Source organism: Lissotriton helveticus, chromosome 9 (assembly GCF_964261635.1).
Source record: "Lissotriton helveticus chromosome 9, aLisHel1.1, whole genome shotgun sequence".
NCBI lineage: Eukaryota > Metazoa > Chordata > Amphibia > Caudata > Salamandridae > Lissotriton > Lissotriton helveticus.
In genome coordinates this window covers 487,011,698-487,155,876 of record NC_136070.1, presented here as the reverse complement: position 1 = coordinate 487,155,876, position 144,179 = coordinate 487,011,698, and the positions used below count along the sequence as shown (strand labels likewise).

Genomic DNA, 144,179 nt, shown 5'->3' with positions numbered 1-144,179 from the left:
TAACTGAAGCAAATGATAATATACATGAAACATTGTACCTCATTATGCACCTCAGGCATTATAAATCTGAATAAAAGCGTGAATATACGTACAGACTTAAATACATAGAACAACCTTTAAATGAATTAAAAGAATACCTTATTGAAAAAGACGCCGCAGAACAGCTTGCCCCACTGCTGTGTCCTCCTTCCACGCAGTTTCTAGACAGTAGTGTCTAGTAAATGAGTGTATGCTCTTCCAAGTTGCTGCTCTGCAGATGTTTGGCAACGACACTCCTGCAAACAGGGCCATAGATATCGCCATCTTTCTCGTGGAATGTGCTTGCACCTTACAGCGCAACGGTTTTCCTGCTTTTTCGTGGCATTTGACAATAGCTAAGCAATCCATCTCGAAATGCTTGACCTTGACAAAGGCAGACCTTTTCTTTGACCTTCAAAAGCGATAAACAGTTGCTTTGACTTTCTGAAGCTTTTTGTCCTGTCAATATAGAATTTCAGACATCTTTTGATGTCAAGAGAGTGCAGGGCCCTCTATGCTTCTGTTGAGGGATTGCCGAAGAAAGTAGGCAGGATAACTGGCTCATTGAGATGAAACATTGAAGGGACTTTAGGGATGAATTTAGGATTCGTCCTCAATATTACCCTGTCCTGCCGAAATCGAAGAAAAGGTTCTTCTGTTGAGAAGGCCTGTAACTCGCTAACTCTCCTCGCTGATGTGAGAGCCAAAAGAAGTGCCGTCTTCCAGGAGATGAATTGCAGGTCAACCTTATGTATTGGTTCGAATGGATGCTTCATAAGCTGAGCCAATACTGTATTGAGATGCCAAGTTATTGGTGGCCGTTGAATTGGGGGAAAAGCTCTAAAAAGCCCTTTGACAAATTCTTTGATTACTCTGAGACCAGAGTGACGGCTGATTTGGAACTCTCCTATACCTTGAGATTGCAGCCAAGTGCACTTTCAATGAGGCGTGTGAAAGACCAGCTTTCGACAATGAGAGGAGATGAGGTAAGATGTGTTCCGGAGAAACTGTAAAAGGATGCAGCGCATTAGGAGCACACCATTGACAGAATCTTGCCCATTTTGCCACGTATGTTTTGTTTGTGGGTACTGCTCTAGATTGAGATAAAATGTCTTTGCAATTTTGAGGTATATTCAGGGCCTGGAACTTGTGCTCATGAGGTTCCATGCTGATAATTTTAGCGATGTCAAACTTGGGTGGAGAATTATCCCGCTGCTCATGGATATCAGGTTCTGGAAAATAGGAAACTGTATCCTGCTGCACACTGAAAGTTGGAGAAGCTCCGAAAACCAAGCCTGTCTCGGCCAAGCTGGTGCTATCAGAATTACATGACATGACTCTGCCCTCATTTTGCGAAGTACCTTTGGTATCAATGAAAACGCATAAGCAAACATTCCCGTCCAATTCAGATGCAATGCGTTTCCCAGCGATCCCTGTTGTGTGTACCTGCTTGCGAACTGTTTGCACTTTACATTGTCCCGGGTTGCGAACAAATCGAATGTTGGTGTGCCCCACAGTTGAAACACTCTGTACAGCTGATCCTGATCTATTTCCCACTCGTGAGACACACTGGCTGTTCGGCTTAGGACATCTGCCCTTGTGTTCTGAATCCCCTGGATGTGTTGTACTTGGATTGAGATGTTGTGACGGATTAGCCATCTCCAAATTTTTTGAGCCTGCAAGGAGAGCAGTTTCGATCTTGTTCCTCCTTGCTTCAACAGGTAGAACATTGTCGTTGTACTGTCTGTCTTTATCAGTACTGAGGATCCCTCTATTCTGGGTAAAAAGACCTGCAGACCCAAGAAGACCGCTTATAGCTCCAGCATATTGATGTGTAATTGTGTTTCCCGGTTTGACCAGCGACCCTGGATTTCCAGCTCCTGCAGATGCGCCCCCCAACCTTGTAGCGAAGCGTCTGATGTCATCACATAGCTGTGACTTGTACCAAGTTCTCTCGAACCTTCAGCCATGACATAGCCTTTTTCATTTGAGGAGATATGGCGATCCGATCGTCGAATGTTCCTTTTGATTGAACCCACTGCTCGTCGAGGAGCTCGTGCAAAGGTCTCATCTGAAGACGGCAGTTTGGAACCAGTGGGATACATGAGGACATCATTCCCAACAAGGATTTGTATATCCTTATGAAGTGTACTTTTTTGACTGGAGGGAGGAGGCCAGGCCTGCTATCCTTCGAATCCACTCCTCCGATGGGTATGCTTTCGCTTCCTTTGTGCAAAGCAATGCCCCTAGGAATTGAATCGTTTGAGAAGGCACCAATGAAGACTTTTCTATGTTGAGTCGTAGACACAGACGTTGAAACAGATTCATGCAGCGTTTTAGAGATATCTTGGCCTTTCCGTAAGATGGACCGGTTATAAGCCAGTTGTCCAGATGCAACCTTAAATGAGCCGCAACTGGGGCCATGCATTTCGTAAATACTCTTGGGGCCGATTTGAGGCCGAAAGGCAGTACTTTGAACTGGAAGTGGCGACTCTCCAGTACAAAACATAGATATTTCCTGTGTTTCTGATGAATCGGTATATGGAAATATGCATCCATAAGGTCCAGTGAAGCCATGTAGTCCTTTCTCCGCAGGAGCAGAAGAATCTCCTGCAAGGAAAGCATACGGGAGGGAATTTTCTTGATGTATTGATTTAGATACCTTAAGTCCAATACCGGTCTCCATTTCGTAGTTTGCTTTTTCTTCATCAGGAAGAAATGCGAATAAAATCCTTTTCCTCTCTGCTGGAAAGGCACTTCCTCTATAGCCCCCTTCTGCAAAAGTGAAAGAACTTCCGCTTTATTGCAGTTGATGTTGCTGTATCTTGATATGTGGTTTGGTGGTATTTGAACAAACTCTAGGGTATGGCCCCTGCTTATTACATCCAGTACCCATTTGCCTGATGTTATAGACATCCAATGCTGCAAGAATAGAGACAGATAGTGGTCGTTGTCGGGAATGCACCAGGTGGAGAGCGCCATTTGTAAATCACTGCCTCCTATTAGATTGTTGGTTCTTTCCTCTGGCCGCGGACCTGCCTCTGGACTGCTGGTGAAAAGAGGCGTTAGAAGATCTATACTTTTGGTTTGAATTGTAAGGGAAACATCCATCAACACGCAACTTTTACGACGCACTACCATTACAACGCAGGATTTCCAACGCAAGTCATTACAACGACTTGCGCTGGAGGGCGCTGGAGGATAGGGAATAGTTTAATTTACTATCCAAAACCTTCCCTACTATCCATGGGGACTGGAGTTGGAATAGTAAATTAAACTATTCCACTATCCAGCACCCCCCAACGCAAGTCGTTGTAACGACTTGCGTTGTAAAGGCATGCGTAGTAAAAGCATGCGTTGTGATGACATACATCCAATTGTACTGCCGGTAACCCTGTTGGTTATAGGGCTGGTAACTATTAGATTGGTACGATGATCGCTGACCAAATTGTCCTCCTGCACCTCTCCTCCGAAAGGACTGACATCTTCCTTGCTGAAGGGACCCCAGCGCCCGCGCTGTGTCCGTGTCTGCCTTAATACTCTATAAAGCGTCATCTATATGTTTCCCAAATAGATTCTCGCCATCGAAAGACAAGTCAATTATTTTGGCCTGTACTTCTGGTCTAAATGAAGTAGCTTTCAGCCAGCCTTGCCTTCTAAGGGGCACTGCTCCTGCCATCTGACGAAAAGCCATCGAAGAGATGTCCATAGCGATATCCATCGACTTCGAGGCCGCTTTCGCTCCCTCCTGAAGAATAGTTGCTGCCTCTCCTTTCCGATCCTCTGGCAGAAGAGCTAGTAGGGTGCTATATCCAACCACATCTGCCTGTTATAACGGCTTAGGAGGGCCAAAGCATTGGCTGCCTTGATGGTAGAAGCTGCCATTATTGCAAATCTTTTCCCAACTCCGTCCATCCTTCTTCCTTCCTTCCTTATCCGGCGAGACCATAGATGTGGAAACAGGGTTTTTAGAATTTCTCTGCGCCGCCTGCATCACCACCGATTCTGGACGTGGGTGCCCTATCAAACATGCAGGGGAGGACTCCGGCGCACGGTACTTCTTTTCAATTCTAGGAACTGAAACAGAAACTGAAGCTGGATTCTTCAGAATTTTAAGTCCCTCATCCCAAATGTGCTGAATGATTGGGATCGATATTGTTGACTTTCTGGAGTCATCTTTAAAATCCTATAAGAAACATTCCGTTTCTTGAACCTGCATTTCTATGTGAAATCTTTTTGCTGCCTTTTCCATGATATCATGGAACCCTCCAATGTCCTGAGGAGGCGAAGTCGCTGGAGAAGGCGAAGGAGAAGGAGTTGTTGGTAAAATATATTCATCCCATTCCGGACCTCCTGTGGTATCCTGCAGAAGCTCACCTTCTTCAGGTTGTTCATCCCCGTCGCTGTCAGTCAGATCATCTCTGATTGTAACTATAGCCGGAGAACAAAGCTTTTGAGTTTGAGGTGTAGTCTGTGCCACAGGAACTTGCATCTGAGGCACTGATGGCGTTGAAGCAGTGGCATTAGCCTCAGGAAAACGATGGTAATAATAGTTAATCATTAGACGCAAATCCGTTACAAGCGATGTTGGTATTGAAACGGATTCCTCTCTAGCCTCACCCTGTTGATCCTCCTCCTCTTCGTAGTCGCAAGGCTCTTGAAAAGATTCGTAACTCGAAGATCTGGCCTGAGCAGCATCTTTAAAGGAGAAAACTTCCTCCTCGTCCGTGTCCTGGCTCTTGATCTGAAGCTGGGAAGGACTATATGCTACCCCTGAAGATTCTTCATCCTCCGATTCCTGTTCCAGTAAGGTGAATGGAGGCAGAGGAGATATCTTTGTCCATGCCGTAAATTCTGAAGATTTTCTTATCGTCGACGAGTGAAAAGATCCAATAGAAATCAATGTCTTCGACTGCGGAGATTTAAAAGCCTTCGTCGACGAAGCAGTCGTCGACGAGGTTCCCATCGCCGAAATGATGTTAGTCGTCGACGGTGTTGCCGTCAACGGCACTGTCGACGAGGTCGTCGTCGATGATTGCCTCGTCGATGGAGCTCTCGTCGACAGAGTTGTCGTCGTCGACGATATAGTCTTGGTTCCTGTCATCAACGCTGCTGTCGTCGTCGAAATGGTCTTCGTCGACACTGTAGTCGGCGACGGTTTCACCACAGGCTTTGCTGGAGACACCACAGAACTGGTCGACGGAGCCGAGGATGCCCCCTTATGACCTGAAGACTTTTTCAGAGGAGTAGGAGGAAGAGATGACGTCTCCTTTCCCTTGGATTTGATCTTTTTAGAATCCACAGGTTCCTCAGAATTGGAAGCTTTCCTCTTCTTGGAAGACTGGCTTGTGGATTCCTCCCCCGAATCAGAGTCTGAGGTGGCCTTCTTTTGAAGCCACGACAGAAGACGTGCCTCTCTATCCCTCAGAGTCTTAGCAGAAAAAGTTCTGCAATGCTTACAATCCTTAGCTATATGCTTGGGATGAAGGCAATATAAGCAGTCCTTGTGTGGATCTTCAGAGAACAGCCTAATTTTCCCACAGGATCTGCAAGGCCTGAAAAGCCTCTTCTTGGAGCTCTCAGCCATTATAAGGTAAAAGATGAATAACAATACCTTAATCCAGAAAAGAGTTCAGTTAGAAAGGTCAAAAGTTCACACTGGAACAAAAAAACTGAGCAGAGCTCAGGGAGACTCCTTTCTCACATGAAGGCGGTTGGAAATCTGAGGCAGGAGGGTTCTGCTGGGGAGTGTGATAGTCAGGGCATTAGTGCTGATTGGCTGAGCTTTGGACCAAACAATGAGGAGGTCTGGTTACCAAACAAGTCCGGCTCTATGGGCTTTTCTATGCAGTTCTTTCCTCTCTATGGTACTGCTTTAGTCATTCTGTTACCGTGAGACTCCCACCATGACGACGGGGAAGATAAAAGCATATGAATCTATGAAAGATTCAATACTGGAGAACTCTGGGTACACTGGCATTAATATAGGTATAGGAGGAGTCAGCGCCAGTAAAGCCTGAGGAGATGCTACAAAATTAAACCCCAGAGAGGAGGGTGCCAGGGAGAAGTTCTCAGGGCAAAAAGGAGTGCTACTTTTTATGGCATCTCCTCTTTTCTCTTGAAAACTTAGAGGGGAAAAATGAGAATGTGACATGGATCTCTTTCTGGCTGCTGACCGTAACCATATATGACCTCTGTGGTGATCCTTGGCGTAGACCATGAAAAACCTAGCCTCATACTCTTGGATGTACTTGGGATTCATGTGGAAATAAAGGTCGTGATGATGAGCTGTGTCTCGAGCAAAGGCACTACAAACAGTCTTGTGTATATGTGATGGATATTTGCCCATCACACCTGTGGGAGGGGCTAAACCCTTACTTCAAGGTGGTGAAATGTTCCTAGCACTGCAAAACAAAGAAAGCAAAATTTCTCCTCAACCCTGGGGTAAAGAGAAGATTGGAGCCAAATCAAAAGGCATAGAAGAAACAGAACTTGTGTCAAGGCGCAACAAGACTCGAGTGTTGTCACCACAACTTGGTTCCGGATGTCAAGTCGGAGCCTGCACCCTCTACCCGCACAGGAGAGCTAGGTCTGAAGATTCCAGATTCAGACTGGTGCCTGGGATAAAGTGAGGAATCTGTAGGTAGAAGTATTCTTCAGAAGTCAAGGTGTCTACAGACCATAAAATATTAGCAGACCATCGGATAGGATCTCAGGCATGCAAATATTTGCTCTGGTAGCCATTCCCTTCAAACTTCACGGAGTCCCGGGGCTCAACACAGTATGGAAATTGCTCTGGTAAAGAGAAGCTGCAATTTTAGATCGCACGTACAGACCGCCTAAGCTGCCTGTTGTCGAAGACCTATGGTCTGCAGTACATTAAAATATACACATAGTAATTTTTCCCTCAGCCTCTTGCTCCTGATTAGATGGCTTCGTGTTCATCTCATTCCCATATTTTTTTTGTCCCATTTCTTAGTTCAATTGCTGGATCGTTTATTTTCTTTATTGTGTTTGCGTTGGATGACTTGAAACCTCAGCTTGCAGAATGGCAACGGCTTGGTACTGGACCACTTCTTTTCCTTTTAATGCGATTTAGCTCGTACTTTTTAGTAGACTAATTCAAGTTTAGTTTCTGCCATCTTGGAAAAGTATATTGTGGAAAGGAAATGGTCACCACTCCACTTAATGCATAAAGCACATGGTGGCGCATGTGCATGTTTACATCACGCAGCAGCTTCCTTATCATGATGGACATGTGCATGAGTAACGCATGCATGTGTATAAATCATCACAGCTTTTTTTTTTTTGTAATAATTTGTTTCTCTTTTTGCCAAAGCCATCCAGCAAATAAAGGAGACATTACAAGCAAGAATAATAATGGCATTCAGTCCAAGTGCCACCTAGAAGTTCTTCTGACCACAGTGTGTCCAACACCTGTATCAGATCATTTGACAACCAAACTGTAAAATTTCCCCATTGAATCAAGGGATATGCAAAATAAAGAATTCCATGATGCCAGCGGGAATCCGCATATTTATACAGTTCTGTTGGAGAAAGGGCATATAGCGTAGCTTAATGAATCAAAACAGAGGCAACTAGAATGGCTTCCAGGTGTAGATTTCCAGATGCCTTTCCTAGGCTTTAAAGGTTTGTTAAACTATTCAACATATTTCGCCAGATACAGGGCGAGATGGCGTTTCCTCACAGAGAAAACGTTATCTAGCAGTCAAAATGGCTTCGGTCCTCATTGGTGGACAAAAAAAAATAAACATCATCTGGTGTTTGTTGACGAAGATGGCAGAAAAACTAAATAAAACATGCACACTCATCAGCCTGAATCTAGAAAGCAAACACCTAATTAATAGAGTTTCATTAACGGACCAGGAAAACACAATCTATCTTCACCAAAACCAAACCGTGAAGTCTATTTTGCTAAAAAATGTTTATTTCCTGGAATTCCATAATAACTTCAAGTAGCCTGAAACAGTATTCCACAATAACAAGCTACTTATCGTTTGGAACATTTTTATGGCTGTTTCATCTTTTCACATAGTACTCATTTCACCAAAGGTCAGGCTGGTTTTGAAACCTTTTCAGCAGCTCTCTAAATTAGCACCAAATGGCTCCCATGTGGCTCCAGCCATAGAGTCTCCGGCATCACTAGAAGTGACTCAGCACAGGATTTAGACACCACTTCTTTATGTGGCATCCCCTTTTGCACAAATGTCATCACTCCATTGAAGCCAGGACAGAGTGAAACCAAGAATTTGCATAGAAAAACCAATATGATGCAGTACAGTTTCTTCAGGAGAGGGGACGAAAAAGGTGGCGCAGAATCTGTAGGAAGATCATGTATCCAATAGAAGAAATGCTACCCTAAGTAACAGTAACTTCAGATGTGATAGAGGTCAGGTTATTAGCAAATATTTGTATCATACTAGTGCGAAAAGATTCGACTTGTGGATGGTTTGAAGCGGATGCAGGAAAGCTTACCTGTCTGTCAGACTTAAGCACATGAGTGTCTATGTTTCCAAAGCTTTTGATGGTTGCATTGATGATAGAACCACTCAACAGATTGGAGAACGGTTCTGCAACAGGGTTGGATTGTCCCTAGGAGGAGGAGGTGTTACATGAGCTTCCTAGAAGTGCAAAGACAAAAGAAACTGTTAAGCCTTTCCATCCTTAATGGCTGCATTCATGATTGTATATCGGAATCCTCTGTTGCGGTCCAGACACAGAGCTTGTATGCATGAAATACTGAGCCGTTCTATCATCTTTCAGACTCCGGAATCTGAATGAACAGGGTTTCGAAGGCAAGACCTTGTTGTACTTAGAACACAGCTTACACTCCGCTTAAACTGTTACACTCGAGTGTAAAAGACAAAAAATTTCAATAGAAATAAAGTCAGTGAGCTCGTCAACCCTAGTGCAAGCCCCACCGACGAGTTGTTTTTGAGTCACTTCATCCAATGACATCAACAACTGCTCAGTTGCCTGGGCACCACATTTTGCCTCTGCACTTGTTCTCGGATCTAGGGTGATGACTGGATGAAACGTCTAAGTAGCGGAATCTGGAGGTCGACTTTTCCATTTTCTTTTTGCACATCCTCAGATCGTCATTCAGGACCAAAGGCACGAATTTGTATGGATAGTGTAAGGATCTCATCATATTGGTGGGGTGAAAGTCATCAGACTACAGGTCTAGGGGTTTTCGTAAGAGGGTTACATCGCCTATAGCAAGGGCTCATCACACGCCATTCACTAGAATGAATCAATTCTTTCTCACAAACATAAGGTATGGGCTATCAAAGGCACAAAATGTTTTGATAATAGCCACAAACTCCTGTTAGTAATCGTCTGTTAGGGCTTTAGTTGGTGGTACTAGGACCCCAACAGTACTAAATATACATATATATATATATGTATATATATATACTTGAAGATGAAGGATCACAAGAAAACTTTGCTGTGATATGTCTATGTAGATTTGTCAGTTATTGTGAATATGTACTACATAGTGTCACTCCACATCATTGTAACTTCACGTTATTTTAGTTTTTTTGTCCTGTGAATTAACTGTTACAGCCATATATATATCATGATGCATTTAAATGATATATAAGTAAGATATTTATTGAGTATGACCTGTGTTCGGTGTGTTTTGACTTATCCCTTTACTTTCATTTTTGTTTAAATCTTTTTATTGTCATTTACCATTTTTAACAATGCAGTACGATAAAAGATCTACGACACCATATACTGGGGGACAACACAATAGTAAATCAAGTGTTGAAGGATATAACAGTGATAGCATGCGAGTAATGTCTCCAGTATGAGGAAATGAGGGTATCGGTTACACCAGGCCCTCTGGGAGGGAAGGCTAGTGTAAGTTCTGCCGTCATGCTGTGTACCACAGCGCCGGTCTATGTGTGGTGTGATCTCTGAACAGTGGCCGGAGGGTTCAACAAAATGAGGACAAAATAATGGAACTGAGGGAAGGGGATAACCGCCTGTGACCCGAGGCCGTAAAGTGTTGTATCATGTGATTAACAGCTTGTAACGCGCAGTTGGGAAGTATGATGCTACAGGTTGAGTGGGGATTGAGAGGGGGCACCCCTCTCAATCCCCACTCAACCTGTAGCATCATACTTGTGGAGCGACGCATAAGCGGTAGTGGCATGTTACGCTGGCGCCAATAAGGCCCCTGTGTCCTCCTGAGTGTCTACTGTGGATGCAGTCATCTTCTGAAATTCCGCAACGAACGCCCCCCAGTCTATAGCTAAGGGAAGCATGCATACCTCCAGAAGGTCCTCCCTCCTTAAAGCTACCCCCTCTGTCCTGGCCCAGTTGAGCAACAAGCGGTGCCAGGCAAATGCATGAGGTGCCGCCGGTGCTTTCCATCTTTTGGTGGTCAGGCGTTTGCCGTGACTAGGCCCAGGTCTAGGAATCGTGAGGTGACCTCTTAAAGAGGTGCAGAACGTACATCTCCCAGTGAAAGGGAATTACGCGTTTAGTGACGGAGGCTAAAGTGGTCGTTATGTCAGTCCAGTACTCTGCTAGGGTCGTGCAAGACCATAGCATGTGTAGCAGATCTGCATCTGTTAGGCGGCACCTGGGGCATTTGGGGTCAGCGCAATGAAAATACTTGTTTATCTGGGAGGGGGAGAGGTATGGAAGATAAAATACAGAATCTGCCGGACGCGTTGATTGCGAAGGACTTGTGTTGGACTTTCCAGGAATGCCACCCATTCCCTCTCCGATAGGGCAGGCCCTGATCCTCCTCCCAGTGTTGTTTCAGGGGGATCAGTGGGATTGCAGTGTGTTGGCGGAGGGACGAGGAAAACCAATGTATCAAGTGTTCCCCTGTGCCCATTATATGCAAGTACTGTAACAGGTGATGTTTGGGGGTTCTGTTGCTAGGTTACCCCATCTGATTGAGAGTGAAGCAATGAGCGCACGGTGTGTTGCCATGGGCTAGGCCATCTTCTGCGATTACGTCTGTATAGGAGATTACAGTGCAGTTTCTAAAAAGGTCCTCTGTGTCGTGAATGCCTGCTGTTTACCAAATGCACACTTCTGTTGTCGTGATGTACGACTCTCCCCTTGGTGACCCCAGTAAAGGATTCGGGGTATGTTACCGGTGGCATGGTGCCATGGGTAAGAATACACAAACTACATAGAAGGGGGTCTAAGGGCTGGTTTACCGACTCATACTAGATACATGCCCCTAACTAACTGATTCTACACAAAGGGATATCTAGGAGTCTAAAAGTGAAATCTAATCACAAACAACTGTTGACGTGACAACTAAGAGAGGTGTGGCAGCTATGTTAATCAATTGCACCACGTGATATAAGGACACCACATTCACGTGAAGCACATACTCAAGGTGAGAATTTTCCCATCAGTTATCTAACTGTACCGCCACATTTACATCATTTGGGTTCTCCTTACCCAGGAGTCAATGCAGTCACAGTCACACAAAACGAAAAAGAGGACTGTGAGAGTGAGAAGACCCACCGTTCTTGTCTGGTGAGCGGAAACAGTGTAATAGGACAACTGAAAAAGCAGTGCAAGTGAGTGTTTCAGTGAGAATATAAAATTAGGTGAGACCGAGTAGAAGGAAGACTTTTAATGTTTTCTCTCAGCTCCCTAAGTCTAAAAAAGTGTGAAAACAGATTTAACAGAATATCTGCTCAGCGAGTGGTCAACATGTTTCTGCATACAGAGTAATGCCCATGCATTCATCAGGACCTAGTTCGTGCTACTGCTGTAAAATTAGTGACAAAAATTAAGAGGAATCATATCACCTGATTGTCAGGTACAGATGCTCCACCACAATCTACAAAATAAAATCACATCAACAGGAGGGGGGGAGTGAAGAGAAACACGTAGTTTTATACACATTAATAAACAATACATTCATAGGTAATGTTATTGAAGCGACTTGTCAAAACATCTTATCATGACATATTCGCACTCACCCAATTAGTGTGGGGATCGCGCCTCACCTCACCTGGCTGCAGCTCAGGTAAATGAGGAGCACCGCTCTGTTTAGAAAAACCACATATACACATATGAATTCACTGGTAATCCCGTAAAGTGCAGAAAATGACAACACTGGCCAGTATTATAAACGCTATGAAAATACAGAGTATCCTCTTATGCCGTATGATAGTATAAACGACTCAGGACACACCATTCACTGACCCTTGTTTCAATTTAAAAATAATATCTGTATTACATGCGCACATAGATGGTAATCAGTAGTTGTGCCGCATGTTTGTATCGGTAGTGACACTATACAAAGTACCCAGCTTCATGTTACACACGATCTTTACATCTAGACCCCACGGCAGAGCCAATGATTTTGCGAAAACCGCATTTGTGGGTCGTTAGATGAATAGTACACGCCCACCAGATTGTCGCCATTATTAAAAATAATATCTGTATTACATGCGCACATAGATGGTAATCAGTAGTTGTGCTGCATGTTTGTATCAGTAGTAACACTATCCAAAGTCCCCAGCTTCATGTTACACACGATCTTTACATCTAGACCCCACGGCGGAGCCAATGATTTTGCGAAAACCGCATTTGTGGGTCATTAGATGAATAGTACACGCCCACCAGATTGTCGCCAGTGCGGGACTCGGTGTACGTAACTCCGCTAAACAAAGTGGCTCAGAGGAAATAACGCTACTGAACTCGGTGATATGCTAGGCGTCACCCACATACGTTCAAAAATGAGGCAATTTGCCTTCATTCCAGTATGAAGAATCTTAGTGTTAAACTTCACACGTGAGTGTGCAAAGCAAGAGACCCTTACCTCTCCGTCGGTGTCTCCAGGCGTTCCTCTGCGCTGGACTTGGGGAGGCACCGAACGGAAGAGGCGGCGGCTATTTGATGACTCATGTTCTCCATGCGCTCACGTGATAGCGCAAGGGATGATGGATGTTGTAGTACATGAAGCGTAGATCTTAACGAAAAGACTCTCTTTTAGACCTAGGCTATGATGGAATATAAGTGTGCATCTAGAGGAGTGTGCCTAAGTTATATAAAACCGTTTTTGCAGTCCTTTAAGCAAAAATGTCGTAATAATATTCAGACAGTGATACTGATCCTCAAAGTTGATCACAAGAGACTGACGTAGTGAATTACTAAGTTTGATCTTAGCCTCCCATAACTCAGATGATAGATACAATGAGAAGTATGGATGCAAGGAGTCCGAGTGTGAACCAGATGTATCACCGCTAAATGTAGAATATGCGGAGGATCACTACCAGTACCGTGTGCAATTCAGAGGCTGACAATTTTATCTGTTTTGCACAGTAACATGATCAGTATATGTGAAGATCACCCCCAGTTTGTTAATCAGATCATAGCGACATCCAGGGAATAGGTTCGTTAAGGCCATCCTTGTCGCTATTGAGTTTATAAACCCATTTCTGTTCTTTTTTTTAACAGAAATTTGCTTACATCAGGACAATGGTCAGGAATGGTTGGCTGTTCAAGTATCGTCCACGTGAAATCATTGGGGCCATGTCCCACTTCAATGAAGTGTGCTGTAAGGCGCATCACTTGTTTGCGGCAACGAACTGTACTTTTGTGTTCACAAATGCGAGTTTGTGTTTTCCTAGTGGTCATGCCCACATATCTCTTTGAGCATGGGCAGGTGATGAGATAGATGGTGTTCTCACTGTTGCAATTTGTGAATTTTATCTGTTGCCACGGCCGGCCTGTGCCTATTTCAACTGTGGTAGATTTAGTTGTCTGAGGGCAGACGGAACAGTTTCCGCAGCGATGATGTCCTTGTACAGGTGGGAGATCCCATAGGGTCCCCACCTGTCGGGTCATCCTGTTATTTGGCCGGGTATGCACCAGCTGATCTTTAATATTTTGCCCTCTCTTGAAAGCAAAAAGTGGTAACGGCAGTGTGTCCCCGCTGGTATTTAGAATTGACCAGTGTTTTGAACCTGATTGGATCTGGTGTGGAAGGTGTTCACGAAAGTCATCCTGTCTGACTTCTCTTTCGGGACCGCTAAATCTAGGAGGGCTTCACGGTTATTATTCGACGCCCTTTTCTTAGATTGTCGTATAATTTTAGATGGATAGTTCTTCTCACGCAGTTGTGTTGACAGTTTGGCCGAATGAGTCTCAAAAGCCTCTTTAGTTGAGCAATTCCTTTTCAGCCTAAGGAACTGTCCAAAGGGCAAGTTGTTTCTCAATGCTCTTGGGTGGCAGCTCTCATAGTTGAGGAGCGCATTCCTGGCCATGGGTTTCCTGTACAGTTCAGAGATAAGGCCAGCTGGAGTGGCCAATATCAAAAGATCTAAAAAAAAGGCAAGTGGGTTCTGCTGAATTCAATTGTGAATTTCAAGTACATGTTGCAGGAATTTAACCAGCGATGAAAATCCATGAGATCTAATTCTGAACCTCTCCAGACTACGAAGATGTCATCTATGTATTGCTTCCAGACTCGCAGCGATACATAGTATGGATTGTCATGATTGAGCACCTTCGTCTGTTCAAATACATTAACATAAAGATTAGCTAAGCTTGGAGCGAAGACACTACCCATGCTCGTGCCAGATATTTGGAGATAGGTAGTGTCTTCGAATTTGAAATAATTCTCTTTCATAGCTAGTTCAGGCAAGTTCATGATGAAAGGGACAGGTGTTCAAGATTGTAGGTCCCTGCCTTGTAGAATGGTATCGATGACCACTAGGGTCTCTGTCTGGGGGATGGAAGTATAGAGCGACTCGACATCAAAAGAGACAAGAAGGTCTCTTGAGATGTCGAAATCATTGTCAGGAAGGAGCCGCAATATATCCTTTGTATCCTTCAAATACGTAGGCATCTCTCTTACTATAGGGTTCAAGAAATGGTCTACAAATGTAGACAGAGGTTCAAGAATAGAACCAACTCCGGAGATTATAGGTCTCCCTGGAGGTGGTCTCTGTAGTTTATGGACCTTAGGGAGACCTCTCAAGAGACCTTCTTGTCTCTTTTGATGTCGAGTCGCTCTATACTTCCATCCCCCAGACAGAGACCCTAGAGGTCATCGATACCATTCTACAAGGGAGGGACCTACAATCTCGCAAACCTGTCCCTTTTATCATGAACTTGGCTGAACTAGCTATGAAAGAGAATTATTTCAAATTCGAAGACACTACCTATCTTCAAATATCTGGCACGAGCATGGGTAGTGTCTTCGCTCCAAGCTTAGCTAATCTTTATGTTCATGTATTTGAACAGACGAAGGTGCTCAATCATGACAATCCATACTATGTATTGCTCCAAGTCTGGAAGCGATACATAGATGACATCTACGTAGTCTGGAGAGGTTCAGAATTAGATCTCATGGATTTTCATCGCTGGTTAAATTCCTGCAACATGTATTTGAAATTCACAATTGAATTCAGCAGAACCCACTTGCCTTTTTCAGATCTTTTGATATTGGCCACTCCAGCTGGCCTTATCTCTGAACTGTACAGGAAACCCATGGCCAGGAATGCGCTCCTCAACTATGAGAGCTGCCACCCAAGAGCATTGAGAAACAACTTGCCCTTTGGACAGTTCCTTAGGCTGAAAAGGAATTGCTCAACTAAAGAGGCTTTTGAGACTCATTCGGCCAAACTGTCAACACAACTGCGTGAGAAGAACTATCCATCTAAAATTATACGACAATCTAAGAAAAGGGCGTCGAATAATAACCGTGAAGCCCTCCTAGATTTAGCGGTCCCGAAAGAGAAGTCAGACAGGATGACTTTCGTGAACACCTTCCACACCAGATCCAATCAGGTTCAAAAGATCATAAAAAACACTGGTCAATTCTAAATACCAGCGGGGACACACTGCCGTTACCACTTTTTGCTTTCAAGAGAGGGCAAAATATTAAAGATCAGCTGGTGCATACCCGGCCAAAAAACAGGATGACCCGACAGGTGGGGACCCTATGGGATCTCCCACCTGTACAAGGACATCATCCCTGCGGAAACTGTTCCGTCTGCCCTCAGACAACTAAATCTACCACAGTTGAAATAGGCACAGGCCGGCCGTGGCATCAGATAAAATTCACAAATTGCAACAGTGAGAACACCATCTATCTCATCACCTGCCCATGCTCAAAGAGATATGTGGGCATGACCACTAGGAAAACACAAACTCGCATTTGTGAACACAAAAGTACAGTTTGTTGCCGCAAACGAGCGACGCGCCTTACAGCACACTTCCTTGAAGTGGGACATGGCCCCAATGATTTCACGTGAACGATACTTGAACAGCCAACCATTCCTGACCATTGTCCTGATATAAGCAAATTTCTGTTAAAAAAAGAACAGAAATGGGTTTATAAACTTAATAGCGACAAGGATGGCCTTAACGAACCTATTCCCTGGATGTCGCTATGATCTGATTAACAAACTGGGGGTGATCTTCACATATACTGATCATGCTACTGTGCAAAACAGATAAAATTGTCAGCCTCTGAATTACATACGGTACTGGTAGTGATCCTCCGCATATTCTACATTTAGCGGTGATACATCTGGTTCACACTCGGACTCCTTGGATCCATACTTCTCATTGTATCTATCATCTGAGTTATGGGAGGCTAAGATCAAACTTGGTAATTCACTACGTCAGTCTCTTGTGATCAACTTTGAGGATCGGTATCACTGTCTGAATATTATTACGACATTTTTGCTTAAAGGACTGCAAAAACGGTTTTATATAACTTAGGCACACTCCTCTAGATGCACACTTATATTCCATCATAGCCTAGGTCTAAAAGAGAGTCTTTTCGTTAAGATCTACGCTTCATGTACTACAATATCCATCATCCCTTGCGCTATCACGTGAGCGCATGGAGAACATGAGTCATCAAATAGCCGCCGCCTCTTCCGTTCGGTGCCTCCCCAAGTCCAGCGCAGAGGAACGCCTGGAGACACCGACGGAGAGGTAAGGGTCTCTTGCTTTGCACACTCACGTGTGAAGTTTAACACTAAGATTTTTCATACTGGAATGAAGGCAGATTGCCTCATTTTTGAACATATGTGGGTGACGCCTAGCATATCACTGAGTGCAGTAGCGTTATTTCCTCTGAGCCACTTTGTTTAGCGGAGTTACGTACACCGAGTCCCGCACTGGCGACAATCTGGTGGGCGTGTACTATTCATCTAACGACCCACAAATGCGGTTTTCGCAAAATCATTGGCTCTGCCGTGGGGTCTAGATGTAAAGATCGTGTGTAACATGAAGCTGGGTACTTTGTATAGTGTCACTACCGATACAAACATGCGGCACAACTACTGATTACCATCTATGTGCGCATGTAATACAGATATTTTTAAATTGAAACAAGGGTCAGTGAATGGTGTGTCCTGAGTCGTTTATACTATCATACGGCATAAGAGGATACTCTGTATTTTCATAGCGTTTATAATACTGGCCAGTGTTGTCATTTTCGGCACTTTACGGGATTACCAGTGAATTCATATGTGTATATGTGTTTTTTCTAAACAGAGCGGTGCTCCTCATTTACCTGAGCTGCAGCCTGGTGAGGTGCGATCCCCACACTAATTGGGTGAGTGCGAATATGTCATGAAAAGATGTTTTGACAAGTCGCTTCAATAACATTACCTATGAATGTATTGTTTATTAATGTGTATAAAACTACGTGTTTCTCTTCACTCCCCCCTCCTGTTGATGTGATTTTATTTTGTAGATTGTGGTGGAGCATCTGTACCTGACAATCAGGTGATATGATTCCTCTTAATTTTTGTCACTAATTTTACAGCAGTAGCACGAACTAGGTCCTGATGAATGCATGGACACTATCCTGTATGCAGAAACATGTTGACCACTCGCTGAGCAGATATTCTGTTAAATCTGTTTTCACACTTTTTTAGACTTAGGGAGCGGAGAGAAAACATTAAAAGTCTTCCTTCTAACTCAGTCTCACCTAATTTTATATTCTCACTGAAACACTCACTTGCACTGCTTTTTCAGTTGTCCTATTACACTGTTTCCGCTCACCAGACAAGAACGGTGGGTCTTCTCACTCTCACAGTCCTCTTTTTCGTTTTGTGGGACTGTGACTGCATTGACTCCTGGGTAAGAACCCAAATGTTGTAAATGTGGCGGTACAGTTAGACAACTGATGGGAAAATTCTCACCTTGAGTATGTGCTTCACGTGAATGTGGTGTCCTTATATCACGTGGTGCAATTGATTAACATAGCTGCCACCACTCTTAGTTGTCACGTCAACAGTTGTTTGTGATTAGATTTCACTTTTAGACTTCTAGATATTCCTTTGTGTAGAATGGTGCCATGGGTAACATACAGGATTCTGCTGTAGCATTTATATATTATGGAGAGCAGCAAGGAGTCTGCTCTTCTGGGCTTAGCCCAAGGGTGAAGGGTTAAACATGCTGAGTGTGGAGTGCCATTGGCAGTTGCAGTGTGGCAGTGTGACAGGGGCTGAAGGCCAGCCATGTAGCTGCCCGTTGCAGCAGCGCTGCTAATTTATAGTGCTCGAAATTGGGCATCACTAGCACACCCTGTCCTGCAGGTAGATATAGCTTCTTAATGGAGACACTGTGTTTGGACGTCCCCCATTGAAAATCTCTGACCTTTGCTTCCATCTTACTGAAGTAGGAGGGGTGGGGAATATAAAGAGACAGGGTCACAAAATAATGAAGAAGTGGGAGGATCACCATTTTCGCAAGGGCTACCCTCCACGAGATGGACAGAGGGAGAGTCCTTCAGAATGCCATCTTTGAGTAAATGGGGGAGGTGGCTCTAGTAATGTTCTCATCATACAGGTCAGCTTTGATACGATACATGTGACACCTAAGTATTAGAATGTGCCGGTACACCATGACACTGGGACCCCTCCCAGTGAGTACCTGGGATCAGGAGTAGACCGCGAGAACGGGAAGAGGGTGGATTTCGCTGCATTGACCTTCAGCCCTGATACTTCGGCAAACTGTGATATGCAGAGTCTAGCGAGTGGGGTATCACGTGGAGGTCTCTTGCATACAATAAGAGGTCATCAGCATATAAGGAGATCGTATGTGTGCTGTCGCCCACGGGAATACCTAGGTCTATCCGGGCACGAATGAACGCCACCAGGGGCTTCACCGTCAGGGAGAAAAGGAGCAGGGAAAGGAGAAAGCCTTACTGGGTCCCGTGACCCACCTGGATAGTGTCAGATATGTAGGGACCAGTTTTCACGTGAATCGTTGGGCGTTTATACAATAGCCGAACCATGCTGAGAAAATAGAGGCCTATGCCGAACCTTGGTAGTACAACAAAGAGGTAGTCCCACTACAGAGTCAAATGCTCTCTCGAGATCGAGCACCAGGCATCCAGAGCGTAGCCAGTACAGGGGGGCATATTCAGCAACCCTGAAGTAGCGATGAAGGTTGAGTGGACTTATCCCTTCACTTTCATAACAAGTGAGTGATTGATGTTGACTTGTTGCAATTGAAACGACGCAATTGATTTATCCGACAGAACACACTGTAGCATTTATCTATTATACCCAGGTTCTGAGGGACACAGAATTGCCCAATTACATTTAATGGACACAAAATACTGGGCCCAGCACCATGGGATGTACATTTAAAGTGTTAATGTTGACAAACCTTCCTCTTCTCTCCCCATTTCGATGAAATTGTAGCTTCCGTTCGGGAAATTGAATTTATCAAAGCGTTTCAGTTTTTATTCAGGAGCCGGGAGGCTGGTGGGGATGCTGCAGGATTGGGGGGCATTAAATTAACTGGCACAAAGCGGTGTGATTTAAAGAGATGTCATTGTCCTTAACCGATGGTTCTCGGATTTTAAACATCTTTAATGTGTGCCGTCTAAAACGTGTGGGATTTGAATAGTGCTGGACTGATCCTGGGATAACTGGACATTTCAGTCTGGGATAAATACGTCAACTCGTGTGGATAGTTAAATTATAGTGAGTTTTCCCAGATAACCAATTAGGCATGGTTTGACCTGTGAGGACAGATGGAAAAGACAGCATCTACCACTTAACTTTACATCAATGATGTTCACAGTTTCTTGTTAAAATAGTGGAAAACAAACTAAGGAGTTTCACTCGACCTATTGTGAAAACAACGAACTCCATATCTGAGTGGTTGTGGCCAAGGAGGCAGGTCCTGTTTTGTTCAAACAGTAAAGAGCACACAAAAGCTTGGGCGTGCAGTCCTTAAAAAGAACATGTTAAAAAATAAACTATTTGCTAAAGTTATACTATTTCCCCTCAACTGAGCATGCGAACAAAATAAGCAGAGGCAATGCCAATAGGTCTTACTTTATAGTGCTAATTCAAGCAAAAAGAGGCATGCACAAATGTGCACTTAAACATACTTGTTCGGATGCAGAAGCACTTTAAACCAGGACCTGTTGGCATTACCAGCGCTAGGTTCTCTCTGGGCCTCGATTAGTGACCAGATGAAAGAGGTACTTCAACCTCTAATTAAATGAGCATTGGCAGTGCCAACAGGTCTGTCTTTGATGTGCAACGGCACTCACAAAAGCATGTAGCTCACTCTCCATTCAAATGGCCACACATCTCACCCTACAATCACATAGGTACACCATTACAAACGGCCTATCCTGCACTCATACACCACTAACCAACCATTCACTCACCACTTACTCTCTAGTCATGCACCACGGCCTGGACTTACACTGTACACACACAACCCCCAGTCACCCACTGCTCACCCTTCAGTGACCCACAGCTCACCTTGTAAACCCCCACACACCACCATTACTCCCACCCCCTCTCTCCTCACACACAGCTTACTCTGCATGCTCACCTCTAAAACTCATGCCGACTGCTCGCCTACACTCATACATTGCTCACCACAAATTCAGACACTACTCGCTTGCCCTTAGACACATGTCATCCTGCACACTGACAATCAAATCTGACAAGGCTCACCTTGCAATCACACACACCACTCAGATTGTATTCACACAACGCTCATCCTACATTCACCATACCGCTCACCCTACACACTTGCACCTCTCACCATGCACACTTACACACTGCTCATCCAGCATATTCACCCTGCTCACCCAGCACTCATACATCACTCACCTCACACACCACTCTCTGCACATAGACATCGCTCACCCTCTTCAATCACATTGTTCATCCTGAACACACAACCTGCTCACCCTGGACCCACACTGCTCAACCTGCACACTCAATCGCCTCTCATCCTGCCTCACATACCACTAACTCACTACTTGCGCTGCCTGCACTCACTTCTCACCATCCACATTCATGAACAGTTAACCCTGTACACAAACAATGCTCTCCCTGCAGCAAGACATGTTTACTCTCTACTCAGTCACCTCTCATACAGTATGCTCAGACTAAACTCCGGAATCATTCACCCAGGCACTCATGCACCACTCACCATGCACAGGATGCTCTCAAACTGCTCACACACCCTACCCTCATTCACCACTCATGCTAACCATACACACCATTGATACAACTCTCACCCAGCACTAACTCACAAATGTAAATATATATTTTTGTAAAATTAGAGTACACTACACTTCAAGATACAGACCACACATGTCACATTTAACAAACAAATACATTAATTCTATTAATAAGAAAGAAAAAATACTATTTGCTCAAAGAGTGTCATGTTAAGATATGCAACAAGCATTTGCAATGCAATAGGTCTCGCGCTTGGGACCTTATAAGGATTTAGTAATGCAGCATATTGTGTGGTCCCACACCTTTCAATGTGCCGAGTCACTGATGAGCAAGATTCTCTCACGCGAAACGCTGCTGTCGCACCATGTTTAAATTGCATTGAAAACCCGGCCTTTTAACCTCCCATAGTTCTCACCTTTTCTCCTCACTGTGAATCTGCATCTTAGCTCCGGGACACCCCAGTTGGAAGTAGCCGTACGCTCTATAAATCTCACTTCTTATTATTTCCAAACCTCACACACCTCTTATACAAATTTTACTACAAGCAACACCATTTTCAATCATGCACTGTTCACAGTGGCTAAGAAAGGTTTGTGACGATGATACGTACATTTATTAAGAGCACTATATGCTTGATCGTCCTTTATTTTCCGACATGAGTGCCTTTGGCTAACATGATCCTCCAAAATACGCCACATAACAATATAAGGGATAGGCCCTAGTATCTAAGATAGGCTTATAGCGAGTAAGGAGATAACTACCCAAACTGTTGTATGTGCTTTTTGGCTAATAATACAGAAGCCCTATATGACACTATCAAATTTGTTTAGATGTGTCACAATAATATAGTAATATGAAGTTTTACATATATGAGTAGTGCCTTTAAATGATAAAATCCATATGTATGGACTGTAATGTTTTCTCTATAAGAATTTTTTTTTATAAAATAATGACGACGTTTCATGTATTAGATATATGTATGAATGGTAATTTATTGATAAAAGTTTGGAGCTTTGAGGATCTATAAAAACTATGTGATGTTTACCTGATATGTGTTTACAATGTGTATTTTATGAGGATGTATCTTATTGGGTGTATTGTTTTTTATTTTCAGATATTTTATAAATGTGGGACTCGTATATTTGATCCTGAAGAAGGTGCTGGCTTCTAAATGATATGCCCACCGAAACGCGTCGATGCACTGTCTGAGTAGTGATACACTAAGTCCGTGAAGCAGCGACTCTAACTAAGATAGTAATACTAGGGATAGAGCGAGACTTCATTGCTTGGATTATTGTATCTTCCTCAGTTATATAGGAACTATATCTTCCTTTCTTTTGTTTCCCACTTGTGTATATTTGCATTTGTATATTAATGTATGATTTTTTAATGCCAATATATTGATTAATATGTTTTTTATGTACATCTGAATAAACTTGCATAATTTTTATATAATCAGGTTTCCTCTTCTGCTCCTGTTTTAATTGAAGAAGTATTTATGACTGTATATGTTTTGTTCTTTTATTCGGTCCAAAGGGGAATTTCTATTTTTGACATTTGTCGTTTGGTACCCTACTCCTTTGGGGTTTTTGGGGTCCCTCTCTTTTACTAGAGACATATGTATTCATGCCATTAGAAGAGACTTTATTCTTCGATGTCTGTACAATCAAGTTTTCAAACTTAGGATCACCGGGGGTGGCCTATGTCGCCCAGGAACAGGTCGACAGACCGAAAGGCATGAGCACGGACCAAGTGGTCATAAGGATATCTCTGTAAGGGCCTCAATCAAAGTTAATAGTGGCTAAGGAGTGTTTGGAATGGATTAAGAGACCTCAGCAGGCTTGGTTTTAATAGCAAGCAACTATAAATCAAGCATCTCTGCTGCTCTTGGCAAAACCACAGCAAAACAGGCAGCTTCTTCCATTGGTGGCAAGGCTAACTCGGTCTCTGTGGATCTATCGATCTTGATGTAAAAAAATAAAATCGATGGATAGCCCATCATTCGTGTAGTGAGGAAAGACACGGTTGCTTGCATCCTAGTCTCACAGAGAACATGCTGCATATCCTGAACTGCATCAGTCTCAGATCCAAATAATGCCTCCAGCTTCTGATCGTACTGGATCGAGGAAAAGTCCGACGATTAGAGTCTGGTGTCAAACTGAGTGTCTGCACATTTGCGACCTCATAGCACAACATACCCCTAGAAGGAGTCCCCATTGGTTCGGGGGTCAGAAAGAGGCATTTTGGATTCCTGTGCCAGCTAAGTCAGCATTGGCATAGATGGGACTGGCAGTATGACTCAGTGTCAGGATGGGTCCAAGGTACAACTCCAACAGGGTCAGATGGAGCTAAGGGATGGCCCAGTGGAAGTCAAATTGGAGCCCCTCCCTGCTCTGTGGGGCCAGAAGGCTTGCCAGAGGGAGCTGGAAGTATCCGAAAGATCTCCAGCATGGCCTCCTTCAAGCCTGCCTTTTGCTTTTGGGTAGATGATGACCACGGGGAACTCACAGAACCCCAAAACAAACTGCTAGACTTGATAGGAGTTGGAAGATGTTTAAGTGGAGAAGGTATGACCTTTTGACCGACATCCTTGATCCTTCTCACTTGATTTCAAGTGACAGGATGGGGTCAAGCTCTGCTTGGCCTTCTTGCACTTATGACTTGTCTTCCTTCAACTTACCAGAAGACATAGAACAAAAAAGGAATTCATGGAGGACTGACTCCAAGAACATGATCGCGAACAGCCCCACAACTTGGAGCAGGATCTATTTTTTCGACCGTGTCCTCTCTTTTCCTGTCCAGAGATGCAGCTTCTTCACTTCCCATTCTTAGATAGTCTTCAAGTGCATTAGGGAGTATTTAATGCATGACTTCGAGCTGTGACCAGAGCCCAAGCATCAAAAGTAACACATGCTGTGGCTCCATGACCGACATCTGCTTACTGCAGTCAAGGCACAGCTTGAATCCTGTCGTTTTGGGGGAGATATGGTCCCTGGCACACTGTGTACATTTTTAAGTTATGTTATGTTATGTTAATAACTTTTATTCAGCGCACAGCTGCCCCAGCCAAGGGGCGTCCTGGCGCCTGATCAAGTACCACAACACAACAGATCGACACTGAAAGGAGAGTGGATCAGTCAACAGAGGTGAACAGATGGGTTTTTATAGCACGTCTGAAGAGGGTCAGGCTGTTAAGGGCACGAATATGGACAGGAAGGGAGTTCCATAAACCAGCCGCCAAAACTCGGAACGAACGACCTCCTATCCTACTCAGTCTGAACCTAGACGTAATCGCCAGGTGAAGAGATTCCGACCTGAGTGACCGCGTGGGGACATAGGGGGAAACAAGACCCACGAGGGCAGGAGGAGAGGATAATTTCAGAATCTTAAATGTCAGACAGAGAGCCTTGAATTTGATTCTCTGCCTGACCAACAGCCAATGGAGGGAGATCAAAACTGCAGAGACAGAACAGCGCCTCGGGAGGCCAACAATGGCCCGTGCAGCGGCATTTTGCACCCTCTGAAGCCTGGTGGCCTCAGCCTGATTAACACCGAGCAGGAGGGCACTCCCATAGTCCAGCCGAGAAAGAATGGAGGCTTGGAAAAACAAGAGAGTAAGGAACAGAACTCCAGCTGCAGATCTAAATGTGTGGAAAGAAAGGATCTGATGTCAGCGCGGAGGGGTGGCACTTATACGTGCCTCTGTTGGACCCTTCCAGTACGATGTGGAGTCACCATGGAGCCCAATAACACATAGGAGCATTGCTGAGAAAATTCTCTGGATCAGTCTGGCATCTTGGGATATTATTCAGGTAAGGAATCTACGGTTTTAAGAATCCCTAAGAACTTGGGAGTCATTTTGGTGCAAATCAACTAGGTTCTTTGGTTGGGAAGTACAGTATGTCTGGATGCAGCTCTCTGCATCTTGACTAAATGAACAGAGGGAGGTTAGTGGCAACATAATCCCAATAGCAAGGTGCACGATTAAATTGTGTTTCTCAGAGTTAGTCTGTTATCGCTGGGATTGGAAAATAAAAAAATCAAGACAACTCAAGCAGTAATGAACACTGCACACCTTCATTTTTTTACTGCAACAAGTTGATGTTGTTTTAAAAATAACTGGCAATGGAGGGGTTTTAAAGAATGGTGTATTTAAAAGTAGCTTGCTTGACCTCTCATAAACCAGTTACATTTTAATTAACAGGCATTATATGGCAAGTTACACAACACTTTGTTTAAAACAAAAGAAATGGATATCAAGACCCAACTTAAGGAGCAATAAACACTGCACACTTTCTTTTTTTTACTTTAACACATTGATGAAGTTCAAAAAATAAAGGGACTTTTTTATTTTTTTAAGAATGGTGTATTTAAAAATAGCTGGATGATCTCTCATAAACCAGCTCAAACTCAAATTAACAGTCATTAGATGGCAATTTACACAAAACTTGGTTTGAACAAAACAAATAAAACAGTAAAATGTTAACATGTGAAAAACAAGGACCATACAACAATGACAACGTTACAGCTGCCAAACCGTTTATGGCAAAATCTTCACTATTGTAATCGTATTGTATTCTGTGAAATCATTCTTAACAATCCACAATTTTCATTTTGTAAAAAGATTTTTCTTTTACACATTTTTACTTTTTGTATTGTAGTACTGCATGTCCGTTTTAATGAGTTTTACAAAATTCAGAAAGGTCTCAAAATAGAGGCGATTTTGACATTTACAATCTTATAATTAAATAAAAATAGCTTTTTAAGGGCTGGGTTACACACAGATCCTTTAAATTCAAAGTTAATTGACAAAACAAAAATATAGCATGAACATTTGAAAATGTAGAAACAAAAAAGACAGACAATAACAGTAGTACCATTGATAGTGCATTCGCTCACCAATATATTGTAAACCTCCACAACAAATGCATGTGAAACACGACAAACTTGTGATAATGCACAGAAAATGCTTTTATTAAAAAAAAAAAATATATATATATATATATATATATATATATATATATATATATATATATATAGAATGCTTCCTGCAATGCAGCCGCCATCTTACCACAATGAAGGTAAAACATTGTCTCGTAAATGCACCTTAAATCTTTTATTTCGTAAACGAATGACATGGCTTGCATAATGTGGTTTAGACTATATTGTGTTATTGAATACGAACACCAGCCCATTGCCTATCATAACATTTACAATTCAGTCTCCATATGCCATTTCATACGATGCTGAAAAAGCATAAATCAAGCTTGCTCCAGAACCCCTCAAGAGTGCTATCTCCAGTAGAATACCCAAAAGTTCCCAAGCTAACACCCACGGCTGGCCATCATGCCAAGGATGGATGGAGTAAGTGACTTTGTTGCTGCTTCTGGTTTAGCAGGAATATAACAAAAATATGTATTTAACCTATGCATGTATTTTAAACGTCTGTACTGTCATTTCTTTCTAAATAAACATATACAAAAAAGATGATATTTGGGATCCTTCTTACGAGGCTGTATAAATAGTACAGCTATCTCAGCAGCAAGTCTACAGAGGAGGATGACCAACTCTTTCGACTGATACAAAACACTGGGTAGTCTCGATTTCTGTCAAACTCTTAAAACCAGGTGCTGCTACACTGGACTAAGACGAGACAGGATCGTATTAGACTTTATATCTGTACACATCATTAACACACCATTTACAAAGTTGTATAAACTTTACTTCCATTCGAACACACAGTGCAGCAAAAAATGATAAACTTTGCATCCATGTCCTTGAAGTGCATTCTACCTAAAATGTTTTTTGGGCATTGTATTGTCCAAAATACAAAATCATAGAACCATCTGGCAAACTGAGTATTTGCAACTTAATTCCCGTCATTTGCTTACCCAACTTTAAAAGCGAAAAGGTTCTCACTTGGCAAAGACCGCCCTCATTTTCTGAGAACTTTAAGGTGGGATCGATGTATGTAAAGCTGGGTTACTTTATCTGAATGCATTAGCACATATGCAAACACAATTTACCAAATAATCAAAAACAATTTATATTTAACTTCCTCTGGACAACCATCACGTTCAAGGAAAACACGTCGGCTCATGTTTAAAAATAAACAAAATTCAAACGCTTCAAAAAAGAAATATGTTTACAACAAAGCTTCCTAGATCAACTTGCGCAAATTGAGTGCTTATTTTTAGTATTTATATTCACTCACTCTAGCCAAAAGCAAATCTTCTTTAACCATTTTCCCAAACAGCTAGCTAGTTGCAGTGCTCGTTTTCTGTTTTTTTCTTTTCAATCCAGAATTGTACATTATTACACTATATAGACAAATTCATTTTATAGCCTGTAGTGGACCTGAATCCACCATACAAATTGTGTAGTTTGTATAACGATGGATTGATTTAGTGAAAAAATACAATTATCTATTTGTGCATTTTATAGTCCTTTGGAGGACATAGCAATTAGTCCAATTACACATTTATTGTACCGAATCTTGTGTTTCACCTAAATATTCTTCTGTTACATTTACAGCATATCCTCTATCAGGTGTAGCCATGTATTCTATCACTATTCCCCTTTCTATACTTCGGATGCTACCAAACATGTGGGATGATTTCACGGTTTTCTGAAGTTCCTTTGGGTGACTGAACTGATTGCTTTTGTCTTTAGTCATTATCTGCAAATTATCAAGAATATCTTTTTTGAAAGCATGTTGTACTATGTCTCCGTTGACACCGACATTACAAAATGTAAATTACAAATAAATTATTGTTTGATAGTTTTCAGTTTAGTTTACCCAAACATATGTCCTATAAGTATGTTACATTGCTAATATTTCCCACATATTCGTCTTTGGGTTGTAACTTCCATTTTAAATGTACTGGTGATTATCAATTGACTGGCTTTTCACCACTTAAGTCTTTTAATGATTTAGACCACTTGTATGTTGGACATGAACCTAATATCAAGCCAACGTCTGGAATATTGATAATTATATCACAGTGTCTTTGACAAATAATTTTACTCAGACCCAGTCAGATGCCCCAGGTAAGCCAACTTTTTCAACATTGCTAACAATTAATATGGACATTATAATGTGACGAAAAAGTGCTAGGATTAAAAAACTGCACATGGAGATATATTGATAATTGGATAACGACAGATTGATTTACTGAAAAAGTAATGAAAACTATACAGTGGAAAGGTGGATATGGTCCCATGGGAGCCTGCAAAATAAATGTATGTAGGTAGTAAAATAATGCACAAATCTTAAATGAATACAAAGAGCAAATTAATATTGCTATAACAACAAGAAGAACAAGCGAGGGGTGAAGAGCTGAACCCCTGTAACAGTAGGGGCAAAACGAAAAAAGCAGTTTGGAAACACTTTATTTATAAAAATGCATTGAAATTAAGAAAGAGCCTGACTGTGGATTACAGTAGAGGAGAGAGAGACTAATAGTATAGAAACTAAAGAAAAGGACTAGTATGTCCAGTCGTGAACAAGACTCCAGCTGGTAAAGCATCTTCTTTATGCATAGTCAGATCACAGGTGTAAAATAAATAAATTAGTAGAACTAGTTTAGTACCCGTTTTCTTTTTTTGGAAGTGGTTTCCATGTATATCTGGCCTATGAGGATTTGAAATAGTTCGAATATTTTAACTGTATTATTTTATGCTGTGGTTAAGGCACTGGTGCGGATTTTCAGCCTATTATCACTGAATTGTGCCAGCATAACTAGAGAGAGAGAGAGAAAGTGTGCAAGTTAGTACTTGGGCCAACAAAGAGTTGTGGTGTCATGACAAAGTACGGAGGTTAGTGAACATTTCCAGAACCAATAGATCACATCTCATTATTGAACAACTTTACACGATCCCTGTTTTCGGATTACGTACAAGAAAGGTTTTTAGGCTTCCCATTGGCTGCTCTGGGCATCATTAAAGAACTGCGAAAATAATTCATTTCAAATGGGAGAGGCAATTAAAGGTAAGGATTTTTTGTTATGTGATACAGCTTTTAAAACCTCTACAGTGAAAAAACACGGAAGTAATTATACCCCCTCAGACAAAGACGGTCTCACTGACCTTTGGTGATCACTTTGACCAAACCGTTCATAGGTTCAGGCTAGTCAATAAAATGAATTGGGAGTTGTAATATTCTGGGGAGATGGGTGGTTGCAGTAAATTAAAAAAACACACTCAATGTTCCACAGGTCATGTCTCACACGAAAAAAAATCTAATACAGCAAATAAAAGTTCTTCAAATTTACAAGCTGGACTGAAACGGAATTCACTCGGTTTCTTTTGCTAGTCAGGTTTATTTTGGTTTGGGAAATAGAAGATGCGAAATGCACCCGGAAGCAGGATAGTTCCAGAATGCAGCAAAGTGGTAAGTAGCCTAATGAGTGGCTTGTAAACATCACAACAATTAAGGGGTAATATTAAAAGACGATAACAGGCCAGTTATGAATTTCTGATAACACATATTACTTGAAAACCCACTGGCTGAAATCCATAGCTCACAGTAATTATGTCAATGTGAATTAGGGGGTTGAAACCAATTAATGTATGGTTAATAACAGTCAAATATTCATATATGTTAATGGTCATTTGTATATCTACAAAAGAAAAAAAAAGAGAAAATAATCAAGATAAATATAAAAAAATGTTGAACAGATGGAGTAAGATACCTTTAAGATACCTTTTAAAGAGGCATTAAAATAAGACGCATGTATACAATAAAGAGCACTATAGTTCAATGCTCTTGTTGTTTATATTAAAAAAAGACCAACTAAAATAGGTCTAGTACCCAACTTTCAAATACAGACTATTCATATGACTACCATCAGCCCTATTTAGTTTTATTCTTTATGTACATTCAAAGTAAACACTAAGTGGGGCAGCTGTAAACAAGGAAATGCGGTAAGGCCACTGTGAAAACAGCAACATCCAAAAAACAAAACAAAAATCAACTAGATTGTTATCACTTCCTTGTTAAAGTGATCTGCAGGTTCATTTTACTCCAGAAGAACAAAACCTTAAAAAATGTTAGTGGATTTCAAAGAAAGGAGTACTAATTTGCTTTGGTAAACAATTTGTGCAATTGTATGTGCGCGTACCGTGAAACAGGCTGGTGGAACCATTAAAAGACCCAAAAAATCATTTACTTTGTGACGCGATCTGTGCAGATCTTATCATCAGCTACAGTTTGTGAATCTTTGTGAACTTGTGGTTGCCGTTCCTAGTGAGGGGAGCCTTTGCCTAAACGTAACTTTCTGCTACAATATGGAGAGTGGGACACTGTCTCTATTCCAGCAACATAAACATGTTATTCATGCAGTGTAGGCGTTATAACTGGTTACATTTTTCCTAACAGAAAACGTAATCACAGTGTCTTTACTGTGAGAATTTGAGGGCAGAAATGAGTTCCATATGTGATGAAAGGGATCTTGTAGGCTTAAATAATATCTGCTGAAAAGCATTATTGCACATCCGTTATGTGACTTCCATTTTGCAAGTACACTAAAAGTACCAAGTAGCAAGAAACAACCCTTTGTTTAGCATTTCTATTATAAAACAAGGCTACCCACAACCCTGTAACTATTGTAATTTTTACTCTGGCTAAAGCTGCATCCTAACTTCGAAACATATTGCACTTTACCAAGTTGTGACATACAAACTTACAAACGTCCAAACTGTGATGCCTTACAGTAGTTTCTTTTATTGTAAGCCCCAGATACCTTTAGATAATACTCTTCGAAGTCTGTCCGTGCCTTCCTCCCTGAGCACAACCATTTCCACGTAGACACAAACTTGTCGTATGAGTAAACATATGCTGTGCACTGAATGTGGTTTATATGTAAAGTGAGCTGTAATGAAGCTCGAACAAACCTGCCCTGATGAGGTTTACAGATAGGTCTTTTCCGTATGAAATTTACGTTTTCAATTGGACTCTCTCCTTAAGAAACAAAACTAAATTTGAAAAAATAATACACATTTAATTTTTCTTCAAAAGGCCTATGGTACAATGGCTTGTGACTTAAATCAATTCTTTAAAATTACGAAATTCGAGATTTAAACTGGGCGTTAGTAATGTGGTTTGCAATCCAAAAACACGTAACTTGTTATTTACATTCCCATGGTCCGATTTTACATTTTGCTTTTATCTGCCATCTAGGTTTAGGGAATAGAAGTCGGCACCCAACTCCTTGGAACATACCATGCAGTTCAATCAGCTTTTCCAAGCTGCATACTTTGCATCTATAAATATGGAATATTTAATATGACGCAAGTAATAGAAAACAACTATTAACTAAAATATATATAAAAATACAATTTGCCAGATTTATTTTTAACTCTGTAGTCCTATTTCAGATCACAGTTTACCTGGCATCTGTTAGTTAAGCAACATAAAGGCACAATCATTAAGCTGTTACAGTACCTGCAGCAAGTAGCATTTGTGGTCATACCTTGAACCAAAGCCTGCCTCCTAGATCACAAGTGCAAAGAAATATACATTTTATAAGAGGAAATGACTGCTTGCTCGATCCAGTGCAAAGGTATGCCATGTAAATTGTCTGTAGGAAGTTGGGACAAAACAAGCAATTGCATAATAGTGGTTTCTTGCCCAGTAACCGGTAATTAATGTGGAGATTGTTAAAAGAAGGCCTCCAAGATCTTCCATAAATCGAAATGTGCACCAACTTGAGTGGTTATCAGTTCGAGCCTTTGGACTGTGAATTTGCTTTTTTACAAACCAATTAGAGTAAAAACGTACGGTACAAGAAAAATAACACTAAACCCAACCATTCCATAGGGGATATATCGATAAGGAAGCTCCACCTCCATATGTTGCCGTGCCATCCGAATATCGTCACATGGTATGTTGAAGATTTTGCAGGTCAGAAGGATTGTAGCCTTTCTTACAATACCTCTTACCAAGAGCAGTAGCATTACTCCAATTATAAACTTAAGCACAACTTTTCCAAAGAGAGTCAGTGTAATAGGAGCAGGATTAAAGGGCAACTGATCTGGCGATGGATCAATCATTAGTTCCAACAAGTAATTAAGGTGAGAACCACATGCAATGCCAGCCCCGCTGCCCAGGATCTCAGCTGTTTCACCACGTGAAGTGCTCCAGGTGTCGAGAGTGAAGGAAAATATACCCATGGCCAAATGAAGACCGATGATAATTATTGGTGCATACTTGTACGTTAGGTTGAAGTTGTCAATCAGTTCTAATGCAGGATGGAAGACCACCATGATGAGAATAGCATACAGAAATCCAGCAATCACGTCCTGTTTAATGAGAAAAACAGAAGAGACTTAATTTAGGAGCATGTAAGCCACATTTGGGACCTACCGTATAAATTTATGTTTACTGTCCGTAGAGGAGATCATAAATCCACTAAAAAATATATACTTTCATTACATTTCCCAAGGTAAAAAATAAACGCATTAGCAGCTCAATTAGAAAGGGTGGTTACAGTGTGTATATGGCTTCAAATTATTTGATAATTGCGACATTTTGAAAAACGAAACCCAAACATTTGTCTGGAAACATGGTCTTAAAATTGCCAAATCGTCTCTAAAGCTGCATAAAAAGATCTACCAACTGATTCTTTACATGCAACAAACTCATATCAACAATTATCAAATTATCCGATTCCCTTCCTTGGTAGGTGGTCCTTCCAATGGCTTACTATTATTGTGTTTGAATTAGTCATGGTCTTGTCGTAAACCAATTTTTTCGTCCCTTAACATTCATGTTACTCCCAAATGAGCTTACAAACAGTTATTTATCAGGTTCTATCACTAATTCCCACTGCATTACATATTCTTTACCCCCCCATCCCTAAAAAGAACTGCACTTTGATCAAGTCTACATCTTATTTACCATATACATTCATTTAATCCTCACTGCTTGCATTCTTTACTCATTCAAGGGCAATGCTAATCACATGGCCCAAATTCACCCCGGAAGAAAACGCTGCTGCCATGAAGTCTTTCCACTAAGGGGCTCAATCAGACCCCTACCCCCACCACACCTATTCCAGAGGACTGCAACCCATCAGGAACATGCTCACACCAATTCTGAATGGCATCTCTTCTGCTACCTTCCCCGATGCTTGAAAACATGGAACTGCCCTCCCTTTGCTTAAGAAACCATCTATGAACCCTTCAAAGTTCACCAACTACGGATCCTGCTATCATTACCAGCCAAGTCTTAGAAAAAATCATCAACAGACACCTCAACGAATACCTCAACATCCACCAACTCCGACACCAGTCTAGGCTCAGGCCCCAGCACAGAAAAAGCACTCATTGCTGCCATGGATGGCATCCGCATGACAGACAGGAGACCCCGTGGCCCTCATCCTCTTATGCTTCTCCGCAGCATTTGACATAGTCCCCACCCAATCGTCATCTAACGTCGACACAAAAATCAGAATTCAAGGAAACGCACTCTGATGGATCTGCTGCTTCCAGGCTGGAAGGACCCAGTCAGTCAACTTGGCACCGTCCACCTCGGATGCCTGTGATCTCATCAGCAGAGTTCCTAAAGGATCCTCCACGAGCCTGACCCAATTTAACACATACATGATCCCTCTAGCCAGAATCATCCGCTCACACAACATCATTGTCCTCTCCTATGCAGAAAACGCACAACATATTTACTCCATCACAGACAATACGCCTGGTACCTGGTCAAGTTCAATGCCAGCATGATCGATATCTCTAACTGGATGAAGACCAACTGCCTAAGGCTGAACACCAACAAGACCGAAATTGTGATCTTCGGAAAGAGCACATCACCATGGGACTCCATCTGGTGACCAACAGAGCTAGGACCAATACCAACCCCTACCAACCACAAAATAAAACTCAGGATCACCAATGACTGCAAACTTGACATGGCCACCAAAGCCAGTGTTGTTACTGCCTCATGCTGCTTCCATACCCTGAAGATGCTGAGAAAGATTTTCAAATGGTTCAAATCAGCAAGCAGAAAACAAGCACACAAAATCTGGTCACAAGCAAGCTGTACTACGGGTACACCCTCTAGGCCAGGATCAATAAAAAAAACTCACCAGAAGGCTGCAGACCATTCAAAACTCAGCTGCAAGAATCACTTAACTTCCCATACTGCACCCACATAACACCAAAACTGAAGGAGCTTCTCTGACTCCCCATTCACAAACTAACACAATTCAATCTCCTCACCCACAGTTTCAAGGCACTACATAACACTGGTCCAACATACCTCAATAATCGCATCTGCTTTCACAGATCTTACAACACCGTTGCTCGTCCAGACTCCTATTTGAAGAAATCCAAAGCATATAGAAAACCAGAGCAGTCAGTCGAGCCTTCTCCTACACCACTCCTACAGCGTGGGACGACCTCCCACTTTACATAAGAGCCTTCTTGAATGCCGCAAGAAGCTGAAGACCAGGCTTTTCAAGTAATCCCACAAGCACCTAAATGTTGTTCAGACTTATGTCTGCTCAGTTACAGGATACCCCCCAGGGTCATAATGCGCTCTACAAATCTGTATAACAAAGTAACATAACATATTTTGTAGAGGCCTGTAATGAAGCATGTACATGCCGAATAACTAAGTCCGTAAATATGAGCCCAAGCAAAATCCCGAGCTACTGGAGGCACAGCTTTAGGGCAATCAGCCTTTTAAGATATAAACATGTATTAGTCAATTTTTGTACTGCTACTACAAATGCATTTTATTCTCATAATATAAGGTATTTGTAAAGATAAAAGAAAAGATACAACTGATGAACACAAATTTTTCACTGTGATTTTTCACACACGTTCCTGTGTAAACAGAAGCAATTCATAAGGTCTCAATGATCAGTTTACATTTCATATTCCATTGAAAATAACATCAAAAAAAGCATAGTACAAGTCCAAAATCCCAATGCATTTCGGGTTTAAATGAAACCCTTCGTCAGGGGATGTAGAAATTGAGGAATTATGAAGTACATTCTTGAGATGTAGACGTTCTATGTTGAAATCATTTCAGGATCTACAAAACAGCAACACAAGAGCGGTACCGCTCCAACAATACATTAATTGTATCACTCTTTTTTCACACGTTGGCATTTTCCCGGCGACACCCCATAGTTTCTCTACCTTTACATTTGTAATCTATGATAGATTTGACATACAGATCTTTCTGTTGCTGTTTTGTAGATCCTGAAATGATTTCAACTTAGAACTTCTACATCTCAAGAATGTACTTCATAATCCCTCAATTTCTACATCCCCTGACGAAGGGTTTCATTTAAACCCGAAATGCATTGGGATTTTGGACTTGTACTATGCTTTTTTTGATGTTATTTTCAATGGAATATGAAATGTAAACTGTTCAATGAGACCTTATGAATTGCTTCTGTTTACACAGGAACGTGTGTGAAAAATCACAGTGAAAAATTTGTGTTCATCAGTTGTATCTTTTCTTTTATCTTTACAAATACCTTATATTATGAGAATAAAATGCATTTGTAGTAGCAGTACAAAAACTGACTAATACATGTTTATATCTTCAAAGGCTGATTGACCTAAAGCTGTGCCTCCAGTAGCTCGGGATTTAGCTTGGGCTCATATTTACATAGTTAACACGTTGAGGGAGCAGGGCACGCCCCCCATAACTAGAGAGCACGCAAATAATTGTGTACAGTTTGAGAACATTTAATTAACTTTTGAATTCAGGTGTGCAGGTCCACCCCTAATAGGGAATAACTAAGTCCACCATAAATTAAAAATGTCCCTAATTATCTGAGACTATGCGTTTCCAAAATGGTATACACTGAAGAATCCTTTGTTAACTTCATCCCGGCTTTGTACTATAGTATAACATCACAAGATTTAGCAAGGTGTTCAAAAACTAAGCACTTGTATGCAACCAAATAAATCATTCAGTCAGTGGTATTGCAAAATGTGCTCCTATTTACAGAAACCTTCTTTAGCTTTTTCTTATCACTTACACCCTTATACATAAATTCTGGAAAAGGTTAGCTCTTCCCTCAATGGCGTAAATAAATTTGAAAAGCTCACAAAACCAAAAAGGCCTTAAAGCACTGTCACCGACAAGAGCAGACGGGGGAAGCAAGCAGAAGCAGTGGCATTTCGAAAATAGCCATGTTTTCACATGCCTACGAAATACTGACTAAGATTTGAGGCTCACAATATGTTCAGGGAGTGTGTTCCATAACCTGGTCACTGCCACCGAAAACGCTTGTTCACCCCATCTGGCTTTCCAGAATCTAGGGAAAATCACTTCCCTCTGTCCTGCTTATCTTACCTGTCTATTTGGAAAGTATCAGATGAAGGCGGTTCTCAGATAGCTAGAGTCCTGCCGGGGAACAGCATTATAGACCAAACAAAGGGCTTTAAAAATCACCTGCTTTCTCAATGGCAGCCAATAGAGTGTCCGCAATCCCTCCCTCACCGGGAGATGTTTTGAAAGCCTCCATTCTGCCTCTTCAAGATGTCCAACTTAGATGTTATGTTATGTTATAGTGTATTTATACAGCGTACAAATACTCATGAGTGTCCTGGCGCGCAAAGGGACCGTGATAAAGTGGAGCAAAGAATTTAGATCGGCCGATTTGGTTTTTTAAAGAGTCTGAAGTCCTGAATATACCGTAGTTCAGAGGGAAGTGAATACCATGCTATTGCTGCTTTAACGGAGCGGGACTGAACCCCCCCCACCCCCCCCCCCCCAGCCGCGTCCTACGGAATCGGGGGATCGCCATCCGTCGGTGGGTGGCTGAGCGCAAAGATCTGCTGGGGGCATAGAAAGCAAAATGCTTCCTGATATATGACGGTGCAAGACCGTGCAAGGCTCTATGAGCCAGAGTGAGGGCTTTAAATCGCACTCAGTGGGCCACAGTAAACCAGTGCATGCTGTCTTACGCTTGACCTTCTAGAGATTTTAAACAGAAGTCTAGCCGTGGCATTCTGTATGGTTTGCAATTTTTTTAACAGGTATCCAGGTATACCAATGTACAGAGCATTGGCATAGTCAATGCGGGAGAGAATGAGGGCACGGGCGACCATTTCCTTTGCTGGCCTCTGTAGCATGAGGAAGAACTATCTTAGTGATTTAAGAGTACCAAAGCAGACTCCGGTGAGTTTCTTAATTAGTACCGAAAACCGAAGGTCTTCTCCAAACCATAAACCCCCCCCCCCCCCCCCCAAGTACTTTGCTGGATCGCCCTCGGAGTTGGGTTGTGGGAAGTCTGGTGGCCACAGGGTTTCTCTAAAGGCAGGAGGAAACTGAAGGACCTCCAACTTGCCTCGTTGCACTTCAGTTGGGCATGTGCAAGCCACTTGAAAACGGACAAGAGACATTTCTGGGTAGTTTCTGTTGACAAGTCAGAGTCCTTCCAGGTAAATAGGAGCTGGGTGTCATCAGCATAAGCTATTATTTTTGCTCCCAGCTCCTCTGCAAGAAAAATCAAAAGAGTCCGATAGAGATTGAAGAGCAGGGGGCTCAGAGTAGAACCCTGTGGAAATCCTGTAGACATTTTCCTAGCAGCCGATAAAAAAGGAGGCATCCAGGCCTGCTGAGTACGCTCTTCCAGAAAGGATTTCATCCAATCCCAGGCGGGGCCAACAATGCCAATGTTTGAATGTCGGGTGAGAAGTTGTTGGGGGGGCACCGTATCGAAGATGCCACTGATCCCAACAACTATCGGCTGATCTCGCAGCTTCCATTCTCGTCAGAGGTTGTCTAGACGGCTAATAACTCGATGGTTGAAATCATTATGATGATCATCTCCTGAAGTAGTCCCAGTTCGGCTTTAGAAGCCTACATAGTACAGAACTGGCTTTGATAATAGCATCAGAAGAAATTAGCGGAATGAAAGTAGGCGTCCTGCAAGACTATAGCGCACATACTGTCTCCCAGATGTAGATGAGGAAAAATCTGGTGCAGGGCCAACATCCCAAATTTTTCTTTATGGATGAATCGGTTCAATTCCCGTTCTGCGGCTCTTGGTCTGTAGTTTCTGGTTGGTCCTCTTTTCGACCAGGAAGTAACAAGAGTAAATTCCTTGTACCTGCTGTTGCTTTGGAATATACTCTATGGCGTTTTTAGTAGAAGACTGTCCACCTCTTTTTGCAACAGTAGGTAATGTTGGTTGGATCTTCGAGAAGGAATTGATGGAGGTAGGGCTTTGAACCTCAGCAAGTATCCATTTCGAACAATAACCAGCACCCATTTGTCGTTTGTTATTGATCTCCACTCTTCCAGATGAAAAGTGATACTTCCTCCTACCAGAGTGGCTAACTGGCACGGAGGAAGCCTCTGCTCATTGTTTAGCTGGTTGCTGAGAAGCTGAAGCCTGCTGCGTGTTTCCGCTCCCACTACCAGGCCGTCTTTGATGGAAATGCGACCTCTGCTGTTGCTGATTCTGGGATGACCACTGAGGGGTTTAAACCCTCTGTTGGGAGGAGCGTCTGTCGTAGGGGCGGAAGCATTTTCTGAATTTATTTCCGCTTCTCTAGGCCAACTGCCTTCACAGTGTACAATTCAGTCTTCCTTCTGGCCATCTCATCATCCGCGTGAGACCCAAACAGCGAAGACCCATTACGCAAGGTTGACAATCCTCCGTTGGGCATCTGGTTTTGAGGCCTGTGAGACGCAGCCAGGGCGAGCGTCTGGAGCAGATGCCATGTGAATAGCCGTGTGGGGCCAGATCAGATGAGTCTGTAGCTGCACTTGTTACCTGGTTTGCCACCAAGCGGCCTTCTTTCAGTATCTCCTGAAAGTCCTGCTGGTCTTCTTTCGGGAGTTTGTTCGTGAATCTGACAAGGGAGTCCCAGAGAGACCTATCGTACCACCCTAGGAGAGCCGAGGTGCTGGCCACCTTCATAACGGAGGCAGAGGTATTACACATCCTCTTGCCCAGTGAGTCCATATTTTTGCCGTCTTTCTTGGGAGAGACGGACGAGGAAAATGTCGCAGAGTGTGCCTTCCTGGCCGCAGCCACAATGACTGAGTCTGGCGGGGGACCAGAACGGAGGAAAAGCGGGTCCTGATCCGGGCCTTTATATTCCTTGGCAATACGAGATGGTACTGCGCCCACTGTGGAAGTAGTTAAGAAAGCCTGCATTGCAGGCTCTATGAGGCCTGGGACTAGAGGCAGTAGAGACCTGGTTGACTATCAATGGTGTAAAGTCTTAAAGATAATGGATGTGGAGGCCATAGGGCCGACATACTGATGTTGAGCTTTTTGGCCCCTCTACAGAGAACGTCATTGAAGGTTCCAATGTCGCTCATTCAGGGACACTCTGGATGGTGTTGGCGAATAGTCCTTGATTGAAGATCTGGTGGATGTGGACCAAGTTGGTGATCTTGGTCTCCTCCTCTTGGGAGAGGAAGCATGATGCGAGCAAGACCACTCCCGTGACCTCGTACGGCAGGAAAATGGGGACTTTGACCTTCTCTGGTTCTTTTCAGAGACCCTCGATGATGCCTTTGGAGAAGGACACCTGGAAACTCTTGACGGCGAGTAGGTGCAAGAGTAATCCTAATCAGGACTTCCATGACCAGCACCCCCTGTTACTGTATGTCCAATACCTTCCAGCCATCTTGGCGAAAGATTGAAAGGATGTGACTTCTTGGCCACAACCGGAAAGCCCTCCGGGGAAATCTGGACAATATTAATACCCGGGGATGAAGAAGGTCTTCGACTTCGAACATCTTGACCGCGACGTCGGCCTTGCCCTCTCGGTCACCTCCTCTGAGGCAACTACAGGGTTTTTGTCGCTCAACGTCGACCGATGCCTCGACGATGACAGACTGTGCTATCTTCGACATCGATCTCCTTGGCAGAGAGATACTGGAAGACCCTTGTCTGCGCGATCTCGACGTCGAACGGCAATCGTCTCTGGCGCTTCTTCGGCGTCGACTTTGACTGGGACGGGGATTTCGTCGTCGTCAGTCGGTAAGATCTCATTAGATCTCATTAGAGTCTTCGCCAGTGAACCCCTCAACACCGACCTCCGAGAAGGCGGCAGAGTGTTCCTCGTTACGTCGACTGATGTTTCGACGTCGACGGGTGCTTGTCAGGTCTCTCGGGAGCATCATACTTCGAGCTTGAAATATGTCTCAACGCGACTTACTTTTGTGCGACAGAGAGTGTCGTCGTCTCGACGGCATGTCCCTCGGCGCTGAAGAGTGTCTTACCTGCTTCTTTGATGGAGATCTCAACACCGATGGCGAGTAGTCAGGAATCTGTCTCTATTTGGACTCTGGAGAGGTAGATCTTCACCGTTTTTGGTGTTCCTGATGTAAGGAGGACTCTTTGACGCTCCCAAGGCCACTTTTATGATGACTTTTTCCTCTCTCCAGCAAAGCTGGGAGCCTAATCCTCTCTCTGTCCCGAAGGGTCAGTTTTGAAAATTGCTGACAAGAATTGAAAGTATCAGGCTTGTGTGAAGATGGCACACATACGATGCACACTGAGTGCGGGTCAGATTTTGCCATCTTCTTACAACATGAAGGACATTTGTGAAATAATGCTGGCATTCTGACAGAAAAAGATATGGTAAATTGCCAGAAAAGAGTAAGAAAAATCAACCAGCAGTCAAAAATGTTCAAAAGTAAGCGAAAATACCAATTTCTGACTAAAGATAATCAAAAACAGGATCCTCACAGAAGGAGCGGAAAAAAGAACTGACCGGTCACCTGTGGTGCATGATGAGAGCAGGTCTTAAAGGCACTTTGTCCAGGTTCTTCGAAGCCTTAAGGCAAGGGGACAGTTCTTTACTGTACTGTGATGTTTATACATCTATGCAGCCTATGGGCTAATTGCCTGCTATTACCGGTTTTTCCTTTCTGAAAATAAAGGTTTCTTGTATGACACTATTACAGTGTATGTTTCTATTACAAAGTGTATGTAGGAGATTATTTTATGTACAAGATAAACCTATGCAATTTTGGCATGTTGCCCTATTGAAATTATGTTAGGCTGCATATTTATGCATTTATATACATGTATATACCATATGTATGTCACAGAAGTGCTGGGCACTTGTGGTCCCCAACATGCACATATATATGTATATTTCTATATGCTCCAGGATCCCGCACGTGGGCGGGGATTATTCAGTACTTAGGACGATTGATGAATATTCCCTGGAAGAGAAATGCGGGTTATTTTATGGTGTGGCTATGCAGCTTCACTGTGTAATAAACTCAAAAGCTTGTATTGGTCCACTCAAATTAGTTTTTAAAACCCCTGCTCAACTCTGGGTAAATGTGACTTTGAGCAGTCAGGGTGTCACAAAGGAACGAGTGCAAAGCATTTAGAATTCCAAACCAGTGAGTGAGAAAAAAAAACGACAAGGGAAATCCAACAACTATTAATAAAAATAGGTCTTATTTCCACACATTTTTAAACACCAAAACGAACATACCTGCTTTGGCCGACCAACTCCGGCAGTAAGCAAGTCACAGGGGCCAGTAAGGCTTAGCAGGACAGTTACCTTTTTAGTGAAAGCAGCCTCAAGTCCAGTTCCAGGCTCCATGGGCAAATCACCATAGGCATCAATGGAGGGGTCCACATGCAAGAGATACAGGTTGCTGATCCAGTCGACAAGCACCTTCCACAAACAATATGGGACACTTTGGCCACAGAGGTCGATGTCCCTCGAAGTCCCGATGAAGTCCAGCCAAAAAACAGTTGCCATTGGTCTACTGTTCTCTGGTCACAGTGGAACCAGCATTTCCCTTTAACTGAGGCTGAAGTCCATCTTGGACGACCAAACTGCACTCCAACGCCAATTCCAGCTCCAGCATACTCAAGTGCAACTTCCGAGCATCAGGACTCAGTCTCATAGGCTGTGCTTCAGTGGTCAGTAGCGACTAAGTGAATATGGCTACCAACTAGCCACGGTGGCCTTTTCAGATTTTGTGACCCTTGACCTGTAACAGGAAATCAGCAAACTGTCTCTTGAAGATCACCTCTTCTGTCTGGGGCTCGGAGACAAATTTCATAGATCAGGGCACTAATGACACATTCCTCTCTTTGCTAGTTCAAGGGTCAGCAGGTGCACTCCAATCTTTGGTGCAGACTCTTTATGCTGGACCCAGGGAACAGCAGGGCAGTTCTCTGTCAATTCTCCAGTGCAGACGAAATTCAAGGTCTGGGTACCAGTTTTATGCTCAAACTCTGCCCTCCTGGGTGCAGTGACTACTAGCAAATGGGCTATCAGGTCCCTTTCCGCCTGATGAAGACATCCTGTGTGGCCCCTGTGGCATCTAGCTATTCCAGAACGCAATAGTCTTCCCACTTCCAAAATGGCAGAACCCTTCTCTCAGTGTGTGAAGCTTGGCAGCCCACCCTGGAGGTGTGGTTACTGGAGGGCCACACGCCAACGATACGACTGGTTTGGCAACTGTTGCAGCTCCTTGTCCCCAGCACTAACCTGTCTACAAGGGCAATAGAGCAGCCCCTCGAGTCCACCATTGGCCCTGTAAAGGCAGCTTCACATTTGAAACACTACGTATTGGCTCACACCCGGTCTAGCTTCCTGCCACGGAGCAGGAACACCTCTTTCTCTTTCAACAGCAGGCCCATACTGTGTTGTTTCCTGAGAGTTTTTCACACCTCTTCCCTGGAGGACAGAAGGCTGCCTTGTGGCCAGCACCTTCTAATGGTCACTGGAAAAATCGGGCTACAGAATGGCAACCTTCTAAAATTGTCTTTTACTTGAAAGTTACAATAAATAAGACAAGGGCATCAATTTGCATTTAATGTAACGGTTCCTTTGATACCTTGAAGTAGCAACTTTAGCAGTCCCATTCAAAAGTTAGCATAGCTGAGTTGCCCACTTTTCACCCTGTACTCACAAATGGGGCTACTAGCCTTTCCCCAGTAAAAACGGCAATTTGTTTATTTACTAAGAGGGTGTCATGGTTGCGTCATTTTTGCCGCTCTGCATTTACTCTGTGCACAAAACAGGGGACCACAATCCTCACTTCCGGGCGGAAGTCGAGTTGTGGTCTAGTCTTTCTGTGGAAACGCCTTCACTCTTCAAGCGCTTCCGGGGGAATCCGCTTAACTACTGCGGTACCCGCCGGCTCGGCGCTTTGAATTCGGCATCAGAGTCCTGAAGCTGCCTACGGAGGTTCTGTCTGCTGCTGCTTTCCTAAGAGGTCCCGTCTGCTGCTGCCTGCCCACGGAGGTCCAGTCTAGCAGGTACTCTGAGTTTGCGATGCTGCCTGCCGCGTCCTCAACTTTAGCCTTGGTCTTTCTTGGGTGCCCTGTTTATCGCCGCGCTGGAACGCTGATTAGCAGGGGCTACCAACATCGCTCAGAGGCGCCTTTCTTTTGTGGTACACCCCGTGCTGGAATACTCCTCAGTTGTGAGGGAGTAACTTTGCCTCGCGCTGGAGCGCTAATTAGCGGGGACTACCAACATCGCGCTACAGCGATTTACCTTCTTAGACACCCCGCACTGGGGTGCCACACTGTTGGGGGTAAAACATAGCTATCCTTCGCTTTATTCACACCGCGCAGGAGCGCATTTCTTTTTTTGTTCACACCGCGCAGGAGCGTATTTCTTTGTCCACACCGCGCAGGAGCGTTTTCCCTTTTGTTTTCACCACACCGCGCAGGAGCGCATTGCTTGGGGTTTCCTTATACCGCGCTGGAGAGCATTGCTGGGGGTTTCCTCACACTGCGCTGGAGCGCTTTACATGGTTTCTGTTTATGCTGCGCAGGAGCGCTTACATTTGTGTTGCTGACCATGTTGAAGCATTATTTCCTTTCCCTTGCTAAAGATGGCTTCCTGAGCCTGGATGCCTCTACTTCCAGTTCGCTGTTTCTCTGTATGTGCATAGAGGTTTATGTAAGATTGGAGGGTGTGGGTCTCACCCTAACTGGGTCTCCCTTTGTCTCCTTGCCAGCTGGAGTCCACGGTCCTTTCCCAGCCAGGAGACGTTCCCTCCTGATTCCACGGGCTCCTTCCCATCATCTTTAGCTTCCTTCCCTGGTCCCATCTCATCCCTGCTGGGTACATAACTTCTCCAAGGGGTAAGGTGGGTACAGGGGCGATAGCTCTTGTCGTCTCTGCGGGATTACTTCGCAAGCAAAGGTAAGCCTTGTGGGGTACCTGACAGAATTCAAAGCCCGCGTAATTCATCCCGCCCAGATGACATGAGCGATCCAGAGATATCCCTGCAGGACATAGACGCCATACTGACCAGTATGCAGGCCGAGAACCTCAGCCTACGCCAAGATATGACAGCCTTACAAGGCCAGCTGGCGGCTGGGTTAACTGGCCCCTGGGGTCCCTACCCCGAGCACCAGAGTCAGACAGGAGGGTTGTTATGGCCTCCCACGTTCACCTTTGAGGGATCCTCCTCTACCCCCAACCAGGACACGGCGATACAAGTAATCACCCCCCACCCGGTGCAACTCGCACCACTAGAACGTTTTTATGGTGACAGCACCAAGTACAGCATCTTCCTTCATCAATACCATCTACATTTTATGGCCAGAGCAACCGCTTTTCCGGACGACACATCAAAGATCGCCTTCATTCGGTCCTACATGGGTGGGGATGCCGCCCAGTGGTCTATATCCTTGGTGGAAAACGACGATCCCATGTTATAAAACCTACCAGTGTTTAAAGAAACAATGCGGCGGAGCTGCTTAATCTAAAGCAAGGCAACAATGACTTGCTCCATTACATCACGACGTTCAGTAGACTCGCCATTGAGGCCCATTGGCCCGAGTCCAAGAAGGTGTCGGTATTCTATAGAGGGTTACGCGATGAACTCAAGGACCTGATATCACAGATGCCCGACCCGCCTGAAGAAATAGGGCCGTTTATTGACTTAGTTGTCAAGGTAAATTACAGAATACAAGAAAGAAAAAACTAAAAGAACAAAAGGGGGCGATAACCGCTTATTGTCTTTTAAGGAGAAAAGCAGAGACGAAGCCACTCCTACTAGTGATGCCCCAGAACCAAGGTATACGGAGTCCCATCACTAGTATGGAAAGAGAGGAGAGGAGGAAACAGAATCAGTGCTTGTACTGTGGCAAGAGCGGACATTTTGTCAGGGAATGCCCTGTGAAACCTACATGCACACGGGGGTAGGAGACCCTTTGCGTTGCCCGTATCCAAGGGAGACAAGACGGGAAACGAAGCAACCCAGTAGATAAGGGGGTCCATCTACTGGGTTCATCATCCTGCAAGACAGCGATCCCGGTCGTCTTTGATGGCAGTCATCATGTGGGTGTGGAGGTGACGTTACGTAACCAGTCAGGCAAGGAATGGCTGGTAACCCCTCTTCTGGATTCCGGAGCCACCGGAAACTTTGACACACATTATTCTCAGGTCTTGGGCATGACCACTGTACCTAAGGCGAAACCTGAAACAGTCAAAGCAGTGGATGGTACGGACCTTACCTCCTGTCTTATCCGGTATCAGACCGAAGAAATGGTCATGTTCTTTGTAAATCACCATACCGAAACCATTGGCTTTGATGTGATCAATGCCCCTCAGTTCAAGGTCATACTGGGCCCTCCCTTGGTTAGTGAACCACAATCCCCGGATTGATTGGGTATCCAGAATCATAACCCTGGATTCAGAACACGGCAGCGTTTCCTGTTATACGGAGGATGATCCCTTTGGTGTTCAAACCATACAAGCACACTCTTCACCCTCGCTGGGAACGGGGGTTGTCACCCAAACAGACGTACCAGAGGCTTACCTAGACTAGGCAGTCGTGTTCGACAAGAAAGGGGCCAATACCCTGCCACCTCATTGTTCGTTTGACTGCAGGATTGATCTGATCCCTGGTTTCACGCTTCCTTGCAGTCGGATCTGCTCCCTCACGGAAAAGGAAAACAAACATCTACGCTCCTACCTGGATGAGCACTTAAAAAACGGGTTAATACGCCATTCCAGGTCCCCAGTGTCTCCCCCCCTTTTCTTTGGGGCTAAGAAAGAAGGAGATTTGAGGACCTGTATTGACTTCAGGGCTATGTATTGCGACTTATATAGCGCACGTATCACCTGAAGGCATCAAGGCGCTTGCCTTGGGAACCAGTCCTGGCTTTTTCCCTGTGAGATAACCCCTACTGGGTATCCCCAGGGTGAAAGCCAGGCATCCCGCAGCAGGGTGGGCCGCCGTAGTAGAGATTAAGCAACTGTTGCCCAGAGTTGCATCGTGGGACCCCATGATTAGAATAGGCACGAGGCGAGAATTATCGAGTCCGTGGACATTTTGGGCTCAGGACCCTGCCGCGTCGGGAATTGGGGGGGGGGTGTACCGTCATGGTTGCGGCGTTTCTGCCGCTCAGCATATACTCTATGCACAAAACAGGGGACCCCAATCCTCACTTCCGTGCGGAAGTCGAGTTGCGGTCTAGTCTTTCTGTGGAACCGCCTTCCCTCTTCAAGCGCTTCTGGGGGAATCTGCTTAACTACTGCGGTTCCCGCCGTCTCGGCGCTTTGAATTCGGCATCAGAGTCCTGAAGCTGCCTACGGAGGTTTCGCCTGCTGTTGCCTTCCTACGAGGCCCCGTCTGCTGCTGCCGGCCCACGGAGGTCCCGTGTAGCAGGTACTCGGAGGTCGCACTCCTGCCTGCCGCGTCCTCAACTTTAGCCTTGGTCTTTCTTGGGTGCCGTTTATCGCTGCGCTGGCCCTCAGTTGAGAGGGAGTAACTTTGCCTCGTGCTGGAGCGCTAATTAGCCGGGGCTACCGACATCGCGCTACAGCGCTTTACCTTCTTAGACACCCCGCACTGGAGTGCCATACAGTTGGGGGGTAAAACATGGCTATCCTTAGCTTTATTAACACCGCGCAGGAGCGCATTTCTTCGTTCGTTCACACCGCGCAGCCGCATATTTATTTCTTTGTCCACACCGCGCAGGAGCGCTTTCCCTTTTGTTTTCACCACACCGCGCAGGAGCGCATTGCTGGGGGTTTCCGCGCAGGAGCGCATTGCTTGGGGTTTCCTCACACCGCCCTGGAGCGCTTTACATCGTTTCTGTTTATGCTGCACAGGAGCGCTTACATTTGTGTTGCTGACCATGTTGAAGCATTATTTTCTTTCCCTTGCTAAAGATGGCTTCCTGAGCCTGGATGCCTCTACTCCCAGGTAGCTGTTTCTCTGTATGTGCATAGAGGTTTATGTAAGATTGGAGGGGGTGGGTCTCACCCTAACTAGGTCTCCCTTTGTCTCCTTGCCAGCTGGAGTCCACGGTCCTTCCCAGCCAAGAGATGTTCCCTCCTGATTCCACTGGCTCCTTTTCATCATCTTTAGCTTCCTTCCCTGGTCCCATCTCATCCCTGCTGGGTACATCACTTCTCCAAGGGGTAAGGTGGGTACAGGGGTGATAGCTCTTGTCGTCTCTGCGGGATTACTTCGCAAGCAAAGGTAAGCCTTGTGGGGTACCCGACAGGGGGCATATAAAAACACATGCCCTACTTTTAAATATACAGCACCCAGACTTAGGACTAGACAGGCCTACCTTAGTGGTTACTTTTACACATTAAATAGTAAGGTCTGGACTTTGTCATTAGTTTAAATGGCAAAATTGAGTTAGCAGTTTAGACTACTCTACCAGCAAGCAAGCTGGGAGACATTTTATTTTGTCACACTCAGGTGGCAAATAAGTGCTGCAGAGCACGAGGGGCACTAACTTGCAGGCCCTGGGTACTCCTGGTACCATATACTTGGGACTTGTGCCATTTGGGTATAAGCTAATTAAACATTCACTTTTAACGGTCAGAGCACTGGCACTGTGATTTGATTAGCAGTCCTCAGTGCAATCTGTCAAAAAACCAGCAGCATCAGTGTGACTGTCTGCTGCCTCACTGGCTGGAGAGGCGGTCTCTGCCTGTATACCTGCCCCCTTGAATAGCCAGTACATTTTCGGAGCTGCTGCTGAAATTGTCTTGCTGGGGGTCAATAGCCCCAAGCAATGTGCTGTAGCTCTGTTGTCTTATAGCGCTTGAAAGCAGAGTCTGCCTTCTCTCGAAGGGGAGACCCCCACCAAAAGGCATATGGATTAGTAATGCCTGTATATTGCAAGAAAATCCAGTTAACCTGGTCCAGGCTGGTTTACAAAACATATCATTGGTATCGACTGCCACTGCCAAAACACTGCATGGTATTTAAGCCTGTGTGGATGACCTATTTGACCAAATTCCTGGCCATCATGGATCGCCTAAGCCAGAGAAGTCCCAAGTTCCTACAGGAATGACAGCAAAATCTGCCTGGCAAGTCCCAGAAGAAACTGGTATAGCACCTAATCGACACACAGTATTTACAACCAACATTGCCAGGTTGGCAGAAGAAAACATGTTTACCAAAGGCATCAATACTTGTGGGTTCTCCATCTGGAGCCATTGGTCGGCATCAATTAGGGTTCACCTAACTATTCGAGGCCTGTACAGTGAGACTCTCCAGAGTAGGGTGCTAGTACAGAAAATCTGGGTAATCAAGCGAGACTAGATGTATGGTAGAAATTTAGGCACCAACTTTTAGAGGTTTACAAATTGCCAAATCACAGTGGCCTACAAATTGACCTACTTTATGAATACTAATGAGGTATGTTGCAAAGCAAATTGCGACCCACTATGATTTGCTGCCATCAAAGGAATGATGCCCTTCCAGGTCAGCAGACCATCTTGTCTGTAATTGCCTTTAAATAAAGTAACACTTTTTCATTTTTTTTATTTTTTAATGCAGCCAGTTTTCCTTGAAGGAAAACAGGATGAGTTTTCAAAAACAAAAACAGAGAAAAGCATAGAAAACTATTTTGTAAGAGTAAGCAGTGGTCCTATGGACCATTGCCTACTCCTAAAATATTTTTGGACCCTTGGGGACAAGTTGTCTTTTGACTTTGGCTTATTTTGGCACCAGGCTTATGAGCCAAGTGTTGGCTGAATGAGTTGAACTAGTTTAGCAAGGTTCGATGCCCACTAATATTACAAGAACACATCGGTATGATAAGACTTTTAGTATCTGTTGCTCTAACAATCCTATTCCAACGTTATACTATATTTCATATTTATTGATTGATCAAGTGTAATATGCAACCCTGTGTCTTTGATGCTGCCATTAACCAGGTGTAAGGGCCTTTATCTACATCAGATGCATAACCTATTTTCAGTTACTGGGTATTGGAGGAGTGTAGTTCTTTTGGCATAATAGCCAATTCCTAAGCCTTCTCTGGCTCAAGTCCAATGCCATTTTGTAAATAATGGTATACGCTATTATCAGTATAATGAGGGGGGGAAGCAAGATATCCCCCTTAGTCTCATTATCAGTATACTGAGCATATCCAGTTCTGGCACGGGCTCAGTCAGAAACAAATAGTAAATTGAGCCTATGCGGATTGTTACGATTTGGTGGAGGCAGTGGACTAAAGTTAGGCTGCACTTTTGTAATTTCATAGCAAGACACCAGTGGAGCTCGAGCAGACGTCTGTTTGGGATCAGACATGGGTGTCAACACCGGATCGTCCATTTGTGCTGGTTTGGGTCTCAGGGAGACGGGAACCAGCATGGATCTCTGAGCCAGAATGGAAGTTTACCAGAATCGGTATGGGACAGGAACCGGCCCCCAAAGGAACAGACAGCTCTGACAAGGGACCCGTCAGTGGAAAAGAGACTGGAGGCCCCTCTGGTTCTGCACGCCTGAAGGAGGCGGAAGCACACGGAAGATATGCAGCAGGGGCCCAATCTGCTGCAGGGTGGATGATGGACCGGTGAACTCTGGGCGCATCAGGACCAACTGAAGAATCAATTTGGTGATATGAGACCTCGATGTTGTGTTAGGTAACTCTCAGTCCCTCATGCCTTCTCTTGCAGTGGTGATATGGGGGCGAGCTTCACTTTGCTTTCTTATGCTTGCAAATGGACTTGGACTTCCAGAAGATTTCAAGAAGGAATTTGAGAGTTCACAGGAATGGCCTTGTGCCCAGGACCGTGACTTGGAGTAAAAACACCATAACTACTTCATGTGTATGGCGAACTACAACTTTGCCTCCCTGTCTTGAATCACCTTTAGTTGCGATATGGCATATTTATCACACAACTTTGAGTGGTCCAGGCACAAAGCACACACTGATAAAACTCCAGAAAAAAAAGAGAAGGAATGCTGCAGTAAAAAGACAAAAAGACATTTATGTCAAAGATTTTATGAGTGAAAGAAACTCTTGCAAACATTAGTGATAAAACTAAGGGCAAACAATATGAAGTTGCTGAAGTATGTTGAACATTTATGGTTATAAATATCTATTTGAATAGTTATAAGTGTCTATCATTTGATGGTTATTCTATGGATTTCTTGGCAATAAACAGTCTGAAGAGCACAAGATACGATGTTATGGCAAGGATTCTTATTACCTAAAGTTTATATTTCTGATCAGGTATTCAACTCATTACTCACTAGGATCCACGCCCCTCGTTCCAGATCACTTTCCCCAGAGTGGCATTCCTCTAGACCTTCCTCACCTTTAGCCACACACCGCTTCCGTTGGTCACAAGAACACGGAATTACACGGAATTGTGGTGCTGAAATATTGGCCTTGGGACGTTCTGCTCCAAGGAACTCAGATTCTGACAAAGAAACACTCTAAGCCAAGATGTTAAACACCCAGCCCTAATTCTATGGCAGGACCGGAGGCCATTCATTCGTCTACCATACCACAACAACCAACAAAAAACAGTATGCTTTTTAAATGAATACTGGAATAAAATTATTCACAGTTAAGCCATCTGCAATTAGTATTCTCAAAGGGAATCTATTTTTACAGTTCATAAAACCCTTTCTCTATCTTTTTGGCTTAATGAAAGGTCCCCCTGCTTCATTATGTAAGTTAGGCTCTGCAGGGTATCAGGGATATGGCACAGCAATCAATCAAGGGCCCTCACGGGCACCAACTTCAAGCTGGGAGGGAGCCCAGATAATGTGGGGGCACAAAGGCACACAATTTAATGGGGGGATAGCCCTGGGGATGCTGCAACCCTTCAATATACAGGGCACCGCCCGGTTAAGCGCCCCACCGCACCAACAGACTGGTGCTGATTGCGACCCCTCAGGGTGTCAGAAATAGCAATACAACCCACAGAGGGCGTTCAATTCCGGGGAAAAACCTAAATTTGCGACCCCAAAGGGTGTCTGACCGGGTGGCAGGGGACAAGACCAGCCTCCTGTGGTAAACGCGCGAAAAACGCTTTGAAAGCGTCCTTCCCTTGCGCTGGCCACAGGGTGAAAAGCTCGCCCCCTAGCGGTGGGAGAACCACAACTCGCTGTCACTGGGCACCAAAATCACGTGAGAAGCGCTAAAGCGTCCCGCGATTTTCAGGGGACTCTGAAAATGAAGAAATATGTCAGCGCTAGCCAAAACACCAAACCGCTAACACTACAGCCCCCAAAACGTAAGAGAGTAAAAAAACACTTAACTTGCTGCTGAGCAGCGAAGGAAGAGGAAACGGCACGGTGCATGATGGGAGCTGCCGGAGTGCTGACACTAACGAAGGACTAATGTACAGAATTTTCTGTTTCCCAAGTGTTTATGGGAAATGTAGTTGTTTGATGTTTTTTCTTGCTGCTGTGTGTAGTAATAAAGCGAAGGAAGAAGGCATAATCCTCACCTCCGAGTCCTTAATAGAATTGGAACTTACCAGCACGAAGGCTAGGCAAATTCTCATTCAATGGCAGAAGGTGGCAGTCCTTCCAAAGAGAAGTGTCTAACATAAGACAAAGGCATCCATCCTTCTTTGGCACCAGAAAGTAGTGGGAACAACAGCCACAACCCACTTCTGGCGCAGGAATCCTCTCTGTAGCTAATTTGGTCAAAAGAGATTGCACTTCCTACCATAAGATGGACAGATGGTCCTCCCTCAGTTGTTCTGGGGATGGTGGAAGAGCAGTCTTGAAGGGTAGGCGGTACCCCTTCTGGACAATTTTTAGGACCCACCTGTCTGATGTTATGGCCTGCCAACCCAGTGAAGATCGTTGGATCCTGCCTTCAACCAGACAGCTGTGCTCCAATAAGGGCAATCGAAAGGGTATTGGCAAGTGAGGCCGAAGGGCGGATAGTGAAGAGACTGGAACGCTGTCCCAGTTTGTGTGTGTGTGGGTGGGTGGGGGGTTGTGGGTGCTACGCCCATGAAATGGCTGACCACCTGCCCTAGGCTGATGAGGCAGTCTGTATGGGGTATCCCTGCCAAATCTGCAAAAACAATGAAAGGATGGATGTGGTGGAGCAGACCGGCCCAAGGGACGCACGGTGCCCCAGCTTTCGGTGAAGCAAGCTCCAGAACGGAATCTGCTTTGTCCCTAAAGAGACAACTCCCATCAAAGGACATGCCCATAATGGATGACTGGACATCGTCTGAGAAGCCTGTTGACCATAACCAGGAGTGGCACGGATTAGCACTACTAGAGTCAATGGCTCGCCCAATGGAATTTGTGGCATTCACGCCACAATGGAGTGTAAACGTTGCATCCTCACAATCATCCTGCATGGCCTGGGTCAGTAAAGGGCAACGGTCTTACTGGACACCCGGGAGAACTTGATCAACAGAATCCCAGAGAGAAAGGGAATTGCAGTATAGCAGGCAACTGGCATGGACTGACCGGAGGGGGGAGAAAATACCCACTTCCCAAAGGTCTCCACTCTTGTGGACTTCCTATTCGGGGGGGGGGGGGGGGGGTAGTCGGGAAAGTATTGGAATTTGTAAGACAGGTGGACGTTTGCACCTCTAAACTCTCAGGAGTCGGGTGCTGAGAAGAAAAGTGGGGGTGCCGGGGGCAGGTCGATGGTGCCTCACAATTTGGAGACTTACTGGGAGACCAGAGCAAGGTTTGACCATGGTCCTTAAGAGTGTGTGGTGAGCGCTTCATCGAAGAAAAGCTGGGCTCAGCACTTGTTTGCATCAGCTGGAGGGCTTTGGTCAGGAAAGTAGCTTGACCTCCAAGGTGGGGTACTGGAATCGGGAACTTCTAACACCCTCCGAATGACCACTACAATGGAGGCATATTCTCCAGTGGCAGGCCTTGGGGGGGAAAGTAGGGCAGGAAAGGTGTCAAGACCACTAACCTGGAGATCATCATACCAGTTTTGTTAGGGTTGGCCAATTTCATTGCCACATTGTAGTTATTATTAGAATCCATCTCTATCTCAAACAGGGAATGTAGTATATAGGATATGCCATGTGTAGGTGGGACACTAGCACCTCAGATGAAGATGGTTGTGGTTCAATACGTACAGAGCACAGTCTTGGTCGAGGCTGGAGCGGCACAGACTTGTAGAGCACAATGGGTTTGGCTTGTCTTTCAGTGTTAATGGAGTCAGCATCGGTGTTCCGAGAACTGCTGTGAGTGCAGAGAGGGCGGTGAGGTTGGCAACTGAACCGGTGGAGCAGCGATGGCGTCAGAGGGTCCTACTTGCACAGAGGGCGAACCTGATAGGGGTTTTTTAGATGGAGAACCTTTAGGCTCCGTTAGGAAGCGATCTGAAGCGTTGGAGCATGGTCTCACAAAACTCTTGGATGTGCCTCAGTGGTGCAGATGGCTTCAGAAACTCTGGATGTGCCTAAACAAGTTGAGGGATGGGCTCAGGAGTTGATTGACTTCAAGGAGAGATAGTGAGGCATTCTGAATCCTTGTGCCCCCTCAGGTGTACAAGAGGGTAGGAGGGGGCAGAGTCTTACTTGGAATTTTATGTTTTTTTTGATTTATCAAAAGATTTGAAGCTTGACAATGATTGACATCGGGATTGACTTCTGGGCCGTGAATGAGACTAAAATTGACCCCTGGACTTGTACCAGTCTTGGCGTGTAGTCTTCCAATACTTGGCGACGTAAAGTTTCACCTTATGGTCTCGAATGGTTTTCGGGTTAATCAACATGGAGTCACTGAAGGTCTTAGAGTCGTGACTTGAACAGACAGCACAGGCAAAAAATGATGAGGATCTGTCACAGACATTGGTTTACAACAGTTCTTACAAGGGTTCAACTATGTCGTCTTGGAAGGTTATATGTCACTTACACACTGTGGAATTTGGAGGTAAACCGGTCTCAAAGAGACAAATGGGAGCTCCAGATCCGTGCCTGGTGGCGAGGAAAGAAAGGAACAGATATCAGCATGCGGGAGCGGCACATATATTGGCCCTGCACGTCATTTCCAGAGCGGTATGGTGTCAGTGCAGAGCTGAACGGTGCCACATACAGGTGCACAAAGGTATTGGTCAAAGGTTTATGCATCCAGTCTGATGCTTGGGGAGTAAGGAATGGGTGAGGAATCTGCGCTTAGAAGTCTCTATCAGAAACATTATTTTTCTAGTGGTCTTCGTTATCAGTTACACTTGACAGAAGCAGACAAAAAGACATACACCTATACTATAAAATCTCTAGGCTTGCAAAAATTAAATAGTTTCTTGTAGAGGTATTGGATTGTCACCATCTTGGAATTCTAATGTAATTATCACTGCATTTCAAATGGCTATTTCAGACTGACGTTTCCGAGTGAACACTGACGGCTGCTGATTTTTATGCCTACTGATAGGGATAAGGAAGCTGCACACATTCTAATACAGGTATGTTTTGAGTTTTTACCTAGCTTCCCCTTGGTATCAGGTAAGAGCTGAAAGGTACAAAAGTACTGACACCAGACATTAACAATTCGCAACTCACACAGATTTAACAATTTATCATAAAACATTTACTCTAGACACAATGTAACAGCCCATGGCACTTGTAACTTTTCTTTACTAGTCAAATTACAAACAATTTCAGTAAAATAAAGTGAACATTTTTGTGTCTTACCAAAACTGAATGCATTCCCATATAAATGCGACTTGTACAAACCAAAGTACACCACACGATAACAAGAAATAATCCAAGCATAAATGGGAACTGTAAGGATAATAAAAAAAATTGTTAAATACACTCAAGAAAACCTTGCAATCCTGACAGAGAAATAGAAACTCAACCCTCAACTCAGCATAACCGAATCTGTAGGTAGATTGCCCACATAGCTTTCCAATGTATACAACCAAAATACATAATTGTGTACCAACATTTCACCAAGAATCAAGATGTTTTCACATTAGCCATACTTGCAATTCTTTGAAAGAGTACCGACATAAAACAGAATTTTCAAGCAAGTGTCAGCTATTTATTAAAAAAGTAATTCCTTAAACGTATCAAACGCATACATAATTTAGCATTCATTGTCCACCAATGACTAACCTGCTCCCATTTTGATGATTATTTCTTGGTTTCTTATAATCTAAAACGATTCTTGCAAAAATGATTGATTGCCACCCCCATGGTCACTGGCCAATTGCCTACTTGTAGGGTTTTACATTTTCTACAGGTCACGAATGAAGCATGGCTTCAGGGTGCGTACATACATTTGCATTTAGGTGGACACTAGGCATATTTCTTTTAAGTATTTTACATGGGATCATAAAGCAATGTTAAGGGTAGGGTTTGTATTTGCCCAGTTAACCATTCTATCTGCTAAATCTGTTAAATAACAAAAACTCTTAAAGGTCTAAAGTGTTGCATATTCTAGCCTTGGTGAGAACCGATTTTTTTACATTCAAAAGCTTTACGAAAAAGACAGTCCTCATAATTAAAGTAAACTCTTCACTAATTAAGAGCAAATTTCTATTAAAAAACAACAATATTCCATGGGAATCAGTTTTCAGGTTTACATAATCATTCCCCCCGAGCCCCCCAGTGACATTCTATGCATCGAAATAAGCAAGAAAAGCTTCTAAATGTATCATGTCCAAATAATAAAAGCTATATCTTCACAATAATTTCAAATAACTTATATACAAGATGTAGCTTTTTACTCACTCTAGTCTGCATCCAAAACGGAAAAGGGTGTTCTTACATAAAACCCTCAATGATGTACATTCGTAACTTCAAAATAGCATTTCACATAGGATATGTAGCCTAACTCCTAAAATGTAGCGAAGTAACACATTTTCCATTGTCTGCATTGACTTTCAGCTTTCAAAATTCCACTTGGAGGGATAAGTAAACAGAGGCATAGCTTGGATTTATAACAAGCCAGATCATTCTCTTTCTGAGGGATAAACACCTATAATAGTGTGGAAATTTCAAACCCTAACACGAGGCACAGTCTGGTTGTATGCCCTTGTTTTAGTTTTCGCCTGCCTGGAGACTCAAACCTCCAGCCCCCTCCCCCCAACACCCCTCCCCCCCAATCCTGCTCACAACTTGAGTATACCACCTTGTTAGGATCTGTCTTAGTGCAATGAACAGCAGCAAAGATCAGCCCAGAACTGGTCTAAGCACTGAGCAATTGGAAAAAACATTTGTGTCTGCTACTTTAGTATGAAGGTAAGCTAAGTCTCCCAGCCAGAATGTCAAGAATACTTTACTAGGAATCCAGAGACAACACACAAGAGGTGACCGAGAATTTCTCGGAGCTCCAGGGTACAGGTTCCACTGCTAACATCCCATGTCAGGTTCAGAACCAGAAACCTGGGGACTTCGTCTAAGATTACCGGGAGGGCAGGCGGTCACTATACCCTGTTTGAAGGAGAGAACATACCAGGTGCGCTGGATGGGATACTAGAATTGTCCTTGCACTAGAAAGATGCTACCCAAAAGTTAGTGCCTATAAAGGAGCAGAGGCAGGACCAGTCGAAGATGTACACCCGTGCATAAACAGGAGGACATGCACTGTTCTGTTAGAGTGACACTTAGGGTTCTGAAAGTCACTACCAAAGGGGAAGTGAAAACGTTCACCCCTGTGGATACAGGGTATGGAGAAATACAGGATGACCCAGAGATACTGTTGAAGAAATAAAGCATCATGAAGACACAGCTGGAGTAGAACCACAGTGACCAAAAGGCTTGCATTCAGCACCAAGCACTTACCATGACCACAAGGGGTAGGCATCTAGCTTGTTTGAGGGCTGTGGATTGTGCCTGGGACTGAGGAAGAATCAAAGCCACAAAATGCATCAAGTATAAAAACTCCACTACAGCCTCTTCAAAAGCTGCAAGCTCTGAATTTCTGGCACTGGAGGTGATGATCGTGCATCACAGAGCAGGATCGGAGCAGTCACTGCTGTTCAAGTTTAGTCAACTGTGTAGGGCACACTTTGGCAAATAGTGAGCCCCACCAATAACACAGGACAGGGCTGCACTAAGTGAGACAATGAATAAGGTACTGCGAAAATTGTGACAGTCAGGCTAGCTGCTTGCCATGGGGATGGTGCTACAGTGCAAAAGGGTTATGAGGTTGACAAATGTCAGCAATATTGGAAGGCAGAGGAGCGCCTCCTGCTTTCTGTCGCAATAAACATCTTTCCTACTAAATACAGCCTCATATCTCTACAAAAATGGCGACAAGGAGCTTACCTTTGTTCCTAGCATTCACTGAAGTACCTGCTGGGCATCTATGGTGAGAGCAAGCGAGTGAACGCTGCTGTTTGCAGGAGGGAAAGTGGAGGATTTCTTCTGTGTCCAGCACCCCTTAGTGAGCCTAAGCTTACATGAGGAGCCAGTGGCAAACGCAGGTTAGAGTTATGTTTTTGGCTGTGGAGTGGGGATCGGCTTAGTCTGCGCGTTCCACGAGCAGCCAATAGCACGAGATCGCAACTTCTTAGCACATAGTCTGCATCCACCACATGCCTCTCAGTGAGCTCATGCCGCAGGCTATGTAACTGAAAGTTTACGTGATGAACGTCCACACGCTACGCAAGTGAGGCTACGTGATGGACGTAAGGGCCATTTTTGATTGATTGGGCCCTTGCGCTTATTAAAATGGCGGTTAGGTACAGTAAGTTCCTCTGTGGACACAACTGTTTGTTATGCAGTTTTCTGGTACAATATGTTCTTCAGTGGACACGACCGCAACAGATGCTATTGCGCACAGCAGGGGTTGCAGCTGTGATACCTCTTCGGCATATCTATCGGTGATGTGCACACCCTTGTTGTAATGCTCTAATCCTATTTACAAGGTATTTTGCTACGAGACATTTAAACGTATTGTGGCAATTTGACAGTGCGGTGCAGTTTCGTCATTCCATAAATTTTACTTAGGGTTACTGGACATGGGGAGTGGGGGGGGGGGGGAAATAATTAAAGACAGAAACACATGTGTGCCCAAACATTTTCTCTTACTCCACCGTTGCCTTTTCGCCTCGGGCTGGAGAAACCCAAATGAAATGGTCAGACTGGGAAGATTATTTCCTAAACTATGTCGCCGCCATAGAAGAATAAAGTGGGGAGGAGTTTACCAATAAGAGGAAAAAACATTATTGCATATTTTGGATCCTGAAGACATATATAGTCCGATGGAAACTATCCTATCCACCACTTAAAATGTACTTGCATGTTTCACTATACTAATTCAACACTAATCCGTTACGGGTCCCGGAGTAGCGTGCTACTCGCCGAAAAAGCGATTGGACGCCTCGTCAGGGGTAGTAAGCGCTATATAAATGCAAATACAAAACATTACAATACAATACAATATACTATTGTGCAGTGTTCTGTTTGAGATGTCAAGTTTGTGAATGTCCTGTGTAATCAGTTAGTTCCTACAAATGTGCATCTGGTTACATTCAGGGGAGAATAAGTTCCTATGATTAGATATAGGTCTGTAATTTTCGAGTTCAGAGGCAGGAAATCTCAGGGAAAATTGTATGTGGAAGAAAAGGGACCTTTTGTTCGAAGTCAGATGGATCAAGGGGATCTAAGCATCACACTAGACCCAAACAGTGTAGATCAAGTTTTGTTGTTGGGGGAACCTGTAGTGCTAATGGTGGAGGAGCTGCAAGAACAGTTCCCTGGGGCGTTCTCTGGAACTGTAGCAAAGTTGAGTGGATTTATGCACAAGACAGTGTTGAAGGAGAGTGCGGGACCAGTGTATCATACAGTAAGAATAATACCCCAGAGTGTGAGAAGTTGAAATGGAAGAGTTGGATAAACTGGAGAGAAATAGAATTATTCAACCGGTGGAAAGTGCAGAATGGCTGTAGCTCGGAACTCCAACGGGCCGATTAGATTTCTGATTGTTCCTGGGGATCTCAACTAAACCATTGTGGTGAATAAGTTTACATTTGCCTGGGTTGTGGAGCTTTTGGCAAAAACTAAAGATGTCAAGTGGTTTTCTACATTCGATCTAACGGCTGCCTAACAGCAGATTACACTTCACCAGTCTAGCAGAACTCTTTCATCACACTGTTTGGCTTTTACAGATTTGTGTGCATGCCGTTTGGCTTGGGACTGATGCATTTGTTGTTTTAGGACCTCGAAGGTGTAACTTGATTCCAAGATGATATAATCATTAAGGGGAGAGACAAACGAGAATAACCACAGGTTGAAATTGGTTATTAGAAAGGAGTAGCCGCAAAGAGGTTGAATGCTGAACTGAGGAAGTGCAAGTTCGCCATGAGGCCTTTGGCATGAAGTTGGTAGAGAAGGTATTTTACCAAAAAGGGACATTGTTGAATCAATGAGTAAAAATGCCAGCACCAACTTCCAAGGAGGAGGTCAGGTCATTCCTTGAATTATCAGAATCTTATTTATTCTAAATGTGGGAGGAATTTTGCAATGAAAACATATGGATTGAGGAGATTTTTGAAGGAGCCGCAAGAGTTTAAGTGGACTTAAGAGTTGAATAAGGACTTTGAAAATAATACACAAGACCTTTATGCTGCAGTCCCTTTGCAAGTGTTTTACACTAGTGCCTGCAGTGCTGCGCTCATTGAAACCAGTGGCAAGGGACTAGGTGCTGTATTGACACATATTTCTATTGAGGGCTGTGATTGTATAGTAACATATGCTTCTTGTTCCTGGTCTACTGCCGAGGAGTAAAATAATATTTTTTTTCCAAAGAACAAGCATCATGTAGTGGTGTACTGGTAGAGTTTGGAGACATGAAGACCTAGAAAGGAAATCAACTGGCGTTAAAATAAAATCATCTCATCTGTGCAATGCATGTGAAAGTACACAATCCATTAAATTAAACACTAGCTCTGAAATAATGCCTAGCTGCTGATGACTGACAGAACAAGGACTTTTTGCAGATATGTGAAGTTCCCATCCCCTAAATGTGCCTTTGCCGGAAGACCCACGTGTATCGCTCTTCTGTGGCTGAAGACATTTGAAAGTAAGTATCCAGAACATGGTGGTATTCAAATGGTTGTGATGGGTCTTATTTGGCATTCTATTGAACTCTGAACTGCAGATACTGTCAACCAACAGCAAGTAGCATTTCCCTCCTCAATCAGGGCATCGGTGACCTCACAAACAATTTATGAGTTTAAAACTACCAAATAATTTGTGGACGTTAGGTAACATGTAGCGTGCACTAAACCAACCAAAAAAGTGGAAAAGAAAACGTTGGTCTAGTTCACATTACTAGACCAGACAAAGAAACAAGTGAAGCTGATCACACGGTCGACTTGGTGCACCAGCAAATGTTTGGTTGATCACCCACGGCCAGAGCAGTCTCAGATGCTTATCGTTCTGAAAGCCGAAAACAAGAGATTTTGTTTGACAATGGTCCCCCCATTACCAAAACTGCCAAGAGACAGCCTATGGATAGGCAGCCACTGTTTGTACTTTGCTTCTAGTAAAAGTCCGCAAAATGATTTGTGTCATCGAGCTAGTAAGCTGTGTGGTTTTTCCAGTTTAATTATTTAATTGACTCACTTCTTCTGTGACAGCCCCAGCTTACCTTCTTTAAAACTTCAACACGTGTGCCTCCTCATACAAGGCAGAATCAGTTTGATTCCAGAGTCTTGGCCATTTCTTTGGGATTTTAAACATGCTTGCCACCTTGCTGTGACCAAGAAGAGGTATGAAATGTAACGTTTCTAAATTCGAAGTTAGAATTATGATATCAATGGAAATAACTTCAAACCAATGGGCCAAACATAAACTGACTTAAATGATTGAAGTGAGCACAATGTCCGCACATTGATATTGTGAACATCTTTTCACCATCCAGCTTCTGACAACTAAACAATCCAGCGAGTCAGTAACTTATTTGCATCCTAAAACTTTTTCAGAGAGTTTGGGGTATGTCACAAACTCCAAATGCAGAGAACAGAGTAATGACTAGGGTCATACAAGTCTTAATACAGGTCAAGGCCTCAGACCAGAAAGCCATACCTGAATTTACGAAGATCTCACAAGTTGAGGCTACAGGCGAATAACAGGTTGCTGGCGGCTCACTGTTTAGTTTTGAAGCCAACATAAATGCAGCTGTGGAAAAACATGAATTGCTTAGTGGAATGATCAGCCATGTTACTCGTGGTATCTCTACTTTTAAGTCACTAGACCTATAAAAATGTCAGCAATTTTAGACTCACATCAAAATAACAAGAATGCTATGCATTCTTTCCACCAATATTTTTCACCTGTCTTATGTTTGCAACTATTTTCTTCACACCACTTTCCTAACCTTCACTTCACATCTCCATCTCACTACTCTCCATGCATTTTCCTTGCTCCCAAATCCATCCAACAGATCCTGACTTTGCTCCAAGACCAGACCTCACTAACCAAACGAATTCTGCTCCACACCCTAACTTTCTCCTGCCTCTACTTTACCACCCTACAGTCCAAGGCAAAGAACAGCCCCTCTCTAACTTATTTATCTTCATTTAATGGCCCTTTCACTCCATACATCAAGTCCCTCTTGCCATCATGATCTCAAGCTGTCTGTCACATTTTATCAGGAGCTTTAGAAAATTTGTGGATCAGATAATTTTTTCAGAGAAGTCAGTCTTCCTTACAATACCTTGTTCATTCCTATCAAGAATTGAAGTGGTGTGCATGATTCAGTGTCTTTTTTTTAATGTAATTTATTTTTATTGTGATGACAAGACAGACATCGGACTAAACCATAACTCAATGCATCCTCAAATCGAGGACCTGAACATTACTCAGAAAGAACACAGCCATTCAGCCCACATCCTGGGGCCGGGCGGCAGCATGGTAACAGATGCATGGACTCCGTGGTCATGGTGAAGCGACATTTATGCCGTTTTAACAGCGAGGCGAAATTATATCATCACGTTTTGACATTGGTATCGAATGAAAACTTCAATGTAATATAAGAACAGAAAAACAGTCCCCCCCATAAACTTGGCATTAATAAGAAGACAGGCGTAGATAGTCTGTTCATCTCAACAGGGCCCATACGGGCACAGGTACCAAAGTCAGAAGCAGATCCGTTTGGGAAACAGAGCAAATTACAATGACTACAGGGATTATACGTGCGTTACTAGCAGGACACTATTCCAGTACAGTCCCCCCATCCCCGCTCCCTCCACCCTCTCCCTCGGACTCCGACCCCTCCGGGGCAAACAGTTCAGCACTGGCAGCGTCCGAGTCGCTACCTGAAGTCCCCACAGCACACATCACCCTCCACGCAAGCAGGTCCTCCTGCAGCTTCTCATCCCTGCGTGTGTGCTGCATATGTGTTTCCTCCGCCAATGACCATTCCCTGACGTCCCTAAGCCATAGCGACATCTCAGGGGCTCTACATCCCATCCAAATGATAGCCACCCTGCGCCTTGCTAACACCAGGAGCAACTGCAACATCTTATAGGAGAGGTTTCTCTTTTTAGGCTTGGGGACCAGGGCCAACAAACAATGAAGAGGGACCAAGTCGATCCGGAGACGCGTGACATTCCAAATGCGCTCCACCACCTGTTGCCAGAAGTCTGCGACTAGCGGGCACTCCCAGGCCAGATGTAGAAATCCCGCTCCATCCAGTCCACACCTAGGGAAGTTGTCCCGCCTGTCGTCAGAGATACGGCGCAAGGAGACCGGGGTCATATAGGTGCGATGTACAAAATTTAAATGAATGAGCTTGAACCTCGCATTACACGACACCTTACGGGTCAAAGCACCGATTCGTTTGCGCTGTCTAGACTCCAGGGCAACACCGAGGTCCGCCTCCCAGGCAGCCCAGGCCGGAGAGACCTGTGGGTCCGAGTCCCGCCGCATTGCTGAATACAACAATGTGATCAGCCGTCGTCCTCCACCACAAGAAAGGAGGATGTGGGACATCGAAGGCGCCTCTGGGAACTGTGGCCAGGTCGCCCGCGCCATCTCCTGGAGTCCCCTATAATGGAGGTATTGCCCCTCTGTCAGTCCAAAGGCCTCCGTAGCCCGTTCAAAGGACACAAAGGAGTCGTGATTCATAGTGTCTTTGAATGCTACTATTAGTTCCAAATAAGGCTATGCAGCTTTCTTTTTTCACTTCAGTTGCATGTCATTTATTTATTTATTTATTGAATTTACAAGGCGCAACAGCTACCCAAAAAGGGTTTCCCAGCGCCAGGACGGACTGGGTGAGAAACAGAGCAGCAGTAAGTTGAGATTATTGGTTAAATAACGAAGTCTTCAGGGATCTGCGGAAACAGGTGTAAATAGTTTCTTTGCAAATAGTAAGGGGAAGAGAGTTCCAGGGGGAAGGGCCGAGATAGGTGAAAAATCTGGAAAGTTTGATCCTGGGTACCGTAAAGTTTTCGTGAGTTGCACACCGGAGATGGCGAGTACGAACATAAGGGCAGACAAGAGATTGCAGATACTGTGGTGCCGTGCCGGTTTTGATTTTGAACATATAGCTCAGGGCTTTGATCTTAATACGGTTCTCCACCCTGAGCCAATGTAGGTCACGGAGGTGGCTGGAAATGGAAGTGGCTCAGGGAACCCTGCAGAGTAGTCTTACTGCAGAGTTCTGTACCAGCTGCAGTCTACGGGTCACCCTCTTGTTAAAGCCAAGGTATATGACATTTCCATAGTCAAGCCTTGAGGTGACAAGGGCTTGAACTACTGTTTTCTGGGTAGCATCTGGCAGCATCCAGATGATCTTCCTAAGCCATTTCAGGATGGTGAAACAAATGGCAGTAACCTGGACTGCTTGATGGTGCATGGTCAATGAGGCGTCAGTGGTTACGCTCAAGTTGCGGACATGGCTGGAATGCCGAGGGAGAGCACCCATCTCGTCAGACCAGTGTAGTGGGCCCCAAAGATCTTTCTTCTTACCAAGGATCAGGACCTCAGTTTTTTCACCATTAAGTTTAAGGTGGTTGTGATTCATCCATGTAGCAATTTTTCCAAGACCTAGCTGAAGGAGAGATGTTGAGCTGGGATCGGTGTTAGAGAGAGAGAAAATGATCTGGGTGCCGTTGGCGTAAGTAAAGAGGGTCAGGCCAGCCTCTTCGGCTATATCAGCTAGAGGCTTGACATATAAACTACAAAGCAGCGGGCTAAGGATGGAGCCCTGGTGTACTCCATAGGGTGACGAGTGAATGTCAGAGCTAGTAGTGGCATAGAAGATTTGAAGTGTGGTTATCTAAAAAAGAGATAAGCCAATCCAAGGCTGAGCCACGAATGCCCAAAGACCTTAGTGTACTGATTAATATAGGATGGGAAACTGTGTCAAAAGCCGCACTTTGGTCTAACAGTATGAGAGCAACAGTATCTCCTACATGATGGTGCAGCCTCTCCGTAACCCCCAGCAATCTTGTTTCTGTGAAGAAACCAGCTCTGAAACCAGATTGATGTAATCATCCTCTATTCTCCCTTATTTGACAGTTTGTCAGGCTGCCTCTAAAACAAGCACTTGTCCGCGAGTAGGAAAGGGAGTGTCTAAAATAGTTCTGATGGCATGGTCCAAGATGCAATGGAGGGTTTACCATGGATTCCTGAACTTTTTTCTCCGATTCCCTTAAACCAGAGACTTGACTTCGACCCAACGGATCAAAGAACGTAGAAAACAGAAGATTTTGGTTTTTCTGTTGAAGCAGCTTGTTGCAACAGAGCATTCAGCAATAACTACACATGACCAATTTGTGGTAAAAAAATAATTCATAATATTCGGACGCAAGCATATGAAAACGCATGCATTGGCCCCTGTGAACTTTCAAATCGGTGGGGGCAGAAATGCCCACCATGTATGGTGCAGAAAAACCACAGTGAGCAAACCCAAAGTCTCATAAGCGAGGGAGATTTTGGGTTCACCCTTTCGCCCAAGAAACTTTAGCAAGAAAGTAGATGCCAAACAGTAAATGTATTTTAAACTATAGAGGTTACGTCCGTTAGGGGGGCCGGGTAGGACGTGTAATACTTTTATCTGAAAGGGGTTACCTGGCCACCTGTTTGAGTACTGCTACTTGCATGTGCAGATTCAAAATACAACGCAACAAGTCATTGCACTTTACTTTCACGATTGTAATTATTTAAATTAATTTGAAGCAACCTTTCATTATTTTTTGTTGCAAATCAAGGATACACATTTCATACATTATATGCACATGTATTGATAAATTCCTAACAAAAATGAATAAAACATTACAAAAAAAACCAATGTATACAAATCATACAATTACACCAGTCGGTAATTCAATCAATTCCTGCAAGCGCTATAGCAATTATCATTATGCAGTTCAATGTGGCGCTTATTACAGGACAACTGCGGGGACAACTGTCTTTTAAGAAAATTTGCTCTTGGGGTAGATTTCATAGAGTGACAACCTCTCTAGAGTCTGTCAATGTGTGTCCCTCGCAGGTACGTGTGGATGTGCCGACGCGTTTCCAATACCCCTCTGCCTTGGGGATTCTCATCAGGGCTTAGACCATGGTGTAATCTAAATAAAATAATAAATTATGAGTAACACTGTTTGTCACCCTCTCTCACCCTACTAATATTAGGCAAACAGGCACTGCTTTTTGGGTACCTTGTCTCCTTTGCTGTGTGTCGTTCTCTTATCGGTCTTCGTCCTGGACCTAAACATAGGCAAATTTATTGTGTAAGACTGAGGCTTTGAGTCGGATTGCTTTTTACTGGTATTAGTACAGTTCTACCAATATTTAAAGCACTTACTGGAGTCTTCGCACTTCTTTTCCGATGACTCCCACCTTGTGTCCTTATTAGCAGTTTCAAGGTAACAATTTCATTTGTTTGGAGCTTTAAAATCCACCCTAGAGTGAAGTTGAATAATAATAATCAATCAATCATTGTAGTTCATTATTTAAAAGAACAGGACGAGCTAGCTGTGGCGTCTCTCTTACTTGTAAATGTTGATCTTTTACTGTGGGTTGTTTTGGGGATAGATTTTTCATGCAGTCATCACTCCCTGTCGGAAATGGAGACAGGGAGAAGATAACTTAAACAATGGTGTGCCTTTTCGAGTGTGCGCGCCCATTGTTTTCATACTCGCGCATCGCGTCTATCTTAGAATTTTACTGCTGCAGCTAGTTCATAAAGCCGCATCGTCTGTCTTACGTCTATTCAGGCATTGCCGACATTGCACGTGAAACAAGAAATATCAGCTTGTGTGCGTTTTCAGTCTACTAGCGCTTTGTACCGTGTGCGATTTCAATCTGCTAGCGCTGTGTGCAATGATCGCGTGTTTGCCGCTCCCCGACATGACTTTACATTCTTAAGAAACGCTCTGCTTTATATTAACCCATATTCCATGGCGGGTCATTTCTAAGCAAAACAATCGCTCAACTCCCATTTTAGCAGCGTTCAAGCCTCAGTTCACGAATGGTGTCTCTCCAAAAACACGTATCACGCTATGCTTGTGCGGACTCTGATTATACATGTTCTTCTTCCTGGTTTTAGTCTCAAAGGATTCTGGGATTCGTAGTTTTGTAAAGTTCAATGTCATTCAGTCTAGAGTCCATTTCATTTGTAGTTGAAAAATGTGGTAAAGCAGTCCTGATTATTATAATCTTTTGTCATTATTCTAGTTCACACTTGAATCAATTCAGTTAAGTCATTCAATCCAATGTGTTTAAGCAATCATGATTATTAGAGTCTTTAGTCATTATTCAGGTTCATACTTCATTCAATTCAGTTAAATCATTCAATCCATTGGTCGTACAGTGAAATTTCAGAATTAAATATGCTTCTTTATTAGCCAACATGTTTTCCATTTACCTCCACGTGGAGGCGGCTTCACACTGGACAGAACAGTCCATTCAAAATCTTTCTCAGAGTGATTATGGTTCACAAAATGTTGGACCATCGAGGCAGTCAGTACTTTCTTCTTTATGCGCGATCTATGTTGCACAATTCGTTGGTTTACTTGTTGGGTGGTTTTGCCAATATAAAGTTTGGAACAGGGGCATTTGATGGCATAGACAATATTTCTTGTTTTACAGTTGGTGAATTCAGAGTGACTCCATTTGATACAATCATGTGTAAACTCTTGCCCTTCGATGGTCATACTGCAGACTGAACAGTTTCTACACTTGCGATGACCTTGTATGGGCGGTAAATTCCAATGTGTGCGCAAGTCTGTAGTTTTAGGGAGAGCTGTTCCCATATCCGCTCGGATTATCTTTTGGCCAATGCTTTTATTTTTGCGCATGGCAAATAGAGGCTTACCAATTGGGTGCTCCAACTGTGAAAGGAGGTGCCAATTTGATACAATAATGTTCTTGTACTTGTTGGTATGGGGGCCAAAAGTAGATACACATACAAGTTTTTCCATCGGTGGTTTGACTCTTTGTTAGCAAAGTCTCTCGTGGGGTGTACCACGCTCTTTTGACGGCATGTTACAGCAGTTTGCGGGGATAACCGCGATCTCTTAGTTGGTCACAGAACATAGATGCTATAGCGCTAACAGGAATTGATTGAATTACCGACTGGTGTAATTCTATGATTTGTATACATTGTTTATTTGTAATGTTTTATTCATTTTTGTTAGGAATTTATCAATACATGTGCATATAATGTATGAAATGTGTATCCTTGATTTGCAACAAAAAATAATGAAAGGTTGCTTCAAATTAATTTAAATAATTACAATCGTGAAAGTAAAGTGCAATGACTTGTTGCGTTGTATTTTGAATCTGCATAAGCAAGTAGCAGTACTCAAACAGGTGGCCAGGTCACCCCTTTCAGATAAAAACAGTAAATGTATGGCATTTAAAAAAAAAATGAGCTAACACCCCCCCCCCCCAAGAAGAGTTTTCCAAGTACATCTGAGGAGGAACTACTGAATATCATAAACCTTCAGTTTCTGCAACAGCCGAAAGCCGAAAACTATGTACACGACTGGCTTTGTCCATCAGGAAATACTATTTACAGTGGTAATTCAAATACAAGGAGGGGCAATGCCTGTATTACAGCCTATTGAAGTTTCAAAAATATGCTTGTGCTGTGTTAGTAGGACTAATTAATCTTTGACAGTGCACAAAGAGGAGAGATGGAGAATATTCAAAGCCACATTCAAAAAAAGTACGGTGTAGAAAGGACCTGGTTTCCCTAATTTAAAAAACACAAAAGCTCTGCGGCATAGCAAGGCCACCGTGGCTCTCTGCAAGCAAGCAAGAAAACTGGGCTTCCCTGACCCAAATTTTGTGTGAAAACCAGCAGGGCCCCTCACGGTATAGGGCCTGGTGCCACTGTACCTGCACTATTTGGTAGCAACACCTCTGATGTGAAAGGAGCGGGCTCAAATTTTATCTCAAGTGCTTGAAGCTCTCCTCTATTTCTGTTTTTTCTTTGCATTCTGGTATATGTTGTGGTGATTTCGCAAAGAAATAAACAGAACTGTCAATAAAGCAACAAAAAAAAAACTGACTGACATGCTATCACTGTGGTAGTGATTGCTGATCTATCATCTAGTCAAGGTTAAAAGGCCATCTTCATGATTGCAGATACCTTCACTAAAATGAGCCATTTTATTCCTTTAAAGGTTATTCCACATGCTAGGGTATTCGCGCAATTATTAAGTCAGTACACTCTCAATGTTCAGAGGGTACAAAGAATAGTAATTTCAGGATTGTTGGGTCCCAGTTTTTTATCACGCTTTTGGAAAGCCTTTATGCAAGGCCGAGGGACAGAAGGTAGATTCTCTTCTAACTACCACCTGGAGACAAAGAGGCAGCCAGAAAAGTGCAATCAAGAACCTGAACAGTACCAGCGCCTATTCCTTTTAGGCCAAGAAGATAAGCAACCAGATCGCTTATTGGCAGCTGAATTTGCACATAATAATGCCACAAATGTATCCACTGGCTACACTACATTATTTCTAAATTATGGTAGACACCCAAGTCCTCCAGTTGGGTTTCAGGAGGTATATTGCCAAGCAGTTAAGTAACAGCCTAGCAGTTAGAACTAGTTGATAAATCAACCAAGGAAAACAGACGCACTGAAAGAATTATAAGACACAGGCTGACAAAAAAATGAGCACAGGCTCCTGATTTTCACATGCGAGAATAGGTGTGGTTGTCATCTTTGCCACAAAGGGAATAGAAAACTAAACCCTGTTATATGGGGCTCTATCAGGAAGAAAAAGATTATAAACCCAGTTACAGTCTTATTAGAAATTAACTGAAAGCCATGTATTATGCAGTCTTTCATGAGTCGGTGTTAGAGAAAACAGCACTAAGTACTAGATTAAAAATACCCGTCACCATTACTGATTGCTGGAAGTTGAGAATAATAAATCAAGAGAATCCTGGACTCAAAAAGAGTTAGCGGTAAAATGTACTAATTGATTGACTGGAAGAGCTGTGGACTCTGTGAGATCATCATCGAGGGGAGGTGGCATGGAGGGGAGAGATGGTCCAGTAGTCCCAAGGTTTAACAAAGCAAGCTGCACGGTGTTCCTGATGAGATTTGTACCACAATTTTAAAACCCAAAACGGAGGACATTGTTTACATTTAGAAAAGATATCCAACAACACGAATGCTGACACCCGTGGAGTCCTATAGAAGGATAGAACACTCAAGATGGCCTATTAGAAGACGCAATCATCGTGGTTCTGTAAATAGCAACCTGTTGCAAGATTTGGCACAGAAGAAAGACAGTGCTTGGGACTGCATCATCACACTTTAACTCGGTAGTGAGCAGTACTCCATTAAGTATACCTTTGTTTTAATATAAGAGTTTCACCATCTTCCATTTCAGCACATCATCTCTAACTCCTTAAAGAGAGTACTGGAGTCACGAGCACTGATCAGTTAAGCGTTTTATAAGAGGAGTGTTATTGTTCCCCATTTCGGCCTGTTATCTTCATCTCTTCTGAGAAAATATACATATTGTGACCAGTGTTCCCTTCAACGTAGATGTGTCACACAAAGAGAGTGTTGCGGTTCCCAGTTAATTTCCAAAAATAAACCTCAACAATAAAAGTTTAAATGTGAAGTAGACAATATTCTTTTGGTAAAGGAAGAAAAAGGCTCACATCATTTGCAAAATGTATTCTTGCATATTTGTGCTCACTTAGTTGAGCGTCCGTAGAAATGTTTTGAGAAAGTGCCCATTTTGCAAGATCACAGCCATTTTTGCTATATTTAGTACTGGTTTATGGACTCTGCACACTAAAGCGCTGACATCCAGGCCCAGTGTATGTGCTCTAACCCCTAAAACATGTATAATTGGCTAATTCCTGATTGGCAACTCTAATTTACCTGTAAGCCCCATGTATATGGTACTCTTGGTACCCAGGGCCCGTAGGTTAAATGTCACTAGTGGAACTGCAGCATCTGTGGTGCAACCACTAAAGTGAAGTTGCAAAACGTCTTCAGGCCTGCCCCTTCAGCCTCAGTGTGCTGATTTATAACTGCAAATTCGACCTGGCAAAATACATCTCCTACCAGACCTAGTCTTAATTTTTAATACTTATAAGTCACCCCTAAATTAGTTTCGGGGGACCTCCTCCTGACAGGATGGCTGGGAATGCAGCATCCAACTGTACCAACTTCACAGAGGCCACCCCGGTCACAGTCAGTTCGAACTCTCAGCCAGGCCTGGCTCCGTCATGGTCTAATTAGCGATAGTAGCACCATTGCCAGTGGAGGGAATCCCGGTCCCAGAACAGTTTTTTTGCAGAGGGAGTTCTTCATTTCTCAATACACACCTCAGGAGTGTGCCCATAGCCAAGATCCAGGAAAGGAAGATTTTGACAGCTTGGATTTGGGCACAGAAGAGTGCGCTTAAAGGGGTAGAGTCCACGGTTAAGCTCCAGGTACACAAAAGCAAGAAACTTGCAACAAGGAAGAGCCCAGCCTAACCGGGTTCCACATGGATTTGCACTTGACCCTGCTGGTGACTTATGGGAGATTGAGTCATAACTCACCAAGTGTTGCCCAAAAGCTCCTGGACCCTTGGCGGCTGGTATTAGACAGTACCCTCTACCACTTAAGGTTGCAGTAGAAGACACTTAAAAACATTTTCTGAAGTTTTATGTTTAATAAAAAAAACCATTGGCTACCACAGGACCACAGCCAAACCACAGCCACTGTTGTTGCTTTACCGGTTGTATTCAACTTGCTGATTTGCTCTACTGAAACCAGCTCTACTTCCAGAAAAGTTTCTAAATCCCAACATGGAGAATTGCACCAGGACCAATGCAGAACAGCACCCCGCTGGTCTAGTGCAACCAGATAACCGCAGTAGGCGTGTTGCTTTTTTTGGAGTTAGAAAACTCCAAAGCTTCTCAAAATACTACACAGATTCCCTTAATCAGATATTTGTGTCTATTTAAAAATAAAAAATATGTACTGTTTTTATAATTTGGAGTGGGATTTTTATTGTGTTGTATTTTTAACTTATTATTGGGTTGGGGTACTGGTGAGAGGAGGAAGGGAACAGATGCAAACAACTGAGGAAGCCACAAGGAGGGCAGAGGGGGACACACACAAAAGGAGAGACCATCACAAGAGTGAATGAGAAAGGCAACTGGAAATACCATGCACACTAATCAAAAAGAAAAACCAGCAATGGCAAAGTCAATAGGTCTTGCATTTGCAGAGGTTCTATTTTTGTTTTCTCTATTCTACCGTAGTTGTGTGGATGCAAGCATAGATTTTTTGTGTCAACAATATGTTTTTAATGTTTTGCGGATTAAGTGATATATATTCGAAGTTTTGTCTGCCACAGTAGACCTTTAGGCTTTGCAAATGTTTTTATTCATGTTAGCCAGCTGAAGCATTAATGCCCTGGACTACCTCAATGGCATTGAAAACCATTACTGCACACAGTAGCTTGCTTCTTTTAGTAGGAGGAGGGGTATTATTTTAGCATTCCATCATTACAGAAGTTGTATGTATAAGGTATTTATATATAAACCTAATTGAAAGGCAGAGGAGCTCTGTATACTGTCAAGGCAGAGCCATCACAAAATAGGACAGAAGTGGTAGCTGGTTTGTGGAGTACTGATGATGTGGTTCGATGTAAAAGTGTGAATCAATGTCTGTAAAGCAATCACCTCTGGCAACATAATTTCTGCGCAACCCACCAGCGAACTTGAGTCACGTGACTCAGTGCGAAGAAGATGAAGTAGAGTGCTCACACAACTGCTTTCCTTGCTGCTGAACGTTAACTTTTGCAACATGTGAGGTAGCTGCAAGACTGTGCACTAACGGTTCCTTTTATAAAATACATAGCTGTAAAGCTTTGGGCATGCATACATGGTTGCGATAATTATTGTTAATGCATTGTGCCTCTGTGTGACGATTGGCTGGGTGGGTGTGGGGGTGGTGTGTGTGTGTGCCTGTGTGTGTGTGTGTATATAGCTCTCCATTGGAAGCAGGTGTTATGAGGGGATGGGTTGCTAAAGAGGATATCAGAGGGGAGGCTGAAAGAGCAGCCGACTACAGAGGGGCATGCAGCGATGAGGGTGGTGGACATAACAGGGACCTCAGAAAACAGCAAATGTGAGGAAATAAGGACAAGATTTACGGGGTTGTTTACAGAAACGGTGCTAGGAGCATCAATACTAAAAAGAAGCAAAAGGGAACCTTCACAAAACATGGATTAAAAAACGAAAAAATAGGGCGCATACATGTACTAAAATCGTCTAAAGTGAATGGTTAGTTTTATAAAATACATAGCTGTAACGTTTTGGGTTTGCATATATGTAGGCTTTCCTGTTTTTATTTTTGGTAAGTTCTGTTTTTTTTTTTTAGTGTTTTCAAGTGATTTCAATACCTTCAAAAATGGTTATTAGTGGTTATATATTTTCGCGCCATTAAAAACAGTGTTTTTCCGGCGCTTATAGAACCGTTCCCTTTTAATATTGCTTGCTTTCTACACTGATAGTGTACGTACAGTGTAAATGAGGTCCAAATACATTTTTACAAATCAAACTTATCTTAGTACAACACACAATACTTCTTCAGTGAGTCTTTGGTCATACACGCTTGCTCTTTTCTTCCCATGTAACCTTTTATTTGTAAAAAAGGCCCTCTCAACATTGGCACTTGAGACAGGCAATGCCAAAATAACCAGTGTACAATTTGCTAACTCTGGCCACTGACTTCACTTTTCCACGCCAATACTGGTGCACCTTAAGATTGTGGATCTCTGCTACAGGTTCTGCAACATATGCGTTGAACTGGGCGCATATGCCCTCAGAGTTAGTGACGCAGTCAAAAATGAGGCAGCACTTTTGAAACTCCAGAGAAAATTTCTCTTTATGGAAGGGATCTAGAACTTGGGCAGAGTACCACAGTGAGGCTTCATTGACTTTAAATAACATGGTTGGGGAAGGTCTATTTCTCATACATTGTAAAATAAAAGTTGCTGAATTGCTCCTCAACATTTCTTTGCTTACAAAGTGGTAAGCACTCTAACATGGAATATGTTGCAGTACCAAAGTCACTAAAAGTATCTCCCAGCCTACTCTCTACACCAATTATGCTGAACACTTGGTAGACAAGGGTGATTTCAGACTCTAGCTTTTTTTCTCATCATGTCCACTACAACAGTCATGCTTTCCTGAAAAAAATCTAAGAATGCAGTCGAGAGTACTTTTTTCAAATCACTATCAATATGTGATCATGGCCTCTAGGAATGAGAATCACCAGCTAAGTGACACAGTTGGGATGACATTCTTTGATGCCACACAAAGCACAAAAAGAGAAATATTTGCGTTTTAGTTTGCGTGCATAACAAAACACTGCACCTGAATGGACTAAAATGTCAATAGCATTCTTCATTAACTCTGAAGATTGTAAAGATGCTTTCAGCATACCATCTAAAAAGTGGCAATGATCTCTTACAGGGAAGCATTTCAGCTCAGGTACGATTTTGACAGGTCATCACACAACTTTTTCATATACGTAGCTGAATCAGTGAAATTCAAACAAAATCACTCCAATCTTTTTTTAACTTGGTAAGAACTTTTTGCAGCTGCATTCCAAGTGACACTGCAATCCATGTTTTCCAAAAGTCTGGTGTCATCTTTTCACCAGTATCCCAGATGCATGCATTGAATGTTTAAAGCCTGGGGTGTTTGGCAATTCACCTACTATCAATACTGACTCACTAGAAAAGGGGGAGGATATATCAAGGGTTTTTTACCCATTCTCTGTGAGTAAATGTGATGGTACATATTAGGAAAGATTCTTATGAAACCACCATTTTTCCAATCAGTGAAAGACTAAAATGTAGCCGAAAAAAATCAAATGATTTTGAAATGTGCTGCTGTTTATGACCTCTAGAGACTATTTGTCGCTGGGAGATCGACGCAACGGGAAGAGGCGCGTCGCATCCGCACCGATTCCCAGCGCATCACCGAGTCACGGGGTAGAAGCGTGCCGCATCCGCACTTGGTTCCGACGCCTGGTCGAGCAACCAGGAAGAAGCGCGCCGCATCCACACCGGGTCCCTTTCAGAACCCCCCTACCCCCTCCCTTGAAGAGACGGCCCAACGTCTCACCTGTCTGGAAAACCAGCTAGCAATTGTTTTCAAGGGCTTCAACGAAATCCTTACCAACCTCGCCTCGATCCGTAAACCTTGCCCAAATCCCCACTGCACCCTCACTATCAACAACCCTACTCCCCATGGGCGCCCCTCGACTCCCCTCCATAAAGAGACCTCAACCCCCCGCAAATCAAAATTGGTACCTAGCCGTTCCAACAGAACTAGAATAGCTATGTCCTCAAGGGAAGCTGCAGATTTGGCCACCTCTTACAACATCCCTACACCGCCTCCTCTCTATCCAAAATCCAAGTGATCACCAAATTCGGAAGGGACCCCTCTCAATAACCCTAGACCCCCTGCCTCCCTTACAAACTAGGCACGCACCACTAACTGCATGCTCATTAACTGCAGATCAGCCACTAAACATGCAACTAAACTAGCAGAATCCATCCTCACCCATGACATAGACATAGCCTTCATCACAGAGACGTGGCTAACCGATTGCTCGACACCGCTCGACACCCATCATGGACACTTTCGTGCCACCAGGCTTTGTAATCATCAACAAAGATCGAAATGACCAAAAAGGCGGAGGTTTAGCAATCATCCATAAAACCAATATATGTGTGACTGAAATCGACACCTTTAATTACAACTCCTGTGAATGCCTTTCTGTAATCATCAACACAAGCGACAACAGGTCATTCCAGTGCCATATTCTATACCATCCCCCAGGAAACGCAACCATATTCACCGAACATCTGTCTGATCTGATTGCTCATTGCTCTCGCCGAGACGCCAACAACCTAATTCTGGGAGACCTGAACTTACACTGGAACGAACACATAACACGGTAATCCAGAACCTAAATGAGCTGCTACTCAGCAACAACCTCATCCAGCAATGTTCAGAAGCTACCTAAGACAAATGAGCAATCCTGGATGCCATCATCTCTCAACGGGACACCATCACAATCGATCAGATCCTACACGTCGACCGGTCTGCCACCACCTTATCCTATTCCACTACAATCAACAAATCAAACATCATCCCCTACCCAAGACCCCCCAAATGGATAGGAAATCTTAGACAGATCTCCATGGACGACTTTGAAAAAAGGGTATGCTCACTCCTGCCTACCTCCACGGATGAACTCTCTACAACGGAACTCACCACTCACTATAATTCTACTATGACTTCCATCCTTGATCAAGTAGCCCCCCTGAAAAAACAAACAAAAAAAACCATAAGAACATTCCATCCAGATCATGGTTTAACTCTGACATCAACGCGGAAAGAAGACAACTAAGAGCCACAGAACAACTATGGAGGAACAACTCCTCTAAAATCCTCCACGAGCAACTCAATGAAACCTAAAGGAAATACAAAAAACACATTGTAGTGATGAAATCCCCAACAAGAGCTTAGTTTGAAACTGGTTAGGTTTATTGTGGCACAGGTGCTGCGCAGCACCCAACAACAAGCCCAGCAACTGTCGATCTCCCCACTTTGAATAAAGGTTCTGTTTGGAACACAACAGTGGAACAGACAACATTCCAGAAGAACTAGAACACTACATTATCCCCTCCCTTACAATACAACAGAAAAGAAATAGAGAAAAGAAAGACAAAAGAAAAGACCAGACTATAGTAAGTAACCACAAAGAAGACAGAAACGAAGAGTAAAAGGAAAAGTCTAATAAAGAAAACCAAGAAAAAAAATCACAGAAATAATCAACGATATCCAACAGGAATATCAAGTTGGCGAGTGCTTCTGCGCAAAACATTATTTGAAACAAACTCATCATTACAAGAAGAAGCATTCTTCCCTGAACAAGATCTAGAACAACAAGAGGAATCTTTTTCATGAAAATCATCAGAACAAACAGCATCAACAGGTTGTTTGTTAACGCTTACAAACCTTGCAACATTCCAAGAGTTCTTAAAATTCACTCTAATAGCATTTCCACAAACCTTATAAATCGTGAAAATCTCTGAGAATTTAAAACCACCTTTGCTTCTATGAGTAGGTATCTTGATGCAAACTTTATCCCCAACAGCAAAATGTTGCAAGATAGCTCTTTTCCTTGAATCAAAAACCGTTTTCGGTTTGACTTGAGCCTGAGTAACAGTGTCACACTACCTCATCCACATTTCCTAAGGAATTTGATTTCACCCATTGCGACATCCACCCAGGACAAATCTTAGAACATGGTTTCCTCCCACGAAAAAGTTCATATGGAGAAACTTTTGTTGAGGAATGAGGCGTGGTGTGATAGAACCATAACATGGATCTAACTGCATTCTGAAAATTACATTTCTGAGTCAAGGCCTACTGCACACAGTTGTTTAAAACCCTGTTCATGCGCTCCATCAAACCATTGGTTTGTGGATGATATAATGCGCTTCTAGCGTGACTAATGCCACCCTGACTTCAAAACAAACCTAAATTCTTGACTCACAAATTGAACTCCATTGTCACTTACAATGGAAGAAGGAAAACCCTCACGCAAAAACAAATCTTTCAGGAAATCAATCACATTCTTTGAATTAGTTTCACCAATGAATCGTACCTCTGGCCACTTTGAATAATAGTTGACAACAACAATAGCATACCTAGAGGAAGAAGGTAATGCATAAAACAGACCAACCAAATCAATACCAATCTTCTCTCGGGGTCTAGAAGGAAGAGGAATCGGTTGAAGAGGTGGAGAACGTATTTTAAAACTCTTCTCTGCGCTTGAACACACCACACATTCATCAATGATCATATCTATCTCCTTATCCATTTGCGGCCACCAAAAATGTTCACGGACCCTTCTCTTGGTTAAAGTTTTACCCAAATGGCCCTCATGAGCTCCCTTCACAATTCTTGTTCTGAGAACATCCGGGGGTATCAATCTGTCACTACGAACAAGAAAACCTCCCTCAACAGAAAGCTCATGTCTTTCCCTGGCCTCTCTTGGCCAGCCATTCCTTATGCATTTGACGACCTCACACAGAAGAACATCCTCAGAGAGTTCTTCTCTCCATTCAGCTTCGCTGATAGCACACATCTTCCAAACCCAGGTAAGCAACAAAACCATCCTCATCTTCATAGTCCTCCTCACCATCATTCTCACACTCAGAAATCAGTGGATGCCTGGAAAAATAGTCCGCCCTAACATTCTTTTTCCCTGGAATATAGACTATTTCAAAGTTGTACTGTAACAATTTAGTAGAAAGATGAGCAATCCTGGGGGTGTGTTCTTTCACTTTGTCACCAGAGAGAATGGAAACCAACGGGCTATGATCAGTTCTTAACTGAAAATGATTTCCCCAAATGTGAGGGCTAAACTTCCTTATGGCCCACCAGCACACCAAAAGTTCTCTCTCAATAACAGCGAAATTGAACTCATCCACGCAACACTCTTGAGGCAGAACCCAGTCTGCTCCGAACCATTAACCTCTTGTGTGAGGACTGCACCCACACCTACCCCACTAGCATCCACAGTAATGGTGCACAGAGCGTTAGGAACAAACTGCTTGAGAATTTTTGAGCCTACAAGTTGCTCCTTAATCCAATTGAAAACAGAATCGCATTTTTTATAACCAAACAAAAAGGACATCCCTTTTGAGCATGTTAGAGGGAGGTTGAAAATTTGACGCAAAATCAGGTATAAACCGTGAATAAAATTTACACAAACCAATAAAAGACTTCAAACCAACTTTATCTCTTGGAGGAGAGCAGTCAACAATTGCCTTAACCAACCCAGGACTTGGTTCCACACCATGTTCCGATAAGACATGACCCAAATACTCCACTTTACGAGCCCTGAAAACACACTTTTCTTTCTTCAACACAACACCACAATCACGCAAAGCTTCCATGACTTTAAACATAATGTCATCATGCGACTCACAAGTGGCACCATGAATCAAAACATCGTCCTGAAAGACAACTACACCCTTGATGTTTTTTAGCAGATTGGACATAATCCTCTGAAAAACCGCTGCCGCAGAGGCCAATCCAAATGGCATGCGACAGTACTGAAAGGAACCAATAGGGGAAATAAAAGCCGTAAGATGCCTCGAAGATGGATCTAAAACAACCTGATGATAGGCTGAGGCTAAATCTAATTTGCTAAACCACTTGGAACCATGTATTAAGGACAACATATCTGGAATTTTGGGCAGAGGATGCGAGTCCACCCAGATATTTTTATTTAAACAGTGCAAATTCACACAAACGCGAAGATCGCCATTTTTCTTTTTTGCGACGACCAGCGGAGAAAGCCAAAGAGAAGACTAAATTGGCTCAATGATCCCTTTCTTGCAAAGACCATTGAGTTCCTGTTCTAGCTTATCCCTAACACTAAAAGGTACATTCCTCAGCCTATGTTTAATCGGAATAGCATTATCTTTGACTCTAATGGTATGCATGAATCCTTTTACCTCACCAAGTTCGACGCCAAAAACGGAAGGGAAACAATCCACCAATTTATCTACAAAATCATCAGTTTGTACAACAGAAATAGGGTCCTTAGTTCCCGGCCTAAGTACCATCTTGAATAAACCTTGATGGAACCATCTGAGGATATTCAATCCTTTGATAGCTACATAAATCTTTCCAAAGATGTTCCTCCCTCTGAACTCAACGTGTCCTCAAAATACCCTACAAGCTCAATTTTTCTACCCTCATAGGACACTGGAGATCTATCAGCTGGCTGTAACTCGCGACAACCCCATACTTCACTAAAGAGTTCCCGAGTCAACATAGTTATCCGCGCTCCAGAGTCAACTAATAAACACACAATTTTATCACCAATACATATTTCAGTATACGGATCAACACATTCTGTAGTTAACTCAGGACCACTAGCCGAATCTCCTACAACAACAACCATGTCCCTCAAATCATCTTGTATATTACTCAATTCCTCTTGTTTGTATTCAGACATACACACATTAGCAACAACCGAAGAGGATGTACTCTGTTTATTGTCTTGAGAGTAGACAACATTTCGCTTCACAATCTGACACACTTTAGCAAAGTGTCCTAACCTCCCACACGATCTACATGTAAAAATTTTTGCAAGACAGGGACGTCCAGATTTCAAATGTGGATAATACCCACACTTGAAACAGATATTACTCTGTTTAAAAAACGTATTCTCTGTGCGCACGGGCACACTGTTTTTACTTTCTTTAATTTTGACAACACTCACTTATTTGTTGCAGAAGGCAACTTGTCCTCTAACTCCTTTACAGACAACTTGGAAAACTCAATGCTTTTAGCAACGCATACAGTTTCCTCAAGAGTGGGATTACCTAGAGAGAGTAGCTTCTGCTGAATACTCTTGTCCACACATTTACAAATATATTGGTCTCTGATCAATTGATCTCTGAAATTCTCAAACTGACATTCAGCACTCAACATGCGCAATGCAGAAATAAAATCTTCAACCTTTTCCCCATGCCTTTGCTCTCTTTTGAAAAACGTATGCCTAATCACAACCAAGCTTGGTTGAATGTCAAAACGTAACTCCAACTTCCTAACTGTCTCCACAAATTCGTCAATATCTCCTCTTCCGGAGCACGTACTAAAGGCGGAAGATGTTTGAAAAAAGACCGTCCCTCAAACCCCAGTGCATGTAATAAATGATATTTCTTTCTTTCAGCTCTGTAACGTGAAGCACCAATGGCTCCCAGGTAAGTAGTAAAAGCGTCATACCACTTTTTCCAAACAATGGGTGGTTCACCAGGTACCTCCAGAAAAGGTGGTGGAGGAGTAACAGCTTGCATATTTACGCTAAATTGAAAAGCATATAAATAACAAAATAAAATAAGAACCAAAGTAATAATATATATTTTTTTAAAACCTCATTAAAGTTCATAAACTTTAAAATGTACTATGTCCGATGAGAACATCACTGAAGACACATGCTTTAAAATGTACTGTGACCGATGTGTACATCACTGTAGACACACGCCTCGAGGCAGTAACACATCTCACCACTACTTTGGTGTGCACATAGCCGGAGTTACAAGCTTCCTGATGGTAGCACGTCTCACTGCTACTTTGATATGCACAACACAAAAGATACACGCTTCTTAATAGCAACACGTCTCACTGCTGTTTTCACTACATAGATCGTCGTGTGAATATTCCTCGTGATACCCTTTTGAAGTGTGCGTGTCACCGTGTTCACGCTTGATCGTAGGTAAACAGTATGCGTGATGTTAACTGTTATATCCGTGCACGAGATTGCACAGCTTCAGTTGCTGGCCTAACACTGTATATAATAACTTTGAAAACTCTAATTACGAGTGAAAGCCATAGATGTATGACAAAATGACTCCCACGCCGTTTGCGTCATGCGTAATGTCTCGTAAACTAGAACTAAAACTTTCCTTAAATCGAAGTGGAAGCATCTCAAGATGGCGCCCACGTCGAATACGTCACGCGCAAGCCACGTTAATCAGCTTCAGACCAAACGACGTGTTAAATGTTACTCTAAAGATGTCCGCCGGTGGCACACTAGAATGCAAACCAGACGTTGTGCGCGCACCTACTCCAACCTACGGTGGATCTTCCTCTGCTCCCGTTGCGCTGTTGCAATAATGTATTTTACAGTACCTTATATTTTCTTCCCGCTTCAAACAACATCTACAGCGACTATCACCGTCATCTTACACTGAAAAAGACGGCGCTGCAGATCAGTTGTAACGCAGGTAATGTCGATTCTTCCTTCTATTGCTCGTGGGTTCAGCATACACCTGTGCCCTCGTCGCCACGTATTTTTGTAGTGATGAAGTCCACAACAAGAGCTTAGTTTGAAACTGGTTATGTTTATTGTGGCCCAGGTGCTGCGCAGCAGCCAACAACAAGCCCAGCAACTGTCGATCACCCCACTTTGAATAAAGGTTCTGTTTGGAACACATCAGTGGAACCAACAGACAACATTCCAGAAGAACTAGAACACTACACACATTAACAACAACAAAAAACACCTTCTGCACCTCCCTGGACACCACGAAAAATAGGCCAAAAGAACTATTCAACCTCATCAGACAACATCCAAGCCCTTAGCTGCCCCAGGCCAGGCCTCCAAAAACCTATGCGACAACTTCGCCTGCTGAGTGGTGCTGTGGTGTTGCTGAGTGGTGCTGAGTGATGCTGTGGTGGTGGTGAGTGGTGCTGTGGTCTTCCTGAGTGATGCTGTGCTGTCACCGTATGAGTGTATTGTAGGTTTTGTCGTTATACTTAGTGTGTGATGTTGTGAGTTGTTGCCGAGGTGATGGTGTGTGAGTGTGAGTCTTTTGTAAGTATGTTTTTTTTGTTTCTGTGAACATGTGTGTGTGCGTGATGTTATATTTTGTGTTTTTTTGGTGATACTATTTTCTTGAGTCCTTTCTTTGTTTCGCGTATGTGTTACTTTGTTTAAAAAATGGGGGACGCAATGTGTTGCCTCTACGCTACCTACGTTTTTGAGGTTAGCGTTCTATTTTTTGTAATTTCCAATTCGTTTTTTGAGTGACGTAATTTTTAGCCAATCGCAGCGCTACGTTTTGTGCCGTAGCGTTGCGATTGACGTGCGTCAACAGGAAATTTCCCAGATCATCAAGAATCGTCACGTGCAAAAGGCGTGTTGTTCTTCCTGTGTTGTTGCTGCATCGTTTGACAGGTAAGTGTACATTTTAATAGTATTATATACATTAGGTGAATGTAGTATTGATTGGGTTTGTACTTTTTTGTATGTTTATTACTGTTTTGTATCTTTTCGACGTTTGTATATCGCGACTGTATTTGGTTTAGCGTATGTACTTAGTGTATAGCTATGTAACTTTATAAACTGTGGATATGCTATGTATTAATGTTTTTTATAATGAATACATTGCAATGTATTGTTTTTATGTGACGTATTTCCGACATATTCAGACTTAATTTGACTTTGCTGATGTACTTTGTGGATTGCTATGTATTATCCTATTTATTTATTAATATATTGCAATGTTTTTATTGTTTGTGATGTACTTTCGACATATTGTGACTGTATTTGCGTTTGCACATCGTGTATAGCTATTGCACGTTTCTAAATTTTGATGTGCTATGTCGCAAAGTTTTTTTCACGTAATATCTTGCAATGTACTTATTGTATGTAATGTACTTCCGACATTCTATGTATTAATGTTGTTTTGTCTTAATATATTGCAATGCACTTATTTTATGTAATGTACTTCCGACATAATTTGTGTAATTTTTGTATTACTGTCAATGTAAGAATCTTTATTGTACTGTAGTATTATATACAGTGTCTTAATTTAGGTGTATTATTAATTTTTTTGTGTATGTCATTTATTATTAAATAATGCTGAGTAATTCACACACTATCGGTATGCAACAACCTTCAAAAACACTTTTTTGTGTTGCTTTGTGTTTGCATTAACTATATATTTGTAGGTGCAGTATATTTCGATTTAGCCTGTGGTCGTTTGTTAAGTGTTTTGGCCTTGATAATAGCTCCCTTGTCTTTTCGTGTTAATTAAGGGTGAGATTATTTTACACAGTATCAGTCTGTTAGTTTTGTTTTTGTTAGTGTTTTATTTGCGTTGTGTTTGAGGCAAACTTTTTCTGGTAGTGGTTGTTCATTAGGATGTAAGTTGTGATACTTTTAGAGTTATCTTGTGCTTGTGGTTTGGTCCTTGTTTTTATCTGCGTTTTATTGTTGGTCATTTTTTTTTGCAGATAGTTTGTGTATTGATTGCTATTTGTAAAGTTGTCTACTTATTGCAATGCTAATTTCTTTTGAAATTGTTTTTTGGACTGTAACAGTATATGTTTGGTGGTTAGTATATGTTTGCTGTTTGGTGTTGCTGTAGTGGTGCTGACTGATGCTGTTGTGGTGGTGAGTAGTGCTGTGGTGGTGATGTGTGGTGCTGTGGTGGTGCCGAGTGGTGCTGTGCTGGTGTAGAGGGATAATATTGTGGTGCTGAGTGATAATGTTGTTGTGCTGAGTGGTGCTTTGGTGGTGCTGAGTGGTCCTGTGGTGGTGCTAAGTGATAATGTGTGGTACTGTATGATAATGTTGTTGTGCTGAGTGATGCGGTTGTAGCACTGAGTGATGATGTGGTGATGGTGAGTGGTGCTGTGGTGGTGGTGAGTGGTGCTGTGGTGGTTGCGAGTGGTGCTGTGGTCGTGACGGATGGTGCTGTGGTCGTGGCGGATGGTGCTGTGGTGGTGGCGGGTGGCGCTGAGTGATGCTGGGGTGGCGCTGACTGATGATGTGGTGGCGCTGACTGATGATGTGGTGGCGCTGACTGATGATGGGGTGGCGCTGACTGATGATGGGGTGGCGCTGACTGATGATGGGGTGGCGCTGACTGATGATGGGGTGGCGCTGACTAATGCTGGGGTGGCGCTGACTACTGCTGGGGTGGCGCTGACTGATGCTGGGGTGGCGCTGACTGATAATGTGGTGTGCGGAGTGTTGCTTTCGTGGTGCTGAGTGGTGCTGTGGTGGTGCAGAGTGATGCTGTGGTGGTGCAGAGTGATGCTGTGGTGGTGCAGAGTGGTGCTGTTGAGTGATGGTGTGGTGCTGAGTGATGGTGTGGTGTTGAGTGATGGTGTGGTGGTGCTGAGTGGTGCTGCTGAGTGATAATGTGGTGGTGCTGAGTGGTGCTGTGTGGGTACTGAGTGATGCTGTGGTGTTGCGGAGTGGTGACATTGATTTAGTGTGTTAATGTGAACAATAATAGAGTGTATTGGTCTTTTTGGTGTTATGCTTAGTGTGTGATGTTGATGATGTGGCGGTGTGTGTGTGTGATTTTTTTTCAAGTGTGTGTTATTTTTTTTGCTGTGAACATGTGCATGTCCCTTGTCCCCTTGCTCCCCTTCCTTTTCAGCTATGGGTCAGAAAGAAAACAAGTTACTTACCTGTAACTACGGTTATCCAGTATTGGTATCTTTCATAGATTCACATGCCTGAATCATTCCCCGTCGACGAGGCGGGAGTCCCACGGTAAGCAGTGCAAAAGCACTTTGTAGTAGTAGTAGGCCCTAGGAATAGGCCTGAGGCCTAAATTATAGTAGCCTATCTACCTCATTATGTAAAAAAGACCAAAGTCTTTGCTCCAACCAATCAGCTCACAGCACCCTCCAGAACCCTCTCTGCAGAGCCAGCTCTCCTCAGATTTTCGTAGCACAAGTGGGAACAAGTATCCCAATCATAGAGAACTGACTCTCCGGGGAGGAGGGTGGGTGCATGTGAATCTATGAAAGATACCAATACTGGATAACCGTAGTTACAGGTAAGTAACTTGTTTTCTTATCCAGTATTGGGGTATCTTTCATAGATTCACATGCCTGAATCAGAATAGCAAGCAGTAAACCTGGCAAAGTCGGTTGCGGATGGTGGGAGACTTATTATAGTGCACCCCCATGAATGTACTGTTAACAACCAACAATCGGCTAGAGATTGACCTATTAACAAGTCATCTTCCGAACCAACATAGAAATCATGCAATTTCCTACAGTAGAGGAACCTTAGTATCATAGAAACTCAGTATATGATAACACATGTCTGTATATTATAAACAACTTGAATTATATATACTTATTAAGAAAGAAGCCAATGTTAGAACCTGAATGTATTCCTATGGAAACGTGGCGTAAAAACGGTTTGGCCCACTGCCGCATCATTCTGATTTGCTGATTGTAGGCAGTAATGTTTTGTAAACGTGTGGACATACTTCCATGTCGCAGCACGGCAAATGTTTTCAAGCGTCACCCCTGCAAACAAAGCTGCAGATGCTGCCACAGCTCTTGCGGAATGAGATCGAACAGACCTTGTCAAAGGTCGGTTAGCCTTGATTGTGACAGAACTGGATGGCAGAGGCTATCCATCTAGAAAACGTAGCTTTAGTGACCGCTATACCCAATGTAATCTGGCCATAAGTCACAAACAGATGATCTGATTTTCTAAAAGTCTTGGTTCTCTGGTGTAGAAGTTTAAGCATCTTTTGATGTCTAAAGAATGCAATGTTCTGTCCGCTGGGGTTGAAGGATTTGGAAAGAAAACATGCATGTCCTTAATCTTACCGGTTCGTTAGAGTGAAATTGTGTCGGTACCCTAGAAATGAACCCAGGATCCGACCAAAGGGTGACATAGTTCCGAGAAAAATGTAAAAGTGAGGTGTTCCTTATAGTGAAAGCTTAGATTTCACGAACCCTATTTGCCAAAGTAAGAGCCAGTAAATGGGCAACCTTCCAGGTGAGGAATCTGAGAGCTGGTCTATGGATCAGCTCAAATGTACACTGCATTAACCGCACTAGCAATGCAGAGTGCTCACTCTGGGAGGGTGCTCGCACTGGAGAGAAAGGCTCGGAAAAGCCCTTTCATAAACTGTCTGACAAGCGCCGAAGAGCAGACAAAAGAACATTTTTTAACATTTCCTAATTCTGGAAAGAGCAGCAAGACGCATTTTGTTTGTTGAAGAAAAACTAAGCCCAGACTTGGCTAGAAGAGCAGATAATGGAGAACTTGTTCTGCAGTAACCGTAATTGAGTGAACTGCTATCACCTCACACTAACCGCAAAATCGCTTCCATTTGAGGCGATAAGCCTTGATTGTGCCTCGGGCACGAGAATTGGTCAAAATTTCACAACAGTTCTTTGAAACGTTGATGCCCTTGAACTCTAACAAATGATAAGCTGTGCGTGCAATAGTAATGACTGTGGATCCGGACGAACCACTTGATCTCCGTCCCCTGACAATATCGTAGGCCCAAGCCGCAGCCGAATGGGCTTGTCTATAAACAATAGCAGAAGTTCCGAGAACCAATATTGGCCAACGGGGTGCAATCTGAATCAGATGGTAACCTTGCAGCTTCATCTTGCAGAACACCTTCGGAACCAATGGTATTGGGGGAAAACTCATTCGCACAAAACCCTGACCCTTGCATGGACAGGGCATTCCCTCTTGATTCCTAATAAGGAAACCTGCTGGCATAATATCGGCCGTCCTTGTTCTCTCTGAATGCAAATGGATCCCGTGCCAGATGAACCCAAACTTGAAAAAAAAAACTGGGATTCACCTGTCCCTTTTCCGGCGTCCACTCGTGACAGTCCGACTGAGACATGCTCAGAGCATTGTGGAGAGCCCCGACGTGTTCGGCTCTCAAGACATCTTGTGCAATGCAACTCCTTCACACAATTCCTGAATCTCTTGCGAGAGTATAGCAGATTTAGTTTCTCCTTGTGTATTGATACAAGACATGCGGATGGTGTTTGCGGTCTGTACTGGCACAGACAAACCCTCAATCCTCAAGCGAAATGCTTGGGAGGACAGAACAGCGTTGTGGAGCTCAAGCCTGTTGATCTGCTGTTGTCGTTGTCTTTGAGACTATGTTCCTTGAATTCTGCAAATCCTGCCGATGACCTCCCCATCCTTCCATGGAGGCATCAAGCGTTAAAACAAACCCTGGAATGGTTTGCAGGAACGTGCGACCCTGGGCAATATTTCCTGTCTGCGACCAGCAATGTACAGGATTGATCATGCACGGCGTAACCTTGATGGTATCGTCGAACGAACCCATTGGTTATTGATCTTGAAACTGTAGTTCTATCTGAAAAGGTGTCATTTTGAGCCATGCTAATTGTACGAGATGTATCACTGAAGAGCACATCTTCAGGAACGAAACAAACATTTGAACTGAAACTGACCTTATGAAGTTAACCTTGTCCCATTTTTTAAAACACAACTGGTGGGCGTGTGACAAGAATGCTTTGTTGCGGATTGTCTCTAAACCTGCTCCGAGAAAATACATTTACTTGGAGAGGGCCTAACTGCAATATGCTGTCGTTGAGAATCAGCCCCAGAGAAAAAATGAGATGGGTACATCTACTGTGGCAATCCTGATTTCGTGTTCAGAAGGACCTTTAAGCAGCCAATCGTCTAGACAGGGGAACACCTGCATTCCTCAAGATCTCAATGTTGCTGCCACTAGTACCAAGTACTTCGTGAAAGGCTCTTGGTGACGATCTCAGCCCAAACGGGAGCACTACGCACCTATAATGGGCGTCAGCCGTGTGAAAGCGAAAATATTCGTGCTGTTTGGGGTGGACAAGTATGTGGAAATTCGCACCCTCTCCATCCAGAGAAGCCATAAAATATCTTTTGGTGAAATAACATAATTGTTGTGAAAACGAGGAGGGGGGGGACCCCTGGGCCTAGTAGTATATGGCTGATTGATGAATTCCATGGAATGGCCATTGGTTACTAGGTTTAGAACACATTGGTCCGACATAGTTCCTTGTTGCTTGGAAAACAAAAACCTGAAACCTTCGGGACCACGCGAGAAAAGGATAAAATGATTGGAACCTTGTGGTGATCATGGCCTCCTGTTAGTGTCTCAGTTTGGATACTAAAATCCCGTTCGTGACAGGAGAAAGTAGACAGACTATCTACGGAAAGATGCCTGGCTGCAAGGCTGTACTGAGATTGATACTGTTCATCCGTTTGGTTTTGGTATCTTCCTCTTGATGAAAACCCCATTATTACGCTTCTCTGAAAGATCCGCGCCCCTATTAAAGGGTGCTTAATGATCGTGCATTATCAGTGCCCGGTTTTATAACTAAGGGGGCATCATTCAAATGTTTAGCAAACCGACAACTCTTCATCATAGGCCATGCCTAGAAACTTCGCTCAGGGCTGAAGGTAGCGGCTTTAAGCCATTCCTGGCATGCACCTTCCAACAGAATCTTTCCTGCATCCCGCTTTCGGTCCTCAGGAATGAGGTCATTGAAATTCGCTATGTCCAACCACATTGGACGATCATAGAAACCGATCAAGGATAAAAGATTGTCAGCTCTACTAGAGGCCACTGCCAAAGTAGAGAAATTATTGTTATTTTTTTTTTGATTGCTAATGAGCAGTCTGTGAAGTTACAGAATCTGGTAACGGTGGCCTATCAGATTGGATGGGCTGCTAGTAGGAACACATTATTTCTATTCTATGCGCAGAAAAACTGCTGGAATAGACTTAGTCTATTATATGTACCACTCTCGTGATGCATACCTCCTCGAAACAATGAAGGACATATTCTGTTTGCCTGTAGTTGGCAGTAAAAATCTAGCTGTTGCCCACTACGTTAAAAAATATATACGATGCTCTTACCGCTGAAGCCATCTCAGCCAATCTCATGATAGATTTTGTCGTAGACATGGTCATGTAAGCGGGGTAATTGCAGACTAGCACGACGTCATAGATGACCGTCATGAGCAACCCTTCCAAACGAGGCTGTCAGACGACAGCTATATACAATGCCATTGAAGATGAGGCATTCATAAGTGAGGGCATCCGTAGATGAGGGTAACAAATGGGGCCATTTGCCCTTCGTAGATGAGGCCATCGGTAGATGCGGTCATTGGTAGATGAGATCATCAGGAGATGAGGCCATTGGTAGATAAAACCATTGATAGACAGAGCCATTGATAGACTAGGTCATTGGTAGACGAGACCATTGTAAGACAAGGCCATTGGCATAAAAGGCCATTATACGAGCAAGCCCTTTACAGAGGAAGCCATTGATAGACGAGGCCATTGGTCGTAAACGTGGCCATTGGCAAACGTGGCCATTGTTAGTGAATGATGCTGTCATAGAAGACAGTCATAGCAATGCCATCATAGATGAGGTTAAAATAGGCGATATCCTCCGTAGATGAGGCACTCATAGATGAGGCAATTGAATGATGGTCAGCCATAGATGATACCATGCATAGATGGAGCCATGTGTAGTATAGACCATGCACAAATGAAGCCATATGTATATGAAGCTATCTTGATAAAGCTGTCATAGACGTCCGTCGTAGCTAGGCATTGCCATTGTAGATGACACTATGAAAAAACAGCAGTCAGATATGAGGCCGTCATCAATGTGCGGCCGTTGTCGACGACCGTCGTAGACGAGGCCCGCCGTAGACGAGGGCCGTAGACAAGGCCCGCCGTAGACGAGGGCCGTCGTCGACGACCGTCGTAGACGAGGCCCGTCGTCGACGACCCTCGTAGACGAGGCCCGTCGTCGACGACCGTCATAGACGAGGCCCGTCGTCGACGACCGTCATAGACGAGGCCCGTCGTCGACGACCGTCATAGACGAGGCCCGTCGTCGACGACCGTCATAGACGAGGCCCGTCGTCGACGACCGCCGTAGACGAGGGCCGTCGTCGACGACCCTCGTAGACGAGGCCCGTCGTCGACGACCCTCGTAGACGAGGCCCGTCGTAGACGAGGCCCGTCGTCGACGACCGTCATAGACGAGGCCCGTCGTCGACGACCGTCATAGACGAGGCCCGTCGTCGACGACCGTCATAGACGAGGCCCGTCGTCGACGACCGCCGTAGACGAGGCCCGTCGTCGACGACCGTCGTAGACGAGGCCCGTCGTCGACGACCGTCGTAGACGAAGCCGTCGTCGACGACCGTCGTAGACGAGGCTGTCGTCGACGACCACCGTAGATGAGGCGGTCGTCAACAACCCTCGTAGAAGAGGCCATCGTCGACGACCATCGAGGAAGAGGCCATCGTCGACGATCATCGTAGATGAGGATCATTTTGGTGAGGCAGAAATATTAGACATGGAGATATTTGGTATATACTCCTAATGTCCGGTCAAGAGGGTTTCCCTGATGTAGTGCAGGGATGAAAAAAGGGAGTTGTATCCTCTGTGAGAAGTGCCTATAAAGACTCAAGGTGAATCTTATGGCTTTTATGCGCGCTCTCAGTAGCGCGACTTCTCCCTTCGACCTGACCTCATCCTCCTCAGAAGTGGCAGGTTTGTATGCGCGCCCTCAGTAGGCTCCTGGCGCGACTTCTCCCTTCTACCTCTCCTCATCCTCCTCAGAAGTGGCCGGTAAAAGTCTCTGACCCAAAGCGGCCTCATCTCTCAGAACGTGAGAGTTACTGAGGAAAAGGTTAGACATAAATCATAGTCTATTACCTTATTTACTGCCATTCTGCCATATTACCGCCTTAATTGGGTCAGAGAAATGAAGTATGAGCTTGTAATCCAAAAAGAAATAAAACTGAAGAAAAAACTGAGCAGAGCTCAGGGAGACTCCCTTCACCCACGACGTGCGGTGAAAATCTGAGGAGAGCTGGCTCTGCAGAGAGGGTTCTGGAGGGTGCTGTGAGCTGATTGGTTGGAGCAAAGACTTTGGTCTTTTTTACATAATGAGGTAGATAGGCTACTATAATTTAGGCCTCAGGCCTATTCCTAGGGCCTACTACTACTACAAAGTGCTTTTGCACTGCTTTTTTATTTACCGTGGGACTCCCGCCTCGTCGACGGGGAATGATTCAGGCATGTGAATCTATGAAAGATACCCCAATACTGGATAAGCGCCGGGACACTCCTCGGAGTAGCCGTGCGCTATATAAGACACCCATTAACATTAACATTAACATGTGTATATTTTTTTAATATTTTATTTTTATTTGTGTTTGGCGTGTGTGGTAGTATGGCTTAGAGTCCTTTTTCCTTGTGCGTTTGTATTTTTCTTAATAAAAATCCCGGTCGCAATGTAGTGCATATACGATACCTATGTGTTTGAGGTTAGCGTTCTAGTTTTTTTGTATTTTCCCTTTGTTTTCCGAATGACGTAATTTCCAGCCAATCGCATTGCTACGTTTTGTGACGTAGCGTTGCGATTGACGTGCATCAACGGGGAAATCCCCAGATCTTCGAGAACAGTCACGTGTGAAAGGCGTGTTGTGCTTCCTGTGTTGTTGCTGCGTCGTGTGACAGGTAAGTTTGAATTTTATTATTAATATACACATTTTGGGTATGTAGTATTGATTGTGTTTATACATTTTTGAACTTTGATTAATGTTTTGTATTGTTTAATGACGTTTGCGTTTTCAGACTGTATTTGGTTTTGCGTATGTACTTAGTGTAAAGTTATGTAACGTTTAAAAATGTTGATGTGCTCTGTATAAATGTTGATTTTAATGAATATATTGCAATGTCTTAATTTTAAGGGACATACTTCCGACATATTCCGACTGTATTTGACTTTTCGTATGTTGTTTGTGTATAGTTATTGCAAGTTTGCAAATTTTTATCTGCTATGTATTATTGTTGTTTGTAATGAATATATGGCTATGTTTGAATTTTTGGTGATGTACTTCCGACATATTCCGACTGAATTTGACTTATCTTCTGCACATCGTGCCTAGCAATTGAACGTTTCATAATTTTGATGTGCTATGTAGAAATTTTGTTTTTAGTAAATATCTTGCAATGTAGTTATTTTATGTACTGTACTTCAGGCATTTTTTGGGTAATATTTTTTTGTTGACAATGTGTGATTGTGATTCTACTGTTGTATTGTAATCACAGTGTCTTTCTTTTGCAGTATTATTCTTTTGTGTTGTGAATTATTTTGATTAATAATTAAGGCTGAGATGAATTTAGACACTATCGGTATGCAACAACCTTCAACGTTTAAATTAGTGTAACTTTGTGTTTGCTGTAAATACATTTTTGTAGTTGCAGTTTATTTTGATTTGGCCTGTGATTGTTTGTGAAGTGTTTTGGCCTTGATAAAAGCTCCCTTGTCTTTTCGTGTTAATTAAGGGTGAGATTATTTTACACAGTATCAGTCTGTTAGTTTTGTTTTTCTTAGTGTTTTATTTGCGTTGTGTTTGAGGCAAAGTTTTTCTGGTAGTTGTTGTTCATTAGGATGTAAGTTGTGATACTTTTAGAGTTATCTTGTGCTTGTGATTTGGTCCTTGTTTTTATCTGCGTTTTATTGTTGGTCATTGTTTTTTTTGCAGATAGTTTGCGTATTGATTGCTATTTGTAAAGTTGTCTACTTATTGCAATGCTAATTTCTTTTGAAATTGTTTTTTGGACAGTAACAGTATATGTTTGGTGGTTAGTATATGTTTGCTGTTTGGTGTTGCTGTAGTGGTGCTGACTGATGCTGTTGTGGTGGAGAGTAGTGCTGTGGTGGTGATGTGTGGTGCTGTGGTGGTGCTGAGTGGTGGTGTAGAGTGATAATGTTGTGGTGCTGAGTGATAATGTTGTTGTGCTGAGTGGTGCTTTGGTGGTGCCGAGTGGTCCTGTGGTGGTGCTAAGTGATAATGTGTGGTACTGTATGATAATGTTGTTGTGCTGAGTGATGCTGTGGTGGTGCTGAGTGATGCTGTGGTGGTGCTGAGTGATGCTGTGGTGCTGCTGTGCGATGGGAGAGAGGCTGTTTTCTGCATGTTGGTGCGCTGGAGAGGCAGGGAGAAAGTGTGTGGGCTGAGTGTGTCTGCTTCGGGATGTCTGGTGGTGTGTGTGTGTCTGCATAGTGCAAGCTGGAGAGGGAGGGGGTGGGATGACTGGGCAGCTGAATGGGAGCGAGGCGGTTTCCTGCGTGTTGGCGCGCTGGAGAGGCAGGGAGAAAGTGTGTGGGCAGAGTGTGTCTGATGCTTCTGGATGTCTGGTGGTGTGTGTGCGCATAGTGAAAGCTGGAGAGGGAGGGAGTGGGATGACTGGGCAGACGAATGGGAGAGAGGCAGTTGTCTGCGTAAAGCTGAGGCTGTGCTGTTGTCTGCGTGTTTGCGCGATGGAGAGCGAGGTGCGCGCTGGAGAGGGGGTGGGATGACTAGCCAGCTGAATGCAGCGTGCACAAATTGAAGAGCCAATGAAAGCTGAGGCTGTGCTGTTGTCGGCGCGATGGAGAGCGAGGCGCACGCTGGAGAGGGAGGGGGTGGGATGACTAGCCAGCTGAATGCAGCGTGCACAAATTGAAGAGCCAATGAAAGCGGAGGCTGTGGGCTGAATGGCGCACGCTGGGAAGAAAGTCTGTCTGCGTGTCGGCGTTCTGGAGAGAGTGTGATGAGCGAGAGGCACGCGCTGGACAGGGAGAGGGTGGAAGGACTGAGCAGCTGAATGTAGCGTGCACAAAGTGAAGAGCCAATGAAAGCTCTAAAAAAAATGCCCGTGGCGAGAATGCGCGTGATTGTGTTCACATGAACTGTACGAAATCCGCAATGGTTTCAGACCTTGGTTTGGCCTCTATACTCTCGCCTATTATCCCTTGCGGGATTAATAGGCGAGACCTAAAAAACACTTCTATCCGGAGCACTTTTTTACTATTTTTCCTGAAAAACTCAAAATGTAGCTATATTTTGTCGATTTTCTCAGTTCTCTCCAGTGCAAGCCACAAGCCCTGGGTATATTTAGAACCCAGAAAATGTTAGGGGAAAAAACACAAATTTGGCATGTATAACTTAAGTGGCAAGAAAGGTTAAACTTGGAGCACACTCTCCAAACAAACATGCTGACCACCAACCTCCCTCCTCTTACAATCAAATTCGGCCTAGAGTTTTGAAATCCTAAACCCTGTGGAATCCTTCAGCTGTGAGCCAGGAAATCAGGCCCAATCACCTCCCACCACCTATTTTAAGATAATGGATGTGGGACAAGGATCACTATTGTGAGAATAGATTATTGTTTTTATTAGTGAGTTCCAGAACTGTATTTCCCCTGGATGTACACACATAGGAAATCCACACTAAATATTTGAAAGGCTATAATGATAATTAATACGTGCAGATTACATGAATAAATGATGTAACCAGAATAAATAGACCAGTCATGCTAAATTAGGCAATAAAACAGCACATTAAAAAGAATAGCAGCAGGTTAGATGGGTTTCGCTTTAATAAATCAATGCGAGAATTCATCCCTTTCTAGGCCAGAAAGGAGCTGAACCAGTTCAGCATCAAAAGCCTCTATATGAGTTTCTTCTCCGATGGCATCAGACACACATTCTTACAAGATGTTTTGCACTCTAACCTACTGTGCTCGGCTTCCTATCTACAAGGTCAAGTTGTAGCTCTGTTTTGGCATTCCACACTACAAGGGTACAGATAAGACTAGAGCAGCTAGTCTACGGCTTCAGTGCCGATTTGTCTGCATATCAGGAGCCCTTCTCCCCATGGGATATCTGAAGATATCCCATTCAGTGAGATGGATGATAACTTTTTACATTATAAAGGCAGACCTTGTGATCTGTGATTTAAAATGCAGACATTAGCAATTGAATTGTTGCACCCTAATTTAAAGTTAATATCAGCATAAATCAAGTTACTGACATGAACTATTTGTTGTGCTATTAAACAATACATCCTATTTGTATATAATGGAAGATAACGGGAACATGCATTACAATGAATAGGGAGCACACAGGAAAAAATGCAAAGCATGTTACAGGATGAGCTGGTGGTTATTGTCTGGGCCTACACTTAGTTATGTCTTTGACCAGAGGAACAGAAGACGACAACGTGTGCACCCCAATCTAGACTGCTCTTTTCTGATGGACACATGCATGTATGTCGGGAGGTTTGCAGCATAATCCGGTCTTGAATTGGTTAGTGAATACTGCAAAATGTTCAGCTAACCGATTGCTTTAAACTACGAGCTACTTCTGTAAAACTGCAATTGTGATGACAAGTGTAGACATACAGTCCTTATCTGTCTGAATGCCAGTCAGGCTTCTACCTGCTAAAAGAGCTGGTGGAACTTGTCTGATCAAACATTGAGCTTTACGTATTTGACCAGAGAAAACTTGAAAGCCACACATTGTGCAGTCCCATAACACTGCTGTCAGGTAATAAAAGTTTAAAACATATGTTGGAAGAGGTCCACAACTAGCTTCACTGGAATTTATCACCAAGTACAGCGTAAATGAGTTTAGAGCCTGCCTTGAACTACATCTACATCATTTGGGTAGAGTGGTGCATGCATGCAAAGTGTGCGATCTCTTAGTATAGATTTGTACACAGTGAGAGCTGATGACTGAAGTTCAGGGTGTGGTGCTTAATGCTGTGGGTAAGGGTCGGGATAGTATTGTGAAAGCTTGGGTATTGGTGGGGGAATCTATGGTAACAGGGCAGAGGTGAGTAGGGAACCGAAGCCAAACATATGTGAAGTGATCTCATTAGTCGGGTGGGCCGCACCGCAGTTTGGCATTATGGGGGGGAAGAAAGGAGCCTTATTTTCAATAACCAGAGTTATAAGATTGATACTTTTACGTCCAGTTTGGGGACTCGCCTCTTGATATTATATGGTTGGAGTGATTGTCCCCCACAAGCAACATTAATGGAATCACTTTCCCCTTTTTGTTGTACTGATGGAACAAGTGACAGTGTTCTGAAGAGCTGCTTGGCTGAAATTATGCAGTTTGCCACATTGAAACTGTCTGAAAGCACTGGAAGCTTTGCCTAAAGTGAGAGATCAGCATTTATAGGCAATTGCACGGGTCGTCCATTTTTCAGTAGACTAAAGCCTGGTACAATGTTCCCTTTAATTATTTTTCTCAGTTTTCGTGGTACAGTGCACACAAGTATTGATTGTCTGTTGACTACTTTACTCCCAATTCAGCATCTCCAATGCACTACCCTATTTCTCAGGGTATGCTCCAACGTGAGTCCTGTGCTCTCCACACCACTGGAGTCTAGCTATCCTGGCTGAAGATGGCTGATAGCCAGAAACCGGTCCTAGGATGCTTGATTCCGGTCCAGGGAAGACATGGCTTGGCAGTTCGGGCTGGACTGTTCCCATGAGGCACAGGGTCAAGGCTGATTTGCATACGACCGTGTCTGAACTGGGATGGTGTGGAGTGCAAAACAATGATGGATTTAGGCCCAGATCTCTGTACTGGGGTGAATGTATGACATTGTTCTGCATTCTGTCCATCAATTGTTGTTTTTGCATTTGTCTACCCTATTTCTCAGCCTATACCTCGCTCAATAAATCCTGGACCTCCACTCGGAGTCATCTCAAACGCCATTCCACTACTGTGATCCCCAAAATACCCCTTTCTAGACTCTTCCCTCCTATTCTCCTCCTTGCATCTAAAACCTCTTTTACTATTCAGATCTCCCAAACAAGCCTTTCTAAAACCCTTCCCTCATGAATCCCTCCAAGACTCATCCAATACCTCATCTTTCTCCCTAATCCACTTTTAAAGACTCTAGCCCACCTCCATCTCTTCTTTTCTAAACCCAAACTGCTTTCAACTTCCATGATCTCCCCAAAAACGTTCTAGACTCTTCCCTCTTTTATCCCTCCACTATCCTTTTCAATCAAACTAACAGACTTGGATGTACACGGCTCAAATATTTCCCTATACTATTTCACCACTAATCCTTTTTGGGTTCCAGAGTAGCGTGCTACTTGCAAAAATGCACTTAAGACGCCTCGTCATGGGTAGTAAGCGCTATATAAATAAAAATACAATACAATTAATGTAAGCAAATTTAGTTTTCTTTTACTTAAACCCTTTGTTTGCTCACATTAGCAAACAGAGGACTGAACAAATATTTACAACATCTTGAGACCTGCGGGCATTAATGTAACTCAAAAATGCATAATGCATTCCTTATAGTTTCCTATTACTGACAAATGTCAGTTAATTGTCACAGGACAAACATAGTTAACTTAACTTACCAAGGCATCGCAAGTACAAAATACGCCACAGCAGTGCAAAGAACCACAACCAGTTGGTGAACTGGTTTTTTGTTTCCGGGGGGTGGGGGAGCATGCTTCTGTTACTTTTAATGAGAGCAAGAAAGCTGCAAGCTTCACTCATCCACAGAAGACCAACTGTAAGAAAGTGGCTCTGTGGCACTTTTTTTCACACCACCACAGGCCGCTTATTGGGAGATTAGTTCCTAAATTGACCGCTTAAAAAGATGGTATGGTCAGGTCAACCTGAGGGCAAAGGGGCTGTAGAAAGAGAGCAACGTCTAACCTGGTTGTAAGTATTACTTTATTTTCAGTTGCAATTGCTATATAGCTGATAAGCCAATTAAAGGATGACCGAGCGCTGTACATTAAGGTTACATTTACAAAAAATATCAAAGTACAGTAGCTGAGTAAGTCAGTCATAAATAAGCCATTAGCACACAAAGAAAGTGCAGAGGTTGAGAGAAATACAACATGGACACGAAAATGAAGCATAAATCATAAGACAACAATCAGCATGTGTTGGATTGGAATTGCAGGTTGTGCGGGTACACAGTGAGTGTAATTCAATCAGTAGATCTACCATCTTTGACCCACTGAGATAGCTGAAGGTTTTATGAATACAAACTATTAAACTTGGGTCAAAAAGATCGATTCCTGGTAATAGCACAAAAAAAGGTAACTTTTTAATTTTGGAGATTTTAATCCTTTTAGATCTTTTGGATAAGAGTTATTAGTTAGAATTAACCAAAACCTAAATGGATTAGTGGGGGGGAAACAGCCTCAACAACGACTCCGGAACAACGAGTTCTGGAGTCACGCAAGCCGAACACCGACGCAACCTTAACCACGCATGTGCGTGGTTTAGGCTAAGTTGGTCTAGTGTTCGGGCAGGACAGATGTCAGAGGAGCGTCGGACAGGAACAGGTAAGAGGGGTTGAGGGTGGGGGTTGTGTTCATTTTCTGGGAGGGGTTTGTGGGGATGGGAGGTTCGTATTAGTTTTTAGAGGGTGGGGTTTGGGTTTTTAACTGCATGCGTGCGGCGGTTATTTTTGCGCTGTGCGGCAATTTACAAAAAGCCGTGTTACAGGACGAGCTGAGCTCGTCATGAGCATGCGAGCGGCGCAACTCATGACGAGCACAGCATGGAAGGGGTTAAGGGGTGTAGGATTGAGAAACTTTGGGGGTTATTCTGAATAAGATTCATCAATGCTCTAGTGAGTAATCTAACATATGTCTTGGCAAATAGCTATAACTTTAATTAGTATTTCTTTAGCATATACAGACAGGAGTGAGGAGCTTTTCACTCGACTGGTATAACATTTTGGTAGAATAAAGGAAGTGTTGGGAATTAACTTGGTTGAAATTTCCTTTAGAGTACTGGTCATAGCAACATTAGCGTTAATGGACCTTACTTTACTCAATTTTTACCGCATAAGGATATTGTCAGTACCTTAAATAGTTGGATTTGTCCCAATATATATCGCCGTATTGGGAGCTTTTACTTTGAGACTGATGGAGAAATCCAACTGTACTTATAATTCTGTGCTCATTACTGATACATAGAACAAGGACCTAATTGGGTTTCAGATTAACATATTGTGTTCGGTGAAAACTTGGATTTGTATGTAGAAAGGATTCGTGCACTGGACGGTCGCGAGACCCCTTGGAACCTCTTTGTGGGTTGAAAATATCACCACATTGACAGTAGGCGAAATTCTCTCAGTTGTGAAGTGGCGTTTTAAATTGATTTTACACTAATAGGCCAATGGACTGGAATGGTATGACTTTACTTACACATGTATTTTATTCAACCTTCATTGCAGAACCCAACACTTGGAAAAGTATAGGTATTTATTTAGAATTTACAACATGGTTATAGCACGGGTGGTGTAGAATCACGTGTTTGGCTTACTGGTCTCATATTCTGAAGTCTGGCTCTGTAACTATACGTGCCGACACGTTACGGCGCATATCACCTCAAACCTGGGCAATAAGGTGGCACGTTTAGATGACTTTAATAAGCGCACCTATCTTCGCTCTCTCCATCGCGTTTTGGTTATGGTACACCTTTTTTGAGGCGCTTGTACACGGTTATTAAGGATTTTGAGAATTTTTGGACAACACTTTGTGTTAACTTCTGAGTTAAGTCATGTTGACCTTTTGTAAATGATTTGGCATTATTTAGTTCAGAAGAATTCTGTATCTTTATGTTTGTACAGCCTTGATGAAGTTGCGGGATCACGCCCCAATTGCGACGAAACATGTGTTGGCTGTGGCTGAAATCAACAGAATAAAGCCTGAACAGAAAGAACCAAAAGAAACTGTTTACATTTTGTTTTGAAATTACTGTGTCTGTTTGCTAAACAGGGAAACCTTGTCATAATATATAGTGTGCTTGGGAGTAAAATTCGAGTGTTGGACAGGAACAGGTAAGAGGGGTTCAGGGTTGAGGGGGGGGAGGTTCATATTAGTTTTTAGAGGGTGAGGTTTTAAGGGGTGTAGGAGGGGGTTAAGGGTATTTTGTAGGGGGTGGGACGGGTATAGATTAGTTTTTAAAGGGTAGGGAGGTTCGGGGTCGTTTTTAGGGGGTGGGAGGGGTACACATTAGTTTTTATGGGTGGGGTCTTGGGGTTGTTTTAAAGGAGTTGGAAGTGTGTATTTAGGGCTTAGGGGGAGAATGAGGGGGTGGTAAACTCAGCCACAGATAGCGGTTTACCATGCATGCCTTTACCACAAAAAATGTTGGTAAAGGAATGCATGGTAAAGCTAGTCGAGGTTAAGATGCAATCATAGTAGATACTGCGTTGTTCAGGTAGGCATTGTAAAGTAACTTGTTGTTCCGACATACAACCAATTAGTGGTATGTTTGATGCACCAAAACAAGAGAATTTGTTAAATTGGGATCTCAAGCTTAATCTGTAGTCGAGTTGAGTAGTTTAAAATGATTGGCTCTATTTTTTAGTATGTAGCATCTAACATTAAAGATCATTCTTTGACAATTGAGTGCATTTAGTTTCGAATTACTGTAGATTCAGGAAATATCACAATTTTATTTATTTGTAATAGCGTTAAAGAAATTGTTGATTGGATCTCAAAGACACCTACCTTACAATGCTAATTTCCCCCCTCACAGACGGTTTCTACAATTTCAATGGATGTCTCAGATATTCGAGTTCACCTCCCTTCCTTTCGGTCCGTCTTCCGCTCCATGGGGCTTTACCATGGAGATGAAACCTGGGGTGAAGCTCATAAGAGCACACGGCGTCTGGTTGATAGTCTATCTAGACGACATCTTAATCTTGAATCTATGTCCAAGTCGCCTGTCCACTCACCTACAGATGACCATCGATCTACGACAATCTCCCAGCTTCGTAGTCAACAAGAAGAAGTCATCCCCAATGCCAAAGCTACTCTGAACCTTCCCTCTTGCAAGCTTTCCAAAATAAAACACAAATTCAAGAGAACTCTAATCAGACAATTGATTTTCCTAAGGCACTCAGCCCGGGTAGTAGGCCTCCGTTCATCGTCAATACAGGCCATTTTTTCAGGCCCTTGCATTGCCGCGCACTATAGTACCTCAAGATCTTTCACTTATAACAGGGTCTCACGTATTCTCAATCCTTGCCCTTTCGAAGGAAGCGAAAATGGTGGATCTTCCATATGGAGGCATGGAATGGCAGGGCCATCTTTGGCTCTAAACTCGATCTGGTGATAGAATCGGACGACAGCAGTTCGGGAGCCTGCTGCAGGGAAAATTGTCTTCCACAGGCTCTTTTGAGGTGAAATGCTGGACCAAAGACAGAACCCAATGCTGTGTGCTCTTCAAAATGGACAATGTTGCGGCAGTCCGCTACATCAACTATCTAGGTGGGATGAGATTGGAGGCTTTTTCTGATCTTGCTCACGCCCTTTGAGAGTACTGTTTAGCCAACCAAATTTCCACCACGGCAGAACATCTCTAGGGAACCTCCAATCATGTGACAGACTGGCATTTCCATCATTGGCAGAATGCCAGTCTCCAAAAACTTTGCCCAAGGGTGTTTCCAGGATCTTCTGAACCACTGGGGCCCATTCACGATCGATATCTTTGCGTCATGACTGGATCATCAGTTGGAAAAGTACTGCAGATGGCAACCGGGTCCCAACGCAATAGCGACCGATGCATTCATCCAGGACTGGAGTGAGGAGAAAGGGTATGCCTGTCCTCCGTTTGCAATGATTAGGAGACTGTCCACTCAGGTGCAGTCCTAATGGTAATGACCCCGATGTGGAGGGCTGAAGTCTGATTTCAAATTCTGATGGGACTTTCTTATCTCTCTACCCCCGTTTCAGGCTCTCTTCCGAGATCCCCAGGGAAATCCGCACCATCTGTTACTCATGCGTTCACTCCGTTTTATGGCATAGCGGATAACAGGGACTATTGGGAAGTCCCAGGGATTTCTGAAGAAGCGGCCACCTTACTTGCCAGAGGCTGGGCACATAGCACAAATAAAAGATACCGCTCTGCCTGGTCACAATACTGGGATTGGTGTCATCAAAAGTAATTGGATCCAGTGGGGGTAGAGGTTTACCTTTTGAATTTTTCGGCAACCTTGGCTTCGGAGGGCCTGGCTTATAGGTCGATTAAGACCTTTTGATCAGCCATTTGGGCTGGCTACATTCAAACTGATGGACATCCAGTCGGACAGCATCCCATGATTTGTAAACTCCTTAGGGGCATCCGATCATCTGTCCCTCCGGAACCCTGATATTCTACTTTGTTGGATGTTATTAAGGTTTTGCTCTTATATAAACCATGGCCTTCTAATAAGTACCTATCTAGGAAAAAGATGTTGGCAAAATTAGACACTCTGTTGTGCTTGATTTCCTGTGGCAGAGTATCGGATGGGAGAGCCCTGGATTTTACAGGTAGAGTATTGACTCCAGACAGAGTGACATTTAATGTTACCAGAAGAACAAAAATGTAATTAGAAAATTGTGTTAGAGCACTGAAGGCTTACAAGCCTATAACCAATGATATACGATCTCAGGGTGAGCGACAATTACTCTCACGAAACCTCCTAAAGTAGTTTCTTCCCCTACCATTGCTAGGTGGGTCCGATTGGGCCATGCAAGAAGCAGGGATTGAGGTTTCCCCATTTGGGAGCTCATTCTGTAAGGGGGCCATGGCCTCTTAAGTTTTTTCATTGGGAGCTCGTTTGGAGGAAACTCTAAATGCTGTAAATTGGTCCTCAGATTCTATCTTCAAACGGTTTTATTTTAAGCCAGTTACGATTCTGGCATCGCTGGTGCTGAAAAAGCTTCAAAGCTAGCCTCAAGAACTGAGATAAAATGAAAAGTGTCCTAGCAATCATAATGGAAAGTTCTCATGATGATGATTTTGATATGATATTTCATTTTGTGGAGTATTTGCATAATGTTTTATCAGCTGTTTTTTCATGCATGTTTATAACGTAATGAGGTTAGCTGGAACCTTACATCACTCGTTTGTTTTGTGTGGGACGGATTTGAATACACAAGAGTGATCCTGGAAGTGATAGGCTGTGTTCGCAGGAAGAAAGAGGAGGATGGAACGACCGAGGAAGGTTGAGAGGATGAACTGTTAGCTTTGTTTCCCAAGGACTTATGGGAAATGTAGTAATGTTGATAAAGACTTTTAAAGGCTACAGGTTAATAAAAGTGAAGAAAGTTTAAGCCTAATCCTTCAAGTCCTTAATAGAATTGAAACTTTGTTACGATAGCTAGGAAATTTTGAATTTTTACTCTTGTCGCTAGAATGTTAAGTGCCAGCACCCTCTTCTGGCCCACAATCATCTCAGTGCTCTACACACAGGTTTTTCGATATACACATAAATTCTAGATTTGTCAGTTGTAGGGAATGCGTTATTGTGCTCACTTCCTACAGTAACTGCTTCTGTTTAGGATCAACAATTCAAAACTTGTGATCTAAAATTAATTTGTTCATTCCTCTTAAATAATATCTCACATTAGTTTACACAGAAAGTGGAAAGAACCCCTCTTACTGTACAGGCAGTAAGGTGTATAACCTGGGTCTCCTTTGGATCCGATGACTTTTCCCCAGCCTACAGCTTGTTGGCTTCTGCCATTTGCTTACACATCAAAGCTGGGTGACATGTTAAAGGGGACTTGATGATCGCAGACCTTTAGAACTACCAACTTAAGAGGCAAGACTGTCTCCAAAAATACCACAAAAAGGGGGGCAGGGAGGTGGGGGGGGGGGGGGGAGGAATGGGACCAGTATTGGGGGACTTACCTGGGGAGGGGGAACCTGATGCAGGCAATAACCAAGGGAAGGTATGACACTAAATGTTTGAATTCAATACCTTTACTATGCACGTACATTAATTAACAGTTGTACTGATCTTTGTTTATTTGCAACATTGTTTATGTTTTAACTAACGCCAATAAAAAACAAAACAAGTTAGGAAAAGAAAAAAAAAATGATTTCCCAAGTTAATGTTTCGATCACTGGTAGGATGTTCAAAGACATTGCTTATTTCCCATTCTGACATGAGCTAAAAGAGAACCGTATCGGGACTAATACATGTATATATATGTTTTACTTTTATTAATAAAAGGTAATTTCTTTTTAGCTCACTTATTTGGACCAATGTGACACTTCTGGAGGTTTCTTTTATAATTGATTGATATACTATCACCTGGCATAAAAGAGCAATTAGACAACCACATGGAATATCAGACACTCGTCAAAACACCACTGACCAACAGAGAAGCCTTGGGACAGTTATTACCTTATTATTTTGTATTGATTTTGCTTAGCTGAGCTTTACTGCATATAAATGAATGTTTGCCCACTTGGGCAGAACTGAACAACTGGGGTTGTAATATGAGTTGTTTGTTGTATTTTTCTATACTTGGGTCTCATGAGATGAATCAATCTAATTATTTTGTTGGAAAGTGGTCGCTCTATGGTAATTTGTGGAGATTTATGGAACTGCCCCTTTTTTTTACTTGCCCTGCGCTCGATTACTTTGGATTGAAAATAATTATTTGAATACGAGGGCTCGAGCAATGTGGTGCCTGTTTTGTACCACAGTTTCGGTGTAGTTTTTGGATGCTGCAAGATTAGTTTATGACACATTAATCAAGAATATTATGTTTAAAAATGTAATTTGTAGACCAGATGGACTGATAAATCTGTAAGACAAGTTACTTACCTTCAGTAACGCCTTACTTGGTAGAGACATGATTGAAAGGTCAGACTGAATCCAGAAGAATTTTTCTTCAAGCAATACCCCTGCGCGCCGGTAGGTGGTGTCAGTCGGCTCTGTGAGGTCAATGCCTGTGCCGATGTGATGTCTGCATCACCTATATAGGCACCACCTTGGCGGGCTGATGTCGGTTACTGGTCCCGACTTACCACGCCAGCAGTGCAGAGCCATGAAATGCACTGACATTGGTATTTTTCTGAACTAGGGCACTGAAAGGGATCAGCCCCGACCACATAAGCCTGCATTGCGGCATGTATGAGTGGGTCAGTAAGGAATCTGCGGCTAGATCATGTCTCTACCAGATAGGAGGGCATTAACGAAGGTAAGTAACTTGTCCATCTGATAGAGAAATCTAGCTGCAGATTCCTTACCTTGGACTAGCTACCCAAGCAATACCATCACCAGAGGAGGAACTGCGGACAGGTTTAGACCAGGAAATCCTGCAGGACAGAGCAGTCCTGCTGACTTGACTGTCCCGGTAGAGTGCTTTGTGAACGTCTACAGGTACGCCCATGTTGCTGCCTGACAAATGATGATGACTGGAACTCCACGTTGCAACGCCGTGGTAGCAGCCTTAGCTCTGGTGGAGTGAGCCCGTAAGCCTCAGGAGACTGCGTTTTGGCCACAGTGTAGGAAATTGTGATGCAGAGAATGACCCATCGCAAGATAGTCCTCTGATTACCACTTTCAGGAGGAAAGAGGCCCTAGTGCGAAAAACTAATTTATCAGGACATATTGTCAGGCAAGGAGGCCTGGATGACAAAGCCTGCAAATTGCTTACCCTCCTAGCAATGTGATTGCCACTATAGAGGCTGTTTTGATGGTAAGCAGCCAGCGAGGGCAGTTGTGCAGAGGCTCTATTGGACCACACATCAGAAAGGGAAGAATTAAATTAACATCACACTGAGGTATGATGAAAGAGGAACGTGGGAACATATGTACAAGCCCCTTAAGAAATGGGTTCACAATAGGAGATATAAATAAGGAGGGTTGATCTGGCAACCTCATGAAGGCAGACATGGCCAAAAGGTACCTTTTTAGAGTTCCATGACCAGGGCCCTGTTGGACTAACGTCAACATATTTGAGAGAGGGAAGCAGAAAGAGGATCAATGAACCTTTCTGTACAATATTTTACAAACTTCAACCATCAGAAGGCATTGATAGTCTTGGTAGAGGGATGCCTATGGGAGGAAGCTATAATGCTGTTAACTGCCACCACTCAATCTCCACGCAAGAAGGCGTAGAGTTGATAGGCCTGGTTGGAGGATTCTACCCTGATACTGCGACAGAAGATCCTCCCAAAGGGGCAGCCTGATCAGGGATCGATGCTCAATTGTAAAAGCTTGGGATATCAGACTTTCAGTGCACAGTCCGGCGCCACAAGAATAACATAACCAAAACGTGCATTTGTAAAGTGCACGTTCATCCAGACGGGTATCTTGGAGCAGAATAACTGAGGTTTCTTTTTACCCAACTCAATGGTACTCATTGTGTCGACTGCAGAAGGATTAAAGGCTGAGTGGACCCACCAGAGATTTTAACCTATGACCATGAAGTCTAACAAAGGCCACTACAGAGGACGCATTAGTCCACTGAGCCACCCGACCCAGCAACTTGGGCGCGGTCGCTCCTGATCTTCATGAGCACTCTGGACAAGGGTAGTATGGGTGGAAAGTCGTATAGGCGGATTGAACTCCACTCGAGACTAAAAGCATCATTGAGTGAGAGCTGCCTTGGAAACTCCAGCGCACTAAACTACTAACAATGTACGTTCTCTGCAGGAGCAAACAGATCTAACCAAGGCTCTTCCCACTGTTGAGACATTGTGCCACCTCCAGGTGGAGATGTCATCCGGGATCTGCTAGGCATCGACGGCTGAGTTGGTCTGCCCTAGCGTTCAGAGAACCTGCCAGATGTTGAACAACCAGAGGCATGCCCTGCTTTTCCAGCCATGTCAAGAGAAGCAGGGCTTCTTGACAGAGGGTTCACGCCCCCCCCTTCCTCGTTTCTTGCAGTACCACACAGCAGCAGTGTTGCCCATGAACACTTGAACCAGCTTTAACTTGTTTGAAGGAAGAACAGCTTTCAATCCCAAGGGAATGACTCGTCTGTGACTACTGTGTGGTCTGGTTGGGGCAGGAGAGGAGTCTGCCTCTTACCCAATCGGGGTTGGTCAGCCACCACTGCAGTTCCTGTACAGTTCGCTCTGAGATTTGGACCATGTCTGAGAGATTCCCCTGATGTTGCGCCCACTAGAACTCAAAGTCCCACTGCAGAGTCTCCATATACCAGCTGGTATGTATCACTAGCAGGACGCAGGATGCCATGAGGCCCAGCAGCCTCAGAGTCATTCTTATCGAAATCCAGGAAGTTGGAGGAATGGGTAGTCTCTAAGGGGAGGGAGTAGCCCATTCAGACTATTTAGGAGAACCCAACTGTCCGAAGTGATGTTCTGCCAGTGGTGGAGGGGATGGCTGATCCTGCCTCCAACTGGCCATCCATGATCTAGAAGTGCTGGACTAGGAAGGTTTAAAGGCTGAGGCTGCAGAAGGGGTTGGGTCTAATCCAACCTCTGGCCGCCCGACCCACGCCTTCAGCCATGCAAAGGTTGCTGAACTTGCGCAGTCTTGTGGCTGAGGTACGGCTGGCACGGCTCAAAGCCCCTTCTGTAGCCACGAAAGAGGCAAAAGGCAGATGGGGACATGTGGCATGTGAGGTCCAAGGTCTTGGCAGTAGCCGGCGAGTCCTTAAAGCGCTCCAGCGCCATGTCTGCCTTATCTCCAGAGAGACAGGTGACAACAAAGATAGAAGTCTGGACAACCCCTGAAAAGCCAAAAGTTCTCAAGCAGGCATGGTGTCGAACAGCCACCATCAATAAAATTGCACTGGCCAGCGAGTTGGTCGTGTCGAGACCACAACGAATGTCAAACTTTGCAACATCTCTCTTGTCTGATACTGCTTGGGAGAGGATGGCCCGGGCCTCCCCCGGGACCTATGGCAGCACTTGCACAATGGTTTCACGCAGGCGAGAGGGAGCAACGGCCCAATAAGCATGCTGTGTTCACCGACCGCAATGCAAAGCTGGTGGAAGAGAAACTTTCCTTACCACAATTGTCCAGCCTCTTGGATTCCTGTACGGGGATGTAGAGGTAGAAGCCTGGACCACCAAGCTCTTTATGGGTAGGGTGGTTTGTGAGGGAATTTGGGTTGCTCGGTGGAGGGTGATGGCGGCAGGCGACTGTCCTATTCACAAGAGCCCCTGTGCTGGGGCTGGACCAGGTTCCCAGTAGGACATCTGTTAAGGCCTCATTGAAGGGCAGCATAGGTTCCGAGGAGAAGACACCTGGCTGAAGAGCCTCCGTCAAGATATTTGTCTGACTGCCACTGAAGGGAGCTTATGGTCCAGTACCTCAGCTGCCCTGTGCACCAATACAGCGCATGATGCTCCCTACACCGTAGCCACGGTAGGGGGAGAAACGAGGCCAGAATCTTGAAGGGTATCCAGTGCGCTGGTCTCACCCAATTCCTCATACCAGTCCATGTTTTGATATGACTGGTCTTGTAAAGGGTCTAACGACCCATCCCAATCTTGCTCCATTCCTAGCCCTTCAGAATTAGGCTTCGGAACCAACCTAGATCCTGAAGGTCCCGTCTATGCCAATATCTGCGTCAGTAAGAGCTGATACAGCTAGTCTGCGATGAGAATGGGGCTGGTGTTGGAGTCTGTGTAAGGGCAGACGCTGGGGAAGGTCGCAATGGTATGACCGACATCAGTCCAGATCAATTTCCGGATCCATGGGGGCACAGATCGCGGTGGAGCACCCTCTGAGCCCTGAAGGAGCGCCAGTAGGGTCCGACTGCCCAAATATAAGGAACCATGTCATCATAAAATTATTTGAGCTGGGTGGGATTGCTCTGGTTCCCAGGTAGGCTGGAAAGCCCAGGGGCGACCTATGCACAGTTCCAGAGGAACGGTGCCAAGAACGTTGTGACACGTCCGTCACGTCGGCCGAGGAGAAGTCGAAGCACAATTCAACTTCTTATTTTTTTGTGCTTCTTACGTGACCGTCTCGACCACTTTGAGTGGGAGGACGAAGACTTAGGACTCTCGGAGCAGTGCCCAGACGGTTATGTGACAGAGGATAGCTCTCTTCAGGGATCAGTGCTGGCTGGCGCGAAAAGATGTGAGAGCACCACAGTGGTGCCTACATAGGTGACGCGGGCGCCACAAAAGCACAGACAATGCCATGCAGTCGACCCACGCCGGCTACCAGAGCACAGGGGTATTGCTCGAAGGAAAATCTTCCCGAACCAGTCTGATGCCTGGAAAATTCAGAAGGTAAGGAACCTACGGCTAGATGTCTCTATTAGATATGTATATATTATGCATTTAGAAATGTTGAATACCATTAAGCAAAGATATATCTGTAACTTTGTTAAGACATAACAAATCGATGGCAAAAAGAAAAAGACATTAAAAAAGCATGCCCTTTTAGATACTTTTTCTTCTTTCAAATTTCTGGAGGGAAAAGTTCATTGCTCCTTCCCATTTCTGCCATTCAGCCTCACACTGTACTTACATTTTTTTCCTAGAAACCAAAGTTGGAGATCACTAGAAAGTAATATTCACACACTAGGTAGCTGAGGCTAAGCACTGATAAGTAAAGTTTGCAGTTGATTATGTTGGATTACAGCACTTCGCAGTTCTACGTTAGCTTTACAATTTGAGAAAGATTAAGTGCTAAATCCAGAGGTGAACCGTAGACAGTTTCCATTTGTGCCAAATTTTACCTTCTAATTTGGTGTTTTGCTATAACAAATAGGGAACTGCTTGAGAAAATCATTCATGTATGTAATTTTACAACTTTTTCACCACTTTACCATTGAGAGAAATGACAGACATGCACGGTTTGAGTTTATTACAAGAAAAGTGCAAAATGTGATGTTATATTAATCTTACAACTGCAACTCTACTAATCAGCTGCCAGGCCCAAGAGTAAATAGAACCATACGCAGCAGGCAAATAAGTCAAAGGCACACTATACCTCTTCTCAGCACTGGTCTAGTAAAGACTTGGTTGTTGATAACTTGTCTTTTGAATTTGCTGTGTGGCATTTCTCTAATTTAGCACTTAAGACTAAATGCAGTGTCAATCAGCAGCAGTCAAAATTAATTTACATCATTGCATAGTGATTCTTTCACTGATAATATGTACCATCACAATTATTTACAGACAGAATTGGTGAAACCCTTTGATACATCAGCCCACTTTTCTAGCGAGTGAATATTGATAGTAGGTGAATTGTCAAACACTCCAGGCTTTAAACATTCAATGCAAGGTGTAGTGACCGGTGCAAAGAGTGCTGTCACCATGCTTCTGGGATAGTGGTGGAAACATGACACCAGACGTTTGGAAAACATGGAACGTAGTGTCACTTGGAATGCAGCTGCAAAAAGTTCTTCCCAAGTTCAACAAAGATTGGAGTGATATTGTTTGTATTTGTAATGATTCAGCTATGTATATGGAATAGTTGTGTGATGGCCTGTCAAATTCAATACCCGAGCTGATCTGCTTACCTGTAAGAGATCCTTAACACTTGCTAAATGGTGTGCTGAAAGCATCTTTACAATCCTCAGAGTTAATGAAGAATGCTATTTACTTTGTAGTCCATTCTGGTGCACTTCTTCCTTGAGCTTGGGGAGAGGAGTTGGCCCAACAGCTAGGGTGGTCGACCTCGAATCTGTGGAACTGGGTTTGAGTCTCGGCAATGACACTGAACATCCTGTGATCCTGGGCAAATCACTTAATCTCCCCGAGCCTAACAAAAATATGAATGTGTCCTCATGTAACGCAACTGGTGCTATGTAAAGCGATCTGATACCAGATACCTTCGAGTCAAGTTTGCGATATATAAAACTTTGTTAAAAAAAGCATGGCAACTCAAATGCAAATATTTCTCATTTTAAGCTTTGTGTGGCATCAAAGAGTCATCCCAAAAGTACCATTTAGACAGCGGTTTTCAGTCCTAGAGGCCGTGAATGCTATATTATCCATGTGGCAACTGTTTACAGAAGTTTTGCTCAGTGATGATGCCAAAAGCAAGAAATGTGAGAATCTTTGGTCGCATATTGATAGTGATGTGAAAAAAGTACTCTCATGGCTTACTTTGGTTTGTACAGGAAACATGACTTTAGGAGTGGACATTATTAAAAAAAAACTGGAGTCTGAAAACACTCTTGTCTCCCAAGTGTTCAGCATAATTGGTGTAGATGTGAAACATCTCCTATATAGTAGGCTGGGCAACACCTTTAGTGACTTTGGTACCGCAACATGCTCCATGTTAGAATGCTTGTCACTTGCGGAGCAACGAAATGCCTAGGAGCAATTCAGAAAATTTTATTTTACAATGCATGAGAAATGGCTTGCAATTATGCAAGGAACTGCCCCTTCACCAACCATGGCATTTAAGGTCAATGAAGCCTCGCTGTGGTACTCTGCACAAGTTCTAGATCCTGGAAGGGACTAAGACCTTTTTCCAGACTTTGAAAAGTACGGATTCATTTTTGACTGCTTCAATAACTCGGAAGGCATATGCGCCCAGTTCAGCACATATGCTGCAGAACCTGTCCCAGAGAATCGCAATCTTCAGCTGTGCCAGTACTGGCATAGAAAGCTATGTCAGTGGCCAGAGTTAGCAATTGGTGTACTGGTTGTTTTGGTGTTGCAAGTCTCAAGCGGCAATGGTAAGAGGGCCTTTTTCACAGATAAAAGTTTACATGGGAAGGAAAAAGTGAGCGTGATTGACCAAAGTCTCACTAAAGAAGTATTGTATGGTGCGCTACAACATGTTTGATTTGTAGAAATGTATTTGGAACTCATATACACCGTTTGTAAACTGCCTATATACCCTGCACTATCAGTGCAGAGAGCAAGCAATAATAAAAGCAAAACGTTCCAAAAACACCAGAAAAACACTGTTTCTGTTGTCTTTAATGGCACAAAAATGTGTAACCACTGTGTTTAAGGTATTGAAACGACTGGAACACACTGGGAAAAAAACCCGCCAGAAAATACAAAAGAATAGAACAAACCTGGGACCTCAGCAGCTTTGATTTGTAGGTGTAAAATGCTAAAATGCTCAGAGACTTGTGCGGTCAGATCGAGACTCCAGCAGGAACATGAATGGAAGAATACTGTATTTATACCACCTTAAAAGCAAATCATATTCTCCATTCCAACCCAGTGTAGATGAGAGAGAGGGTTAGCAACTGAAGTATAAACGCAAAGGTTCAACAAGGGGTGGTCTGCTATATTTTGAACAATTAGCAACTGGAACAAAAGATATTTGCAGAGACTCAAATGATTTGCTTTTCCGTAGTTGTGGTACGAGGAGATAGCAGTAGGTGGAAGCTACACAAATGATCTGGGGAGTGAAGAACTGAGAAGGCATCCGACTTATGGAGCGCTTCTTAGGCACAGTTCTTTGCATTGTCCCACTGACATATTTTGACTTCCAGAACAGAGGGTAAGGTCTCATTCTTAGTGTGGGGAAAGGGTGGGCACTACTTGAGCCTGTACAAAATAGTACCCGTAGGATTTCATGTGTGCATTTATTTTGAGTGCAAATGGTCGGAATTAGGGTTAATGGTGGAATCTTTTTTTAGCACCAATTTCCTAATCTTTTCTCACTTTCCAAACATTTTTTACTGGAAAAACAGGGCTAAACAATGTTTTAGTCCATACTGGCGGGTCATGCAACTCTGCCCGTCTGCATTTTCATCTTTATGCCATCTATGCACTACTCAAAATGTGCTGAACACAGGCAAACATGTTGCACGGATATCCGCTTTTCTGTCAGGGAGGTAGCACATTATTAAGACTGTAGGAACTCCCTAGTTCCAGATGCCTTTAAGCATATTAAATTAACTAGATGCTCCCAGTTGCAGCTGCAGCACATGACTGTGCTTGAGATTGTTGTGTGCTACAATGGGGTTGGGTGGAGGAAGAAAGACGGTTTTCCCATAAGCTGTGCTCTCCTTTCACTCTTATATGCACGTTACACAGGCAGCTGCGTTAAGCTTTTTGAACGGCAACTGCTGTAGCATGCAAAATGACTATTTTAAAGAATTAATTGTTCCATGTAAACAACCGTGGGAATATTCACGACTTAAACACAATGAGGTTGGGACCCGTTGAGATACCATCAGTCACTTGACTGTCCAATTAACTCAGGCACTCTTGTAATGTAGACCATATCTCTGTCTTCACGCAGATATTTCGGTGCATCGCCTGTCACTCTCACCAGCAGAACAAGCAGCAATTTAAGGAAACCCATCCCAGGAACCACTACAATCGGCGGTGAAATTGGATAGATGAAAGCACCCTGCCCCAATAGAATAACCCCTACATCCTTTAACAAGTGACACCTTTGACAGCAACCCTCTTTATGTGCACTAGTCACTCTAGCCCTCAAACTAAGGTGCAAAACTGTCACCCCAAGGTTAAACGGACACAACACCCATGGGCACTCACCTGCCAACGGCCGTAGGATAGCAGCAGCACAGAGAGTGGGATAGCAGTGCCGGACATGGCGTGCGTGGAGGGCATGCTGTACTCGGAGTTGTAAAAAACCTCAAGCTTCAACACGGGCGGCGAGGCGGGTCGGGGGCGCCGCACTAAGTCTTTGGTGCACTGGCCCAGGTACATCACCCACACCCAGACGATGATCAGCCGCCGGCCCACGTAGGGGTCCACGTTCCAGATCCAGAAGGGGAAAAATGAGATACAGAAGAGCTCATTGCCCAGCTCTGTGCCCAGGGTGAACAAGTAGTACAGCGCCCGGTTACTGATCTCGAAAGGCTGGCCTTCCTCCCCGGTTAGAGAGTTCCTGCGCTGTCCTTTCCCCCAAACCCGGTCCTTGGGTGGCCTGTGCCGCAGCTCCTGGTGCTCCCCTCCATTTGCTACGATTTCTTCCGCCCCGGAGTCCTTCTCCACGGCTTCCCCTACCCCACACAGCCGCTGGAAGCGCGCCACCTTGTCCGGGTGCTGCAAGTCCTCGCAGAGCTGCCGCAGCCTCTTCAGCGTCCCCATGTTTCAAATCACGGGGCCCGGGCTCGCCGCCGCAGCTTGATAACGGCTATCTCCCCTCCGGCCTGAGCCTGTATCCGGCTGCGGGGAGAGGCTGGACCGGGGCCGCCCGGCACCTGGAGGCAGTCAGCGCTGCTCGGCCTCCGCCCCTGAGAGGAGGAGCCGCGATAGGACAGAGCAGCGCAGGCCTTACAACTGCTGACTGACTGAAACTCGTGAGCCGAAGCCACCGTCTGAGGCAAAGTCAACAACGCACACACCACTCCCAGCAGGCTCTGAGGGGCAGCGCTCAGGGAACCAAGCCCCACCTGCAAATGTGAGAACCCACCCTACTTCCAGGCGCGAGACAGAGGCCAGTCAGCCTCCGCTAGAGGGAAGCCGCTATGACAGCGGTCACGAGACAGCGCGAGTGCTTCCTCCCTGTCAGCACGAAGGCGGCTTCCTGTCGCCCATTAGAGGACCCCCTCCGTTTCAAAGGCTTCTTGTGCAACCGTAATTACACGAAGAGCAGAGAGAAGATGTGTTGCAATGGCTACAGCGGCCGACTTTGAAGCGGGGGAACCGGGTTTGAGTCTTGGCGGGAGGCTCGGGCTACCTGTGATTCTGGGCAAATCACTTACATCTCTCCGCGCCTAAAATTATACACGTCCGTCTGTAATGCAATTGGTTGGTGCTCAAGTTAAAGTGCTTCGATACCCTTGGGTCGAGTTCGCGTTACTATAAGAATGAAAAAAAAGGTTTTAGGCACAGCTGCCCCGGAGTTTGTAAAATGACCCTTTCTGGGTGCAGAGCCACGCGGCCTCGCGCCCGCCTCACCGGAAACCGCGCTCGGGTTACCTACCTCGAGTGCTGCTATTGTGTAAGGTCATTTCGTGTAAGTGGTGGTATTGTTAACCACCAGTCGACGACGTCTGCGTTTCTTTTCTGTACTTGTATACTGAACTCTTTCTACGTTTTATTGAACGTGACTCATACCTATCAAAAATGTGAGAACATCAATGGAGATTTCGAGAAAAAAACGACAGAAGTTAATTAACCCGTTAACTTGCGCGAGAGAGTACGCGGTTTTCAGCAGGTAATAACTAAAATAGCATCATTTTCAATTTAACAATCGGTAGTCTTCTGCCTAAATCATCCATGTTGAGCCAGGTGACTGCTGATTTTTCAATGGTTGTAATGACGGTTAAGAGCCAATCCATTACTAGTTGAGCGGTAAGTATTACCATAGGGTTTCATGTTACTTTTTAAAATTTCACTTGAGTTTATGTCCGTACCAAGGCTTCAGAATATGCGGTCTACTATTTGCTTTATTTTTTTTAATAGATTTTTTTCAGTCAGAATGTTCAAAACAAGTCGCAAGAAACAAAAGTGCATTTATACATAACAGAGAGAGTTATTATAATCATATATATTATTACATAAACAAATACAAATAGCTAGGGTGCAGGATATTCCTAAATACTAACAAAATATATTTACTTATTTAGTAATGTAATGTCATGTCCCAGCTGAGACCCGCCCACATTTTGGCAAATTTTCTCAGTGAAGTCCTTGCAAGGACCCGCTCTGACTCTTATATTTGTCTCAGGAGCAGCCACCATGCTTTAGGGGGGAGTGTTGTAATGTATATGCCACTGGGCTTGCTGATCATCCTGTGACATACTTAATGTTCTATGTCCTGCATTCCATTCTATGATGATTCCCTGGGCTCAGAGGAACATTGGAGCTTGGATGAGCAGGAGGCAGCTGTTGGTGGTGTAACCCAATAAACTTATCTTATGCTAATTACCAGAAGAGTGTCTTTGTAACACTGGCGACGACGGGCAGCTTGGAAGGGACAAGCTTTTACACCACCTCTAACCCTGGAACCCACGTAGCGTAATTCCTCTAAACGTTTTTGGATGTCCTTGCTAAATGGTGTTTTAATCTTACTTCAAACACCGCATGGAATGAACATTTGAGGTTGCAACCTTCGTGAGTATTGGAATATTTGGATTTACATTTTGACTTTCATCATTTCTCATCGGATGTCTGCCTACCTGCATTATAGATTTGTATTAATATTTTGGATTTAAGATAACTGTGGCACATCGTTTTTCAAACTGTAATTACGATTTTCGAAGTTTCCTGCTATCGATTTTTACAAAGCAGAAACTGTTTGGCTTTTAGAAATTACCTTGGCAGTTGGACTGGTGCTGTGCTCGCACTGTGATTCTTTGAATCTGAACTGCTCTGCTCGTGCTTCCATCCGGCATTCTTCCTTCATCGTCGTCGGAGCTCTACGTACTTCTCATTACGCTCTGACACTGACTATGATGCCGCTCCTCGTCATCACGCTACGGATGTGTGCGTGACTGCCATTTTGGATCTCCCTAGGAACGAGCACAACACATCCCAGTTTTAGCAACGATCGAAGCGATCGCAAGTCAATTTCTTTGTTTTGTTGGAATTTCCCTTCTATTTTATATTCAGCATTGTTTCTGCAGACTGCGTGTTACATCTGTGATACGCACACTGTCCTAAGTACTTAAACAATTTTATCATATTTATTCTAGATTTAATTTAATCATAACTAACCTTTTAAATATTGTTTTAAGTGTCTTTTATTTATTGAGTCATATACAAAATGAGCTCGACTTCCATTACTCAACCTCCAGCTTTTCTATGCGAAAAAGGTGAGCCTTTACTTCCATGGAAAACATGGAAGAATTTATTTGATTCGTATTTAGTGGCTATTGGTGGGGAAACATTTTCTGCTTTCAGGAAACCGGCTATTTTGCTTCATAATCTAGGAGTAGAAGGTCGTAACATTTATGACAGTATTGATGAAATACCTTTAGGTAATGGGTCTGGTGATTCTCCCTCAGATGTTTTTCAAATGTCGTTGAAAATGTTAAAAGACTATTTTGGACCAAGAATCAATGTGGTTCTTGAAAGACATACATTTTTTATGAGAACACAAGAGTCTAAAGAGAAAGTTGGGAACTATGTGGCTTCATTGAAGACTTTGGCATGAACTTGTGAATTTGTCGATCTTACAGAATCATTGATTCGTGATGAGCTAGTGAGATGCACAAACAGTTCGAGAGTACAGGAAAAACTTTTGTCAAAGAATCCTTCTCTGAGAGAGGCAATATCTATTGTTGAAGGTATAGAGAACACTTCAGGATGGGCAAAAGAAATAAAAGAGCATAACGTTTCTACAGATTGTTCTCCTACTTCCAGCAGCATCCATGAAGTCACTCAATCAAATTTGTCTAGTTCTCATAGTAGCATTCAACCTATTGTTTCCGAGGATAGCATTTGTAAAGTTACCCAACATCCTAAGACTAAGCCTCCATTTGATCGTAGTAAGATCAAATGCTATCGCTGTGGTAGTTCCAACCATTCTTCTTCTTTTCCAAATTGTTATGCAAAGTCTGCATCTTGTCTTAAGTGTGGCATAAAAGGACACTATGCCAGGGTTTGTAAATCTACTGGTAAAGTACATTGTATAGAAACTGTTGAATCTGTACAAGGCAATCCTAGGTTAGTTATTTCTAGTGTTACTAGTGATGGTGTCATTGATGCTGATCCTATTACAATGCCTGAATGCAATGTGGTAATTGGGGGGGAGGATTTTGTGGTTTTAGCTGATTCCGGTTCGCCTTTCACTCTGATAGGAAATGAAAACTGGAACAACATTTTTCCTAAAGTAGAATTGTTTTCGCCTGATATTAACCCTGTCAGTTATAATGGGTCCCGCATTGATGTATCACGATACACGGTGATGAGAATTCATTTCAAAGGTCGTGAAACTGTTGGTAAGATTTACGTTGCTTACAGAGGAGACAACTTATTAGGATGGAGACATCAGAGGGATTTGGGGATTATTCTCAATCCTAATGCTCTCAAACCTTCTGACCAGGTAATGCTGATTGATCAGATCTCTTCATCTAATAAGTTTTTTGATGATTTCCCTAATGTTTTTTCAGACAAATTAGGCTTTTTGAAAGGTTTTGAGCATCGTATTATTTAAAAAAAAAATGCCATGCCTTGTGTATATAAAGTAAGAAAGGTTCCCAATATGATGTTAGCTCCACTCAAACAAGAACTTACAAGACTCATCGAATTGAATGTTATTGAGGAAATAGAGTCCTCAGAGTGGTTGGCCCCAGTGGTTTTGGCCCCTAAGGATGGTGGGAAGAGCATCCGCATGTGTGTGGACCTCAGGGGGTTAAACAAATGCATATAGGTAGATCGCCAACCTCTCCCGAATATTGCTGAATCCATCACTATGTTGTCAGAGGCCAAAATCTTTTCTGTACTAGACCTATCCTCAGCTTCCCACCAGGTGCCCCTCCATCATGATTCTAAGCACCTTACCTCTTTTGTTACACCTCTTGGGGCGTTTCGTTTTGTTAGAATGCCTTTTGGGTTGGCATCAGCGGCGGCATGCTTTCAGAGAATCATGAAGTTGGTGGTTGGTGATGTCTCTAATGTCATTTTTTTTCAAGATGACATTCTTGTCTATGGCAAAAATGACAATGAGCACGATACTGTGTTGAGAACAGTTTTAAGTAAATTAGCTGAAAAGGGTTGACTGTAAACAAAGCAAAATGTAAAATTGGTGTGACCTCAGTAACTTACCTTGGTCATGTGATCTCTGGCGAAGGTATACAACCTAAGATAGAATTGGCTAAAAGTATTGTAGATGCTCCTACCCCCATTGACAAAGATCAGGTTAGATCTTTCCTTGGTCTGGCTGAATTTTAGGCCAAATTCATAAATAATTTTGCGTCTGTTGTTGAGCCCATTAGGAATCTTTTATAAAAAGGTGTTCATTTTGAGTGGAATGCTGGATGTAATGATGCCTTCTTGATTGTTAAGAGGACGATCAGCCAATTACCTAGTTTGGGTCATTTTGATATGAAAAAGAAAACTTTTTTGACTACGGATGCAAGCCTGTCTGGATTGGGAGCTGTTCTTTCTCAGTATGATAATGGTCAAGAAAGAGTGGTAGCATTTGCCTCAAGGGCCTTGAAGAAAGCTGAAGGACAATATTCATGTATAGAAAGGGAGGCTCTTGCTGTTGTTTGGGCTGTCAAACATTTCAAGTTTTATCTTTGGGGTATTCCGTTTATAGTAAAGTCAGATCATAGACCCCTGGTACAAGTGTTTTCTTGTATGGAAAGTGAGAGATTAACCCCAAGACTTAAACGTTGGAGTGAAGGATTGGAAGAATTCAATTTTCAAGTGCAATATTTACCTGGGTCTTTGAACAAGGCTGCTGATTGTCTTTCAAGATTACCTCTACAAGACCAAACTGAACATTTGGAGGTTGGTTGTGTAAATGTCTCGTGGGTGAGTGAAAGTGCTATTTCTCTTAATGAATGGGCTAGTGCTCAATCTTGTGATCAGGTTTTTCCCTTGGTAAAGAGTTTGGTTATTAATGGTTGGCCTAATAGTAGCAGAGGTATTGACTCTGATCTTTGCCTTTTTGGTCTGTGAGGAATGAGTTGACCATTATTGATGATGTTCTGATGAGAGGTGAAAGGTTAATTCCTCCTTTGTTGATGAGATCAAAGTTGATCAATCTTGCCCATGATGGACATATGGGTAGGAGTCTTACTAAATCACGCTTAAGAGAGAGATATTGGTGGCCTAATATGGATGGTAAGGTTGAAGGTGTGCTCAAGGACTGTTATCAGTGTTCTATTAATGACAAGTCTAAGGTGGTTAGCAAGGCTCCACTGTCACCAGTTGACATTCCCAATCAACCGTGGTCTAAGTTAGGTCTGGACATAATGGGTCCATTTGATTTGTTACTACCGTCTGAGAGATTTGTAATTCTTCTGGTTGATTACACGTCTAAGTGGGTTTCTACCAAATGTGTGGGTTCTGTTAGCACTAAAGTGGTAGTAGATTTTTTGAGGGATCAGTTTGTTTGTGAAGGAATTCCTAAGTGCATCATAACGGACAATGGTGTGCAATTTGTCTCCACTGAGATGGAGACCTTTTTGAAGGACCAAGGGATATTGCATCTAAAAACTGCGCTGTATGCCCCTCAAGCCAACGGTCTTGCGGAGCGCATGAATCGTGTTGTGAAGGGGTGTGTTCAAAGAGCTCTTGATATGAAGATCCCACTTAAGGAGGTGTTGAGAGATACTTGGTGGGCTCATCGCACCACAATTAATTATGTTTCAAAATCCTCCCCATTTTTTTTGTTACGAGGAAGACAAGCTTGTTCTAAATTGAATCCTGCAGGGCTTCCTCCTCATACTGTTGTCTCTTTGGATAAGGGGGATGTGGAGGGTAGAATTCATTCTTATCAAAAGAAATACAAAGAATATTATGATTTAAAGAATTCTACTAGAGACAAATTGTGGAGCATTGGTGAGTGGGTACTTGTGAAGAAACCCAGATTTTCCAAGAAGGGTGTCACTGAATTTATTGGTCCTTTTTAAGATCATTTGTATACACAGGAATGTTGTTACCATGCATAATGGTTGTAAATGGAGCATGTCTAGGCTGGCAAAATTCTCTGATGTCAAAGCTCCATCTGCATCTAGTTTTGACTGTGCATCCTCTTCTTTTCCTTCTTCTAATTCAGGCGATGTTCAATCAAACAAGTTTCCACAGAGATCTCATTGTCCTCCTGTATGTTTCAGAGATTATATTTGATTTTCCTTTTTTACCTTCATGTTCAGTTATCACATTGTGTAATGTGTTTTATTCATTTTCAAGTTTTATTCTTACAGTTTTGTTTTCCTTAGTATAGGGGATGTGTTGTAATGTATATGACACTGGGCTTGCTGATCATCCTGTGACATACTTAATGTTCTATGTCCTGCATTCCATTCTATGATGATTCCCTGGGCTTAGAGGAACATTGGAGCTTGGATGAGCAGGAGGCAGCTGTTGGTGGTGTAACCCAATAAACTTATCTTATGCTAATTACCAGAAGAGTGTCTTTGTAACACAGAGCATCTGAGATCCAAACACAGTCACACATAACTGGGCACAGACTATCAATATTGACACTAAATCCTTGGTACCGCCATCACATATAAATTTAACACCCATCAAAATCTCTTTAGGGGATACAACCATATGTAAACTAAGACAATGAGACATTAACTTAATTACATCGGACCAATACGGCTGGATTGCGGGACATACAACAAACATATAAGCCATATCTGTTGACAGTAGCATGCATTTAGGACACCTAGTTTTATCCCATAGAGCATTAGAACTCCATTTTGAGATTATTTCAGGCCTAAAATATAAAAGACTGATAGTCTTAAATCTTTGCAGCTTCAGATTGATCGAATGGGCTGATCTGTCAACAATCTCCAATGCACTCCGTCAATCTAAAACGCGCACAGCTGTATCAAGTTGCCAACCCATTTTTGAAGCCCGTAGCAAATTATCATCCGATACTGACAGAGCCTGATATACCAAGCTTATTGTTGGTTTCCTGCATACTGTATAAAGACAGACCATTAAGTCAGAATCTACCAAATCCATCGGGTAGCGACAACGTGTCAAGAAATAATCTCTTATTTGTAAATATTTTAAGAAAACGCGATGCGGAAACCCATAGCTAGCCTTTAAACCAGAAAAAGAACAGAAGCCATTCACATCAAACACCTGCCCAATGGTCTGTATCCCATATCGAGCCCAGGCATTCCTGTTTTGATCTTGAAACACTAAAGGAAAGGTAGGATTGTCCCCCAATGGCGTTGAATTATTTAAAAAAGAGATTGAATATTTGTTAAACATTTCCTGCCAAATACGAATAGCACTCTTCAAGACCTTAAAGTGGACCCTCATGTAATAGTTTGAGTCCCCCATTTGATATAAGAAAAGCTTATAGTCTACACCTAGCGCTATTTGATGGCAAAAATCTACTAGATCTGGGTCGTTCAGAACTAGCAGGCTATGCAGACGCCCCGAGAACGCAGCCCAAAAATACAACTTAAAATTTGGAAGTTGTAGACCCCCTCATTTATATGGGAGCTTAACAAATCGGATTGCTCATCTCGTTTGCATGTAGCCCGATAAAAAGCTTCCACTAGCTCTTTCCAAGTGTCTAAAAAAGGAGCCCAGGACACGTAGAGATGTGACCCAGAATAAAGACATTTCGGGAGGATACTAATTTTGACGATATTACATCATCTAAGTATAGTGATTGGTAAATTGTTCCATGCCTTCTTTTTGGCGACGACCAACATAAAAAAGCCTCATAGTGCAACTTAATTGTTACCCCCACCTCCGAGCACAATTTCACAACGAGATATATATATATATAGAGGTCAGAACTACCCCTGTCATAGGGGCGTTTAGCTTAAAGTTCATAAGGACCTGTGTTTTAGAAATATTTAACATATTCCCAGAAAGCTTACCAAACTCAACCGCCTCCTTAAAAACCTGGCCCGGGGCACAAAGCGGTCTGATGTATATATGGTCACATCATCTACATAAGCAGTGATTTTGAGATCATAGCCACTGAACTTTGGCGACAACATTCCAGGCTTCAGTAACCACAATCTCAGATATGATTCAATATAATAAAAAAAAAACAGGGAAGACAGCGGGCATCCCTGATGAGTTCCACGATGTATCTGTGGTCTGCTTGAGTACAGCACAAGATGTATCACCCTAGCACGCGTGGTCCTGTATAGTGCCTGCATTATTTGTATAAATGTATCCCAACCCTCAAGGCAGTCAATGTAGCCGAAATAAAATCCCAAGCAAAGCGATTAAAGGCCTTCTCGGCATCTAAAAGGATCATACCCATCCTAGTGTCAGTTTTCTCTGCAACATCGAAAGCGGGGACCGCTGTATTTATGTGACTGATAGTATCCCTTCCTGATACAAATCCATGCTGTTGCTCAGAGACTTAACATCGGAACATAAGGGGCAAGTCTCATTGCAAAGACCTTAGCAAACCATTTAGTATCCGAGTTCTTACTCTGGTGATTTACCTTTCTTCAGAAAGGCCATAATATTAGTTACCTTCCAGGATTCAGGGATTTCACCTCTGTCATAGATATGCTGTGCAAGCTGTGAGAAGTTGGCCTGGTATATGATGTTCACTATTCTAGTGAACACCTTGCACCAATCCAAACAACCCTTATGGTGATGGTTGTAGGTCAACCTTATAGACCAGCTATCCTAGTGGTAACGTGGACAGAACAGTCTTAGGCTAAAAGACTCTTGAGGGCGTGTAAAGCCAGCTGTTTTACCATATGTAACCCCTTGAATATCAAATGAAAGGACACCACACAGGATACATATAAAATATATATGTATTTATTTACTAACCCACTCCTCTGAACTCTTTATGAGATCAGAGGCCAAAGCACATAACAAGTTACTCTTAGAAATACTTTAAATAGCACAATTTACAGTTAGGCCCTAGGGGTGCGTAAAACCATATACTAAGTAAGTGGTATAAGAACCACGACTCGGGAAAAGGAAAGGCCTCGGGCCTAGAGAATCGCTGGGGCTATACTATCTGAACCTTAGGTTAGGAGTAGGAGGCCCACAGGCGGCACGTGCAGTGTCAGTACACTCACGCGAGAGTCAATAGAAAGTAAATGGGAACTTGAAAGGTAAGTTATTGAAGATTTAGGACACTTCCGGTCTAACTAGGAATATACAACTAACAAAACTAGACACTAGGATAGTCAATCCCTACAGGAGCACTGAAGTACTCGCGTTAACTCACCCACGGGCTGCGGGTGCATAGGTGTCAAAGTGTGTCGGGTTATCTCGTTGTTTCCTATGGATCCTTGGAAGAAGATGCTGCAGGCGACCAGGAGGAAGATGTCCGGATGGATCCAAGGGTGGATCGAAGATGAAGGAGACCTGAAAGCAGAGGGGACAGAGTCTAGGTCACTAGCCAGTGACCGGGAGGAACCAGGAAGGAACCAGACGTCGTCGAGGAGCAATCAGGTGCTGTCGTGAAGATTGTCGTTGCAGCCACGCGGACCAGGAGGCGTTGAGGACGACCAGGTGCTGGAGAGGAGCTGTCCCACGAATGGGTTCTCGCAGATGGAGGGGTCGACTTCAAGATCTGAGCCAACAAGCCTAAGCAAAGGCAACCCACGCAGGATACACAAAGAGCTTCTGGGTCTGAGGTACTTCACCTTTTCAGAGAAGCAAGTGCCAGTCTGGAGCAACCAGACCAGCGATGGATTTTCAAAGGATCGTCGTCACAGGGCTACTAGCCAACTGGCCAGCAACCGGGACAACGCGTCGAGCAGAACACAAGCAGAAGGGCCCCACGCAGATCTCGTGGAGTGTGAAGGGCTGGTCTTCGGTGCAGGTGGAGCTCGGTGTCGGGGTGTCTCAGTCCCCAGTGCACAGCTTCGAGGATGCCTCGGGAGCTGCACTGTTAGCAAGTTGAAGACTTTCCAAGTTGCCGGGTTCCGACGCCTTCGTGTCGTGCAGTGGGGTCCGAGAGGTCCGGGAGTAGAGGTCTTGTCAGGCTCAGTGCTCGGGTTACGGTGGGAACGGGGACAAAGCAAGCCGTCGAGTTGCTGGGTGGTGCCTGGTTGCCCAGGGTGGTCACTCCTTGGCCACAAGGGAGATTCTTCAGTCTTCAGCTCAGGTGAATGTCGAAGGGTCCAGAGTTTCGTTTCAAGTCGATATCAGGATAAATCTAAAGTCTCCTGGGTCAGCTCCTACCTTTATACAACTAAAGAGGGCTTGTTTTTCTCACTAGGGGCCAGATGTAGGTAATTCATATTTACCGACTCTTAAATACCGAATTTTACCGATTCGGTATTTGAGTCAGTAAATATGAAGGGGGGAGATGTAGGTATTACAGATGTTGAAACCTGAGTCGGGTCGGGGACAATCGATATTTGCCCGGCGGTATTGCCTCTGTGACCCTCTAGTTATTTAATCAATGAAGAGGCAGGCGCTGGAGACTGGAAAGCAGGAAACAAGGTTTTTATTCTCTCCGGAGGAGAACACAACGAAACGGACAGAAGGTATCGTTCTGAGGTGCTCTAGATACATTTCTGAGGCCTGGCCTCTTATACACTGTTTTATGACTTTATTGCAGATTACACATTCATGTTAAAGCTTTGATGTATGGAAAAGACATTCCCGGAACTCCCCTTTGGGCCCGTTCCCACACACATTTACAGTTGAAGTCCCCACCCTAGTCGCAACAGGTGACGAGTATCACGCAGCTGGATATTCCGCCGATTCACGGAATGTGGGGGGTTTGATCGGATCTCATGGAGTGGGGGCTTTGATCAACCCGGGGATCCTTTGATGGGGGAAGCTTTCTATTGTACGGGGAGGGGCAAGGAATGGTATCGGCAGAGCTGGGTGTCGGCCTGGGAACGGGGAGGACAAACGGGCACACGGGGAAAAAGGGGGTTTGCATCTAAGGGCCGGAGATCATGAAAGGGAAGAAGGGAGGTGTCGCGCTGGGAACAGGATGAGGGCCTGGGGCAGAGCAGCGCCGAAGAGGGGTTTATGATTCAAGGCAGGTGCAAGCAGGGGGGTGGTCAGCGTGCAGGCTTAGTGAAGGCGAAGGGCTATGTCAGGGGCCAGCGGCATGCAAAAGGGTTTGTTCTGATCGGGGCATCTTAAAATGGCGGGTGCGCACGACAAAAGTGTGGCATCAGGGGAAGAGGCAAGATGGCGCAGATAATGTTCACCAAAATGTACTAATTTTCAACAGTCCTCCCTTTAACATATTCAAGACATCTTGCTGGTTCATTTTCTACTCGGTTCTATTGTGGTGGGCATGAGAAAGAAAACGGTAGGAACCCTAGATGAAAAGAGTTGTAAACAATACATTTTAACATTTCTAGTTTTTAGGAGGTGGACCTATTTGATAAACTTTGATCAATTTGTTTAGCAGGAAAGTCATAGGAATGCAATACAAAAACGATTCTGTAGCGAGAGCAGCAAGTACATTTCATAACGTGGACTGGCAGGTTATTACATATATCAGATTCGGATTGGAGCATGATCAATACAATGGCGGCTGGGAGAGAAATGAGGCCTAGCAGAAACGGCGATTGAGGATGTCAAATGTTCGAAGTTTAACGAGTTCTCATTATTCTTTGTTGCCTTTCGTTGGCGCTGTGGAGCACCGGCGGTGGAGCTACAAGTCCAGCTCTATTCTAAGTTCTGCGTTGCAGGGCACGACCCTTTCCTCGCGTTTCTGGTCGGAAAGGTCCTTTTCGCCCTGTGTCCTTTGAGGTGATTGTCAGAAAGTTCAGATGGAAGAAGAGCGTACAAAACAGTCCATAGGGTAGGTCGGAGGAAAAGGGGGATGGAGCAAGGCCAAATTAGGAACAAACTAGGGGAACGAGAGACTTCAGATAGGCGGGCGTGTGACCGAATTCAGAGAGCGGGGACTTGTCGGCAAACACTGGACATCGAGCAGGGGCATCAGGTCGGCCCTTTCTTCTCATGTTGTCGAAAACAGTGCCTCGTCCTGCAGCTCTTTTCTGTCGTGGTCTCGCCTTGGCTAATGTCGCAGGTGTTCCTTAGTCTGCAGTCAGGCCTCGTGCTCCCACATCCGGTCCTTCTCTCCTCCAACAGCAGTACCCTTAAACAAGTTTGAAAAGACAGTCTTTAGAGAATTTGCAGATGAAGATAATCAAAAAGTCTATTTCTCTCCCAGCTCCAGGCAAAGAATGAAAATGCCCGTTATATTAGTGTTCACAACTGGCATATGAATGACCGGTGACGGGCCTGTTGGATTTACTATGACTTTCCTTCACAATTATTTATTACAGTCACGACAGTTCATCTGATGGTGACCCACCTTCGTGAGACGAACCTGGCAAAGATATGCCGTTCTCTAGAGTTTTACATTTACAAAGGGTACTGTGAGTTGTCGACATGGTACTACACAGGCATTTTGCTGAGAGACGAACATGGCTAAACATTTCTTTTCTATCGATGCATCCTGCTTTTCAACTACTACGGGGTTCATTTCGATGATTTCTTTACCTTGGACTAGTCTGTTAACCTTGTAAAACATCATTCTGGATCCTACGTAACCTTTTACAGCCCGATTACTTAATTAGAAAGGACAGGGGTTTTATGGGAAACAACCAGGGACATAGGAAACTTGTGGTAAGGGCATAAATCGACCCATCTCTCACAACCGGAAATGAGGGGTAGTTTCATAACTCCAGTTTTTGGGCGGCTGATACAGGGGATGTAACAGGGGTGATCATTTTTCCTGTTTGGGTATTGCGACAATTCGGGGTGGGGAGGGTCGCGTATTCTGAGGTCCTTTCTTATACCATAGGAGCCGTTGACATGTAGTTCCCTTATTACGGGCCAGATTAGGGAACCTCTGTCGTCTTACCTGTCCTTTCCCTTACGGCCCAACCTCGGTTCATTGACTTCTAGCGGAAAAGGAGAGGTAATGACGCGGTCTCAGGGTGATTGTATTAAAGACAAGTTTTTTGTGCAAATACTGACGGTATTTGAAGCCAATTAGGTGGTGTGCTAGGGGTGGCAGTGTGCCAATTTCGGGGCTAATCACTCGGAAGAGTGGGAGTGCAAAAATAGAGGGAGAGAGAGAGAGAGAGAGAGAGAGAGAGAGAGAGAGAGAGAGAGAGAGAGAGAGCGCAACGGCAGGCTAAATAGTACACGTGCAACAGAGAGGGTGGCAGTGTATTCAAGAAAGGCTATTTAGTGCATTACACAGTAAAGGGCATTCACGGGTCTGCGTTAGAATCTTGTAATCATGCAGTTTGAGCATTAGACAGGGTAGAGGGGACGTGCCTTGAGAAAAAGGAAAGAAGAAAGGAGGTACCATTTTGTCGCACTTTCTCGCATTCTCGGTCCTTCGACCAGTTGGGTCAACGCCTCAGTCACACACACACATTCTCTCATAGTTTCGCATCATACGTGACATAGGTTCATTCGTCCGGTCTGGTTTAAGGGCGATCACTTTTTATCAGGTTGTGCTAATTTTTCGGGTTTGTTCGATACGTGAGTAGTTTGCAGGCGTGCTTAGGCACCACCTTGCGGCGCTAGTCTGCTTCGCGTATTAGACATGGCAAGGCTTCGGATCTTCGCCACACCTCGGCTGTAATCTCTGATGTAACCTGCAGAGGGAAGAAAAAAAGGGGGTGGGGGAGACAGCATTCGCGCATATTCAGATACATGGATTCATAAGTCCTTTACTTACCTCTTACTCATCTTTCCTCCTCGGGGCAGGGCCCCGGGGGTATGGTTTCTGGGGTCGGGAGGGGAGGGGGGGCAGTGTGCCCTTATAGGTCGTGTGCGGGGAAAACGTAAAAAGGAAACCAGAGGTGCCTAGTACGAGGTATCTAGTCAAAAGGATGTATCTCACTATCGGGATCCTTAAACCTCTTTCAACGCTGTGGCGTTCTAAGGTTCTTTGGTTCTTGGGTCAGCTCCGTTCCCTGATACCTTGGAACGTTGTACTTTATAACATTTACACCATTTCATTTCACCCTCCTTTTACATTCCCTCATTTACACCGTTCGTTTTACCCATCTTTGGAAGTCAAGGTCTTCCTCTACGCGAGAGTACATGGGTCAGTCGCGTACTTTGAAGGCAGAGTGTCGTGTTGTCGATCCGATCCGTCCTCCAGGGCTGGGCAACCATCTTCTTTTAACCTTAAAGAGAGAGCAGAGTAGGGTGCACAGAAAAGAACTTTCCCACCGATCCCACATTTTTAAAATAAAGCATGCAATACCCGTCCATAGTTTCAAAAAACTTTATTTTGCAAAATCATTTCAGCACGTGGATTATGAGGGTGCGGTCGTATTTGGCCGGTCGTGGCAATGGCTAAAGTGCGTACAGTGGGGGGTGTCGTTTGCAGCAATAAAAACATCGGAAAGTTTTATTCATTCATTTGTAAGAAACTAAAATGTCTATTAATTGGCTGGGGGTTCGGGGGGGGCATTTATTTTCATAATTTAGAAGCATAATCATAATAGTTGCAATCAGATTTCCTATATGTATACCGTATGTGTGCGTCGTAGATGAGGTTATACATCAGCTATAAAAAAATATAATACATTGTACATTTGTAATCAACATTTGTAACGGGATCCTTTCATACTGTTCGTCGAGTGAGCTCTCCTTGTCTTTTCTAGCCAAGTGTACAAAGGATCATATGAAGTCTCAGAACATCAAGTTTATATTAGTGCGAAGGAACACCGCGAGGTGTTCGTAAGTTCCGATTGATACCAGCGCCATCTTGAGCGGGGCCGGCTCAGTCCGGAAGCAGCATCAGGGGGAAATGTTTCCCATTACTGGCAGTTGGACCAGAGTCCTTTTCGGCAGTTCTAGAATTCATGCTAACAGAGGGAGTGGCAATGTCACGTTTATTTCGTTGGCGATCAAGGCAGCCGTCCCTTACCGGAAACCTGCAGAGGCCGAAGGTTCCGCCGGGGACCTTTGTAGGATCTTCAAGGCTGCGGAGATGCGGTCGGAGATGGGGGCTCGTGCCCCAGTGGGCAAATGTTCGAGTTATATTGCTGGTCAAAGTTACTCTAGTGGCCGGGGCCCGCCTTCCAGCGGACCCAAACGCCATTTTGAGGCCCTACAGGGGCCACTCTCGTCGAGTTTGCAAGAGTGGGAGAGATCCTTCGGAGTGAAAGGAAGAGGTCCCTGTTGTGTGAAAGCGGGACGTTCAGCTGGGGTGCAGCTGTGATGCCCCCACCTGGGGGGCGAGGGAGACTCGGTCGCGCCGTCTCCTTCTCCCGGTGCACTCCATGCTGCTTTTTTTTCATCGCCCCGCATGAAGGTCTCTCCACATCCGGTGTTCCCCAAGTCCTGTGCTCAGTGCTGTGGGAGTATGGCCACCTGTGGCGCGCATTCGGCGCGGCACGAGTATCAGTGCAGTCATTGCAGGTTCGGTGTTCCGAAAATATGGCCACCATTGCACGTTCGGTGCTGCGCAAGTACTGGGGTGCCACCATGGTGTGTTCGGTGCTGTGGAAGTATTGGCACCATCGCCTGACTGGGGGTGTTCGGCGTCGGGCCGGGGGCTGGGAGACCTCCTATCGGTGGAGGTGGGAGAGGCTCGTCCGCGTCGCCTCTCCCTCCCAGCCCAACTTGGACAAATTGTTGTGGAGGTACGTGCAGGACATCCCGCCGTCCAGAGCTGCTGCGGCTGTTACGGAAGGGAAAAGGAAGAGGTGCCTCGTTCTTCTCTGGACATGTGGCGGGACTACTTAAGTCTATCCAGGCCCGTTGCGGCTGGCCGAGGAGACATGTGGCGGGACTACCTACAACTGCCCAGGCTGCTGGCTCCTGCCTCTCCTCCGGCTCCCCATACGTTAAGATTTCCTGACCAAGAGTTGGCGGCGGGGCCCGCCTTATATGGGTTGTCGCTGGTTGGGCGTAGCCGTAACCCTACCCTACTTTGGAAGGTTCCAGAATGGGGGGGGCGAATGTTCTGTTTGACTTTCATTTTCTACAGTTTACCGTTATTATTCCTTGTTTGTTGTGCAAAATTAAAAGTTCAAGTTCATCAATGGTCTACGGATTTTGTTTTACCATTTCTTTCTTTCCAGGTTGCTTTTATGCTAAGTTTCTGCTAACAGAGGTTGAGTAACACGGAAACACGTGTAGAGGGACGACGCAGATTCGTACATTACATACACACAAACTCAGACGGGGGACAGTACAAGTACGACATACAAAGACCCAAGACGAATATAAAACAATTATTGGTCATGATTATCTCTTTCCGTCTGTGAATTTTAAAGCGAGGCTGGGTTCCCGTCTTGACGTTGCCCGACCTAGGAGAACTTGAGCATGCCGCTGAAATTGTCCTGGCGAAATCTGTGCCATCGGGCATAATCAAACGTGGTGGTTCTATCTGGTCTGTCTATGTAAGTCGGGTTCTTCTTTGTCTCGCGCTTTTTCTCGTACTGCCGGTCTGTCGTTCCTGTCGGCCCTTTGCCTTTACTCACGCTCAGTAGAGTCGGGCATTGGGCTTTCCAGTGTCCAAAATATCTACAAAAAGCGCATTGGTCTGGCCCTAAGTCTGGTCGTCTTTTGCATAGTGTCGGGGGATAAGTTGTGGGTAGCGGTGTCCTGGGGTTGTCCTGTCGGTATATTTCTCTACTTGGTTTGTCCTCGTCTTTTCTCTGTCGTTGCATAGCCTCTCTGCGCCACATACCGAGACTGTCGAGCATAATAGGCGTTGTCTTATTATTTCGAAGGGCTATTTCTAACGTTTCTATTTTATCAAGGTCAAAGGATCCTGCCAGTGGCCACTGTTTGTCTTGACTTTCTTTGGTATACCTGTGCCACAATTTATTATAGGCTATGGTAACTAATCCATAGTTTATGAACATGTCCTTATTAGGGGTGCCTTCTAGTGGAGCTATATGGTCCACCTCTAATACACGGTCCGGGCTGAACCAATTATCAATCAATGGGGAGAAGACAGACATGACGGCTCGTAACGAGGGACTAATAAGTCAGCAGTGCCTATCTTATCACTAGGTGCAAAGACTAGACAGAATATTCCTATTCTACGTTGTTTGCAGGCAGTGAATACCTCATGAACAAAAATAAAAAAGAGTAACCAAGAACGCGGAACAATCAAGCAATTAATAAATAAATAAATAGGATAGAAAAAGGACAATGGGGAGAGTAAGTAGGGCGCAAAAGTCTGCGTCCTCTACCCTTTCACTAACCGCAAAGAGGAAGCTGTTGTTTCCGGTTTGCAGACAGAGAATCTCCAGAAGACAATCTGTGAACAGTAGTTCGGGGTTAAAGAACCCAGTTAATCAGTGAGGGAGTGGGGAGTCTCCCAAAAACCGTTGAGAAATAATAGAGTCAGTGGGGAGAAAGATAGGCGCGACGGTTACGTTACCTATCCTTCACCGTTTGCAAAAGAGAAGGAGCCTACTGTTTCTCCGTGTGCAGACAGTGAATCTCCAATTAGGTCAAACAAAGAGTAATACTAGTATTTTATAAATAATCAAGCAATCAAACAATCAAGCAATCATTTCGCACCTTGTCGTGATTACACGACCTTACCCGGACCATGTGGACAGTTTCTTGTCTTCCGAATCCAGCGCCCGATCGTCCTCTTTTTCTCGTATTTCTCACGGCACTCCTAATGGTCCCCAGTCAGGACCGTAGATCACTCGAGAGAGGTCTGTTCGGAACTAGTGAAGTTCGGATGATCGGCTGCCAGACGAGGGTCTATTGGGCAAGAGCTCTCCCGATCGTTGCAGTCGTTCACTCTGTCGTCGGGACCTCTCCCACTGGATCCACGAGTCGCTGATGGGCCCCACGCTTGGGACGCCAATTGTTGAAACCTGAGTCGGGTCGGGGACAATCGATATTTGCCCGGCGGTATTGCCTCTGTGACCCTCTAGTTATTTAATCAATGAAGAGGCAGGCGCTGGAGACTGGAAAGCAGGAAACAAGGTTTTTATTCTCTCCGGAGGAGAACACAACGAAACGGACAGAAGGTATCGTTCTGAGGTGCTCTAGATACATTTCTGAGGCCTGGCCTCTTATACACTGTTTTATGACTTTATTGCAGATTACACATTCATGTTAAAGCTTTGATGTATGGAAAAGACATTCCCGGAACTCCCCTTTGGGCCCGTTCCCACACACATTTACAGTTGAAGTCCCCACCCTAGTCACAACAGGTGACGAGTATCACGCAGCTGGATATTCCGCCGATTCACGGAATGTGGGGGGTTTGATCGGATCTCATGGAGTGGGGGCTTTGATCAACCCGGGGATCCTTTGATGGGGGAAGCTTTCTATTGTACGGGGAGGGGCAAGGAATGGTATCGGCAGAGCTGGGTGTCGGCCTGGGAACGGGGAGGACAAACGGGCACACGGGGAAAAAGGGGGTTTGCATCTAAGGGCCGGAGATCATGAAAGGGAAGAAGGGAGGTGTCGCGCTGGGAACAGGATGAGGGCCTGGGGCAGAGCAGCGCCGAAGAGGGGTTTATGATTCAAGGCAGGTGCAAGCAGGGGGGTGGTCAGCGTGCAGGCTTAGTGAAGGCGAAGGGCTATGTCAGGGGCCAGCGGCATGCAAAAGGGTTCGTTCTGATCGGGGCATCTTAAAATGGCGGGTGCGCACGACAAAAGTGTGGCATCAGGGGAAGAGGCAAGATGGCGCAGATAATGTTCACCAAAACGTACTAATTTTCAACACAGATTCTGTAAATACCGAATCGTTAAGATTCGGTATTTACCGAATCTGTAAATACCGAATCGGTATTGCCCATTGATTCCTATGGGCCTTAAAGCCCATAGGAATCAATGGGCAATACCGATTCTGTAATTACAGAATCGGTAAATACCGAATTTTGCAAGGGTGCAGGGGGTGTCACTTTGACACCCTCTGGCACCCCAAAAATAGGCATGTGCGCCATGTGGCACACAGACATGCCCTAAGGGCATGTCTGTCTGTCACATGGCTAGGTGTGCATGCACACATGTGCATGCACACCTGAATTCGGTATTTTAACACCCAATTGGATTGGGTGGTAAAATACCAAATTTGTAGGGCCTTTGGGACTCAGAAGAGTCCCACCTACATCTGGGAATTACCGAATCGGTAAAAATACCGATTCGGTATTTTACAGATTCTGTAAATTTACCGATTCTGTAAATTTACAGAATCTGTAAAATCTGGCCCCCTACATCTCAAGATGCCAAATACCGGTCGGAAACGGACGAATTCGGCCGTTTCCGACCGGTATTTGCCACCTACATCGGGCCCTAGGTCCCTCCTATGGGTGGGACCAGGAAGGGGGGTGGTTACACCCCCCTTCCTTTGTCCAGTTTCACGCCAAAGCTGGGGCTGGTGTGCCCCAGCAACCGGTTTGAACTGGGGTATGCATGGAGCACCTAGTGTGCCCCAGGCAGTTTCTCATTCTATTCAGCCGTCCCTGTCCCAATACACAAAGTCCTGTCTGGGGTGGTGCTCGCACCTCTTCAGGCAGGAAACCTATTGTCCAAACCTCCGTGACTGGAAGGACTCCCAGCAGCAGGAGGTCAGACTTGTGTCTGTGGCAGCAGCGTCCATTTTGTGACGCTGGGGCTCTGGTTAACTTTAACCGGGATAGTCAGCAACAACATGTCTTCTCCCTCTAGAAGGGTGGAATGCTACCCCCGTCGCCAGAATTGGCGAGGGGGTAGTATTCCAAAGCGTATGACACCTTACACGACATGTTTAGATAAAGCCAAACCAAAGTTAGCATTCAACCGCGAGGATTATAATGCACTTAAGAGTATATGGTATGGCGATATCATAGAACAGCTGTAAGGACATGGATCCGCAAGCTGCAGACAGGCTCAGCTCATGCTAGAGCACCATCTCACACATAACCAAGCACTCTGCCTCCAGAATTGTTAAGGCCTGCCATAGGAGTGACTTATAGGTTACTGTGTGTCTATATATAAGGGTAGATATAGGAATACTATACCTAAGCAAGGGGTGATTACACGACCTTGCCCCAGCTGATTGATCAGCCAGTTGTGTCAGTTTGAGTGGCCAGCCAGGGGTGGCATAATACATGCTGCAGCCCCTGGTAGGCCTTGGTTACACCTATGCCCTGAGTACTTAGGGTACACTTCTACAGGGGCTGACAAGGTGAACCAATTCCCAATTGTGGATGTACCTAGAGTACATGGTGTGAATTTAGAGAGAGAGCATCTGGGCTGTGGGTCTGATTAGCAGGCCCACAGCCACATCTAAGTCCAAAACCAGTGAAGCAAAAGCAAAAAGTGGGGGTGACCATAGGAAGCAGACCCTACTCTCCTACACAACCCCCCCCCCCAAACTTTGGGACATTAAACTAACCTTGACCAGTTGAGTCTTCATGTTCTAAGTGGAAATATCGGGAGAGTCCATCTGCATTGGCATGGTCAGTCCCAGGTCTATGTTCCACTGTAAAGTCCATCCCCTGTAGGGAAATGGACCACCTAAGAAGTTTGGGATTTTCACCCTTCATCTGATTTAACCATAGGAGGGGCTTGTGGTCGGTCTGAATCTTGAAGTGAGTGCCAAACAAGTATGGCCTCCGCTTCTTCAGGGCCCAAACCACAGCAAAGGCCTCCCTCTCTATAGCTGACCAACGTTTCTCTCTAGGGGTCAGCCTTCTGCTTATGAAAGCAATGGGCTGGTCTTGACCATCTATATTCAGTTGTTAAAGTACAGCTCCCACACCCAACTCAGAAGCATCTGTTTGGACTATGAACTCTTTGGAGTAATCTGGACTTTTCAGAATAGGTGCAGTACACATGGCCTGCTCCAGGTCACCAAATGCCTTTTGACAGCTAACTGTCCACTGAACTTTATTTGGCATCTTTTTGGAAGTGAGGTCATTCAGTGGTGTCACAATGGACCCATAGTTTTTCACAAACTTCCTGTAGTACCCAGACAGGCCCAAGAAAGCTCTGACCTGTGTCTGGGTGATTGGAGGAGTCCAGTCTCTGATGGTCTGGATCTTACTCTCCAGTGGTTGAACCTGACCCCCACCTACCAGGTGGCCCAGGTACACAACCTTGCTCTGCCCTATCTGGCACTTTGTAGCCTTGATAGTGAGGCCTGCCTTTTGCAGAGACTCTAAAACATTCCTCAGGTGGACCAGGTGATCCTCCCAGGTGGAGCTAAAGACAGCAATATCATCTAGATAAGCTGCACAATAGTCATCCAGCCCTGAGAGAACTTGATTCACCAACCTTTGGAAAGTGGCAGGTGCATTTTTCAAACCAAAGGGCATTATCACAAATTGATAATGTCCTCCTGGGGTCGAAAATGCTGTCTTGGCTTTCGCATCCTCAGCTAGTCTGATTTGCCAGTAGCCTGCTGTCAGGTCAAATGTGCTCAAGAACTTTGCAGAAGCCAATCTATCAATGAGCTCATCTGCCCTGGGGATGGGGTGGGCATCTGTCCTAGTGACTGCATTGAGACCTCTGTAGTCCACACAAAACCTCATCTCTCTCTTACCATCTTGGGTGTGAGGTTTTGGCACCAGGACTACTGGACTGGCCCAAGGGCTCTCTGAGGGCTCAATAACTCCCAGCTCCAACATCTTTTGGACCTCTGTCCTAATGCAGTCCCTGACATGGTCAGATTGCCTGTAGATTTTACTCTTGACAGGCAGACTGTCACCAGTACCCACCTCATGGGTGCACCAGCTTGTCTGACGTGGGGTCAGGGAAAACAGATGTCTGAAGGACTGAAGAACTTGTCTGCAGTCCTGTTGCTGATGTTCAGAGAGGCTGTCTGCAAAGACTACACCATCCACTGACCCATCATCAGGGTTCTGAGTAAGCAGGTCTGGGAGAGGGTCACTCTCTTCCTCCTGCCCCTCATCTGTAGCCATGAGCAAGCCCATGTCTGCCCTGTCGATAAATGCTTTTAGTCTGTTGACATGAAGCACCATGTGGGGGCTTCTGGGAGTCCCAAGATCCACCAAGTAGGTGACATCTCCCTTCTGTTCAACTATTGTATGGGGTCCAGACCATTTGTCCTGGAGTGCTGCTGGGGCCACTGGCTCCAACACCCACACTTTCTGTCCTGGCTGGTACACAGTCAGCACAGCCTTTTGGTCATGCCAAGCTTTCTGAAGTTCTTGGCTGGCCTCAAGGTTTTTGGAAGCCTTCTCCATATACTCAGCCATCCTGGAGCGGAGACCAAGTACATAGTCCACTAGGTCAAGCTTAGGCTTTTTGAGAGGTAACTCCCATCCTTCCTTCACAAGACATAGGGGTCCCCTTACAGGATGCCCAAACAAAAGCTCAAAAGGGCTGTAGCCAACCCCCTTTTGTGGGACCTCTCTGTAAGCAAACAGAAGGCAGGATAAAAGGATGTCCCATCTTCGCCTCCGCTTTTTAGGTAACCCTTTTATCATCCCTTTGAGGGTCTTGTTGAATCTTTCCACAAGCCCATTGCACTGTGGGTGATAGGGGGTGGTGAACTTATAGTTGACACCACACTCCTTCCACATTGCAGTCAAATATCCTGACATGAAGTTTGCACCTCTGTCAGAGACAACCTCCTTTGGAAACCCCACTCTGGAGAAAACTCCAAGTAGGGCCCTAGCCACAACAGGAGCTGTTGTGGTCCTCAGGGGAATAGCTTCTGGATACCTGGTGGCATCATCCACTATCACCAGTATAAATCTGTGCCCAGATGCTGTTTGGGGGTCCGTTGGTCCTACAATGTCTATCCTCACTCTTTCAAAGGGTACCCCCACCACAGGTAGTGGTATGAGGGGGGCCTTTGTTGTGCCACCTGATTTGCCACTGGCTTGGCTGGTAACACAGGAGCGACAAACCTCCTTGGTATCTTCTGACATGTGGGGCCAGTGAAAGTGAGGGACAAGCCTGTCCCAAGTCTTGTTCTGGCCCAGGTGTCCTGCTAAGGGAATATCGGGGGCCATTACGCGCTGTTGCCCCCATCACCTAGAGGACGCCCCTTTTTACTGCTCACAATGCAATTTCACTCTTCCTCCATGGTGCAAACGCCCCCCTCCCCCTCCCTGCTTGGCTAAGCGCCTGACCCACCTTTCGACGCTGAAAGCAGGTTTGATTAACTGTCGTTCCTTGCCTCGCCATTCCAATGAGATTTGGGCATCCATTGTATTGGACGCCTGGGATATCTTGTTTCTTACTGAGTCATGGATTAGGGACACATCCAACCCTGATATCCACTTAGCTACTCCACCGGATTACCTTTTGAAGGGTATCAATCGAGAAGGGGGCAAAATAGGAGGGGGCCTTGCTATTATCTTAAAATCCCACCTAACTACTTTAATTCACCTAATCGCGGATCTATCCCTTAAGCACCCACATTTTATAGTACTCGGAGATTTTAATCTTCATGTGGACAACTCACTCTGCACGCAGGCTAATCACCTGATAGACACTATGCAGAGTCTGAATTTGCTTCAACTAGTTAAGGGCCCAACACATATAGCCGGGCACACACTTGACCTAATTTTCTCAAACTTTTCGAATATTATGGTTCATCCTCCTCTCCCTCTTACCTGGTCAGATCACTACCTCGTTCCCTTCGATCTTGAGTCAGTTTCTGGACCCAGACCTACTGTCCTTGGTAAAAAGATGGGAAGAAAGTGGCATAAAGTTACTTGTATGACCTTAGACCCCCTATTTAGTTACCAGCCGGACCCTTTGTCTAGTCATATTGATGAAAATGTGTCCATACTTAATTCCGCGTTGCTCCTTTCCATTGATTCCATTTCCCCTCTTCAACCAATTACTTCTGCCAGAACCCGACCCTCTGCCCCATGGTTCTCCCCGGCCCTCCGTGAGGAGAAAAGCCGCTGCAAAATACTAGAACGTAAGTGACCTTAAGTCTAAAACGATTTACAAAACCGCTTTAAAAAAGTTCCTTAAGCTAAAGAGTTACTATGAGAGACTTTTTCTCTCTACAAATTACTAACGCTAAGAATTCTTCAAAAACTCTCTTCAGTATTGTTAAGGATTTTGCCAACCCTCCCTCCAGGGCCTCTCAGAATCCATCTAGCCAGGCACTGTGCAATGGACTGTCTGAGTACTTTCTTGAGAAAATTGATAAAATCAGAACCTCGTTTCCAACTGAGGAGTTTCCCCCGGCTCCCCTTGTCAGGATCCCGGAAACTGCCTCTTTACAGTCTTTTAACGAGCTTACTCCTGAAACCGCATTAACGCTGTTCACCCAGTGTAAATCTGGCTCCCCTTCTGACCTTATCCCCGCCAAGGTTATGGGTGACCTGGCCCCTTTATTGGCTAGACCTTATCTTGCTATATGGAATGCCTCCCTCTATCATGGCAAATTTCCGACTGCTTGGAAGGAGGCTTTGTTGGTTCCCATTTTGAAAAAGCCAGATGCGGACCCTGCCAAATTTAGCAACTACCGTCCCATTTCCCTTCTCCCTAAACCCGCCAAGATTTTGGAGAAGGCTGTGCAGCTACAACTAACAGAATACTTAGAAAACAATCTCCTACTGCACGAGTCTCAGTCCGGATTCAGAGCGGGTTTCAGTACTGAGACTGCTCTTTTAGAGGTTTCCGAGACGATCCGTGAGTGTGTGGATAGGGGCGAGGAGGCCATGTTGGTCCTCCTCGACCTATCCGCCGCTTTTGATACGGTTTCACACAAGATTCTCTTAAACCGTCTGAGGCAGGCTGGTATTGGTGGCACTGCACTGTCCTGGATTGAGTCATTTCTGATGGGCAGATCTCAAAGGGTGGTTCTTGGGCCTTTTACATCAGAGGCCAAACCCCTTTTTGTGGGGTCCCGCAGGGCTCTGCCTTGAGCCCTCTGTTTTTTAATGTCTATCTTGCACCTTTGGCTAATGTGGTGGAGTCCTGTGGGGTCAGAGTGATCTCTTATGCTGATGATACTCAGCTGGTGTTTTCTTTTAGAGATCACTCTGACTCCACTTTTGCCAATTTCCGCCTATGTCTGGACAATATTTGTGCTTGGATGACCACCAACCACCTCAGGCTCAAAACTGATAAGACAGAGGTCCTATTTTTTAACCAGAAAACTCCGATGTCCCCTAGCCTGTGGTGGCCTTCAGTGCTCAACCCCGCCTACTCCTGTTCAATCAGCACGTAACCTTGGCTTTCAGTTTGATGATTCCCTTTCCTGTAAAGCACAAATTAACAAGGTTACTTCAGCCTGTTTTGCGAAACTTCGCATGATCAAAAAGATCTTTCCTTATCTCCCCTTACATGCCCGTAGAACCATCACTCAGGCCCTCATTACATCGCACCTGGATTACGCCAACAGCTTGTACGCCGGTGCCCCTCAATATCTGATTGAACGTCTTCAGATGGTGCAAAATGCGGCTGCAAGACTGATCGGCAATATCCCCTATCGGCAGTCGGTTGCTTCCTATTGCAAAAAACTACACTGGCTTCCTATTATAAGCCGCATTCAATTCAAATCCATCACCCTTGCCTTTCGTGCTCTTAACGGTCTTGGGCCAGGATACCTGAAAAAGCGAGTGGTAATATCTCAATCAGTCAGATCGCTGAGATCTAACAGTTTACGTCTTCTGATTGTACCACGCTTCCGACGATCCAGAATGGGCGGCAGAGGGTTTGGCGTAATGACTGCCAAACTCTGGAACTGCCTCCCACCTGACCTCAGGTTCTGCCCGTCTGAATCCCTTTTCCGCAGTAAATTAAAAACTTGGCTGTTCTCCAGGTCATAAACTCAGTTCTGAACTTGTTCCTGATCCCCTTCTTTACTCCTGAGCATCTGTCATAGCGCCGGGACACCCCTGATGGGGTAGCTGCGCGCTGTACAAGCTACTTAAATAAATAAATAAAGGTAAGAAGGAAGCCCCTAAATTGCAGAGGTATAACCAACCTCCTGGAAGCACCAGGCTTGGGGTCTCTAGCCTCTGAATAAAGGAGCCTATCACCCCAATACACTTTATGGGTACCTTGAGCATTTCCAGCAGCCTCAGCAGCAGCCTGCTGTCTGAGGGGTTCAAGAGAGGAACAATCTAATTGAGCCTGCCTCAGATCTGCCCTTGAGGGTCCCGCTGTCCCAAGCAACTCAACCCGATCAGGCTCAAGCTCTTCTAGGATAGTTCCCTCTTGGATCTCAGAATCATCCTCCTGGGAGGGCTGATCCTCAACCTGAGGCAGGGGGGAAGGCACTGCCTTAACCCTCTTGCTCTTTCTCTTGGGTGGTGTCAGGTCTATTGTTTCAAGATCCAGCACCTGTTCAGGTAAGCACTTTTTGGCCTGGGCCTGGTCACAGCAAGGACATGTGCTGAAATTCCCAGCATTTCTGCATGGGTCCTATACTCCACCTCAGACCAAACTGAGGTTTCAAGATCATTACCTAACAGACACTCTACTGGAAGGTCTGAACTCTCAACAACTCTTTTGAGGCCAGTTACCCCTCCCCAGGAGAAGTTAACAACTGCCATACTATGGGAGGTAGTGGCATTGCTAGCGTTGGTCACTAGGTAGGTTTCACCTAGTATGATCTGGTCAGGGTCCACAAAGTTAGGTGTCACCATGGTGACACTGACACAAGTGTCCCTGTAAACCTGAGCCATCTTATTATTAATAAAAGGTGTCTGTCTGTACTTGCTCAGATTACTGGGACTTACAGTAGAGGACATTGCTATGTCCCCATCACAGACAAGAACAGCCTTAGTTGGTACTCTGACTAGGCCAGAGTCTACCTCAGTTCCCAGGGTCAACCCTCCTACACCCTTTTGCTGGGAACCACCACTAACAGCTGGACTAGGGGGAACAGTTGCCTTAGGGGCAATGGTGGTTGGTGCTGTGCGCTTCTTGGTGCACTCACTAAACCAGTGAGAGACTGATGTACAGTATCCACACCAGGGCTTCTTTGGACCTTCTTGTTTCTGTTTGTTCTTTTTGGAGTCACCCTCCCCCTGTGCCTTTTGGGGGCCTGGTGAAGACTTCTGGTCTTTTTGTTTCTGCTCATTACCCTTCTGGTCTGCCTTTTTCTGATCACCCCCTTGGTTTTTCTGCTTAATCCTGGTTCTGACCCATTTGTCTGCCTTCTTTCCCAATTCTTGGGGAGAGGTCAGATCAGAGTCAATCAAGTACCGATGCAATAGCTGGTGTTGACAGTTGCTAAGGATTTGCTCTCTCATGATCAAATTATACAATCCTGTATAGTCCCTAACTTGACTTCCCAATAACCAGCCTTCCAGAGCCTTAGTGGCACAATCAACACAATCAGTCCAGTCCTGAGTCTGTGTCTTCTGGGTATCTCTGAACATCAACCTATACTGTTCAGTGGTTAGGCCAAACCCATCAATCAGAGCACTCTTCAGGACAGAGTAGTTGTTAGCATCCCCATCACTAACTGTGAGGAGCTTATCTCTACCTTTTTCAGAAAAGGAGAGCCATAAGATTGCTGCCCACTGACTTTGGGGTACCTGCTGCACTTTGAAGGCCCTCTCCAAAGCAGTAATCCATTTGGGGATGTCATCCCCTTCTTTATAGGGGGGCACAATCTTGATTAGGTGTCTATTTTCATAGGACCCATCTTTATCCTTAGGGATATTGCTGCCACCAGTGGGTTCTAACCCACTCTCTCTATGCTCTCTAGCACGAGCAAGGTTCTCTTTGGCCAGGGCAACCTCAAGTTCCTGTCTCTCAAACCTAAGAGCAGCTTCTCTCATCTTTGCTTCATGTTCCTTTCTCTGAGGGGAAGTCATCCCTCTCTGAGCAAGGCCATGAGAGCTATTTGAAGCATGAGAGTGGAGAGATTCCCTGGAGTGGGATCTTCCTCTTCTCTGCCTCTGGTTAAGCCCACTTGGGGGTCTGTTTGAGGGCTGCCCATACTGACTCCTATGTATGCTTAAGTTAGCCTGACTAAGTCTTCTGACTAGGACCTGGCTATTTGTCTCAAGATCAGAATCCTCTCCTTCTACCCCCTCTTCTTCTTCCTCTTCTGGTACTGGAGTATCAGCATTGTCATCTGTGGAGGGGAGGGCTTCATCTGCACTACCTGTGTCACCTGTCTTAGGTGGCTGTCGAGCATCATACTCTTCTAAGAGCTCGATCAGGAACTTGAGTGTAGGGTTTGAACCCTGTTTTAGCCTTCTAGAAGTACACAATTGTCTCAATTCTTGGAAGGCTAAGGTGTCAGATCTTGAAGCAGTCCCCAAGGGACCGGCTTCTGCATGCAGATAACCACTGGGGTTCACTGGATGAGACATGGTTTCTAGTAAGGTGGGGTGTTGCACCTACCTACACTGTGTTTTCCTACAGAACCTGTCTAGGAGTTGTAGTCAGGGTGTGCTAGGCCCAGGCTCTACAACAGCTAAGTTCAGTAGAACTTAAGTATACTAAGACTTGTTTTTATATGTACCTACAGGTACCTATGTGATCTTTCAAATGATATCTCAAGATTACAAGTGGTAAAACAACAGCAAGCTCTAATCCCAACCGCTGCACACCAATGTGAGAAGTTGGCCTGGTATATGATGTTCACTATTCTAGTGAACACCTTGCACCAGTCCAAACAACCCTTATGGTGATGGTTGTAAGTCAACCTTATAGACCAGCTATCCTAGTGGTAGCGTGGACAGAACAGTCTTAGGCTAAAAGACTATTGAGGGTGTGTAAAGCCAGCTGTTTTACCATATGTAACCCCTTGAATATCAAATGAAAGGACACCACACAGGATATATATAAAATATATATGTTTTTATTTACTAACACACTCCTCTGAACTCTTTATGAGATCAGAGGCCAAAGCACATAACAAGTTACTCTTAGAAATACTTTAAATAGCACAATTTACAGTTAGGCCCTAGGGGTGCGTAAAACCATATACTAAGTAAGTGGTATAAGAACCACGACTCGGGAAATGGAAAGGCCTAGGGCCTAGAGAATCGCTAGGGCTACACTATCTGAACCTTAGGTTAGGAGTAGGAGGCACACAGGCGCGTACAGTGTCAGTACACTCACTGCAGAGTCAATAGAAAGTCAATGGGAACTTGAAAGGTAAGTTATTGAAGATTTAGGACACTTCCGGTCTAACTAGGAATATACAACTAACAAAACTAGACACTAGGATAGTCAATCCCTACAGGAGCACCGAAGTACTCGCGTTAACTCACCCACGGGCTGCGGGTGCATAGGTGTCAAAGTGTGTCGGGTTATCTCGTTGTTTCCTATGGAGCCTTGGAAGAAGATGCTGCAGGCGACAGGAGGAAGATGTCCGGATGGATCCAAGGGTGGATCGAAGATGAAGGAGACCTGAAAGCAGAGGGGACAGAGTCTAGGTCACTAGCCAGTGACCGGGAGGAACCAGGAAGGAACCAGACGTCGTCGAGGAGCAATCAGGTGCTGTCGTCAAGCGTGTCGTTGCAGCCACGCGGACCAGGAGGCGCCGAGGACGACCAGGTGCTGGAGAGGAGCTGTCCCACGAAGGTTCTCGCAGATGGAGGGGTCGACTTCAAGATCGGAGCCAACAAGCCTAAGCAAGGGCAACCCACGCAGGATACACAAAGAGCTTCTGGTGCAGACCAGGAGGGTCTGAGGTACTTCACCTTTTCAGGGAAGCAAGTGCCAGTCTGGAGCAACCAGACCAGCGATGGATTTTCAAAGGATCGTCGTCACAGGGCTACTAGCCAACTGGCCAGCAACCTGGACAACG

General features: G+C 44.3%; 1 protein-coding gene across 1 annotated transcript; it reads right to left on the bottom strand.

The window, feature by feature from the left end:
* Positions 1–25,837: 25,837 nt before the first annotated feature.
* Positions 25,838–114,876, bottom strand: SGPP1 (sphingosine-1-phosphate phosphatase 1). Its single transcript, XM_078660318.1, has 3 exons — positions 113,492–114,876; positions 55,338–55,427; positions 25,838–32,804 (listed from the first exon to the last, which is right to left on the bottom strand). Exons 1-3 carry the CDS (start codon positions 114,047–114,049, stop codon positions 32,256–32,258), a joined length of 1,197 nt encoding a protein of 398 aa, XP_078516444.1. The 5' UTR covers positions 114,050–114,876; the 3' UTR covers positions 25,838–32,255.
* Between the last annotated feature and the right edge of the window lie 29,303 nt (positions 114,877–144,179).

What these genes read in the sequence shown, in the direction of transcription:
- SGPP1 (XM_078660318.1), bottom strand. Translation starts at nt 114,049, where the DNA reads ATGGGGACGCTGAAGAGGCTGCGGCAGCTCTGCGAGGACTTGCAGCAC. An exon ending in TATCCTACGGCCGTTGGCAG is followed by an intron (nt 55,428 to 113,491) that starts GTGAGTGCCCAT and finishes TTATCCTTACAG; the next exon opens with TTCCCATTTATGCTTGGATT. An exon ending in TGGGAATGCATTCAGTTTTG is followed by an intron (nt 32,805 to 55,337) that starts GTAAGACACAAA and finishes CTCATTAAACAG; the next exon opens with GACGTGATTGCTGGATTTCT.